Source organism: Malaya genurostris, chromosome 3 (genome assembly GCF_030247185.1).
Source record: "Malaya genurostris strain Urasoe2022 chromosome 3, Malgen_1.1, whole genome shotgun sequence".
Lineage (NCBI taxonomy): Eukaryota > Metazoa > Arthropoda > Insecta > Diptera > Culicidae > Malaya > Malaya genurostris.
The window spans coordinates 77,625,378-77,769,556 of NC_080572.1; the positions used below are offsets into that span (position 1 = coordinate 77,625,378).

Sequence of the window (144,179 nt, forward strand, 5' to 3'; positions counted from 1 at the left end):
GGAAAGAATCCTTACAACTCCCAGGATAAAATCAAACACCGTGGTATATGCTGACTGGGATTCGGCTCGAATGAATAATTATAATCACACCTCAAAAATCGTCGTCAAGTTACCACATTGGTCATTGAATTTTCAAGGAGTTCCTTACATCAATCCGGAGTTCCACAGGGAAGCCATAAATGACCTTTAATGTTTCTACTGTATTTCAATGACTTTTTTTGAAGGACCCTTAACGATCGTTTTTATTTCACGAAGCAGAGAAAAAGCAACAACTAATATTTGAACCACATTGTGTCTGTTGACTGTAAGTAAATAGTATCTATCCAAGAGTGTTATCAGACCAGCAGTTACATGTGATTTTGATGTTCTTTCGGTTTATTTAATAAACAAATATAATTAAATTCTGTCGTATTCTTAAATTTAATTCAATGTGTAATCCAGCTTTGGAAGCTTATACGATACTCAGTATCGAATGGTCGGTGCGTGTACAAAAACAACCATTAAAACAATAAACGAAAAACTTGTCTTAGTCATCCCTCATAAAATAATCGTCTTCAATTGGATCGAATCGGTCGAACTGGTCACCAAAGTCCGGTTCGTCACTTGAACTGCCCGATATGTCATTCAAATTGGGCACGGTTGGGAATGTCCGCTGCATGCTATCCGTAGCGTCAGTTTCATCCGAGTTGGATACCTCGATGCATTGCTGTAGCCACGGAACTTTGTCGCCATGTCGCATTACAGACGGCCACTGCAGGGTTGGAACCAGCTTCACTACTCGTACCACAATCGATAATCCCCGTACTTCGTGGATGGTAAGCTCAGGTATCACAGCACCGAAAAACACAATCGAAAGAAGGAATTTTTCGTCTTCGTGCACATAACACACTTCCAGAGAATCCGAGTCAACGGCTAGGTCGTACACGACATTTTCCGGAGCGGCTATTCGAATAACAACAAGATAGTCATCTTGTCGCCAAATGGTTTTGGGACTTCGATAATCACACTTCAGCCGAGGATATGTGGTTGGACTGTCCGGTTTCTTTTTCTGAAGGCGCTGTTTCAGCAAAGTCAGTTTGGTTGATGCCTTCTTAGGAGGTGTTTTGTTTTGACTTTGTGGCAACGTTTCAGTTGTTGCCTCGGTGACTTCCTCTATTCGAGCTTCAAAGTCATCGTCGGATTGTTTATTCGGAGCTTTATAATTCGGATCTAGGAATTGACGGAAATCGTCTTCACCAAAGTTGATGTCAATCGCATAAGGTCTTTCGTCTTCTATGTAGCGTGCCAGTTTTAGCTCGACAATTTCATCAAATATCCACGATTCAAGTTCGTGTTGCGGATCGAACAGCAGAATTCGATACAACTTACAGTTGACTAGCGGATCTACGTGGGGTTTTTCAATCTTTTGCAGCACTTTAGCATTGAATGACCGATAATTGGCTAATACTTGATCGTAGATTTTGTCACCTATTTCAGGACTCCACGTTTCCTCCTCCTCTCGCGGTTGTAGACAACCCATCGTCCCTTGAATGGCCTAGAAAATAAATCTGTTTTTTACACAACAAAGCACTACAACTGCGATAATAAAATACTTACACAAAATGATGACGCTTTGAGAATCTCATCGGGAAGCTCAAACAAATCTATTGCAGAGTATGTGTCATATCCACCTAAATCAAGGAAAAACACCCGAATGTCTCGAGATTCTATATGTGTCACCTTTGCACGTTGGTAGGCGTTGTCGTATAACACTAAACAGTAATCTCCGACTTGCGCCTGTTCAAGAGGAACTAAAGTTGTTTCAACTTCAGTAAAATTACCAACAAACGTCGAGATGAAAGAGAACCTGCGTGGATTAGAAGTATGATTAAAGACATGTAACACGTTCAACAATCAACTACTTACCTTTCCACTCTACAAACGTAGAAATCGTCCGGTGCATAATACTGCGAAATAAACACCTCGTGTGTCACATCTGGCTCGATTTCATCGTACACTTCATTGAACTTTCGATTCCGTTTCTCTGTATTGTGAGCTATCTGCAAATCAACCAACTGATTTTGCAGTTCATTCAATGTTACAGCTGCGTCATTATTTTGGTTTTCATTATTTTTTGTCTTTGCAACTTCCGATGTGCTATCATCGTCCGAATCAGTACCGCTGAACTCCATGGGCTTTAGTAGTATAGGTGATTGCGATGGTTTATCTATTTCCTCGAGTTTCATATCCTTGGGAAAAAACTGATTGGTATTCAAAGCTGCATCTGAATCACAATTGTCCGCTATCTCCTCCTCAACGGTTGGTTCTTCCATCACTACACTATTATTAGCCCTTTTCCTATACGCTTCACAATCCTTCACCATCTTAGTTAACAGCTCTAATGGTTCTTTATCTGTGACACCAAAATTTTTACCGACTATCTGCGATTTAACGTGAATCTCGTTGATGTCGGTATTTATGCCACTCAAATGCTCAACCAGTCTAATCGTATCCACCCAAATCGTGTCGCGTATTGCCAGTACTATCTTGCCTTCTACATGAAATTTGTCATTCGTGGTGTATTTATCAATCCACTCCCGGATAGTAACCGTGACTCTCTTATCCCATTCTGTTTCAAAATCATGCGGCACAACACCCACTATTCGGATGTCGATCGCTTGCTCCGGTAGGCGACAGAACTCTTTCGGTAGATGTAGCAACTCCGAGGATCTGCAATCAAGCGTTCGGCCTACATCCAGCAGTTTGACCTTAAGCTTTTGACTTGTAGCATTCTCCCTACAAAAGAAACAACAGTCAACTATTTGCAAAAAAATAAAAATCAAAATAATCAACTAACTTTTTAGGTTCAATGCTCATAATACGGCATCGCCAGTACCGGAATTCGTCATAAATTGCACACCAGTCGTTATAATGCACATCACCGTGGCTATAGTGCCGTTCTTCGTTTGCGTAGTGTTGCTGTATTTCGATGTCCAGAGCGAAAAACTCCTGGGCATCGTTCACAGTGGTCCAACCTTTTGCCCCATAGTCTCGATGTTCCAGCACTCGTGCCGTGTAGTGGGTCGGTGAAAACATATTGTAGATCTTCAGCTTTACGATTCCACTGGACGGCAGGATGCCCAACGACAGATCCCTGGTGGTAAATACGTGCCGCTTCATACATCCCGTGCTTCGACATTTACCGAAATCGAGCACCTGAGAGCAAAAGTCCACCGGATTGCCCAGTGAAAGTTTCTCTTCCTCCTGCTGAATGCGAATGTTCTGCAAAGAGACAATTTGATATGTTACTATATCCTATCCTTTTACAGACTCCGCAATACTTACGTTGGTTAGTTTCACAATCGGTTCCGCTACTTCTTGATTGTGTATACGCAGGAATTCCACCAGCTTCGGCAACTGATCGTTGTTGTTCTCGTCGAGCAACATCAACGAAGACGCTGGCTTATGTCGCATTGTTGTATCTTCCCGCAAAGGATCTTTATAGTAGCCAAACGAACAGGCGAAACGACGTGTGAACATTGTCCAGGATTTGGGCAACGAAAAATGGATAATATGTTGGGCTTTGCATATTTCCATGTCCGGTAAAACCGCATCGTAACAAACCAAAACATGCATTTCTCCAGGTAATTGATTGTCCCACTCTTTGAAACCGTCTGTCAGATAAAGAACACAATTAAGATAGAGGTTTGTTTCAGTAGAAGTGAAGTCCATTTACCCATTTTCGAAAGCACTGTCTGATCGTTACAGAACATATGCGTAATAGATTGTGTTTTCAGATGTTCGACTACTTCGTAAACTTCTGACGCCTGACTGCACACAATCAACGTCCGCTCAGTCCGGTAATTGTGTATATTCACAAAGTTGACGATTTCGGAAAGTTTCTTCTCGTGTGTCTGTAACTTCAGCACCAGTTCTGATTTCCCATAGATGGCAGCCTCCAAATACGCTCCAATGCAAATAATCATATTTTTGTACTTTTTCAAAAACCCAAAGAACAACGGATTCCAGTAGGTAGCAGTTACAACCATTTGAAGTTCAGATTTGTCACAATTTTTACACAGTAACTGAAGCTCGCTACCGAACCGTTCAATTATGCTATCGATGTTATCGATAACGACTGATTGGATTCGCTCCTTGACGAATGCGTTTGGCATGTTCTCAAACACACGCCGATATCCAGGTGCGGTCGCTACCAAAATTGCACAACCATTCAGTAAAAGATTCTAAACGAAACCAAATGTAACATAAATGATTTTTTAATATAAAATCCATCGATGTTCCAACTTACGCAAGCTTTCGTTATGTCCCTAGCTCCAGACGCTTCAACTACCGACATCGACTTATTCATTGAAAAGTTAACCATTTTCTTGCAATAGCTTGCCACTCGTTGAACTTCTCTGGACGACTTGCAGATGATTATAGCCATCGGTCCGGCTCCTTTGGGCACTAGTACTTCATCTTGCATTTTCTAGAATTAAAATGACATGAATTAACTGAGCACTAGTTCAAAAGAGATAGATCACCTTAACCGACGAACAAATGGCCGGAAGGAACGCAAACGTCTTCCCCGTCAAGGCTGCGTTCACACAGAAGAACGAATTGCCCCTCAGAATTTGTGGCCACGCGTAGGTTTGAATACGATGGATCGAGTTGAAGTTAAACATGTTGAGCTCACGGTGAACCTCCGGACAGAAGTTTGCATTTTCCAGTCGCTCAATTGGTTTCGGAACTCGTTTACCGTGAACCAGCAAACGCTGATGGCACAATCTCGAACGGATACTGCAATGAAAAGAACAGATAAAGCATTGGTTGCAGTGGGGATACAACTCAAATGAGACTAACTTGCAACGCGGAGTAGCCGCCAGATTACTCACTCGCCCCAGTGGTCGAGTACTTCCCAGAAATGGTGAGGAACCATTTCGCATTGCGGGTGTGATTGTTATTCCAATCTGCTTCGGAATTTAGGATTTTGTTCTAGATTTTTTCTGGTGGTCTGGATTTTTTGGGATACTGTTCCGAAACTAAAACCCGTGTTTTTGGTTTATGAATTTTATTCAATTACTTGTAGGTTACTTATCACAAATCGATTCAGCACTGTTGTGCTTTGCTTCATAAATGTTTCACATATTTATGGAAATAGATTTTTTCAATACTAAAATATTTACTGTTTGGAATCGATTCAATACCAGTAAAACAAAACCTACATAAATTTCTACTATTGCGACTTAGTACACATTTTATTCTCATAAATAAAAGTTTAACTACTCAACCGAAAGGTAAAAATGCGATGATATTAGCACTGCTCTGTTAATGTACGATGTTTGAGAGACGAAACATTGATAAATTCGGTTGTTTTTAATTCAATTAATTGATTAGTAGCAATCTTGTGCGGATTCTTGTCGAAATAAGTAATTATTACGAACACAAAATCAACACAATAATAAGTTCGGGAGTGTCATAGTTATAACGAGCTATTTAAGGATTCAAAGTTCCGAGGATACGCGTCTTACCGAATGTACCAGTTATGACTTTATGAGTAACTTTAAATTTTGAAACTTGGTATTGAAAAATTGTAACTTGGTAGCTAATAAATTTTCAAAATTTTTTTACCTTCTGGAACTTCCAAAAGCATGATAATATGATACTTTCAATCGATGATAATATCGCTCTCTAAAACATGTGATCTCATTGGTCATGAGGACGTCATTTTAGAGTTCGCGTGGTTACTTTCATAGTTGTTTCATCATATCTAGAGTAGTTTAATTGGTAGAACGATTCTCCAAGTTTGAAAACAAATTCAATAATGTTTGTCGTTTTTTTTTTTATTAAAAATTAATTTTTCTTTCAAAGTATACTTCTCCAGAACAATTGATAGATATCAGCTCGAAAGAAAACTTCACCTTTCGACGACATCCATTCGTCGAGCCATTTTTAAAGATGCTCGAGGGATTGGAAGTGTTGTTACTTAACCAATCAGTATGCCATCGATGGAAAAAGGGATAATCAGAAGGAACCAGATCTGGTGAGTATGACGGGTGTAGTAGGAGTTCCTAACCAAGCGTAGAAATTGTTTCTTTGACCAAAATTAACACGCTTATGTTTAAGAAGTTCGACTAGATCTTGCACTCGATGTCAATCGTTATCCTGGCGTTAGCCATGTTATTTTTTGCGGTTTGGATTCTCAAAATAAATCCATTTTTCTTCGTCGAAAAACTATTTACAAAAGTGAGCCAATGGAAGTAGGATCCACTCAGAACCGTCTAACATTGAGTGAAAATAACCTTAACATTCAAGAAATTAATGCAAGTAGTGAAGTGGATGGTGAAACTGAAGAAATCGATCCAAATTTTTGCATAATGGACGATACAGATTCTGAAACATGAACTAGAAAAACTTAGAAATAATCGATGTTTCGGTTCATGAATTTCATTTTACGAAAATTATGCAAATTTTTACAGGACAATCAGTTTTCGAAACGGATGTTTTCATTACCAAATTCTGTAAATAATATTGCAATTCATACACCAAATCAGAACAGTCACCGAGTACGGTAAAAATCATACTATCTGTTTAGTAAAATTGTCTTCCAATCATCGAACTTCTGTTAGTACTTAGTGTCGTGAAAACTAGTTGTCAAACAGTTCAAAATTTTCAGTTATTTTTATGACCCAACCGAAAAAAAAATTTGAGGGCTTCATCGAATGGTTTGAGGTACCGGCGTACATATTTTTAAAACATTAGAAACACTCAAAGCTATTTTTTTACTTATAGGCAGAAAGTAACTTCATATCATTATGTCCTCTTGCTGCCATCACATATTGTTTGAGGGTAGCTTCTGCTGAGTGGTGGACTCGACGGATTGTACGGTATTCTGAAAGGCACTCATAATTCCGGTCAACCGTGTAATATGGTTCGGGTGCGTTTGAAACTGGTCAATTTTTCCCTCTACCATTGTGTGATGTATCTCCCTCCGGACCGATGCCGCGATCTACCGCTAATTGATGCACACATACAGTCGTTGCAAGAAATTTCTTCCACTCATGTACTACCCGTAGATGAAGTCTTGGTTGTGGGAGACATCAACTTTTCCAGCATAAAATGGCAGACAAGTTCCGGTGGCTTCTTCTTTCCTGATCCGGCGCTCTCCACTTTCCACATTGGCATTACAACCATGCTCGACGGCTACAACCTCAACCTTCTTCGACAGTCGAATCCTGTCGTTAATGAAAATAACCGGATGTTGGAACTTTTCCTTTCAAGTAGAGAAGATGTTGCACCAAAGATTAGTGCTTCACCGTTCCCTCTGGTGAATTCTGTTCGTCATCATCCTCCATTACATATCGTGCTCGATTCGAATCGCTTACAGAACGCCTGCATTCCAACGGACATCATTTGCTATAATTTTAGTAGAACCGACTACACCAATATGACCGACTTCTTGACACAAATCGACTGGGATGAAGTTCTCGACAACGATGATGTCAATGCTGCTGTGCAGACGTTCTCTAATTTTATGAGCTACGCAATCGACTACTATTTACCGAAACGATCGAGACGGCAGACCCGGCATCCACCATGGCTGACTGCGGAAGTGAGACATTTGAAAACGACCTAAAGAGCCGCTCTAAAGCGGTACTCTAAACATGGAGGATTTTCCCTGCGTAATCACTACGTGCGGATAAATCAGTTGTACAAGAAAACCGTTAAGCGCTGCCATGCCAACTACTTAAACAACGTACAACGAAAACTGAAATCAAATCCAAAGTATTTCTGAAAACATGTGAATGAGCAGAGGAAAGAATTCGGGTTACTCTCGTCAATGAGCTTTGGAGATCGTACTGGTTCTTGCACACAGGAAGTCTGCCAGATGTTTGCGGAAAAGTTTTCTAGGGTTTTTTCAAATGAAAACTTGACTCAGCAGTAAATTGCTGTAATGTAATGTTTCCCTGTCTAATAACTCATTGAACTGCATCAATATTGACGAAGACTCAACACGGACGGCAATTGTAGGAAAGGAAGCCTCAAATTCTCTAGGCCCTGACGGAATACCGGCAGTTATTCTTAAAAAGTGCTCGCGTGGAGTAATCGCTCCCCTCTGCAAATTATTTCGAATGTCTCTCGCTACAGAAGTTTTCCCCAATTTATGGAATTTATGGAAAGACTGTTCCCAGTCCACAAGAAAGGCGATAAAAAGGATATAAACAACTACCGCGGTATCACTTCCCTCAGCGCTATACCAAAGCTGTTCGAAAAGGTTATACTGACACCAATTTTCAATCACTGCAAGCAATATATCGTCGATATTCAACACGGTTTCATGACTAACCGCTCAACAACCACAAACTTACTATCGATTTTGTCTTATGTGATTGATGCAATGTCTAACGGTTTACAAACGGACGTTATCTATACAGATCTTTCCTCCGCTTGGATTGGACAGACCTGGATTCAGTTCGAACATTCTTCGTTGGTTGCAGTCGTATCTTAGGAATCGTCGTTTAGCAGTTAAAATTGACGATCATACTTCCGGAGAGTTCCTCGCATCATCCGGAATACCACAGGGAAGTCATCTAGGATCGTTAATATTTTTACTGTACTTCAATGATGTCAATTTTGCCTTGGAAGGTCCTCGCTTATCGTTTGCTGATGTCAAGATCTATCACATCATCCGCAACTTAGAAGACGCAACATTTCTCCAGCGGCAATTGTTAATCTTCGCAGATTGGTGTAAAGTTACTCGTATGATTGTAAATCCAGACAAGTGCTCGGTCATTACGTTCACGAGGAGAAAAATGGCATTGCATGTCGAATACTTTCTGGATGGATCCTTGATTGAAAGATCGACTAGAGTTAAGGATCTTGGCGTCCATCTGGATGAACAACTTACATTCAAGCATCACATCAGTTACATTGTAGCTAAAGCTTCTCGTAGCTTAGGATTCTTAATGAGAATGGCTAAGCACGTTACAGACATACACTGTCTAAAATCGCTTTACTGCACGCTTGTTCGTTCAACTCTCGAATATTGCTCGGCAGTTTGGAACCCATGCTACCTGAACGGTGCTCATAGAATTGAGGGAATACAGCGTAGATTTGTTCGCTTCGGTCTTTGCCGATTGCCGTGGACCGATCCTCATCAACTGCCTAGTTATGAAAGTCGCGGGTTATTAATCGGTCTCGACACATTACAAGTGCAACGAGAATTATCACGCGCTTTGATAATAGCAGATATATTCCACGGTAGGATCGACTGTCCCGTTTTGCTCAACGAAGTTAATATTAATGTGCGACCCAGAGCTCTCCGCAACAGTGCTTTTCTTCGACTTCCTATACTACGCACCAACTATGGCGCAAACGGTTCTATTATTGGTTTACAGAGCTTTAATGATTTTAATGTGTCACGAAGCAGAATACGTACAAATTTTCTGAATATTATTAGGCAATTATCATTAGGACCAAATTGTGTCTGTTGATTGTAAATAAATAAATAAATAATTAGATATCCCATGAGAACCAAATTAATTATCCATACTAAGTACAGACCAACTCTAAATAGATGCACTTATCATGATCGAACCAAGTAAACGATCGCTGCGTTTTGCCGACGCTGCACATGGCTGGCAAGCAAAACGAGCCACAAGAGTGCATTAAAGTCACAACAATAAACAAAACCGTAAAAACACATTAAAGATAATAGCGGAGATGAAGCAGCAGAAATTCAATTTCTGGACGCAAGTGCAATAGTGACGTTGTAAAAAATATGAACAATAGAAGCGGTAACGAAGATAGCAAATGTGAAGTACAAGGATCTGGTCAATTGGAGACAGCGATTATTACCGCATGGAAGACCCGGAAGATTGGTGTTAACAACGAGCAAAAAGACAAAAGATTGGAGGTAAACTACTTTGTTATTTCTATTAAGGGAGCTGCGAATTGATGAACAGCATTGCGTTGAGTTTTATGGTTTATATAACTGTGAATTTTAGCAACTAGATGCTTAAGAAATAACTGTAAATTCCATTTTTTTAATGCACAATTATTATATAGCATGCGCACTATACGAGAAACAGAGGCTTATATAATACTTGAAACACAAAATATACAAAAAAGCAAAAACAGGCCTTACAAGGCGTTTTAGAGAAAAAGGAATCATTGAACAAAGCTATTCAATTCATAAAATCTATTTTACAAAAAAAAACATTATAAATACGCATTAGTTTACGAGATTGGGCTAAAGAAGTAGAAAATTATGAAGCTCTACAAGTTAGAATCAAACTTGCACTGAAAATTTTAGACGAAACAGAATTGTTAGCTGAGAAAAAAATGAGCAAACCCAACATGGTGTCGGTGTAGGAAATCATCAAAACCGCCTCACCGTTAATTCCGGATTACGATGGAAGTGACGATAAATTAGAAACAACGATAGCAACTATTAAAGCCCTTACGCCATTAATAAGTTATGACAATCGCAACGCAGCGATTAATGTTATCATTCCAAAATTATCAAGCAAGGCACGAGTAGCTGTCGGTGAGAATCCCGAATGTCTAGAAATAATAATACAAAGATTAAACGAAAAATGTAAAAATCAGCAACAGCCAGAAGTTATTCAAGCAAAATTAAATGCTGTAAAACAAACTGGTGATGTTCAAATTTTTATCGACAAGGTGGAGAAATTAACTCTCGACCATCAAAAATGTTATTTAGCAGAAAACATCCCAGTAGATGCCGCTGTTAAATTAGCTGCCAAAGCTGGAATTAAGGCCTTGCTCAACGGAGTTTGTGATTTTGAAACGAGACTCTTGTTAAAGGCAGGGCAATTTGAAAATTTAACCACAGCCATTGGAAAAATACACGAAAATCAGCACGAGACTGGAGCTAGTGTAATGTATTTTTCAAATAAAAACAATAGCCAAAGACACAATAGAGCCAGACATAATTTCCAAGGCACATCATTAGGAGGAAAACAATATAACTTTACGAGAGGTCAACACAATAGTTATAGGGGACAATATCGCCACTCCTTCAATCATAACTATGAACAATGGTTCAGGGGACACCAAGGAAACCGAGAAATAAATAACTGACTAGGTAGAAACATCCGTAATTACAATCGAATTTATTACAATAAATCGGAAAACTGGCAGGACCCTCAACAGCAACAACAGAGCCAGAATCAACATGCTCAGCATGTTGGGAGTGCAGCCAACCACCAACATCCCACACAACAACAGCAACAAGAAATACATTTAACACAAGCAAGGAATTACTGAAAAGATACATTTTCAATTTTCAAACAAAACTTACAAATTTTATCAATTTAAAAATAAAAATGCCCGTATATACTTGCTCATTCTTAATAGATACGGGAGCAGAAATATCTATCTTGAAACCAAAAAAATTAAATCAAAATCAATTAATCACAATAACCGACAAATGCGTGACCTCAGGCATCAACAATATTACAACAGAAACTAAAGGTTCTTGACTACAGAGCTGTTAATTGATAATGATATATCTTCAATACACACGTTCCAAACAGTAAATGAGAAATTTCCTATTCCAACAGACGATATTTTAGGTAGAGATTTTTTCACCAAATACCATTGTAATATTGACTACGATACTTGGACTTTAACATGTGCTACAAAACATGGATCATTTGGAATTACAATTGAAGATAATTCTGAAAATACGTTATTTTAACCGCCACGTTGCGAAGTATACAGGCAAATATACAGCAATATTAAAGATATAAGATTCAAGATTGTGCAAGTGATCATTTTTTAGAAGAACTAACCGGTCACGCTAAGCAACGGTTGATTATCTACAAAAGCAGCGACACCGATTAGGACACAACTGTAAAAAGATCCACCACGGAAACACGACCTACTCATTACCACGGATGCTAACACCAGTTTTCATATTGTAAGTACTTTATATATATTTTATAGCATTCACAGTTTAAAATGGTAGAAACTCGGCAAACAACAGAGTTAGAGCAGCTCCGCCAACAAGTGGCCGAGCTTACAAAATTGGTGACCAATAGCACTAGTGTATACCACGTGCCGGATCCCAAAGTTGATCAAATTTATGAAACATTCGCGATCAAAGGCAGAAATGGTAGCCCAGACACCATGAATGCATATTATATTCAAGCAATTAAAAACAAAGTTAAAGGGTGAAGCTCGAATCACCCTTAGCACCAACGGAAATCCAAATACGTTTCCAGAAATAAAAAAAGTGTTGATGGAGCACTATGGCGACAAGCGCGATATCGCCACGAATTTAAATCACCACGGCAAAGAAGGGGGTGAGCGGTCCCATCAAAAATTCTCCAATGATATTAAAGAACTAGAGTCGAGAATAAAATCAAATTTATTACTTATTCCTATTTCCACCACAGAGCATCTCGAAAAGATTATCGTGACTAAGTATGTAGATAATATCCAAGAACCGCTGGCAAGCATAATCCGAAGTTCTAACCTCAAAAGTATAGAAGACGTGTATCAGCCCGTTCTATTAAATCAAAACGCTGAAACTATCTGGTCGAAACGGGAGTCAACAAATCATACATTAATCCCGAACACGTGGATAAAGCGAAAAAAACACCAACCCTGCAATAGTAACTAATAAGAACGGTAGATTCGTGCTAGACAGCGTAGTAAGTATAAATCTTTTTCACGATTCATTTGAAGAGAAATTGCCGTACCACGTATTTCAGCTCCACAAATTTTTTGACGGTCTCTTAGATTACGAAAACCTAGCAAAAATGAAGGCAGTTATAGAGACATCCAATCACTTTGTACAAATTGGCCATAAGAAATACCATTTCTCTAAATATTACCCATCCAATTTCAATTTTCACGAATGTAAAGAAAATTTTTTTTTAGATCTCAACCACATCGAACGGTTCATTTTTGATCGAGCAGAAGGTTAATCTTAGCTATCAGGTTACTATAAACCCCGGCTTATATGAAGCCCGCGACAATAAAGCGACGATTTTTCTGTCTAGGAAACCCGCTGATAGATATCCGATCCCGGAGATCAGCAAGATTTTAGATCGGCTTGGAAAAGCACAATATTTCACAGTGCTAGACCTTGCCAGTGGCTTCCACCAGATTGAGATGGAACCAGACGATATCCCTAAGACCGCTTTCAACGTGGACAACGGGAAATATGAATTAATTCGTATGCCGTTTGGGCTGAAAAATGCGCCCGCAACTTTTCAAAGGTTAATGGACTCTGTACTGAGAAAACATCTCGGTATAAGATGCTTTGTTTATATGGATGATATAATCATCTTCTCATCTTCATTAGAACAGCAACTACAAGACATTTCAAAAGTTCTACAAACCCTTCAAGACGCGAACTTAAAAATCCAATGCGACTAGTCCGAATTTTTAAGAAAAGAGGTGGAATTCCTCGGTCACGTTGTAACAACCGAAGAAGTTAAACCCAATCCACGAAAACTAGAGGCTGTGAAGAATTGACCTCTTCCCAAAAACCCAAAAGAACTAAAATCATTCTTAGGTACTATAAGCTACTATAGACGATTTATACCACGGTTTGCCCATGTAGCCAAACCTCTCACTTCAAAATTAAGAGGAAATCCAAAATCATTCGGGATAACGCCCGACTTCGAAGAGGCATTTGAAAAATTGAAAGAGATCATGTCTTCCGATCTCCTTCTAGCATACCCTGATTTCGACTTACCATTTATTTTAACGACCGATGCCTCAAATGTGGCAGCCGGTGCCGTTCTAGCCCAAGCTGTCGATGGAAAAGAAAGGCCAATCGCCTTTCTCTCCCGCACATTATCAAAAGCCGAGGAAAAATATTCAGCTACCTCTTACGAAGGAGTTGAAATTGACCGACTCCACAGGAAGAGTTACCAGACAGAGACTCTACTGGGAACAATTTGATTTCAAAATAATTTATTAGAAAGGGAAACAAAACGTCGTTGCCGACGGTCTTTCTAGAATTCCTTCATCAGAATTGAACTTAAACGAGGAATTGTGTAACGAATTGTTCGAAAATGAGCCTGTGTATCATTCAGAAATTATTAACAAGTATCCAGTTCAAATCATTATACGCAAATCTCATAGCCCTTCTAAAAGTCCGTACTTAAATTGTATGATATTTCCCAATCACTTTAGACATATATTTCACAGACATGACTACACGAAAGACGACCTGACAGACCTACTTAAAAAATGTCTCGACCCAACAAAATCTAATGGAATCTTCGCCGAACCTGGAATTGCAAACATGTGTGAAGACATAATTCGATCTCATTTTAAAAGAATAAAAATACAATTCTCAAATATTAAACTACCGGATCTTGTTTCATTTCAGGACCAACAGGACTTCATCAAGAGATGCCATAACTTCAACCATCGAAATAACAAGCTAACCTACGAGGAAACTCGCTAATTAGTATACTTTCCTGGAATGCTTGGAAAAATTTAATCCTTCATAAAAAACTGTGAAGATTGTAAATTTTCCAAGTATGAAAGAAAACCATTCAAAATTCCGATCACTCGAAGAGTTTACGAGAAACCTTTCGAGAATGTATTCATAGACGTTTAAGGAGTGTATCGAAAATAAGCTATCCACATACATTTGTGTTGTACGCATGTATTTGTGATGGTTTATTATGCTCAGATCACAGCATGCTGTGCGTTTGGCTGTCAGCTTTCGTTTGTTTACTTGTTTGTGCGGTAGAAATTCTGCGTTTTGGAAATGTCGCGTATTGAAAATGAAGTGAAAATAAGGTTCTGGACACATGGCTAAGTGAAAAGGGTATTACTATGCGAAAATTGGCGAAGCGGTTTGGAATTCATCATGCCAGTGTTAAAACCATCATTAATAAGTTTGGGGAACACTATTCTATGGATGAGCTACCAGGAAGAGGCAGAAAACCCGGTTCTTCCAAAACGAAACTGGACCAGAAAGTGGTATGTCTAATCATGAAGAACAAATCAATGTCAATACGTGATTTGGCCAAAAAAGCAGGAACGAGTGTCGGAATGATCCAGCGTATCAAGAGGCGAAATCACCTGAAGACCTACAAGAAGCATAAAATCTCGCAACAAAGTGTAGAACAGAAGAAGCGAGCAGCAACAAGAGCCCGGAAATTGTATTTGCGTCTTTTGCAGTGTCAGGATGCATGCGTTTTGATAGACGATGAGCTTTATGTAAAGGAGGACTCAAAAACCCTTCCAGGTCCAACAATACTTTACTGTCATCGTTGGGGAGGATGTAAGCGATGGGGACAGGTCAATTCAAGTGGAGAAATTTGGTCGAAAGATACTAGTATGGCAAGCAATATGTTCCTGTGGTTTGAAGTCAACCACACTACCGGAACTATAAATGCAGAAATCTATCGATCTGAGTGTCTCCAGAAGAAATTGCTGCCTTTATATTAGAAGCATAGTACAACTCCACTGTTTTGGTCGGATTTCGCGTCGACTCACTATGCCAAAACCACTCTCAATTGGCTTACGGAAAAGGGTATAACATTCGTTGAGAAAAATATCAATCCACCAAATTACCCTCATTTTCGACCCATCGAACGTTACTGGGCAGTTGTGAAGAGGGTCTTCAAGAAGACTGGTAAGGTAGCTGGGAACATGCAGGAGTTCAAAAAAAATTGGACGTCAAAAAAATGCATACAACACTTGTCCGGAACTTTATGAAAAGCGTTCGATCAATGGTTCGAAAAATCGTGAAGGAATAACTTAAATTTCTTCCGGTTTTCATTATGCTCAAGTTTAACCTCATACAATAAAGGATTAATTTTTAGTTTCAATAAAATATCGTTTTTTATCATAATTTGAAAGAAAAATTTGTGGATAGCTTTTTTTCGATACACTCCTTACGTCAAAGAAACTGAAAAATTCCTTACTCTCATGGATTCTTTTTTAAAATTCGCCCATATACCGCGCCGAGTGTTCGTAATAGTTAGTTAATATCCGTTACTCCGGATTCGTTAATAAAGTGTTTTATTCCCACTCCGTACTTTTACTGACATGTTATTTCGTTTCCTTAAAAGTAAAAGTTAGTTGTATGCAGTGGTGTTTTTGTTCTTACCAATACTCCATTTGGTGTCTTAGATAGTGTTTGGGTTTAATTTTCTAATTAAATTCCATCATACTTTCGTATTTTATTTGCTAGTATTGTAATTCTTGTTCCTCGTTGTTTGTAATACTTTTTGTACATTGTTCATCTTTTTGCCTCGCTCGTATAGAAAGGTTATGCAATCACTGTGAAAACCGACTCAGTTCGTCGAGTACGCAAAATGTCTGTGTGTGTGTGTGTGTGTGTGTGTGTGTGTGTGTGCGTATGTGTGTATGTAACGTTTTATTGCACTAACTTTTCTCGGAGATGGCTGAACCGATTTTCACAAACTTAGATTCAAATGAAAGGACTTGAGGTCCCATAAAAAATTCCTGATTATTATTTGGATCCGATGTCCGGTTCGGGAGTTATAAGGTAAAATGTTCAAAAAATAAAAAAGAAAATATGTGTTCTAACTTTTCTCATAGATGGCGCGACCGATTTTCACAAACTTAGGTTAAAATGAAAGGTCCTGTGGTCCCATACGTAATTCCTGAATTTCATGCGGATCCGACTTCCGGATCCGGAAATATAGGGTAAAGTGGGTTAAAAATTGTATACCATCACGGAAAATGGGGAAAAAAAACCTTAAAAAATTTTCTAAATCGACCTCAAATCTTTTCCAATTGATAGTTTTTATCAGTAGACGGTCAAACAAACCGATTTCGGTTATTCTTTTAAGAATCGAAGAAAATTATTTTGAAGAATACCACAGTATTATATATGATAGTATAATTGATATGAGCAAGGCATCATCACACCACTATGTGGATTAAAACAGTTTTTTTATTTAAAGATGACTGCCGGTATGCCGTCAAAACCAGAAGAGGTTCAAACCTTCATTCCAGCAATCGCCGTCCGTTCGAACCCACGACAATTTGAGTGATATTTATTGAATTATGAGATTCAGGAACCTTGAGCTCAACGAGTGTTATTTGTTACGAGAACAAGGTTTCGTTTGAAGGAACACGAGAAGAACAAGTGCCAGATTTAAACCGTACGCGAATCAGTACGCTCTTCAAATTTCTTTTAAGAATTATTACTGAGACTTTTTCCTCTGTATGGCTTTTGTTCACATGTTTCTAGAACGACTTAGGATTAAATCTTCAATTTTCGTTGTACTTTTTTTTAAATAGTAAACATGGCAACGCTTGTCGGTTTTCCAGTAAAACTGATTAATCTGCACGTAGTGATTCAGTATAGAATCCATAGGATGTTCTTTGCCATTTTATAACGGGACTTTTTTAATGTCCTACAACCAAAATTTCTCCATGTGTTCATCGATGAAGGCAAGATCGCGACATTGGTCAAGTAGAAGATATACACTACGCAAAGGCAAAGTAAGAACTCGGCAAGCTGGATTCCTATTGACAACTATTCGATGCAACTCCCAGGCTTTTTTGGCTCAATAGTTTGGTAGTGATTGTCACTAATGAGCAATCAGAAGAATTTGACTTACAATTACACTTTATAGTTACGGTTTATTTCTACTACGTCACTGTCATGTCATCACACTTTCACTAAGTATGACATACGGTACAATACAGATGCGTTTCTCGACATATATTTAGTCGTTCTCAGTGCAAAAATTTTATTTTATTTAATAAAGCACACTGCCTAGGAGTTATTAAGAAACCGAGGGCTAGTGCATCAGTTTTATAAGCATTTGGATAGAAAACTGCAATACCGTTTCTTTTCTACGAATGATTGTAGGTAGGTTAACGAATTTTTAGAATAACAAAACAAATGCGCTACTGTCGGATATAATCTAAACATTAGAAAGAAGGACTAACAAAATTAAACTTCAGTTTTGTTTTAGTTTAGTTGTCTTCTAGATTTCAACTCGTTCTACATTTTTGTTCATGATTACCATTCCAAAGCCCTAAAGTTTTTAGTATTCATACGGATAAAATAAAAAAAAATCAGGTAATATAAACAAAGTTCTCTTCAATATTAGCAGTGCGACAACGAAATCCAGGATTGATATTTAGTTCAAAATAGTCATGCCCTAGTTTGAACCAACCAAAGTTCCAGTTTGAAACAATATTATCCTGGTTAGATACAACCGATTTGTGGGGTTTTATAGACAACCAATCATTATGTAGTTTTAAGCTTGAAATAAATTCGATCGGTTGAATTCGTATCAAATCGGTTGGTAGAACACACGCAGAAAAAAAGGATCGGTTGAGCATAAGCAAACGACGCTTTGAGTTCAAGCGTTCTTCCGTTGTGTGACAAAAAACATTCTTGTTGGTTCGATAGTTAAGGCCCGTGTTTTCTGCGTGTTAAACCAACTGTAGACGGTGAGTACAGCAGATATTATATACCAACAATTCGTCAAGTTGTTTCGTTTCGTTTATCTTCAAGCTGCTTCCGAAAAGTAACTTTTAAAACAAGCTTTACAATACTGGTGGTTCACCAGTAAGAAACTCAGGAATAGTGTTGATTCGTGCGTAGCAAATTTAAAAAAATCAAACAATTAAATCTTGGCCAGAGCAGTGCTCGTCTCATGATCGCACCGAAATAGTCGCTTACCATGATTCCTCCTCGATCAGCTGATCGAAGCGGCTCGTATTTTTCGTCACGTACACCCGACCATTTTCGACACCGGAATCGTGCCCGTTGCTGTACTTTTCCCCGTTGAGACCAGCTTTCGAGTGGCTCTGCTCATCCGACGACGAATGGCGACTTCGGTTGTTCGGCTGCAGATTGGTATGTCTCGGTTTGAAGCGGAGCGACGTGTGTTTGGATTTGCGTTCGGAAGAATCGGATGAATCGCCTGCCACCACTCTTCCGCTGTCGAATCCAATGTTGGCCATACTGAATCCGGCTGGGATGATATTGAAGTTAGTATATCTACTGGAGGATGGCGGTGGTGACGTTTTCTTTGCTGGTTCCTCTTCGACAATAGCTTTCTGTGCCGCCCGTTGCTTCTTGCGCATCTCCAGCTTGGCTAAGAACGAAACCGTTGACTTTGGTTTTTCTGAAATATCGTCCGCATCCGCTCGATCGTACGAACGTCTATCAAGAGAATTGCTGGACGATGAACTTTTTGCTTTGCCATTATCGGTGGTTTGATTGATTTTAAGATTCGCAATCGTGATAGGATTAAAGGGTCGAACTACTTGCTGTAAAAGTTTCTTCTCGTGTTTTATGTTCAGCGCATTTTTTACGTATGGCGACGAATTTGGATACAACTCATCCTCGGAATGCGAGATCTCAGGAATTGCCTCCACGGACGGTAGCGTTCGCATACTTTCTCGCATATGGTTTGGTCTTATCATGCTAGCGCTTTCGTCAAAATCTTCTTCGTCCACACCATTTAACTCTAGTTCGCGCGAATGATGACCATCATCGCCTGTCCCATTTGAAATCCGGTGGAACCCGTTGACTTCGTGTCGAGGCTTCATTGGGCTAGCGCTGTGCACTTTTCCGTGGCTATTTTTCTGTTCAATTCCACCATTTGTACGACTACGGCTTACACTCATTGTTTGGATTTCGGAAAGTCCTAAATTAAAAACAAAACCGTTACTAAAAATATTCCGACATTCCTCCAACCAACCACACTTACTGGTAATAAAATCTCTAGGTTCCACTTCGGTAGCCTGACGAATTTCCTTGAGCACTTGGCCGGCGTTAAAAATATTGTCTTTGCGTGTAACAATTTCCAGATCCCCAAAGTTAACCATAACATTGTGAACCTGGTGTTTTGTTACGTTCCGAAAATATATAGTACTACTATTCGACAGTATGGATTGAAGTACACCGGAGGCATTGTTGTCCCAACGAGGAGTTATCTTGGAGATCAGTTTGTCCGAACGGCTGTCATAGATCTAAATTGCACAGATTGTTAGTTCAATGTTTAATTATTCGTCCAAATTTGCATACTCACACATTCCGATGGTAAAACATTTTTAATCGCTCCCCGTTTAACTTTACTAGACATATCGGAAGAAAACTTTTGTGGCAACAAATTGACAAAACGGGATGAAGATTGAATCGGTACTCCGTCGTCAATTGCCCATAAATTGTACTGTTTTTCGCCGTCTTTACCTTCGAAGACTTCATCTACAACGCATCGGCACCATTTGTTACGGTCGAAGTCCAAAACAGCAACCGTCTAAAATGCAAAGAATGAAAACTAAGATTTTGGAATATCGCGATGTTAATGTCATGAACTTCTTGTGTGTACGATTTTTGTTACTGTATGGGTAGCTCGGGAAAGCTTAAATTGCGCAAAATACTCACCTCGCCATGAAATGCATCATAGTCCCGGTCGGCGCTTGCTTGCCGGAAGTTTTCCTCGCAGTACTCATCTATTGCTAGCTGGAATCGTTTCTCCTCCAGATTGTGCACGTAAGCCGACACCGGTTTGTACCAAAACATGTGCGGATTTATATAATGTGTAATCCGGATGGTGGCATCCTCCATTGTTATGGGTAAAATGAGATGACCTTGCAAAATAATGAACAACCCATTACAAAGCGTTGATGAAAATTTAACCCAATTTAATACAGCTCACATACCTGTTCTGGTTCTAAAACTGATTATTAATATGTCACCAACTTTCGTAATATTATCAACAAAACACCGCTATGTTTGGTCCAAAGCTTGAGTTGGTGTGTGCAAAACGTGATCGCGGTTTTTGCACTTGCTTTTGTCTCCAAGTTTCAAGCACCATACCAAGATAAATAGAAAAATGATGGGAAATTGCGAGTATGATGACGAGGGGCTCGAATACAAGCAGGAACCATGCTACTATCACCAGAGATGCCAGGTAAAAACTTCAAATATATGCAGACAGGGTCTGTAAATCTGAAAAAAAAATCTGCTGTCAGCAAGTATACTTTATAGAGAACAAGACGCTGGCAGCTATTTCTCTATAAAGTATGACACGCAAAACTGACTTGACGAGCAAAAAAAAAGGTCGCGGAAATTTCTAACGTCTGTAAATATAGACGAAAGTCTGCGAGAATTTCAAAAGTCTACAAAAGTCTGCACAACAAAAAATGTCTGCAGCACTATACCCCAAATCTGCAGATTTATAGACAAATCTGCAGACCTGACATCTCTGACTATCACTAATAGCAGACCCTGTCAGCTTGGAGCGAAATCAATCTTCAGTTCGGCAACGTCATCGCACGGTGTCACATTCAACATATTGTCGCTGCAGCACTAATCTGCAATTCGCTGGACAGTCCAGCGCAGCGACGTTGCCGAGCGACGTCAGTTGAACTGCCATTTCCTATACATCAACTGATAGAATCATGTTACTTTATACATATTTTGTTGTCTTGTTTATGAACCACGTGCTTCAACTTAAATGAATACATTGTCTTGCCTCCACTATCGAAGCACATAACGATGGAATATTACTTTCTGTATGCGCTTAAAGTTGATAATGTATGTTTGGGAATCAATGGGTTTGACACTGAACGTTACAAGGGAGTGAATTTTCGTACAATTATGAATGATTAATATATCGCATGGCGGTCTACATACCATTGGGGCACAGTGAACTTCGCTGGAGAAACATAATCAGGCGAGAGAGACGTCGCTTCCGATTTTTATCTGCATGCACAATATCATGTCAATTGTATGGGTGCGCACTGCTGCTATTTTGGCGCGCACGAATTTGACATTTCTCTCCCCTACTTCTGTGTACGAGATTCGATGCGGACTCGCTTGAGGGCGCCTGCTCGCAAAAAATGTTGTTGCCAATGATTTGTTCGGGAAATGTGAGAGCTGGATATCTTGTTAATATGATGTCTTTACTAATAGCACAGACTAACAGACATGACAGTATGAGTAAATTCTTATAAAAATAATTTTTCGTGATGCACTAGTTCCACCTATATTGTACTGCGCGAACTATTTACTATCTGTGCACCCCTTGTGTTATGTAAAAGTTTTTTTACTAGTTGGTTTCCCCTCGTTTGTCAACACCGATCAGCTGCTTGCAGGGATGCCTGATTTCATCAAAATATTTGAAAATGAATCGTCACAATAAATTATTGGATTACGTTGATAATATATTTAACTTTTTCGCGATGTTAAAAGGCAACCATTTATTTGACTCAACGTTTTTCATCTAGACTATTTTTTATTGTGTTGGTAGTTTTCACCCGAAATTAAGTGGCGGCAGACCAGAAGCAAGTAAATATTGTAACAAAACGGGTTCGATTTTGTATTGCGTTGGAGGATAAGAAGTAGGCACAATTATGTATATAGTTTTGGCAATATGTATTAAATCTGTATCCTGCATGAAATTCGCATGGACGTATACGAATCAATACATTACAGGTAATTCTGTATGAATGGCAACTCTAGTGGTAAATGAAAAAAATAAACACAGTCTAGATGACAGACGGGATGTTTTTGATAGGGTAACGTGGCGCCATCATGACACATGTGAGTACTGTCCCAAATAAAGGAATATTCGAAATGACCGTTAAAATGATTGAAGAATCTTTTTTGAGTGTCCTGTCTGTTAGTCTGTGTTTATACTGTCTCTCAAAGCGGCGAAGCAGATAACATGAAAAAATTATAAACTGTGCTCCAAACTATTCCAATTGGTTGTCATTGTTAGTGGATGGAGAAACAAACTGATTTCAACTGTTCTGGTTCCCAATTTCCAATTCCAAAAGCACCGGAAATAGTGTGCATGTACTTCGAAATAGAACTCACTCACTTTTCTCATAAATGGTTTGACCGATTTAGGTTTAAATATAAGATCTTATGATCTTATATTCCATACCAATTCCGACGTCTAGTTTTGGAATTAACAAAGTGTTAAAAAATTGTATGTCTTCACTTTAAGCGGCGAAAAATAAGAGGGAAAATTCTTATTAATTAGACTAAAAGCTGTTCTAATTTGTAGGCCATATTTATTACTGGTTATACGAACAAACAACGGCAATACCATTCCTCGGAATTCGGTTTCGAAAATCTCGGAAACTGTGGTCAAAGCTGCAAAGAGGGTCATACACACTTTTCTCCAAGATGACTAAATCCATTTTCACAAACTTGGATTTAAATGTCTTCCGGCTTACGATTTCATACGAAATTCCTGATTTTAACACGGATCCGACTTCCGATTTCGGAACCACAGGGTGTTTTGATTTGTAAGTTTATCTAGTTTACGTACGAGTTAACTTTACTATTTCTATTCAATGAACTGTTACTTCCTTGTATTAACAATATGAGAAAAAATCATTGCACTCCTAGAAAGACCAAAACAAAGTTTTCTTTTGACAAGTACTCGTGCTGTCAGGCGGAATCGTGGGAACTATCAAGAAAAATTTTTACACTATAATCATTTATATGAGAAAAAAGTGTAAGTATTTTTTTGTTTTTATCGAATGTAGAAAAATTAAGAAAATATAGTACATCGACTTTGAAAAACACATTTTTCTATGCACAGTTTGTTTAAAAATAGTGAATAGAAACAAAAGAATTAATTATCAGGTTAATTATTTTCATTATCTCAATTATTTTTTTAAATTTTCCCTATGAAAATTGATAGTGTTAGTTCAATAATAACTAACAAAAGTACACAAATTAATCACCAATCGGCTTCACCACCCCTTGCAAAGAGATTCAACGGTGTTAGTGGTAGAACCGACAATACCCAAATTTTTATTCACCTTATATTTTTGGAGAATGAAGAAACCGATTTCCTTAATCTTAGGCCCATCTGTAAGCTACTATTGAACAAATTGCATATACTTCTTGGATCCGCACTCACAATCGCAGAAAGTGGCCAATGATTAAGTTAAAATGTTTAATTGCTAATACTTTTGGTTTCAAGAATGTTGTGGGATATGTGACGTAAACGTTGGAATGCGCTTTTAGGAATCAATCCGAATGAAGCTATCTTAGTGAATACCAAAAAAAGCATTATCACACCATTAGATGGATTAGGAAGGGCTTTTTCTTGATTCATAATACTTATCAGTCGTTTCTGTGAATCGACGAATTGAAGCAAAGCAAGCAATTCTTTGACCGGAAAACATGTATTATTCAGACATAAACCATTTTTTGAATGTGTTTAGAATTTTATCATCATGGCGTCAGGATTTATGCATGTAAACATCGTAGCAAAACATAGCTCTGAATTCCTTTGCTGAGCTACTATGTGATGTTTTCGGGTATGTTGGTGTAATTTACAAGTTATCAAATATTTCCGTCTAGAAAATTTCGAAAAAAAACTTGTGCTCGATGATTACCACCGGGTCTGATTGAACGGATGATCCTACAAAGACCGATGTTTACACTTTTCTTCATCACACACCCATCTGACACCGGTATGTGAGCACCAGCCATTTGAAAGTATACCGATTACGTTGAGCCCCTCGCGTTTCGAGCCCCAAACACTGCGATGTTTTGATACTCATCGCGACTCTCGAATTGTGAAAATTATCTCCACTTGATGTCCCAAAACACTGTCTGCTGTATTTTAGGTAAACCGACAAGTTATTGTGAGAGAGTCGACCAAAAATTCACTAATTTTCGTGCACTAAACAAGGTAAACGCGTAAAACAAATGTATTACTGTTTGTTCGTTTACGTTGCAATCAGCTGATTTTGAAGTTCCGATATTGATCACATCAAGATGGCGTCGTGACAGAGGGCCGTCATCACATCTACCTTATTTTTACAAGTGAAAATAACAACCGTAACCACACAGAACAATCTCGCCACCAATCCATTTACCATCATGAGTTGATCTACCCTCGTTCACTTCTATATCAACCTTGCTAAGTAAAGTATCGATTTTGACGTTTTAGGTGACTTCGTGCGTTTTTACCTTCCGTATAGAAATTTTCTCGCGTTCTTTCGTGGTGGTGGAAAGCTAAACTTATAACATTTCATCAACCAAATTCTTCAACAGTTCATTTAATTACTAGCGTTATTGCTTCTAAGCTACACTCAAGCATTCTGTGATATAATTTCGTTGCAATGCCCAGAGGTAAGATCCGTTTTTGTGCAAGCCTTCTGAAGGTATTTTTTCTTCGTGACGTAGATCTTTGTTGAGGACATGTTATTTTCTTATTCCTGTAGGAAAGTACGTAAATCACAAAGGACGCAATCGTCACTTTACCAGTCCTGAAGAGTTGGAAGCTGAACGTAAAAATGAGGAGCTGAAAAAAAAGTAACAGCATGATGAGTTTTTATAGTACAGGACGATAGTAAAACGTGATTGTTTTTATTTTTCAGGTGGAGAGAAACTCACCAAGAATCGTCCGAAGAAGAAGCAGGAAGTGAGAAGGAAAGCAACGATTCCGAAGAGGAATCTGAGGAGGAAGACAATAAAGGAGCCAGTTCGTTGATTGAAATCCAGAATCCCAACCGTGTGCAGAAGAAAGCCTTCGTGAAAGCTGCAGATGTGGATGAAGATGATAAACCCCAACTGACTCGCCGTGAGCGTGAGCAGATAGACAAACAGAAGGCGCACGCAGCGTATATGAAGCGACATGCTGAAGGAAAAACGTCACAAGCTAAAGCAGATCTTGCACGACTGGCTATCATAAAACAGCACCGAGCAGAAGCGGCCGCTCGTCGTGATGCGGAAAAGAAAGGCACGTTTCGAACGAGTGCACCATAATTATCCATGTTGATTTTTGTTCTATTTTATTTCTAGCTAAAGATGCAAAGGGCGGTTCGTAGGGTTCTCAAGTGGTCCAGATTAGATGCCGAAGCGTTTGTTTTGGTGATACGATATATATCTTCTTTATGCACGTCATTTCGACAAGTTTTATATAACATTATATAAGGTATCGTCTATACAAACGTTTAGTCTTCCATAAACGTCATGGTATCCGGGTAAGAATTTTGGATTTTTTCCAGGCTACATTTTCAAAAGAAACATTTGTGTAAGTTCACTCGAAAGAATTCAACGAATCTTGACGGATCGATGTGACGTTGGCGAAGACAAGCGTACCGTGTAAACGGTACTTTATTTAGAAAGATTATGCCAATTTTGTAAGCAAGAGAGATGCATGTTTCCCGCGATATACTGAATTTAATCGCGGTAATCTGCCAGATTGACGTTCGAATTTCCTACGCAATTTGTTAGGTACAATATTAAGTCGCATATGATTGATCACAGAATTGGTAGTAGAGAATAATAAAAATTAGAAATATTACAACCCAAAAACTGATTTATGAATCCAATAATTGAAATCGGTTCGCGACGAATGCGTCACTGATATATTTAATAAATATCGTTAACAGAATATTTTTGCGTTCGTTTCTGTAATTTATTGCTACTCTTCAATGGTGAAGTTGAATCTGAAGGAATTTGCAGTAGACCCAACTATGCACGGTTTACACACACTGACTTCCGATTGCGTATTTACTTCTGCTTTTGTTTCTACTATGTCATCCGTTATTTGAATATTGGAAAAATTGAAACGAAAATCATTACTGCCATTAAGAATAGCAGCCTTTTTCACAAAATGATATTTCGCTTTCTTTTTCGGTGCATCAAATCCCACACTTTCTGGATTAAGAGCCAGTGTTTTCTCCTCCTCTGCCATTTTTGTTCGATAGTCCCCAAGATTGGTCCGCATAATCTGTCGCTTTTTGATTAATGGTTGGCTAGGGGACTTGAGTATATTTATTAGTTTCGTGATATCTTCCACTAAAAAAAATAAATGTATAGAATATATTTGACTAAGTGTGTTTTAAACTTACATTTTTTGTTATTCTCACGGATGTGAGGTGTATTAAGAGAATTTTCCAATTGCTGAATGCACCAGTATAGCTCCAACTCAAATTGTCGGTCTGGTTCTGTTGGACCTGCTTGTGGCATATGATTGGTAGTGATTTCCGAGACTTGAGTTCCTGACGTTGACCGATTAGGAGGTAATTTAGGTATAGATTTTTGTTTCCCAGTATTCTTGTGCAGTTTTACTTTTGGTGGAGGCATTGTTTTGATGCTGCGATATTTTTTAAACGATTATTAGTTAAAATCAGCAATGCGATACTACAAATCAGCACAAAATAGTAGAAGTAAAAGCAAAATACCAACCAGGTGCGTTGCTAAAATATGCAATCGAAATTGCACGAAAAAAATCTTGAAATGAAATTCAATTCACACGCTTAGAAAAAGTTACTCAGAGTTTGAGTACTTGTTACTCATTTTCAAATGATACATGGAAACGTCAAAAATTGAGTAGTTATCATCAATGATATTGAGTAACTCCTACTCTAAATTTGAGTTTAATGCAAGAACTCGTTTTTTGTTACTATTCGCAAGATCAGTCTAAAAGTTGTAATAACCATTTGTAGCAACAGGTTGTAGTTTTTGTTAGTGAGATCGCGTATTTCGAGGGTGAATCGCTCAACACAAACGGTGTTGTGTCTGCAAAAACCGGAATGATAAACTCCGTGTTGTGCTTTAGAATGGAAACGAATATGCTCAAATGTCATTTATGAGGAATAAGTGTATGATTGGTGCCTGAGCATAACTGACATGTATGTTAATTTGCGATTGACACATTACTCCAAGCGACCACCACTTGATATAGTATTGAGTTCAATTACTTAATATTTTAATACAATATACTCAGAAAAGGAGCAATATTTTTGCAAATTCGGTGAATATATATGAAATAAAATTTCACTCAAAATTTGAGTGGTATTTACTCTATTTTTGGTACATGTACAAATTAAGTATTACTCAATAAATGAGTAGATTTTACCCAAATATCGTTTCCAGTGGAAGAACTCAAATTTGAGTAACTTCGGAGTTACTCTAAATTAGAGTTGCTCCACTTTTTCTGTAGAAGAGTGAGATCTTACTCATTTTTGAGTAACTATTTTTAAGCGTGAATTCTGTGAGGAAAAACGTCAAACACCCGCTTGTAAGGTATTCTGGCAGACGGCTGAAGCCTGGATACATTCCGGCTGCCGTCAAAATTGCCCAGGCGAAATTGTGTCATTCTCCTTTCGGACATGTCTTGCTTATTTGCTCTTCCTTCGTCTTTTGATCGTCTTCATTTCATATTGGTTAATCCTGCATGTACATTTAAGGTTCTACTTACAATATCAGGAAAATCTCAGGAAATTGTTAAACAACGCTAAAGCTCCGCTACTGCCTGATGAATCTTCAAGAAAAAAGACATCAGTTTGTTTAAAAAAAGTTTTAAACATACTGATATTTTTTATTTAAATTTCCGTTCAACAACTGCGAAATAAACTGATATGCAACAATGCCAATTTTCTAAGATTGTAAAATCCCCTTAAAAACAGAAACGTTTCTTGAGACGAGGTAAATGATATTGAAATATGGATATTTTGAGAGATTGTCATGTTTGATATTGAGAAACCAATGTTATTGCCTTCATACATACTTATTATTAAAAATAAAATAAAATCAAAGACACTAACATGTAGAATCGATTCAAATCGCTTCTGTTACCCACATTATCGAAATTACTGAATGAGCAATGAATTCTTAATCGACTGCTCGTTTCTGGGTGCTCGATTAACCCGTTTGACAGTGACATTATAAATGTCATTGAATTTTCGCTCATTTTATGAATGTGTTAGTGTGAAAGATGAACGACTTACGCCAATTCTTTTCACTCCAGCTAGAGGAATGGATGATGCAGACTTAGGTAGTCCTTGTTGTTAATTTCCAGAGATTTTCAACAGTTTATGTGTGGATTCTAAGAAGAACTGTTTATTTACTAGTTCTTCATATCCGAAAAACTTGAAGATTTAAATTTATATAATTAGTTATATACATTTTTTTTATTGAGAAGTAAACTGAAAATCAGCACGAAAACGTGCAAAATCGGGAAATAATAGAAAGAAAACGAATCGACAATTAAATCTGCATCTTCTCACTAAATTCCGAGATTAACGAACCAACCGGTTGAAGGCGAAATTCATTCGGAATCGGTTGTTGCACTGGAAGTGGAATTTATTCGGAATTCCACATGATTTTTACACGAAATTCCGAATGAAAATTTCTCGCCGATTCGGAATTCATTCGGATCTGATAATGCGGGAGAAAAAACTAGGGTACTATCAACCATATTGAAGGTTAATTCAATCGTATTCTTACATTGAAAGTTGCGAAACATGTTTTTGATTTACTTTGACTGACTATGAACTTCGAAATAAACTGAAATACCAGGTTGTTTTTAGCTCTGATTTTAAGGTATTTCCAACGAATATTCGTTTGGAACAACTATAACCATGGTTGTTTCAGTTTGACAGCTGAAAACTCTTATTTAAATTCAACCATACCACAGACTAACAGACAGGACACTCAAATTAGATTCTTCAATCATTTTAACCGTCATTTCGAATATTCCTTTAGTTGGGACAGTACACGCATATGTCATGATGTCACCACTTTACCCTATCAAAAACATCTTGTCTGTCATCTAGACTGTGTTTATTTTTGCCTTTCTCATATAGAAAGGTTATGCAATCACTGTGAAAACCGACTTTTGAACCGAAGTGTCATATACCATTCGACTCAGTTCGTCGAGTACGCAAAATGTCTGTGTGTGTATGTGTGTGTGTGTATGTGTGTGTTTATGTGCGTATGTGTGTATGTAACGTTTTTTTGCACTAACTTTTTTCGGAGATGGCTGAACCGATTTGCACAAGCTTAGATTCAGATGAAAGGTCTTGTGGTCCCATACAAAATTCCTGAATATTATTTGGATCCGACTTCCGGTTCGAGAGTTATGGGGTAAAATGTGCAAAAAAAAGAAAATATGTGTTTTAACTTTTCTCATAGATGGCGCGACCGATTTTCACAAACTTAGGTTCAAATGAAAGGTCCTGTGGTCCCATGCGTTATTCCTGAATTTCATGCGGATCCGACTTCCGGATCCGGAAATATAGGGTAAAGTGTGTTAAAAATTGTACACCATCACTGAAAATGCGGAAAAACCTTAAAAAAAATTCTAAATCGACCTCAAATCTTTTCCAATTTGATGGTTTTTATCAGTAGACGGTCAAACAAACCGATTTTGGTTATTCTTTTAAGAATCGAAGAAAATTTTTTTTTGCCTTTCTCATATAGAAAGGTTATGCAATCACTGTGAAAACCGACGTTTGAACCGAGGCCCGGAGGGCCGAGTGTCACATACAATTCGACTCAGTTCGTCGAGTACGCAAAATGTCTGTGTGTGTGTGTGTTTGTGTGTGTGTATGTGCGTATGTGTGCATGTAACGTTTTTTGCACTAACTTTATGAGGGTAAAATGTGCAAAAATAAGAAAATATGTGTTATAACTTTTCTCATAGATGGCGCGACCGATTTTCACAAACTTAGGTTCAAATGAAAGGTCCTGTGATCCCATACGTAATTCCTGAATTTCATCCGGATCCGACTTCCGGATCCGGAAATATAGGGTAAAGTGGGTTAAAAATATTATACCATCACAGAAAAGAGCGAAAAACCGTAAAAAGTTTTCTAAATCGACCTCAAATCTTTTCCAATTGATAGTTTTTATCAGTAGACGGTCAAACAAATCTATTTCGATTATTCTTTTAAGAATCGAAAAAAAAAAATTTTGAAGAATACCACAGTATTATATATGATAGTTTGATTGATATGCGAAAGGCATCATTACACCACTAGGTGGATTAAAACAGGTTTTTTCATTTACCAACAGAGTTACCATTTATACAGAACTACCTGTCATGTATTGATTCGTATACGTCCATGCGAATTTCATGCAGGATACAGATTTAATACATATTGCCAAAACTATATACATAATTGTGCTACTTCTCATCCTCCAACGCAATACAAAATCGAACCCATTTTGTTACAATATTTACTTGCTTCTGGTCTACCGCCACTTAATTTCGGATGAAAATTACCAACACAATAAAAAATAATCTAGATGAGCAACGTTGAGAAAAATAAATGGTTACCTTCCAACATCGCTAAAAAAGTTAAATATATTATATCCAATAATTTATTGTGATGATTCATTTTCAAATATTATGATGAAATCAGGTATCCCTGCATGGAGCTGATCGGTGTTGACAAACGAGGGGAAACCAACTAATAAAAAAACTTTCACATAACACAAGGGGTGTACCGACAGAAAATAGTTCGCGCAGTACAATGTAGGTGGAACTAGAGCATCACGAAAGTTATTTTTATAAGAATTTACTCATACTGTCATGTCTGTTAGTCTGTGACCATACTTTACAACTTATTTCAAACAAAGTTTGTATTACACATACTGTGATTTTTTTTCTAAAATGAACAAAATAGTGAGTGCAATCATCACTTCTTGTTGATTCAAAGAAAAAAATTGTTCGAACGAAATGAGAAGTTTTGAGGTAGAACCAGAGATGGCAGGTAAAAATTGCAAGTATGTCTGGTAGCAATTTCTCTATAAAGTATGATACGCTAAACTCTGACTTGGCGAGTAAAAAAAAATCGCGACAATTTTTTCAAAAGTCGGTAAATTTTGACGTAAGTCTGCGAAAAACTCGATTTTCAAAAGTCTGCACAATAAAATATGTCTGCAGCACTATGTACGAAATTTTCAGATCTGACATCTCTGGGAACGCTATATTTTTGGTCAAGGGAAATGAAATGAATTTTATTCTAACGTTTATGAATATTTTCCACATAAATACATTGCTTCAAGTTTTGTAACTACATAGTCGTAAATCAGTGGTCCCTTCTTAATTATGTAGCTATAACATTGCTATTATCCCACTTGTACGCGGCAGACAGATTCCCCCTCAGACGGCTGGCTATGTCCGCCAGCCATTTTTGCCGGAGTTCTGCCAGAATTCCGGCAAAAGTCTGGCAACAATGCAACAACCGTTTCCGGCAGAGAATTTCGCCTAGCGGTTATTAACGGTTCTTTTCTGTCGGATTCTTGCCATACAAGATTGGAAGAACCGTTTTGAATCGGTTCTACATTTTAAGCGTCCTCGTTTTATTTTTTCAATAAAAGATACATATGAAAGGCAATAAGTTATTGCCCTTCATATATACTAATCATGGAAAATGTTATTGTCAATAACTTTGCTTTCTCACTATCAAACATGCCCATATTTCAATCTCATTTACGTCGTCTCAAGGTTCGTTTTTTGTACGTACATGCGGGATTGACGAATATCAAATGAAGTCGAATAAAAAAAAAAGGAAAAAAGAAAGAGGAGGGAAATAAACAAGACACGTACGGCGAGATAATGACGCAATTTCGCCTGGACAATTTTGACAGCAGCCGGCATGCAGCCAGACTTCTGACGGTTGCCAGAATTCCTCACAAGCGGGTATTGTATTCCTGTTACTTACTACTACTGGTCTAGCTGTAACCCGCTTGTGGGGAATTCTGGCAACCGTCAGAAAGCTGGCTGCATTCCGATTGCTGTCAAAATTGTCCGGGCGAAATTGCGTCATTAACTCGCCGCACGTGTCTTGTTTATTTCCCTCTACCTTTGTTTTTCTTTTTTTGTACATACAAAAAACGAATTTTGAGACGAGGTAAATAAGATTGAAATATGGGTATGTTTGGTAGTGAGAAAGCAATGTTATTGACAATAACATTTTCCATATATATGAAGGGCAATAACTAATTGTCTTTCATAAGTAATTTTTATTGAAAAAATAAAACCTAGACACTAAGGGCATATTCAGGAGTGTTCTAGTTCTAGATGCATAATTTATGTCAGTTTTAAAATTTAAATCTAGAAATTATACCAAAATAAACTGGCAGTTCCAAGAGCGTTTTATCTGTGTTTCAAATATAGAAAAAATAGAACGGCAATGTATACCAGTTTTAAATTTGACAGTAGAACTGGTCGAATAAATAAAGCTAAAACGGATTGCTGGGGATACGTTTGTTCCAGTTTCATTTACATTATAGACCACTGATATGAATCTTGCAGTTGCTGAATTTGCTCTAAAAATGTAGAACTGATTCAAAACGGTTCTGCCAATCTTGTATGGCAAGAACCCGGCAGAAAGAGATCCGTATTAACCGCTAGGCGAAATTCACTGCCGGAAACGGTTGTTGCCAGACTTTTGCCGGGATTCTGGCAGAATTCCGGCAAAAATGGCTGGCAGACATAGCCAGCCGTCTGGAGGGAAATCTGTCCGCCGCGTACAAGTGGGAATGCTTATTTCATACGATTGCAAGTGTTCGTTCAATTTGTTTATTTTATATTTCTCGCAGAGCAGCAGAAGCGCATTATCGTTATTGAAAATTATTTCCGTTATTTCGAAAATATCAATCAATGTATCACTGCATATTGTACGACCCTCTTTTATAAAGGGTGATTTTTTAAGAGCTTGAGAACTTTTTTAAACAATAAAACGCATAAAATTTGCAAAATCTCATCGGTTCTTTATTTTAAACGTTAGATTGGTACATGACATTTACTTTTTGAAGATAATTTCATTTAAATGTTGACCGCGGCTGCGTCTTAGGTGGTCCATTCGGAAAGTCCAATTTTGGGCAACTTTTTCGAGCATTTCGGCCGGAATAGCCCGAATTTCTTCGGAAATGTTGTCTTCCAAAGCTGGAATAGTTACTGGCTTATTTCTGTAGACTTTAGACTTGACGTAGCCCCACAAAAAATAGTCTAAAGGCGTCAAATCGCATGATCTTGGTGGCCAACTTACCGGTCCATTTCTTGAGATGAATTGTTCTCCGAAGTTTTCCCTCAAAATGGCCATAGAATCGCGAGCTGTGTGGCATGTAGCGCCATCTTGTTGAAACCACATGTCAACCAAGTTCAGTTCTTCCATTTTTGGCAACAAAAAGTTTGTTAGCATCGAACGATAGCGATCGCCATTCACTGTAACGTTGCGTCCAACAGCATCTTTGAAAAAATACGGTCCAATGATTCCACCAGCGTACAAACCACACCAAACAGTGCATTTTTCGGGATGCATGGGCAGTTCTTGAACGGCTTCTGGTTGCTCTTCACTCCAAATGCGGCAATTTTGCTTATTTACGTAGCCATTCAACCAGAAATGAGCCTCATCGCTGAACAAAATTTGTCGATAAAAAAGCGGATTTTCCGAATGGACCACCTAAGACGCAGCCGCGGTCAACATTTAAATGAAATTATCTTCAAAAAGTAAATGTCATGTACCAATCTAACGTTTAAAATAAAGAACCGATGAGATTTTGCAAATTTTATGCGTTTTATTGTTTAAAAAAGTTCTCAAGCTCTTAAAAAATCACCCTTTATGTATAGTATTCTACATTTATAAAATTTAATCAAAAACTACAATGATCAGCCCCATGGGGTTGTTCGAGCCATTGATGTGGAACAAGGCAACCAAAATTTCTAATGATCGACATTTTCAATTAATCGTCACACTTTTGAATCCGCAAATGCACGAGAGTCTGCTTTGTCTTTATTAACACCGAACACGCGAACCCAAAATATAGACTATATTTGTCATGATTTGTATTTGTTTTAGCCGACGAAATTACATCAATAGCCCAAATTATGCAATTATATGTTTGTACATGCTTTTGATACAGATATCGATATTTAAGCTTCTTTTCGCCAAGCTTGTGTTCAAGTTTTGTATGCCAGTAGTTATTTTTATAGCGTTTCTCTACCATCCATTACTACCATTCTGCGATTTCGGTTGAAGCGATAAACTTTTTCTAATTATCAATCGAGTTCATCTTATATAAATAAGAAATTAATCTTTAAGTAAGCGATTTGTAGCTGCGGATAGAAAACTCACGTTTTAGCTACAAATGATAATTTCATTTTCTGCCGAACCGATTTTCGCAACTCACTGTAATGAGCACAAGTAGGCTTGAATGTCAAAGTGTTCTGAGAACGCATACCATTTAAAACATTTAACTATGCAATGCTGATGACAGATTGAACGTATCGAAATAAATAGTGTTGCAATATTTCGAAACTAATCGAGCAACTTTCGTATGATGAGTACATCCGTTGAAAGGAAATTTCTATAAACATGCCCATAAGAGTTACACGCTACTAAAACAAAATAAATGTTTGATCGAGAACTCGATTGGAATATATCAATGGTTTAATGAAGGCAAGTAAAATTTAAATCCAGGTTTACTTAACTTTACTTTCGAAAAAGAATGTAAATATTGCGCATATTTATCTTTGTTCATATTTTGCTAGAGTTTTTTCATGTCATTTGTACTTCCAAATATATATCTATATTTTGTGAAAATATATTATCAACTAGTATTGTAGTTGATAATATATTTTCACAAAATCAATATTTTTTAAAGGTTTGCACTGATTAACAGACAACATTTTTCCAGTGACAGATTTCAACTGCTAAAAATATCAAAATCGAAAGCACCTCAGTGATCCCACATTATCAGATCCGAATGGATTCCGAATCAATTCCGAATCGGCGAGAAATTTTCATTCGGAATTTCATGTGGAAATCATAATGGATTCCGAATCAATTCCAACTCCAGTGCAACAACCGATTCCGAATGAACCGGTTCGCCTACAACCGGTTGATTCGGAAATCATTCGGAATTGAGTGAGAAGATGCGGACTGAATTTTCAATTCGTTTTCTTCTTCTTCTTTCCTGATTTTGCACGTTTTCGTGCTGATTTTCAGTTTATTTTTAAACGAAAACATTATATAACTGAATATACAAATTTAAATCTTCATGTTTTTCGGATATACAGAACTAGTAAATAACCAGTTCTTCTTAGAATCCCAACATAAACTATTGAAATTCGCTGGAAATTAACAAAACGGCTTACCTTAGTCAGCATCATCCATTCCTCTAGCTGGAGTGTAGTGAAATGGCTTTAGTCGCTTAAATTTCACACTAACACATTCATAAAATGAGCGAATATTCAATGACATTTATAATGTCACTGTCAATCAGGTTGATCGAGCAGCCAACTCAGGCGAAAATTCTAGCACTGAACCGATCGAGCACTAAAAAATCATGCAGTCGAGTAAGAATTCATTGCTCATTCCGTCATTTCGATAATGTGGGATCTTTCATCGCAACATCGCCACAGGGAATGAAGTTTTAAGCTAGATTCCACGTTTTGGGTGCTGTGCTTCAATGGCAGTACTCAATACAGGCGTCATTAAAAATGCTACCGCGTGTGTTCGGACGAACAAACGATTTCATTGGGTTCAGTGGCATTGACATGCTTATCATTTACAGTGTAAAATAAGTGCGTTGTAAGTAGCAACGACTTTACGTCTGCTTAGCGGATTATGTTGATCCGCGAGGCGGCATTAGTAGATCAACATAATCTGCTAATGCACTGATGAGCTGAATGCGAAACGTAAATAATTCAATTTAGTCATGTGCACTTTAGCACAAACTGAAACCCAAGAGGTTCCAAACTCCCAAATGGGTGTTTCTTTCTCTCAAATTTCCATATTTTTGCTGTGTGAGCTAAAAAACTAAATATTTCTCGTTGGCAGTAGAAGAAAGTGAAAAACTTTATAATCCACAAGAAACGAGACGTGAGTATCTCGAAGGTAATATTAGTAATTATTCAATCATTATTAATATGGCAAACAATTTCCAACAGAATCAATTACTAAATAGTTTAGTCACAACTACCATTCAGAATGGCCAAACGCTTCCGAGATGAAAGATGAAGCTTCTTTGCACTTATTAAGTGATTGGAACTTGTTAAAACTGACATGTTTCACAAGTGCTATGTGATTCCACGTGTTTTTGTTACAAATGTGAAAATCATTCATATTACTGCTTGTGAAACCAACTCAGAAACCTGAAAGGATTATGTTTAATTTACTTACTGTACAATATTTTCATTTAAACAGTTTCATTTCCAGTTTTCTCACAACAAATATTACTGCTGTGAAACATGTCAAACAAGAAACTTGTTGCACATCAAACAAGCAAAGTGCGCTTTTCCAATCACACAATCGTTGCGGGAAGAGTTAAGAAATCCAAAACAAGAACAATGTTTGCTAAGGAGTGTATCGAAAATAAGCTATCCACATACATTTGTGTTGTACGCATGTATTTGTGATGCTTTTTTAAGATCAGATCACAGCATGCTGTGCGTGTGGCTGTCAGATTTCGTTTGTTTACTTGTTTGTGCGGTTGAAATTTAATTAATTTTATCAAAATTTACCCTGGGGTAGTTGTCAATTCCTCAGGCGAAACGACATAACATGGGATTTCATCCAATCTTGCATGACACAAGATCAGGGCATAGCAATTAAAGCTTCAAATCGTTTTATGGCACTTTTTGTCTTGCTGTCTAGCAACAATCTACCTCTAGCAAGCTACGTGTAGGACTGAAACGTTAGCTATAATTTTGCTTATATTTATAGCTTTGTGTGCTTCCAACAGCTTCGCTTTTGCATCGATGAACCAATCAGAGCGCTGCTTTCCCTTTGATATATCGCTTACTTCTTCAAAACCGTCGACTATGGCAGGGAAATCCGGTATACCGGAGATTTTTTGCATGCAAAATAGGATACTGCTAGCTATTAATCAACCTTTTAATGATATACTATTAAAAATACATGGCTATGAACATTCAAATCAATACGTAGAAATATTTCCAATCAAATGGTGACATGATATTAATAAATGATACAAAATTGACTGAGCTGTAATTGTTCAAAATGACCACATTTATACATGAATTTTTCTTGAGTTTCTAGTTTGCACCCCTATATAGAAAACAAAAATGTGTTCCACATTAAAAAAGTACGGGTGTGTAATGCCAAATACATAACTGGATGTCGTGAATACGAATATAACTGGAACGCTTTCTTCTTAATTTCGAATATCAATTAGTTGATCACTTGTATTAATTGTGTCAGCTTTCCCCTTCTTCACTACTAGAATTTGAAACGATGCACCTAAACTGAGTCGGTAGGTGTGTAGTTTAGCAGAAAGTTCCTACAACTACGAACACTAATTGGTTGAAAAAAGGACTTATATAGTACAGTAAAGTAAAATTTCGTATTGTTTTTTGGGAATATGTTAATGGTTCTAAAAAGAACCGCTTCGAAGAATACAGGAGTTAGGGATTGGACCTGAGTTTAAGAACTAAATTCAGGCTCAGTTCCAACATGCAAAATTCTCGTCCCGACGATCGAAGTCCAAGTGAAAGCACGACTTGAGTGTTTCACGCTTTATACTTGGTTTGTTCTTGCTAATGTTGTTGGGAGAACCACACCTCGACTTCCAGTTCCGTTTGAAGCACTAGAAGAAATGAACGATTTTCAATCAAAGTTTACCTTTCATACTCATCTAGTAAATAATCGGAAGTGATATGTGCATGATTACCTCAAAACCAAACTCATTGTTTCCAAAAGTTGTAGAAAATTTTGTTTTTCAGTTATTTATGGTTATCTCACGTTGTTGAAAATTTAATCACTAATTCCTGATCATATTTCCGATAGCTTGTAGAAAACATTTTGTTGTTGGTACTGAAAAGACGCGGGTTATTAATCGGTCTCGACACATTACAAGTGTGACGAGATTTATCACGAATCAATTCCGAATCGGAGAGGTATTTTCATTCCGAATTTCATGTGAAATAATGAATTCTGAATAAATTCCCCCTCCAGTGCAACAACCGATTTCGAATGAATTTCGCCCACAACAACGAAATATTCATTCAACGTATTAGACCAATGATTCAACGTATTGGACCAATGATTCAACGTATTGGACCAACGAAGGACCACCGTTGAACGTTTTTTCTAAGAGGGATTTCATTGTCAATCAGGTCCCTCTCAACCCCGCTTGTAAGGAATTCTGGCAACCGTCAGAAGGCTGACAGCTGTCAAAATTGTCCAAACGAAATTGCGTCATTATCTCGCCGTACGTGTCTTGTTTATTTCCCTCCTCTTTCTTTTTTCTTTTTTTTTTTTTATTCGACTTCATTTGATATTCGTCAATCCCGCCTTATTGCCTTTCATATGTATCTTTTATTGAAAGAATGAAACTAAGACGCTTAAAATGTAGAACCGATTCAAAACGGTTCTGCCAATCTTGTATGGCAAGAATCCGACAGAAAAGAACCGTTAATAACCGCTAGGCGAAATTCTCTGCCGGAAACGGTTGTTGCATTGTTGAAAGACTTTTGCCGGAACTCTGGCAGAATTCCGGCAAAAATGGCTGGCAGACATAGCCAGCCATCTGGGGGGAAATCTGCCCGCCGCGTACAAGTGGGTCACTCGACTACATGATTTTTCAGTGCTAGACATAGTTAGGGTAACAGAGGTATTTTTGCCCACTTTAGGATTGATTTTATTTTGGCCCACTTAGTAAAAATATCCATCAAATGTTGTAATATCTTCGAAAACTCCTTCCGCAATGTTATTGATACGTTCAACGGTGGTCATTTGTTGGTCCAATACGTTGGATCATTGGTCCAATGGAAGTCCAATCATTCGTTAAACTGGAGGCCAACACGCGACCTTCGTTTGCCGATATTGAAACAGACCGTTGTGTTCTGTGACACAGAATCTGTGTGGAAAAATAGAACCAAAATCTGTGGTTTTACAGAAAAATCTGTGAATATGGTAACTATGTCTAGCACTGAAAAATCATGTAGTCGAGTAACCCACTTGTACGCGGCGGACAGATTTCCCCCAGACGGCTGGCTATGTCTGTCAGACATTTTTGCCGGAATACTGCCAGAATCACGGAAAAAGTCTGGCAACAATGCAACAACCGTTTCCGGCAGAGAATTTCGCCTAGCGGTTAATACGGGTCTCTTTCTGTCGGATGCAGAATCGTTTTAAATCGGTTCTATATTTTTAGCGTCTAGGTTTTATTTTTTCGATAAAAATTACATATGAAAGGCAATTATTTATTGCCCTTCATATATACTAATTATGGAAAATGTTATTGTCAATAACATTGCTTTCTCACTACCAAACATACCCATATTTCAATCTTATTTACCTCGTCTCAAGATTCGTTTTTTGTATGTACATCTGAAACAAACATGAGTTTAGAGTCAACAGATGTGATAATAAATAAATGTTCATGACTAAAAAATTCCGAAATAATTTTAATACTTCAAAAGGAGCATTGCTCATATAAAATTCGATTTTATATTTCCAAAGTATCACATTTTCCAAAAGGTATCATACCGTGCAGTAAAAAACAAACATTTAGCTATTTAAACTTCCCATCTTTTCAACGGCATCACACGCTGCAGTTGCCATTTCGTATTCCGGAGATCCAGCTGGTTCGAATGAAAGTATCATAGCACTTTCCTTTAACAGTTTCAGAGCTTCGTTCAGTTTTCTCTTCAACTGGTTGTTATTGATCTGATGCGTTTCGAATTGATATTTTGCTAGTATCATTATTGGCACATGAAGCTCGTACATGATCACTCCCCTCAAACGACTAAGTCCTGGTTCATACAAGTCGACAACGGAAAGCAGATCACGGCAGAGTATTTCCTTGTGTTTAATTTGTTGCAAACTCATATCAGGTATGAGGTATCCAGATATCTTACCGTACAGTTGGCACAATGAGTGCTTGGCCGAAAGGAACAAATAGTGATTAAAATGGAGAGTTGATTTATATGAATCGATGAATTTCTCGTACAACTCAATGCTGTTTCCGTCGATGGCATCGACTTCTTTGAATAGTCGGTCTAGAAGGCGAGTTACAATTTCTGCTGAAATAATATGCTCACAGGACTTACATTTCCAATCTGATTCTTGATCAAGTGGATTGGTTGACAATACGAGCCCATTGGAGCATTTAGTACATATCAAAGTACTGCAGTTTGACCCAAATTCGGTCGGATCCGAGCATCGCTGGCATCTGCACCAGAAAAATTTGCTATCGAACAAGTGTTGCCTGCGTTTCAGAGTTCCTTGAAGAGTGTATGAGTAGGATAAAGTGATGGGATCACCTGTTTTGAGATCTTTGGTTAGTCGTATGGATAGCAAATTGGTTTCCGGATCGTCAGTATGTGTAGTATTGGGAGTGCAATCGTGCATAATATAAAATGCTTCCGGATACAAAGCTCTGGCATGAACATCATTTTGACCAATCTGGAATGAATTTACTTCAATTATACCGCAGATTGTGTGAATCTCGCTTTCGGAAAACTCTTCGAATTTCCAGTCGTTGCGGATTCGTTCGACGATGGCTTCCTGGTTGCGTTTCCAAAGAATGCAGTTCTGTTGCCGCAGTTCGTTTAAAGATTCCATTTCTAGCAGCTGGGAGTATTTTTCTGGGTCAGTCTTTTTCAACAGCAAGCAACGAAGTGTGAATATCGCTTCGTACATTAATTTAATTTGATGAACAGAGCTACTACTAAATAGCTTGATTACATTGTGTTCTTTGAGTGGAATGCACTCTAGACTTTTGTGAGCATTATTGGCTTCTAAGCCGCTGCAATTCGGTGAACATATCTGCCATCCGCAACCTGTACATCTGAAATGATATAAAATTTTACAATTTAATTGCATAAACTTTCTATACGAGATTTACGAGTGATTGCATAAATTTTCTATATGAGAAAGGTAATAAGTGTACTTTGATAGGAAAGCCTCGTTATCATGACCAAGTAGGTACAAATTGAATAAAAGATTTACAAATTTACATTTTTGCATTTGAAAAATATAGATTTATATGTGACAACCATGCACGTTATAGAAAAATTTAACAAAGTACACTGCGAACGGAGCAAGGCCACACGTGCCGACGCGTACCAGTTTTACATAGTCACTTTTAATGACGATTTAAATGTTTTAATACTCATCGCCCTCATAATCTCGGAACCGGAAGTCAGATCTGAATAAAATTGCATAGTATGTTTAAAAACAATGAGAGCTGCAATTTGAACCATGATTTGCGAAAATCGGTTTAACCGTTGCTGAGAAATCGAAGTGAGTTTCGTTTTTGGAGCCTTTCTTCACTATTATCGGTGCTTTTGGAAGCGGAAACCGGGAACTAGTAGTCCCAAAGTAGATTTATATATTCACTAACTAACAAGATCTGCCAACTAGATGAATTTAGCAGCAAGTTTTAAAAAAATGTGCACCTCGTTTCGCCATCAAAAATACTCATTAAAATGAAAATTTTCACTAATCGCCTGTAATGCCGGAGCCGGAAGTCGGATCTGAATAAACTTTTCGAGGACTTTTTAAAGAATTTCAAGACCTTTAATTTGCTTCTTAGTTTGTGAAAATCGTATTTTTTCATAAATTTGCGCATATATTCTTGTAATTCCGGAATAAAATTCAAGAAAATTGTGAAGGACCAAAAGACGTTTCATTTGAATCTGAGTTTATGAAAATCGGTTCAATCGGTAAAATGGTTCGATTCTGAAAAAATTCGCTTAAGAAGCAATCAATCCAAAACACCTTTTGCACAAAACTTGTAAATATATTTGTTTCCTTTCAGTATTAGGTTTTGCACGATGACGACATGAATGAACTGCCGATGAATCAAGTTCATCTTTTGACAGTTATCTGTGGTTTGGTTACATATCTATGAACACGTATTCAGATTAGAATGAACATATAAACATACCACTAATAGCTGTCAAAATTAGTTCATTTGGTTCATTTTTGTAAGGTTATGCCATGTTCGGGCAAAACAAATAAGTTGGCCTAGCCCATCCCTTAGTTTCGAACAGACAGGAAAAAAAAACTTATTATTAGAATACTTCTACTTTATGTAGAATAACAACAAATTTTCTTTCTATATGAAGAGAACACCAAATTTCAACACCATTTTTGTAGGAGTAAGAACAACAACAAACCGTTCCTGCAAACAGAACGATTATTTCGACGAACGCTCAACGACCAACAAAATATAATCGCTTGCTTAGGCTGTGAACCATTTCGTGGATGATGTCAAAATAACCCTGCTCGAAAGCATGGTTATTTTTGACAGATCGATGGTTGTTTTCCGACACTGAAAAAAATCTTGCAAAGAAAATTCTAATATCAATTCTCTAGTCCAAATTATTTCCAGTGCAAAATAAACCCAAATAACTTTCCATCCGTCAAACGAAATGGTTCACAGCCTTAATGGGTATGAACAAGATATACCGCTCTCACATTTCACGAGCTTTAAATTAACTGCATATTTACTTTTTTCACAAAAACGTGAATGTAAAAACGAAAATAATTGTCTACAAAATATATATGCATTTTTAAAGTGATCTGTTTCTTAGATCTACGGCTCACGATTTCTAAACAAGCATTTTTGATCATTTGTATGAGACTTTGTAATCTTGATTTTTTTATTGCTATAATGCTGTGATTTAAAATTTCGATAATTGTTTTTGCCTTTCTCATATAAAAAGACTATGCAATCACTGTGAAAACCGACTTTTGAACGGAGGCCCGGAGGGCCGAGTGTCATGCATCATTCAACTCAGTTCGTCGAGATCAGAAAATGTCTGTGTGTGTATATATGTATGTGTATATGTGACAAATCATGTCACTCGTCTTTCTTAGAGATGGCTGAACTGATTTTCACAAACTTAAATTTTTAACGAAAGTTCTTATGGTCTCATAGCTTGCTGTTCAATTTAATCTTTTTCCGGCTTCCTGTTCCGGAATTACAAGGTAATATTTGAGAAAATGCGTACTCAATTCATCCAGATACGAGTTCCGGTTCCGAAATTAGAGACGACTTTTAAACTGTCATACAAAATGATGCAAAACCGGTACGCATCTGTACGTGCTGGTACGGAAGAAGACAACACCTCCACCTAGCACACAGCGTGCTTTGTTCAATTTTGTATAGCGTGCAGGGTTAAATCATTATTAACTATATTTTTATTAACTAAATGTTTACAAATTGTACAGGTTATGACAGTTTATACCTAAAGAAAGTTTTCGATTTTATACACGTTTAAAACAAATATTTTTGACAGAATCTTCTAGTGATGTTTTTGAAAATATAAGTAATATGAGAAAGGTATCATTACATCATTAGCTGGATTAAAATAAAGTTTTATTGGGAATTACATTCCTTTTGTGGAATTTGGCCTTTCTGTTTCAACAGACTTCGCAGCTGATTCTTAGTGTACAGAATCACTGCATGGCTAGCACTATGGATCCTACTGACACTAAGAATCCTTCCAGGTCGGGGCTCGAACATACGACAACTGGCTTGTAAGATCAGCGTCCTATGCATTGAACCGCCAATCCGGGACAAGGTTAACTTTGTCTAAATATAAAATTTGACAGATGTAAAGAAATTTGTATTCATTTTACACTTAAAATAAAATAATAAGCTGTATAATAATAGCATTACAGCGAACAAAAGGAGAACTTACTTCAATAGACAATACCCTAGAACGATCGTGAATTTTCTTGAGGTTTTTTTGTTGAAAGATAGTGTTTAAACAAATTACACAGAAATAACTTTTATAAAATATTAGAAACTTGCAATTTTCGCAAGATTTTTTCAGTGTCCTGAAATAACTATCGAACTGTCAAAAACAACTACTCGACTGTCAGAAATTAACCAAAAGCTAAAGTTAAAAAATATTTCACGGCCTTCTTCTCTCCGACTTTGCATGTTTTAGGATCTTTATTACTACTTTATTTGGATCTTTATTACCTTTTTATTACCATAATTACGCAGAAGTGACTGACAGGGGATCATCGGTCACGTTAAGCTAATGTAAATGAAACTAAATTTTCACAAATAATTGAGTAAATATTGTTGAATATTTTCTTACCTAACCGTGCTGCAGCCCTTTAGAAATGGCCTGTGGCACCCGAGGCAAACTGGGTCACTTTCAGCCCACGGACCGATCGCCAATGGTTCTACTTCAATAATTTTTTCTCCGGCTTTTAAATCACGCGAGGCAACCAAGTAGCTGGAATGAAAAATTCACTAGGTCAAGCTGTGATAGTTTTTCAATAATGCTATCAGTACCGGCCGCAAACATCGGAGTACTTTACAATGTAAGGTTTATTGTTGTTCTCTTCGGTGACCGATTCGGTCAAAGCAGATTTGGTGTCGGCCTCTTCTTCCTTATATGTTTCTTTATCAATTGATTGATGGTGATGATTTTTGTTCTTGCGGGGGTGTTTCTGAAAAAAAAAAATTTAATGTTATCCGTTTCGTTTTGATAAATATTTCGATGGTTCTAGTATGATATCCAGCTCAGTCACGTATCCAGAGGGGGGTTGGGGGCCGAGGGGCCCTGGCCCCTCCCGAAATTAAAAACAGATATATAATTATTTAGAAGGTCTCAGACATGTGTTACAGACCGTTGAAAAGAATGCCATTTTTTTCGTTCAACAAACCCGGCAGACAGAGGTCCATTGTTGAACCATTTTTAATATGAGGAGTTGGAGCCCCGTTGGACTAGTTTTACTGGACAATTTCCGAAGTTTTTTCCACCTATTTTTTTAAACTAACTATATGACTATATGAATGTAACACCTAATTTTCACACTATGTTTCCAAGAGAAAAAATAAACAACAACAAACCGTTCCAGCAAACTGAACGAATATATCGTTCAACAAGCGCTCAACGACCAACAAAATTAAAACCGCCTGCTGAGAGGGGTGCTACGAAACGTTACAAACTCTAATGTTTTGAAAGTTATAAGCGTTACGGGGCGTTATTAAGCGTTACTTTTTTGTAAGCTAACGGCGTTACGAAGTGTTACATGCGTTATATTTTAGTAAGTTTTAGTTTAGCATTACATGTATTACTTTTTTATAAGTTACAGGCGTTACAAATCGTAACATGCGTAACTTTTTTGTTACTTTTTGTAAGTTATAGATGTTAAAAAGCTTTAAAAGAGTTTCGGAATCCCAAATTTAACATATTGAAAAGTCACTTATTTGCAAGTGTCGGTTCAAAACGCCGGTAAAAGGTATACCGAGAATTAAGTACATAAGTAATCTTCAGTAACATTATTTTTTTATCCGAGGGCCCCTACAGAAACGAAATCCTGGGTACGGGCCTGAAAGAAGGTTGCTTTGTGCTTCCGGAGGATATTTGTCTTTTCATGAAATTTGACGAAGCTTTTCGCTACATGACGTTTTGTGTTGCGGTAAATCGAGATTCGATGCGTTGAAGGCTTAAAAATTTGTAATAATTTTTTGATGTGAGAAATACAGTATATTTCAATGGGAAAATACAGTGCATCATTGTAAAAGAAGAAACAACAGTACACATGTTTATGCCGAAAATACATTACAATACTGTCAAATACAGTACGGATACGAGTGTTAACGACGGACAATCATGTAGAGTGCTTCAAATCTAATTCACTTACTTCTATCATCGGGCGAACAGGATCAAAAAGAAAAGAAAATCGAAACGTGAATAATTCAAGTAGAGAATCGGATGAATCGTGCATACTAGAAACAACGGGATTAGATTTGCAGCATTCTTGAAAATAAAAAGAATTCGGGATGGAACCTTTCATGATATTGATAGATATGGAGACTTCATCGTTTTTTATTCTCAGCATAAATTTAGGCAGTCTGCTGATGAACCATAAAAGCTTTCGGTTTGCCATCAGCTCTGGAAAATGATCAAACTGAAATAGATTCGATTTGGGTTTCATTGATTATTTTTCAGTCACGAGGCTTATCAAGTTTGTAATTGCAAGATTTGTCCTATGTACTGGTAAACAAATTGAGCAGTCGTATCGCTGCTGACGAAGGTTAACTCGATTTAATATTTGTAAAATATTTGCAAATCGAGGAACATGGAATCATTCTTAATCATTCAGTTAAACAAAATAATAATAACGTCATTCCTTTTTCGAATGGCAACAAATTTATGAAGTATTTCTTGTAAATAATAATTAATATGTGGTTAGGGTTAACACTTCGGAACTAGCACGGCAGCAATTCTATTTAAGGAAAAAAGATGCTACAGTTAAGAGGAACTTCTCCTGTAAACGGGTTTTTTCGTTCCTTCCTTTCGAGTGTCGATTAAGGGGGGAGTAGGATCTAACGGATAAAAACAAAAACCCGTTTTTTGCGATTTTTTCAGAGCTATCGTTTAAAAACCATCGAATAAAGTAGTAATCGATTGTTTCAGAGCTATCTTTAAAAAAACCATTGATTTTTTTTGCAAAATACAAAGCATCGTTCGAACAATATTTTGAAGATGTTTTCGTGGAAAAATATTGAGAAATAAATCGGTGAAGAAGTATATAGCTGTAGTAGATGTTTTTTGTAGACCCGTACGTTTTTTGTTTGTTTTGCCTTTCTCATATAGAAAGGTTATGCAATCACTTGAAAAAACATTGTACACCGTCACTTAAACCGGAAAACAAAACACTTAAAAAGGCGGGTGGGTAATGTCAGAGACATAACTGGATGTCGTGAATACGAAAACAACTGACATGTTCCTTAACACCTCCGAATATCAATTAGTTGATCAATTGTATGAATTATGCAAGCATTCCCCTTTTTCACATTTTTAGCAAAAACAAAGTAAGCTTCACTTGATCTCGATTACTGTGAATTTCAAACAGCGAAAAGTGCACAAATCTAACCAAACTGTTTTAGATTTGCACTAAACTGAGGATATTTACCTTAGACTTGAGAAAAACAATTCCTAATAGTTCTTTAGAAAACTTTTAGAGCCATTAGAACGGCTGATTTTGTGTGATGCTCTCCACCGTTGATTTTTCACCAATGAAAATAACTGGCAGCTGTGACGTAATCGCTCTTGTCGATAGCGAAACTAGCTTTGCAAACGACACAAAACACATCTGCTCGCAGTGGTGATAGAATCCAAACTGATTCAATTTTTGCTAGGAGACTTCTTTTTATGTGATTTCGTTTGTAGCTTTTTCACTAATGGGCGGTCCTAACAGCTATAAAAATAGCCGCATACAGAATTTTAATGTTGATTATTTCATTTCGGATTTGCAGAATTTATTGAAAGAAACTATCAATATGCTGTAGGGATTCGTTTCTTGCATTCAGAAGGACCAAATTGAGGAACTCACTGCGATATTCACCACTTTTCGGAACATTTTTTTTCGAACGATTTGTTGTACAGCAGCAGATATTTTGTTCTCTTCCTTAGAACGCGTTCTGATTGGCTGGTGTTGACATGGGTCAAATGAGACAAGTTTTTCAATAGTGTACTATTGAAATACTTCAATGCTTTTGCTATACACGTTTAAGTTGAAAAATTTTGATTCTATTGGTAGTTAGATTATAGAAATCCCTTCACAGATCACTGAGCTATGAGCTTTAAAAATACGAGAAAGGCAAACGCGCCTTATGAATTATCCTCTTTGATACTCGTTTATACCAAACATTTCAGAAAAGTTTAATTTTGAATTATTTGAGATTATGTCACACAACTGAAAATTTTATCATAAAACTGTGATTATATTCCCGATAGCATGTAGCAAAAATTATCTTGATTCGTTAGATACAACAAGAGATATTCACGATCAAAAACTTATCACTCTCTCAGAGGGTAAATTTTGAAAAGGCACCCCATAGTAAAGTAAGTCCATAGTATTCACGACAAAAAATTTCTGAACTGGTCTTAAAACTACACAAATCGATAGTCATTATGAGAAGGCAACTAAACAAAAAGGTTCTTGCTATTCTGGTTCCCGGTATTCGGTACTGGAAGCACCGGAAATAGTGGACATATATACCAAAATGGATCACAAAGATTTTTCTCAGCGATGGTTTGGCCGATTTCCACAAACTTAGATTCAAATGAAAGATCTCATGGTCCCATACGGAATTCCTGAATTTCATTTTGAAAGATTTCAGGTCCTACTACTGCATATTTTCAGATACAACAAACATTTAAATCGTCATTTAGAGTGCGATGGTAACATTGTATAAAATCTTCAAAATTTGAATAAAAACTAGTAGAGTTAGTACGGCATGTTAGTTGGTGGCCGTATGAACCGACTTCGATTATACCGGTTCTCGGGTTCCGGTGCCGGAAGTACATATAATAGAGAACCCACTTCGTTTTCTTAAGGATGATCTACGCGAGCAAAGTACTGCTTCATTATGTATGTTATACTAGTTAATGCACACGCAATCCCTTTGTTTTTTTTTCCAAAAATCGAAGAGAAAAACTTTGGATAGAATACCACAATATTATACGTGAGAAAGGCATCATTACACCACTAGGTGGAATAAAACAGGTTAGTTTCATAATTTTTAGTGGTTGTTTAAAGTCAAAACTGCGATTACACACAGAAATAAGTCCGCCTTTTTGTAGCTTTAAAACCTCTAAAAAACGAAATTGTTGAGGTTGGATATTGCATAAGTAGAAAGTGTGTGTAAAATTTGAAAATAATTAGTGAAGGAGTTTTTAAACGACGATGGACACGGACTTTGCAAATGTGGTTTCGGTAAAACGCGTTTAAAGTTTAGGGCGTGGAAGGGTCTAACACATATTGTTTCTTTGTATTTTGTTATAACAAAAAAGTTTTCAAACATTTCAAATTACAAGAAAATTTATGAGAAGAAATGAATATTTTGCAGTAGGTTTCGTAAAAATCATTTAAAAACAACAAGAACGGCGTTCCAAGAACTCAAAAACAAATAAAAGAACATACATTTTTTTGTATTTAATAATATAATTTTCAAGCCACGGCAGGCTTGAGATATAAGCTGCCACGGGCATTTTCTAATTTTAATTGACGACTAACTTAAAACTCTGGCAGATCCATAGTTGACGATCTGCTGTGGCCGGTGGGTTGAATATAACATGAGAGTGATGTTGGTACGTGTCTATCTTAAACATATAATATTGTTTGTTCCAGAATTGACCCCGGAGGTTCTACTTTCGGGTGCAAGCACAAAAAATGTGGTATTAATTTTGGAAAAATGCTGAGATAGAATTGCATTGCATGAAGGACACTACGGCCCTCTGTGTTAAAAATAAACACACCATTCTACGTTACCGACCGCGAGTAATCGAGACCATAATCTTATGTAACAGACTGTATCTGTTCCCAAGAATCAAAAGATTTCTTTACATTGCGAAATTGAAAACAAATAAAAAAAAGGCGGGTGGGTAATGTCAGAGACATAACTGGATGTTGTGAATACGAAAAAACTGGCACGCTCCCATAACTTCTCCGAATATCAGTTAGTTGATTGATTGTATGAATTGTGCAAGCTTTCCCCTTTTTCACTAATAGAGTTTGAAGCGATGCACCTACATTAAAGTACAGATTAGTTACATTAAACAGCTACTATTCTACAACTATATATTCCAAACTTGAAACAATTCCATTTTAATCTGCAAATATAGGAGGCTAGGTACGACAAATTTGTAGTTTATTTTTAATGAAGCTATGCAGTTCGAAGATATCTGATTCTTCTCGAAATTTCAGTACGAGACAATTGCAATGGCCTGGTCTGAACTGTGTCGACGATCTTCGGTATGCAAGAGTCATTTTAATAATAATAATAATAATAATAATAATAATAATAATAATAATAATAATAATAATAATAATAATAATAATAATAATAATAATAATAATAATAATAATAATAATAATAATAATAATAATAATAATAATAATAATAATAATAATAATAATAATAATAATAATAATAATAATAATAATAATAATAATAATAATGATAATAATAATAATAATAATAATAATAATAATAATAATACAGATTAACCTGTATATATGGCAACCCTGTTTCGCATGGCATATTTTCAGACGACCCCATACTAGTATAAAGATGTGTTCAACATCATCACTCTCGCTTTCGCATTGCCGTTCGTAATTGAATGTGTTAGTGACGATACAAATTATTTTAATTTCCATCTAGATGAAAATCTGCCTTTCTACCGGTTTTCGGTGCCATCGTGCTGACGGTGTCTCGTACGTTCAGAGTAGCTGCTTTAACTTAAATGACGCTATTTCTCACATCACATTTCATTTTATACCTGCTACTGGCAGCGGTGTACGGACAGGCCCTTTGTTAAAATACCTTTCCTGTTCGTAGAACGGGAAACAGTGAGACGATATAAAAGAGAGAGTTAGTAGAGCGGCAGCCAGTAATACTGAATTGGCTGTCTAGCTGTTAACAACATCTCGTGGAATTTTTACGCAGAAACACGCACACAGGAGGAACAGTTAAGGGCAAGGAAAAGTCCCGCTCGAACCGTGCTGGTCTGCAGTTCCCAGTTGGCAGAATCCATCCGGAAGGGAAACTACGGCGAGCGTGTCGGTGCCAGTGCACCGATCTATCTGGCGGCAGTGATGGAGTACTTGGCTGCCAAAGTGTTGGAATTGGCCGGTAACACTGCCCGTGACAACAAGAAAACGAAAATCATCTCTCGCCATCTGCAGCCGTAACGACGAGGAGTTGAACAAAACCCCGTTCTTTTCAGGACGACCACACTGTGATAAAGAAATATTTAAGATTGCTTTAAGTTCAGCCAGTTCTGATACGCCTGGAAAGTAGAATGTGTAAATCAAGTGGAAGCCTTTGTTCTAACAATTTGTTCATTTTTGTTTTCGGCCGCATACTAAAGTATTCACGACAAAAATACGTTTTGATCTGTATACGTGGCAACTCTGTTTCGCACGGCATATTTATATACTAGTACAAAGATGTGTTCAACATCATCACTTCCACTTTCGCATTGCCGTTCGTAATTGAATGTGTTAGTGACGGTGCAAATTATTTTAACTTCTCGTGTGTTGGCGAAACAAGAGCAACAGTTGCCCAGAAAATGGTATGAAAGCGACAAAATTCAACTAGTTCTTTATGATAATCTTTAGCACTCAAAAGTGCTTTGAATTGTCTGAAAAGCACTCTGAAAAGTGCTTTGAATGGGCCTTGCTGGACTTTTTGGCTGCCTTTCTACCGGTTTTCGGTGTCATCGTGCTGACGGTGTCTCGTACGTTCAGAGTAGCTGCTTTAACTTAAATGACGTTATTTCTCACATGTTCTATCTGCTACTGGCAGCGGTGTACGGACAGCCCCTTTGTTAAAATTTCTTTCCTGTTCGCAGAACGGGAAACAGTGAGACGACAGGTCCTCGATGTTGCTCTCGTGTGTCTTGTTTCGGGAACAGTTGCTCAGAAAATTGTAGAAAAAATGAACCACTCAACTTTTATATGGATGCTCTTGTACAGAAGTAGACATCTCGCGTTCTGATTAGCTGGTGCTGTCATACGTCAAATCAAACAGGTTTTTCAATAGTGTACTATTGAAAATCTTAAGTGTTGTTGCAATACACGTTCAAGCTGAAAATTTTCGATTCTATTGGTAGTTAGATTATATAAATCCTTCCACAGATCACTGAGTTATGAGCTTTCAAAATTCGAGAAAGGCAAACGCGCCTTATGAATTATCCTCTTTAATACCCGTTTATACCAAACATTTCAGAAAAGTTTAATTTTGAACTATTTGAGATTATGTCAACAACTGAAAATTTTATCATAAAATTGTGATCATATTTCCGATGGCATGTAGCAAAAATTATGTTGATTCATTAGATACAACAGGAGATATTCACGATCAAAAACTTATCACTCTTTCAGAGGGTAAATTTTGACAAGGCGCCCCATAGTAAAGTAAGTCTTATTCACGACAAAAACATTCCGGTGAAGTAATCTTTTAACCCACCTAGTAAAAACTACTCTCGTAAAATTAAAAAGCGTTACTGTCTAATAAGATTACTAGGAAAAGTATATACAATAAACAAAGAATCTTTCAAAATTTAGAATAACAAAACCAATTTAGACTTGGTCATCATGGTACGGCGTCCAATATCTTACCTTCTTTTTGAAGTTGGGTGGCATTTCGGAATCGCATCGGATTTAACTCAGCTGAAGTTATCAGTTCACACCTATTCGTTTGTATATCTACCAGAGAGGATAACACGATTAGACATCAATAATAATATAAGTAATAATAATAATAACGCAGGAAGTATTTTCTCAGGATCTGCACGTGATAGTTGTTATAGATAGTCGTTAATGTTTTTTTTTCTCCAAACGCTCTACCACAGCCAAATGTTATAATTACAGCTGTAAACAATTTCACACCAGTTTCTGTTTACACATCTCACGTATGAATTGACATCCGTGACTTCGCATCGGGCAGTTGATTTATGTATGGAGACGCGTGGTGTTTTTTTTTGTTGTTTGTTTTCACTCATCCATCCAGCAATCCGATGAAGCTGGGTGTACCAGCAGCACCCGGTAACCAGGCAGTGGGTGGTGTGCGCTCTCTGTTTTGTTCGTTCGAACGCTCGGCTGACCCAAAAGGTGTTTATAATTGAAAACGACTCAACCGATTTTCGCTAGAAACCTGTTGCTTTGAGATGGCGATCCCGTGCCGCGTGTTCAGTTTGTGGCAACACGACAGCAGGACGCCACGTTCGCGCGATTGAAGTTGCCACCAGTTGGCTTGAGTTGCGCTCGTTCGCCTTTGAAATTGGATGTGAAGCGTACTTCACGAGGGCAATTAAGAATCTGTTCCACCGGACGCAGTGTCATGTGCTATTCCTGAACTTTCAGAAGTATACTCTATTGAGATATGTTTTCCGCATGTGTGACAACGAAACTTTGTCCAGAAATAATTTTTCATGCACACGATTCGCGTGATGGTGTGCAGATGATTGAATTAACACAGGCTATTGCTAGAGAAAACTACTTATTTGTTGCAGTATTGGGGATACACGATGGCGCCAGCTGTAGATTTATTATTTACTTTTTTATTTATTTATCCATTAGTTTATTTATTTATTTATTCACTTATTTATTCAGGAGCATGAGAAAAGCACGCTGGAATTAAGATTTTTTGTTTCTCTTCTCCAACAGGCATAAAACCTACTCATCTTTTGTATCAGCAGATTACATTTGCCCAAATGATACATAACCAAATCTTTTAATTACCCTTATTTAAGTTACGAAGCTATCTAGCTTCATATACTCATATCGAATAATTACCCTAACCGAACTAGCGGGAAAAAATTTGGAGAAGACGGTGTTTAGTAGTATTACGAGATAAATTGAAATCAAATTCATTAGAGCAATCATTCGATACGTGACACATACTGGAAAACTGTTCATTAAATTCAGGTATAAAGCGAGAAGACTAGTGTTTGATGGACAGAGAAGATGTTTGGATATAAGGTATCGGTCGGGTGACGGCCAGGATGTAGACCATGTTCGATGTACGCGCTATTGTGTCTGACTGGCGTTTTAGAGTGACTAAAATAAGATTCAGAGTGGCGAAACGGTAGCGCGTATGCACGGAATGCATAAGAACGCAGGTTCGAGTCCTGTCTCTGAGCGTATCTTTTTCCAAAAATTCATCTTTTCTGTTAGTTTTTCATTCATTTGGCTTCTCCAATATATGTTTCCGCTCAGTCATTGCAAAAACTGAACTTAGTTATGGCGACTTTACGTCAAACAACTTAAATTAATAAATCGTTAATTTTTAAATCCAATAACACTCCTAGATCCTTGATTGATGTCTCCCGTTTTAGTACCGTTTGCGAAATAGTGTATTCAAACGTTATCGTGGTTCGTTTACGAGAGAAGGAGATAACGAAACATTTTTGGGGATTCCGTGCTATTCTGTTAACGTTGCACCAGCTAGAAAATACATTCAACTGTGAGTGCAAGAAATCTAAGTCATTCAGATCTTTGATGAGATGGAACAGTTTAAAATCATCGACAAATGATAGCTTCATACATTGCAATGAGAAATTTAGATCATTTAAAAACAGAAGAAAGATGAACGGTCCTAGATGGTTTCCCTGAAGAGCACCGGAGCTCACGATTACGAGCAATCACATCAGATCTTTGGAGTCAAGTGGAACGCTCAACGACAACTGAATAAAACATTGCTTTATTATTTTTGTCCATTTCAATTTGCATTTGATGTTTTTTCAAACGAAACGGTATTTTCGGCTACAATTTAAAAAGTTTTTTAAACTCACGAATAAATGTAACGCACGACTGATTCTTCAAAAACGAGTAATAAATAAAAACGCTGTGAGCGAGACTACAGTGCTCCATGATAGAAAACTACTAGATGATAATAAACCTTCATTCTTCTAATTTCCGATGCTGTGTTCGGTTTCTCTCTCCCTTGTTTGGTTCCAGTGACACCGGAGAACAAAATTTGTGAGATACAATGCAGTGATCGGGAATACACTGGAGCCTTAATTTAGGCACAAAGTCGAAGGTGATTAAAATAAATTTCGCGTTTATTAAATTAAACATCGCGTTATATAAAATTTCGCGATAAAAGGTTTTTTACCTTTTTAATATATAAAAGAAATGGGTATAGAATTCGTTCAAACTTTAGAAAATTCTTCCGAGGCCCGGAGGGCCGAGTGTCATATACCGATTGATTCAGCTCGACGAGCTGAACAAATGTCCATATGTGTATTGTCAATAAAGAGGTCGAGATCTCGGAGATGACTGGACCGATTTTGATCAGTCGCAAATAAAAGGTCTTCCCGTCACCCTGAACGATATTAAATGGTTTTGAGATCGAATGTTTACTTTTTGAGTTATACGAAGTTTTACGTCAAAATTATCAGTTTTTTGACAATATCTGTCACAATAGAGCTTGAAAACAGAATATGTTTTTAGACTTAGATTCCACACGGTAATAGCTATCCACCAAGCCATGGATTGTTAAAAGCCGTCCATTTTTAACGGAGATATCGATATATTTCTGTAAGTGTCTTTTCCCCGTATTCCAGTAGTAGGAGTTTTATGCGCTTGATGATAAAGCGATATTTCGGAGCAAAGTGAAATATGATTTTCAATACTGTTTTATGCAATTGTTTCTTAGCAAGAAAGCACCCTTTTTCGTGACGTTTCGATTTTAGCACGGTTCGTTTTTGGCAACATAATCGTTCGAACATGACATATGTATTAGAAAGATGGCAATATTTTCAAATTCAAAACAATATTCAATATTTATATTGATTTATACTGCTCGCAACAATAATTGCTGGAAAACCACAACTTTTGACACCCTTATACCATTCGAAGAAGTTCGTCGAGAGAAGCAAATTGTTGTGTGAAAAATAATTCAATAATTTATCTCCGAGGCTTAACTGATTTCTACAAACCTAGACTCATATGAACAGTTCTATGCTCCTATATAAGGTTTCTGAATTTCATTTGGATTCAACTTCTGATACCGGAACTACAGGATGATATATAAAATAAAATTAAAACAATGTCACTTTGCTAGTATATGGCTGAACCGATTTCGTCCATCTAACATTAAAATAAAAGATCTTGAGGACCCATAAACACTGCTTGTTTTTTAATCAGATTTGACTTCCGGTTCAGGAGATACAGGGTGATTAATGTAAAAATTTCACATAAATTTATCGGGTTTATCGGGTTCATAGATTTTGAGAGTCAATGACCAAACAAACTTATTTCAATTTTAACGGTGTTCAGCTTTCGATCCCGGAAGGTACCAACAAATTTATGTGGAACCAGAGATGTCATTTATACAGATTTATCTGTATTATACAGATTTTGACATGCACATACAGATTTAATAAAGACAACAGATTTTCTACACATAAAGATTCTACAATAAGCAAGAAAGAAAATATTGAACTTTTCCATCTGAGCTATCTATTAGTATCTGATGGCAGTAACGAGATCAATCAACGGACAAGTAACAAATCAAAATGGAAATCTTTTCTACAGATTGTTGATGATAAACACTGATATAATTTATATCATAACTTGAAACCAATTTGAACTGATACACAAGGAAGTAGTGCCATCACAAAACTTTATTGTTAGACTAAGAGTTGTTTGACCTGACTTGACGTTACAATTTACAATTACAATTTAATTGTTGTTGATGGAAGAAAATAACAAATCTCGTCATTGAATATTCTTGTGAACACGGCAATGACTTACGAAGATATAAAGAATGAATGCTCATTGAATTTATTATTAGAATAGCATTAGAATAACATATTTTTATTGTATTTCATTTTTTAAGTGAATACAGATTGATATAGATTTTTTATGCAAAATATTACATACCATACCGTCGAGCAGCTCCGAACCGATCAGCTCACTAAAGTGAATCGATTCAATGCATCAGCTCATCAGCTCATCAGCTCATTTAGATTGAACTGAAGGTTAGATTTGAGTGCCGTTTTTCTTGCGCCGTTTCTCTTACTCCGTTTTTCTTTCATATGCATGATCGAAATTATGAAAGCACAGAGAACAATGCTATGTGAACTAATTTGTGTGCGAATCATTATTATGTCACATTTGTTGGCATCCCTGAATGTACCTTAAAGACTGTCCCAGAAAGTATGGACGCAACCAAAAACCGCTGCCATTTCGCAATGGTTCAGAATCTGTCAATTTTTATAGCTTCCTGTTGTTTACACTATTCTCTAACCACCTGTGCAGTTGTTTATTTGTTTTCATTTGTTTCGAAATGCGCAGAACAACATCGAAAAATTGTGTACAAATGGTGCACAGAACGCGGACTGTCACTGAGAATGATAGCAAAAAGTGGAAGGAGTAAGTGAAAAAGCCGTGCGAAATGCAATCAGGAAGTTCGGTGAGGATAACAACTTTGAGGATAAACCGAAAACGGGTCGAAAAAAAGGTCCTGCTAACCCTCAGTTTGATAAACGTATACTGAAGGCGTTCGAGCAAAAGAAGGAGGTTTCAATTCGGGATGTGGCAGAAAAAAGTGGGCACTCCGAAATCAAATGTTCGACTATAAGAAGCAGAAACAACCAAAACGTAGTCCGAAACAAGAAGCATCTATCAGGCCGAGGATTCGAAAGCTGTACAATACGATTCTCGCTGTAAATTTGAACTGCATAATCATGGACGACGAAACCTACGTGAAACTCGATTACAAATCCTTGCCGGGACCACAATATTATACGATACGAGAAGGGCAAGTGTTAAACCAGTCCAAGACATCGATTTTAGTCGAAAAATTTGGTAAGAAAGCTATGGTCTGGCAAGCAATTTGTAGCTGCGGTAAAATTTCGAAACCCTTCCACCACTGCTTCAATGAACAGCGAAATATACATCAAGGAATGTTTACAAAAACGACTTCTAGCCACAAGGATCCTGTTGCCTTCTGGCCAGATCTTGCTCCTTGTCACTACTCGAAATCAACGGTAGAATGGTATACTACCAAAAATGTCACTTTCGTCCCAAAAGACATGAATCCACCAAATTACCCACAACTTCGACCAATTGAGGAATTTTGGGCATTAACGAAGGCACATCTTAAAAAACATGTCTCGGCAGCCGAAACCATTCAACAGTTCGAAAAAGATTGGAAAAAAGTGTCAAAACTTGTCGCCAAGAAGTCTGTACGGAATTTAATAAGGAACGTTCGCAACAGTGCGCCAGCTAGTCTACAATGGTTAAGTAGCAAATGTTGACAATAATATTCTGTTGTTGTCTAATATTATCTAATATTATCAGTATATCGAATAAAATTTGAATATCTAACACTTGTGAATTATTTACAGCGAAATCAAAGTGCGTACATACTTTCTGGTACAGTCTTTAGCCTACTGAGTGAGAGGTAAGATTTCTTATTGACAATGGCTCATTCAATTTGTTAGAGAAGGATAGATGCACATTTGGTAGAACGAATGAAAGCACACATTTCTTCTTATTTAGAACTCGCTCTTCAGATCCGTTCAGCTCGTAGCTTGTTTCCACCTTAACAGTGCGGTGAACTGGTGAGCTGCGGTTCTTTTAAAAAGAGTTGTGAGCTATCAGCTCACTTTAAAGATTCGATTCACTGGAACAGCTCAGGAGCGAATTGCCCATCTCTAGTGCGATGCGGTGTCCTGGTGCTGCTAGCAAAAAAGTATAATTTCAATGTGTTGTTTGATACGTATAGTTAAAAATTTGATTGAAATAGTTATTTTGAGTGATAGTGTTTGTGTGGCAAGTGTGTGTTTAGTAGTGAGAGTGCTATTTATTGAATAGTATTGATCTGCGAAACTAAAGATGCTCAAGCGGCGGAAACTGAGAATTTGCCGCCCCAAAATTCAACGATGTTAACCTGTTAACCGATCGAAGCGCCATCTGTATGCCATTGTCGGTGTTATCGGATTTCTACGGAATGTGTGAAAGTATACAAGTCGATCGTGTCATTCAGACTGAAGGTCTAGGGTTGGTCTGCGGCGGACTCATTTGCGAGTGTTTTTGTTTTATTGTTTCAGTGGTCGTGTTTTATCACGCGTTGCTGACAAAGAGGGATACTGGTGAGATCGTTCCTTGGAGATATTTTATATTTTTCTTACTTATTATATTACTCCTGAGTATCGAAAATCAGGTTTTGTTGAGATCATATTGTTTACCAAAACATATCCGAATCTTTTTCCCTCCCTACTAACAAATCTCCTATCCCGTTATGCTCGTGGAGATACAGTGGTACCCGCGGTCTTTACGAGTCGAACATTCCTTCCTTTCCCTCAGTAGCACAGCCTTTGGTCGTAGCCGACGTCGTTATTGATCATTTAATAAAAAGTTAGGAGTGAGTGGGTATGTACAGTGAAAATGATTTGCTTCTCCCAAGCTTCATTTTCTTGGTTCATTGTACATTTCCACTCATTCGGTCAATCGCGAAGTGCAACTACGGGCGATCTACTTCAGCTCAGCTTACAGGGTTAAGAGTTTTTAAAATTCGAACCGTCATAGAAGATTACGATACTAAAAAATCTTCAAAGTTGGGCTCAAAACTATTTCAATTTATTCGTCATACTAATTCATGGACACACGAACTATTTTTGATTATGCTGGTCTTTGAATACCGTTTTTGGAAGTACCATAAATAACGACAAAAACTTTAAAGAGGAACCCACTTTTACAACTCATGGAATACTTAATCGATTGTCACACGTTTAAATTTAAAGGAATAATTTTAAGGTTCATACAATTTCTATCTTCGATTCGTGTTACAGTTCCAAAGTTTTGATTAAATTTTTGAATTCATTAAAATGAACACAACGAAGAATATTCACGAGAAAAACACATGCTGATTGATAAAAAAAGGTATCATCTCACTGCTACGTAGAATAAGTACGTTTTTCAATTCCATTCGATTTTAGTATATATAAAATAAATAATCTAACTACGTCCATACACAAAAGCACCTAGGACCATCTGAGTATATTCTGAGACTACGGGAATTCGTAAAAGATGTTCCAAGATCCAAAAACTACATGGACTATTGTCCTTAGGGACCAAACTGCGCCACAGCGCCTATTTTTTGTTCGCTGTTTATAGTTTTAGAGCTACACTTTGTTTACTGGGCAATTTATAGCAATTAAAAGGATGTTCCCAACCGTCCAATAACTTCAGTGAAAACAGATCTTACGATTTGCACGAGCAATCCACATCATATGTACAATTTTTCAATACTGCTTATAGTCATGGAGCTACATATTGGTTTCTTGTCTATTCTGATCTGTTTCAGGAATATCTTCAGTCATACAAGAACTTCAGTGAATCACGTGAATGGAGCGTGAAGATTAAGCTCGTTAATGTACCTTTTTATTCTTGTAGATCTTAAGGCCTGACCTTCAGGTAGCTTTTAGGTAGTCTAGATCTTTCACAATAAGTCAATGATTTGCATGTGGTATCGCGAGAATGGACCGTGTACAAGGATCTTGTTAGTTCACTTTATTACGCTGGTTGGCCTATAATCCAGCGAGTTTTTGGAAGAACAAGCACTTCCTCATAATTCATCATAATGAAGTGTGGACCACAAGAATAAATACTACTTAATGTCATCGGTTACGTTGGTAGGTCTATTTTTCAAGAAGATTTTCGATGGACAAGAACTTCCACAGACATTATCACTGTATGTCAATTTGCGGAATATAGTACTACGAGTACAAACCATACTCAAAAGTCATGCAAAAGTCACCAGTCACGCGTTTATATAATAATTTCATTTTTTCTAGAAAACTTTTGGATACCCAGGATTGGATGGATACTAGATTCAATGAAACCAAACAATTCCGTAATATACATTTCATCATATTCAATTCACCGGAGCATGTTAGATTGTTTTGTATACGTAAAAATAAAAATTTCCTTCATTATGCAGAAACCTTCTTACGCGATTATCGGGTGAATCAAATCGAAAATTGCGTTACTTCAAATTAAACGCGTGAAAAGTAACGTAAATTAAATTCGCGCCAATTAAGTATGCGTAATTTGAGGTTTTTGTGTAAGGAAACGAAAAGTAGTTCAATAATGCTCATATTTGACGACCGAGTAAGGGGCTACTGTTCGATAATGCCATAATGTCTAGTGATTCGCAACTAAACTTTCGCTAGACTGAGACTAGACCAAATAACAAAACCCGAATGAAAATGTATAAGAAAATAGCTAAAAACGAAGATAAAAATATTTTGGTGGATGGTTGAGGGTTATTACGTGCTAGAAGAAATACACTCTGCAGCTATTGTGAACCACTCATATAAATAAATTTAGATTATATTTGCATTTTACGTATCATGAACTACAAATTTCTTTTCGGTATGACAAAATATAATCCTAGTGGAACCCTAGCGGAACAGTCAACGCATCCCAACAGATGTTACAAATTTTCACAAATTTACCGTGAAGCTGACACCCGTAGAACAAACAATGGGTAATCCGCTTTCTGCGGTGATCTGTTCAACAGTCAATTAACTTTTCCGTTTGCATCCGCCGTGGCTAATTTTAATTCAAACTCTCTCATAAAAACGAAATCCGAGTCACGGCCTTGAAATGACATCTGAGTGACGAATTTTCGCTACTTTTTGACCTATTGATGGGTGTCAGTCTCCGGTTGAAACGTAGCCATCTTATTTTTCACTATCTCCGTGCAGATCAGCTGAGAACTAGGAACCATTAACCGAACCACTCAAGTAACGGATCACGCGTTTTTCCAACCTGTCGAATATGGATTTTCTATCCACGCGCGAGTTAATTTTTCGATCGCGGAAACGAAAACGTGACACCACCCGTCGGGTGTGATGCTGAGAGTCCAACTGAAGAACACTGACTTGTACCTCTGTGCCGACTGTTGCGAGTGTGAGCAAAACAAATGTCTAAAATCTATCATGTCGCCATTCTGTTCATTGCGCCATGTGTTTGCGAGCGTTTTTCTTACCAGAAGAACCGCAAATCTATTCGCCAACCCAACCGATGAATAAATATTAGGCCGGGTGAATTCGAACTAATCCCGGACAAGATATGGTAGTAAAATACACTTAAATGGAGCGATCTCGCCACAATTTGATCAGTATTAAACGAGTAAAACAGATTGGAAAAATGACATACGAATGCTACAACAGTGTAATGAGAATCTCGAAAATGTTATTGCAGAGACGAGACTCGAATCCGTTACTAGCTTCTAACCGGGGACATTGTTTTGCTAGTTAAACTACCCTACATATGAAAACACATGAAGAGACAGCCTCATTGGCTAGAAGAACCAAGTATGCTTCGCTTTACTTAGCCGCCACAGCATTCAATTATAGTCCTATCTCTATGGAAACCCATCCCACAGGAAACAACACACACAATGCTTCGCAGGTAAGAAGCAAAGTGTTGGCATTACATTCCTTTTGTGGAATTTGGCCTTTCTGTTTCAACAGACTTCGCAGCCGATTCTTAGCGTACAGAATCATTGCATGGCTAGTACTACGATCCTACTGACACTAAGAATCCTTCCAGGTCGGGGCTCGAACATACGACAACTGGCTTGCGAGACCAGCGTCCTATGTTTCGCAGGTATGTCTTCCTTATCTAGCACAATATATTGAAGGACAAATCGAAACCTTCGGTTGATTTTTAATCATTATTTTTTTCTTAGTCTTGTTAAGACGTAGAGCCGTTTTGAGCTAGTTTTAAATCAGCTCTCAAATCAGCGTCTGACGGCAGAGCCCATTACTACTGCTATTCGATGAGGCATATTGTCAATGAAATTCTCAATCTTTTTCCTTATATCTTCGTTTCATTGTGTGCCCGAATCAGATCCTGCTTGGTTGTAGAAGCATTCTTGGAAACTTCACATTTCATAAAGGCTCAAATATTTTCTATAGGATTCATGATTGTGTCAAAATTTCGAATCAATTGAATGATTCAGTGTAAGTTACCAAGCATATTTTTTGCTCACTTTTCGACTTTAAGTAAATTTAAGAACATTTTTGATTTCAGAAAATTCTACGCCGAGTTATCGTGTTCACCGCGCAATGTGATTCCCAAAAGAGGGTTTTGGGAATGCTCTGTTATCGCCTTATTTTTCAAATATTGATATACGTAAATTTAACTAAATATCCTTTAAATGATGCTTATAATATAAATAAAAGTTTGAAAAAATAATATATATATATATATATATATATATATATATATATATATATATATATATATATATATATATATATATATATATATATATATATATATATATATATATATATATTTATATTTATATTTATAAGACATGGATCAACATTTTTTTTTGCTAAATTTTTTTTTATTCATCAACATAATCACCTTTTAGGGTGATACAATGGTTCCAACGTTTTTCCAATTTTTCAATACCATGTTTATAAAAAAAATATCTTTCGCTTCAAAATAAGCTTTAGTTTCAGCGATGACCTCCTCATTTGAGCCAAATCTTTTTCCCTGGAGCATTTTTTTAAGATCAGCAAAGAGCCAGTAGTCACTGGGGGTTAAAACTGGCGAGTATGGGGGGTGGGGAAGCTTCACTTTACGATCTTTCATTATAACTTTTGTCACTTCACTCACATTTTCCGGTGTGACGGCTTCCACAGGTCTACCCGAGCGTTCCGCGTCATTTGTGTCGGTACGACCACGTTTAAACTCGGCGAACCACCGACAAATCGTTGCTTTTGATGGACAAGAGTCCGGATAACATTTTTCAATCCATTGTTTCGCTTGCACGGTGTTTTTACTCATTAAAAACAATGTTTTATCAAAACACGAAGCTCGGTTTTTTCCATTTTTAAAATAACTACAGAACGACTTTACTCCAACCTCGATAACTCAGCTGTTTCTGGTCGGATCGACTTAAAATTTTGACCCGTTTCAAGCAAAGGTTAGTACTCTAGAAAGGCGTGGTTACTGGTTTACTACGAGCGCCATCTCTGCTTTAGTCTCGGGACTTATTGATCCATGTGTTATATATATATATATCTATAAATTTCTCAGCGTAAGTATAATTATAATTACTTATTTCACAGTTTCATTCATTTGAGCCTAAATATGTGCTGAAATTTATACAGATAATTTTTAACGCAGATAATGAAATTCTTTAAACTACCGCGGTTAAATGAACAAATATAAAAAAAAACGAAACGATTAATGATTTGCAATTTTTTCGATTAATTTCCTGATTTTCCATGAACTTTTCAAATGGCCGTATAAAAAAACGACAGTTTCTCTTCGTTCGCTTTCTCTTTCGATTATGGAGAAAAGATTCTAAAAATTTTTCAATTTGTTTTCCATTTCTGATTGGAATATATTTGATATATCAGTTGAAATATAGTCTCAAAAATGCGCACCAAGTTTTAACCGCTTGAGTTGAACGAACCATCGCACAAAGCATAATAGGCAAAACCGACACATAGAAACCAGGAATATTTTCAGTTAATGAGCGCAGTGGGCTTGCCACACGTTTTGGTGGCAAAAAATGACTGTACAGGGTCCGGCACTCGAAGTGTAACCAATTAAAAAGGCCATAAATTCAGTTTGGAAAATTACTTTTACTTAATTCAAAGTACAAAATGTGTAAAAATAATACAAAATTCAGAATCAATTCACTTTTGCTCGATATGACCACCTTTTGCCTTGACTTGATGACTTGAGAGAGCGAAGGAGTTGCTTCGTTTTGCCGAAAGCGGTCAATTTCCGAACATTGAATTTTCTGACGAGAAAATTTTTCCAATTGAGCAATTCGTAAACTCTCAAAACGATAGGGTTTACTTGATCGACCGTTCATACGAGAATTTGAGTCATCGATTGGCCACCAGGAGGCAGCACCCGCAACAGATAATGGTTTGGGCCGCTGTAACCGCAGATGGGCGCTCTCCAATCGTTTTCATCGAGCCTGGCGTCAAGGTAAATGCGACATATTATCGGGAAAGTATTCTGGAGGTTGCTTTGAAGCCGTGGGTAGACAAACATTTCGGTGGCAGGCCATGGACGTTTCAGCAGGACTCGGCACCGTCTCACAAAGCTCAAGTGAACCAAGAATGGCTGAAAACAACGTTCCGAACTTCATCACGTCCACACAATGGCTCTCGAATTCACCAGATGCGAATCCAATGGATTATTCTCTTTGGGCCATTTTGGAGAGCAAAGTGCGAACTAAAAGATACGAGCAAAAGTGAATTGATTCTGAATTTTGTATTATTTTTACACATTTTGTACTTTGAATTATGTAAAAGTAATTTTCCAAACTAAATTTATGGCCTTTTTAATTGGTTACACTTCGAGTGCCGGACCCTGTAATTAATTATGGATTTGTGAATATTTCACAATTTAGATGTATCCCAATTCGATTTATTGTTTATTATATTGTTATTGATTACTATTCACTAGAACTATGAAACATTGATTCGTAATTCATTCAAGTATTTTCGGTATCATTGCCAGTACCAAACAGTAATCTTATCCTTATCGCAGTATCCTTATCGCATTTAAAACTGTTTAAATAAGAAATTACTGGATATTCACTAGATACCGTAAATGTTATAAATGGATACATTTTCTAACAACGTATATATTTTTGTCTTTCTCATATAGAATAGCTATGCAATCGGTGTGGAAATCAACTTTACAACCGAGGCCCATAGGGCCGAGGGTCATATACCATTCGACTCGATTCGTCGAGTCACACACGTTTCTCAGAGATGGCTGAACCGATTTTCACAAACTTGTATTCAAATGAAAGGTCTTATGGCCTCACACAATTTTCCTGAGTTTCTTTTGGACCCGACGTTCGGTTTCGGAATTACAAGAAATATGTGCAAATTTATGAAAAAATGCGCACTCAATTTTCTCGGAAATTTTTGAATCGATTTTTAATAAACCAAGGAGCCGGAGTAAAATAAATGCTATAAAAAAACAAGCCGAGGAGAAAATTCTTTTAAAAGTCTCTGAAAACTGATCCAGATCCGACTTCCGGTTCCGGTATTACAGTGCGATTAGTGAAAATTTTAAATTTAATGAGTATGTTTTCACAAGCGTTCGCCATCGCTGATGCACATTTTTATAAAACTTACTGCTAAATTCACCTAGTTGACAGATCTTGTTAGTTAATGAATATATAAAACTACTGTGGGACTACTAGCTCCCGGTTTCCGCTTCCGAAAGCACCGATAATAGTAAAGAAAGCTTCAAACACGATTTCACGATTCATTTCGATTTCTCAGCAACGGTTAAGCCGATTTCCACGAATCATGATTCAAATTGAAGCTCTCATTGTCTTAAAAGATATTGTGCAATTTTATCCAGATCCGACTTCCGGTTCCGTCATGATAGGGCGATGAGTGTCAAACTTAAAATGACGATGCAAAACTGGTACGCATCGGTACGTGCGGCTTTGCTCCTTTCGCAACATGCTTTGTTCAATTTCGTATAGCGTGCAGGGTTGCCACATTTAAATCTATATTTTTCAGGTGAAAAATATGTAAATTTGTAAATCTTTTGTTCCATTTGTACCTACCTCACAAAATCATGATAACGATGTTTTTCTATGAAAGTACACCTTTTGCCTTTCTCATATAAAAAGTTTATGCAATAACTTGAAAAATTTACTAGTGAAAATTGGTCCGGAAGACTAAGTGTGTATGTATGTGTGTGAGTATGTGTCAAATAATCTCACTCATAAATAGAAAAACTCATAGTCCCATAGGTTACTATTAAATTCATCATGCTTTCATAGGGTAAAATGTGCTTAAAATTGCAAACCGTCATTTAGAGAGACAATGCAAAATATGGTAATTTTTTTCTCATTTAATTGATTTAATTTGTAGGCTATATTAGTTACTTCGGCTATGCTGGTTCCATGTTCCCGGTTCCAGAAGTACCGGAAATGGTAGTCTAAAACTCTAAAACGAGACTCACTCAATTTTCTCAGAGATGATTTGATCGATTTCCACAAATTTAGCCTCAAATAAAAATTGCTATAGTCTCATTGCTAAGTTGCTGTTTAATTTCATCCGGGTCTGACTTCCGGTTCCAGATCTGTAGGGTAAAGTGTGTTTAATCATTCAGTGCGACGATGTATATTAACGAAAAAATCCTTACTAACTTAACATAACTGTTTACAAAATGGAAAGGTTATGTTAGTTCATTCCCAAAGAATGTTTATTTTATTCAAAATTGAAAAAAAATTTTTTTGACGGAATCTTCTAGTGATATTTTTGAAAATATAAGTAATATAAGAAAGGCATCATTACACTACTAGGTGGATGAAAAAAGCTTTTTAATTATGTTTCTGGTACAATGTTCAAAATGAACGATAATACTTGGTTTGTATTCATTTCAGCTGTCTAGGTTGAATTTTTAGCTTTGCTACAATCTGGAGTAATATCATATACACTGAAGTCTTTTTTTATGCGAGTTTACGTACCGCATAAAAAACCGCATAACTCTGAAAATTCGCAAAAAAAACCGCATAACTCTGAAACTTCGCATAAAAACAACCGCATAACTCTGAAATTTCGCATATAAAAACCGCAGAAGGGAAATCGCATAGCTCTGAAAATTCGCATAAAAAAGTCGCATAAAAAACCGCATAAAAAGACCGCATAAAAAAAGACCTCAGTGTAATATATAACCACAGAAAACAGATGTACAGTCATATATGAACTGTGAACTACAGATATATGAACTGTGTGTAAAATTGGCTCAATCTGCATGGCGAACACTTGCAGGTGCAACATTCACTTTAGGCTAGATTTTTGTTTTGCTGTAGGTGGCAGTAGTTTTTCCAACGTATAGCAAATTTGAGTAGGTGGCAGTAGTGTTTCCAAAGCAAAGCCTTGGTACTACATTCCCGTAGTGGAATTTGACCTTCTGTTTCAACAGACTTCGCAGCCGATTCAGTGTGTACAGAACCATTGCATGGCTGGTGCTACGATTCTACTGACACTCGGGGCTCCGGGGCTCGAACATACGACAACTGGTTTGTAAGACCAGTGCCCTATGCATTGAACCGCCAACCCGGGACAGTGTTTCCAACGTATAGCAAATTTGAAATTTACATAGGATTTTGAAAAACTTAGTTCCATTCTGTATATTAGTTATCTGTGATATAAAAAGCAACATCAATTTATGGAGCTAAACAAAATCGGACACTACTAGCCTTATAAACAAAGCCTTAGCAAATAAACGATTTCTTATAACATCTATATTATTGTTTTCAACTCGTTGTTATTTCAACACAAAACCCAATGCATAATTTCGTGTCATTTTTATTTGTTATTTTTGCTCAAGATTTAACTCCACCGAGCTCACTGTGCATTTCTCGCAGCGAGACTGTCGCGCGCAAGCAATGAAGAAAATGATGAAAGGTTTATGAAATTCACTCGAAACTTCATCAAATTTCGGTATTTTGGCAAATATTTTATAATTTTGATTTGCATTTTCAGATTCTTTGTAAAATTTTGCTTCATACACTATTTTTCAGTTCGAAAATCATCCCCGTAGAACAGAACAGTAGTCGTTTATACATTTTAAAAACCAATTACGACTCGTCATAGTAAAATTTCTAAATTCTAAGAATACTGAGTTGCGAAAACTTAATGGTTTTTTGGTTTTTAGAAATTCCTTTTAGTTTTCAATAACGCGACGCGTGTACTCCTACATTTCCGTTTAATAGAAGAGAAAGTAAACAAAGAAAAACTATCAATAGTTTATATGGCATTTCGAAAAATTCATCGAGAATTGTGGACAAAGCATTCAACTTATTTTCGGTGTATAGATTTTTGGAGTACCTTATCGTTTTTTTACATCTTTATCTTGGACACAATTTTTGTTCAATTAACAGTTTTCGAGTTACAACGACTCAAAGAAGTGCATGCAAAGATATTTCCACATTTTTCCAAATTTAGGCATCAACCGATATAGTCTGCTTGTTAGTGCAAAATAAATGGTTTGCCATACTATAGACGTGCGCAAGTGTCATCCATATCGCAGTATAAGAATATTGGTGATATGAAAAAGAAAAGCCACATTGGATTGATTATGAAAACAACATGATTGCCGTTCCGATTCGCTTCCCCTAAGTGACCATACATACGAGCCGATGTTTTCTTGGCGTGCGAGTATCAGCGATCGTTTTTCTCGGTGGTTTTCCTTTTGGTGTTTGATTCTTTACTTAGATTTTTGGGACGGAATGTGGGTTGATTGGTGATGCAAAATGAAAAACTAGATACGGTAGAAATGCCATCAGAGTACACACTGCGGTTGCCTCGGTTCTTACAGTGTTGGGGGGAAAACCGTCTGAATGAAACTCACCAATTATAAAAGTGATGAATGATGTGCCAGCTATTCCTTCTGTGCCGCGGTCGGCTAAAAAAAACAGATCCAACAGTTGTATTAATTTTTATGGAGAGGTTCTCGAAAGACGATCTTGCTTATTTGTTTATTTTTGTGAGAGTACTGTGCTCTATTCTTGTGAGAACTTTCAACAAATTTCCTATATGAAACAAGGAATGAACAAATTATACAAAATGATAATCGGAAATCAAGTCTCAGTTTTTTTTTCATTTTGCTATGACCTTTCATTTTTAGATTTCTAATTGTCTAGGTTGCCTGTCGCGCTGCAACAATATCAAACTTATTTTCAGAGCAACAAATTACATAATTCTTCGTAGACCTTCATCTACTCCCATTGTTCCCCATGACTTATTCTCGGAATGTATTACTAATGTTATGAGAGTATGTGAACAGAAGAAATATAAACGGCTTGAAAGTAAACACAGAGCAGGTGTCCATATTCGACTGACGCCGTGTGTTTTCAATTCACATACAGGAATATAATATTTATATTTTAGATTCATATTTTCTGGTTTATGTTCTTTCAAACATTCCAAAAACTCTACTGCTCTCTTCGCGAAACTTGCTGTTTCTTTTAGTCGTGCGCCCGTTTTTCCTCCTAGAGTTAATTGAACCTGACTTGAACACGTTAAATGAACGCAAAAAAGCCGTGTTAGAATCTCTCACACGACAGTTGCTTAGCCATATAATCCTCGGTCATGCTGAAATGCTGTCACTGTTGCTGGCTGTGATGCTATTAATGCCGCGTCTAAACCGATCGACCGGTTCGAAGTAATTAGTCAGACATGATTGCAACTTTCTCCGAACGCACTTAAGTCAATTTGGCGTTTCTGTCTGTACTTTTAAGTAGTTTGACAAACCCGCAAGACTGTGATGGAAATGATTAACGACTTTTCGTGTTTGATCCCCCAGTCGACGCCTGGTCTGAGACGATGTTGCTCTCGGCCACATGCTCGCAGAATGCCAGTGTCGAATCGAATTAGAGATTCCAATCATTACATTATTGGTAATGAAGCACAATTAATTTTACATTGAAAATAAATCCAAATTGCTTATTTGGTTGTATACTAGGCAATCATATAAAGAAAATATAAGAACACAATGAGACATTTGATAGGATTACAAGTGCGGTCATATTTTTCTAAAAATACTACAACAAAATATCTAAGATTATCAGAAAACCTAGAAAATAAAAAGAACGATTTGTTAATTTTAGTTGGTTTGACGTAAAGCCGCCATAACTAATTTCAGTTTTTGCGCGTATGTACGGAATGCATAAGAACGCAGGATCAAGTCCTGTCTGTGAGTTTTCCAATAAATCATCTTTTGATGTGGAACACATCTTTATTTTCTATATAGGGGTGCAATTGAGAAAATCAAGGAAAAATACACATAGAAATGTGGTCAGGTTTTACACACTTACAGCTCAGTCTATTTTGTATCAATTATTAATATTATTTCATAATTTGATTGGAAATGTTTCTAAGTTTCGATTTGAATGTATCAAGCCACGTATTTTCAATTATATATGATTGAAATTTTGATTAGTAGCGAACAGTGTCCAATTTTGTCTGCTAAAAATCTCAGGCATACCGGATTTACCTGCAATAGACAACGGTTTTTAAGGAGTAAGCGATATATCAAAGGGAAAGCATCGCTCTGGTTGGTCAATCGATGCAAAAGCGAAGCTGTTGGAAGCACTTGAATCTATAAATAGAAACGAGATTATAGCTCACGTTTCATATTCGTCATCTAACACTCGATGTGGATAGACGAATAACCTGCTACGACTAATTTAGATTTTGTTTTATCTTTTATTCGCAGTTGCCTACCTACTTGCGCTATGGGTAAAACACGCTATAGAAGGATCCAAAGGTTGCTAAGCGCCTGAAGCCAAGTGAGGTACATGTAAACGACCGTTTGCTGAATAACAACCAATACGCTGATCTGCCAGTTGATCTCGAAGAGGAACTGCAGAAGAAGGAAAAAATTGCCGCCTGTCTACCTGAAGGGCTTCCCACCGACTCTAACAGATCGGCTGAAAAGTTCGTATCGTTTCTATGAGGGGGCGCCACTAGAATTAAATCCATACCATTTTCAGTTAGTACCAACCTTAAAAAAATACGTGTATAAATTTGACAGCTGTCTGATTATTAGTTTGTGAGATATTGCATTTTGAGTGGAACTACTTTTGTTATTGTGAAAAATAAGGAAAAAAAGGAATTTCGTGTGTTGATGAAACATTACTTTTTGATGAAAAAAAGTGCCGCCGATACCAAAAAATGGCTTGATGAGTGTTATCCAGACTCTGCACCGGGCGAAGCAACAATTCGTAAGTGGTTTGCAAAATTTCGTACTGGTCATATGAGCACCGAAGACGATGAACGCAATGGACGTCCAAAAGAGGCTGTTACCGATGAAAACGTGAAAAAAATCCACAAAATGATTTTCAATGACCGTAAAGTGAAGTTGATCGAGATAGCTGACACCCTAAAGATATCAAAGAAACGTGTTGGACATATTATTCACGAATATTTGGATATGAGAAAGCTTTGTGCAAAATGGGTGCCGCGTGAGCTCACAATCGATCAAAAACAACAACGAATTGATGATTATGAGCAGTGTTTGGAGCTGTTATATCGAAATAAAACCGATTTTTTTCGTCGATATATAACAATGGACGAAACATGGCTCCATCACTTCACTCCGGAGTCCAATCGACAGTCAGCTGAGTGGACTGCACGCGATGAACCGAACCCAAAGCGTGGAAAGACTCAACAATCGGCCGGTAAGGTTATGGCGTCTGTATTTTGGGATTCGCATGGTATAATTTTCATCGACTACCTTGAAAAGGGAAAAACCATCAACAGTGACTATTATATAGCGTTATTAGAGCGTTTGAAGGACGAAATTTCAAAAAAACGGCCTCATTTGAAGAAGAAAAAAGTATTGTTTCATCAAGACAATGCACCGTGTCACAAGTCGATGAAAACCATGCTGAAATTGAACGAATTGGGCTTCGAATTGCTCCCTCATCCACCGTATTCTCCAGATTTGGCCCCCAGTGACTTTTTCCTGTTCTCAGACCTCAAGAGAATGCTCGCTGGTAAAAAAATTAGAAGCAATGAAGAGTTAATCGCTGAAACTGAGGCCTATTTTGAGGCAAAGGACAAATCGTACTACAAAAATGGTATCGAAAAGTTGGAAGATCGCTATAATCGCTGTATCGCCTCTAATGGCAATTATGTTGAATAATAAAAAGAATTTTGGCAAAAAATGTGTGTTTCTATTAAACGATACGAACTTTTCAGCCGAACTGTTACGTTCGGATTTCAACACGCTGATCAGCAAAGGACTACAGGCAACAATCCGTTGTACTTCGAGGACTACTCGACATGATGGAAGCCGAACTAAAGCAGGTACTGTCGGAGGCTGGACTAAAGCTTGTGACGGTGTTTAAAATGAAACGACACAATACGGACAATCGAACGTATCGAGATCAACTGTACTTGATTCATCTGGAGAAAGGCTCCATCGCCATGAGTCAACTAAAAACGGTAAAATCGTTATTTCATATAATCATCGAATGGCAAAAGTAAGAACCGGTACATCGGGATGTCACACAGTGCCCGAACTGTTTAAACTACGGCCATGGAGCGAGGAATTGCCCTCATGAAAAGTCTGGGCGGGAAATGTACCGAATCACAGAATACCAACGATTGCCTACTAGATGACATCACTGTAAAATGTGTGAACTGTGATGGTGACCATCCATCTACTAGCAAATCGTGTCCCAAACGTGCTGAGTTCCCGTAAACAATTAACGCGCAAGAATGTTCCACAGAAGGATGAAATTAATTTCCCACGGCTCCCACCGAAGAGGGATATTCCAAATTTGCCGCCACTTCCTCACAGCAATCCAAAAAATTAGCCGCTGGATCACAAAAAGATTCTTCCTCCAAAATCTCTCCTGGGTGGGGCAATAATCAACCACAAGCAAAGGATGACTCTGGTGACTTATTCTCTGCTGAACAACTGATCGTCATTTTTGAAACAATGACAACAAAACTACGAAACTGCAAAACGCGGTTAGATCAAATCAACGCCTTAGGCAAATTCATCATCGAATATGCAATATAATGAGTTGGTTGTAGTAAATTGGAATGCTTGCTCACTCAGGAGCAAAACAGCGTAATTATCCGACTTTCTTCTAGAGAAGAATGCCGATATTGCTATTTTAACTGAAACTCATCCTAAACCTGGAATTTCTATTTTTATTTCCAATTACAGGATTCACAGGCTCGACAGGACAACTACAAGAGGAGGAGGATTTGCCATTGCCATTAAACGATCCATTCAGCACAGGCTTCGGATTGTCTTTAAATGGCAACTTATAGAAGCCATCGGAATTGAGATTATAACGACGATGGGACCCATCATCATCATTCAGCGTACTGCCCCAAACAAACCAATCTTCGAGATGGTACGTGTGCATCATTGAAGCGAGATCTAGCTATGCTCATTCGACGACAGAACAAGTTTGTCATTGCTGGGGACCTGAACGCACGGCATGAGCTGTGGGGAAACAAAAGACAGAATCGAAACGGATTCGTACTTGTCGAAGATTACGAAGCTGGACAGTGCCACATTCTCGCTCCAGATCAACCAACGCGACTTTCCAGATCGGGAGTTCATTCCATTTTGGATATATTCATCAGCAACATCGCCATAGACAGCTCTCCGGTTGTCTTCAACGAGCCATCTTCCGACCACTTTCCAGTAGTATTGACGTTGGGATCTTCACCAGAAACAGTTCCTATTCGAAGGAACTGTTATCGCACCGACTGGGTCCAATTTCAACAAATCGCCGACCTAGTAGCAACATAAACCGCTAAGCATATGAGAAGTTTGGATCAGAGTCATTTTGCCGAAAGCCATTTCGCCGAAAGGGTCATTTCACCGAATCCTGAAATCGTCTTAAAATCGTAATTATAATTGATTTAAAATAAAGACAAATGAAAGATGATAGCCTTAACGCCCGTTTTTTTACCTACAATTGTACTTCTTGAATAAAGATTGATTCATGAACCTCAGAACGGAGTTCCCAAGAAAATTTGTTGACTATTAGCTACTAAGCATCAAAGTAATTGCATAGGTGTATCTACCAGGCAAATGTATGTGGTATTTTCCGTTTATTAAGTGAAAATGAAAAAATATCTATTGCTGCTACGCCACACCGTTTTGGTTCATGTGCTGTCCGACATTGCTACCGCTCGTTCGGACCTAACTAAAGCAAAGAAACCTAGTTTTGAGTAGACCGGGCTAACGAGGCGGTTATAGGTTTGTATGCTAGAGGCCGCCGCTTCCGACGGCGGGTCGGCGGCCGACTCAGCTAGCATCGGCTCGGCGGCTTTGTGCTAAGTGGCTGCGCCACATCAGTTATACAGGAGATAAAACATACAGGAGACATGACCCTTTCGGCGAAATGACCCCTTCGACAATATGACCCTTTCGGCGAAATAACTCTTTCAGTGAAATGACCCTTTCGGTGAAATGACCCGCTCCCGAAAAGTTTCTACTATTTATAGAACACTTGCTGCTTTAAACCGAAGTGCAATGTTCGAATGCAAAGACTCCTGAATCTGAATCCTGAAAGCCTGAATCGGCCAGTGTATGTCGAAAAAATGTGCACTGATGAGTCAAAGACGAAATGTAATGTAAATTATTCAATCGGTTATGTGCTTTAGCCCATAAATAGGCTAACTCCCGAGTGATCAAATGCTGATTTTAATATCAGGCTCAGAATAAAAAAAATGAAGATAGAATTTTTTATTTATCAATTTCGGTTAACTTTATAATTCTTGAAAAATCATTTAACCTTTTTTCAGTGTTTCAGAGCTTTCAGAGTGTCCACTTGATTTCGTTTAACTTTTTCTTAACACTATATTGATTTTTAGTTTTTTAGTAACAATGATTTAAACAAGATAGATAGAGTAAAATTAGTCTCTTCACACGCGCAAAAAAAATCTTTGATATATTGAAAACATATGCAAGGTTTCATCCAATTCGGAGTATGTACAATTAAATGACTTTCTATTCATTTTTGGAATTGTTCATTACCCATACGCCTTTTTTCAATATTGTAGTTATAACACATTTAGTTAAACAGTGCAAAAGATATATTCAAAGCAAAAAACCATTGAGAAACTATGTATTCACAGGTGAATTGATTATTCGGAAAGGTATCTGCCGTTGTGGTGATTTGGTAAAATTTTTAATCTGTGGGGCAGGGGTTCCCAAACTATTTTGGGTCATGGACCCCTTCACTAAAATTAACTTAGGCCTCTATCAACAAATTTCTTTGAAAATTCAATTTCCTGCTTTTTTAATGTTGATGCAAAATACTTAAGAATTTCTGCGGATGGTCAAATAAACACAACTTATATCAAATAATAGGGGGTCGATTTCTAGACCTCGTCGACCCCCATAGTCAGTTTTCGTTTACGTCGACCCCCGCAAAACGGATATCGACCCCAAGGGGTCTATATCGACCACTTTGGGAGCCCTTGCTCTAGGGCAGCTATGAATTGGCTTCAGAAGAGATTTTTGTCGCCATTCCATTTGATTGCGAAAGATTGCATTAATTTTTCAAGAAGTATGGAACCTGTTCAAATCAGCTGTAAGTTTGAACTTCGATCTAGAAGGATTCATTACATCTGTGTCATTCAGCCATACAATCGATCTATACGACTATGAAGTATATTGAAGAAAATTGATTTGATTTGAGTTTTTCGTAATACTTCACTGATGCCCAAAAAAGACCGAATAATTAAATTGATTCGGTGTTTAATAATTTCAGAGGCATTTTCCTCGGATGCGAATTAGCAGAGTATCCGAGATAAAAATAATTTCCTAGCCATATTGAATCTTCGCCTATAGTGTTAATAGGTTCCATATAAATTCTAGTTGCTCGAATAAGCTCTGTTTAAACAGTAACATCATTATACATCGCCATCAATAAGAACGGAGCAATCAAGATTTAAAATATAATAAACCCAAACGAACCGTTTCTTGTTCTAGGTATCGGCTTTTTTTTTTAAGAAAATGTCGTCCCAAATAGGACCGATTGTTAAACTTCTTCAAATCTCAACAGTATTAAAGTCTATTTGCACGATCCGGAACGTTTTTTCCTCATCGGCAATGACTAGAAAAGAAGCTAAGAGCCACTTTTCAGTCGTTTACCCTTCAACTTTTCTATTGTAACACGCATAATTATGCAGCACTGCTAATTTATTATCTTCAAAAGCTGTCAAGTTTATGGAGCAGCCCTGGTCTTTTATTTAAAAATCACCAATGATGAACCAGTTTAACCATTTCCGCAATTTCGGTTTACCAATATATTGTATTGTATTTGTGGTCGTATTAAAGAATAGAGGTAGTGCTTCTAGTGAATTAAGCTTTTTATCAACTTTTCAGGATCAAAATTCAACATAATTTATACTTTCAATGTAATACTGGATATCTGGCATTCCTGGTAGCCAGAGATGGCATTTCACCAGAGTGATACCCGCTAGAGTCAGATTTTTGCCACACCGAGGATGAAAAAAACGAAGCACCGCACAAAGAGGAAAGCGCACTTCTTCTCAGAGTCGAATAGACAGCATTTGAGTGTGTGCTTGTGGTTAAAGCAGCTGGCGCGAGTGAAACACATTCTCTTCGCATGAATCGCTCACACGCGCTCTCGTCTAAATACACCCAAGTGACCACTGGCGCGTGATGGTGAGCGAACACTTCTGTGAACTTCAATTAATAGAGAGTAGATCTGGCCTTGCTATGAAAAATTTGCAAGGAAAACCGAAAATTTTACGATAAATTGTTTTATTTTGCTGATTTTGCGTGTCCACGCTTCATCTACGAATACCAGAGTGCTCACCGGCGTGTACACCTCTGTGAAAGTGTCTGCATCCACCTCGGAGAATTTATTAGGTAATGCTCTAGCACTTTGGTGCGATTCAGTGGAAGAGGTAAAAGGAAATAAACAAACGCACTCATGATGTGTGCACACTCTATACAACAGTGGTGTATAAATGTGAAAGAGAAGAGCTCTCGTTGAAGTTGTCAGTGCTAGGGGAGAAATTTTGCTTGCTCTTCGTCACACAGAGGAGATAGACATCTCTGCTGGTAGCGCCATCTTTAGCCAAATGCTTATGAGTTCATTCTAAATCCATAAAACAACAATAAATTATACATACAGTTAAGTGGAAACGGATACAACCGAAGGCCCTGCGCAGACACAATAATACACAGATTTCAACGTTTGGAACGAAACTAAGCAAATCGAATACAAAATGTACAGCACGCTCTTATTTTACAAAATAAATTCTCGAACATTTTAACAAATAATTGGCGTTTTCGTCCACCAGCATGCACCGCTTTAGAAACCAAACATTACTAACTATTAAAATGTCAGACGAAATACACATTATTTTTATGACAGCAAACATTCACCAAGCGCAGCGAATCCACTCAGTTCACCAATAAATGAAAATTGTTCAAATTTTACCCGGCTTGGTGGAACGTAACAAACGCTAGATATTATCCCGTTTAATGAAGCAGACCTTTGGTGTCATGCATAAATTATGTAACGGTGGGAATTTGCAGCATCGGCACAAATGGTGACTAGATGTGGAGAGGAAATTTGGCAAATAGTTTTGAAAGATAGGTTTTAATTTGACTGAACATCTATTTTGTTTCAAGTGTTTCGATTTCTATGCAGCGATCCTCTATACATGTATGTATGTGTATGTGTGTGTGAAGCCACCATCAGTTCAAGGCATTACCAATGTATGCGGGTAGACTTACAGTAGATCCGAATTTGATTATCAGATAGCTTTCAAATAACTGCTGTTAAGGAGGTCAAAATGGGTTTTGAGGACACGGCACCTTCCAGCAAGAACATTCGGCCATATAATAAAGAATTTCGCTATACCAGCTTAAATCCGCCTGATGGCTTGTTTGTTAGAAGGGTGCGTCTTACTCATTTCAGACCTTCAGGGAGAAACACAAAGCTTCCCCCACGTGACTCAGGTTGGCAATCCACTCTATCATCCAGTCATTCACTTGTAAGATAGCCTGATGTACTCCCTGCCTCTCCCGTTGTCGATATAATTGAGCCTAATACAATATAATATAAGGAGTGTATCGATAAGTAGTTAGCAACATTCAAACAGTTATTACTATGAAATGGCTTAATTTTTTGCAGCATGTTTTGCGGTGACATGTTTGTTTACATGTCAATAACAGCTGTGCAATCGATAGGTTTCGGTACGGTTTATCGTTTCAATGATGAGTCGAATTGAACCGGAAACACGAAAGAAAAGTTTGGGCAGAAGGTGTTGGTCTGGCAAGCAATTTGTACCTGTGGTTTGCGGTCGTCGATTTTCTTCACGAAGGGCACAATTAACAACAAGGTGTACGAGGAAGAATGTTTGAAGAAGAAAATTCTGCCACTGTACAGAAAGCATAAGCCCACTACGCCAAATCCGTTCTACAGTGGTTGTCAAAAAATAATGTACAATTCGTGGAAACATCAACCCACCGAACTGCCCGAATCTTCGGCCAATTGAAAGGTATTGGGCAATTGTCAAGCGGCACTTTCGGAAGGAAGGTACAGTGTCCCAAAACATGCAGGAGTTAAAAAAAACTGAACAGCTGCCACCAGGAAAGTCACAAAAGTAACTGAGCAGAATTTCATGAAAAATGTCAAGTCCAAACTGTGAACGTTTCACAGAAACTAGGATTTTCTTCAATATAATCAGTGAAATGCATAAAAATGTAATTTTTCTACAATATATCGAAAACTGATGTCTAAATATGTTTTTTTTCGCTTTTTTATTCAATAATCAACGTTACTAACTACATTTCGATACACTCCTTAATGTAATATAATATAATATAATATAATATAATATAATATAATATAATATAATACAATACAATATAATATAATATAATATAATATAATATAATATAATATTATATAATATAATATAATATAATATAATATAATATAATATAATATAATATAATATATTATGATACACTGTAACACAATAAAACATAATAAAATATGATATAATGCAATGCAATATAATATTATACAATACAATATAAAATAACATAAAATAATATAAGACGATAATACGTGAAATAATATTCTTTGACACAATATAACAGTTAATGTCGCAGTGTAAGTTATGCTCTTCTTTCGTCGCAATACTGCAGGAAATACCATATTTCTCTTTTGATAATAATAATTACTATTCATAATAATAATAATAATAATAATAATAATAATAATAATAATAATAATAATAATAATAATAATAATAATAATAATAATAATAATAATAATAATAATAATAATAATAATAATAATAATAATAATAACAATAATAATAATAATAATAATAATATTAATAATAATAATAACAATGATTATAATTATATATAATATAATGTAACATAATTCGATTCACTCCCGTTCTGGTACTAACGCAGAAGGCGATAGCGCCCAGTCGACGCCGTTCCATTGAGCAAATGTCATCATAGATACACGGGGAGGCATGAAATAGAAACTTGTGAGGACTTAGTTATCTCACCATTTGACGACCCTATGCAGCGTTCGTTCGGAAACAGCAAGAACAATGTTCAAAGATTTCATTTATAATTTGATTAATTAAAACTTTTAGTCCCTCATCATATTATTCCTATATTCCTTTCGTTCTTGTTTTTGTGTATAATTTTCATTCCTCATTGGCAACAAATCAAAATTTTATTCAAACGTCAATAATTTCATAACGGGTTTAACATATTTGGAAAATATGTTTTAGAGAATCAAAGTTCATATTGAAATGTGTGGAATACAATAGTCCGATAGAATTACCAATTGAATGATCCACTATTAAATGAGGATTGGCACTTGTAATTCTTGGATTGCGGTAAATAGAAAAACTACTGCTTCATTCTGACCCAACTTTCAAATCGGGCCCGGATACGGATAAAGGAGTTCCATATTCCATTTGGATCGGTTTATCAAGATCGGAAAGTGTGTTTCCGCTTGCTTATGTGTGCAAGTATGCTTAACTACTTAGAAAAACTTTACTTAAAATTAGGTTAATGAACGGAGCCTCAAAGTTAGATGGGAAATACTCAAAATTAAGTAGTTTTGCGGTTTCGTGTAGGTTTTGGTTTCCCATATGACCGTACTGTGGTTGCCAAAAGAATCAGAAGTGGATCTTACATCGGTTTCCTATAGATATCGAATAAGCTACTAATGAATTTTATTGAGATTCAACACCCGTTTCCGGAATTGTAGAATATCCAAGTAGCAATCCGCAACCAGTTCAGATACGACTAAGCCCAAACTATGTAGCAAAACGTTTTTTATGTTCCAATTTTAACCAGTTGTAACATAAAAAAAACCCTTCTTAATCCACCTAGTGGTGTGATAATGCCTTTCTGTTCTATCATAACTGTCTCATGAAAATATATTTCATACTTTTATTAAATAATTTCGGATACTAGTTTTAACACCAATTGATTCAGATTGATTCAGGTAGTTCACAAAAGTATCCTTTGATTTTGATGTCAAAAGGCTTAGAATTGCATGAAACGTTGGGATTTAGTGTCATCTCGAAAAAAAATTTTTTTGAAAAAATCGACTTTCAAAATTTTTCTAAGCCCCAGAAAGTTGATTTTTTCAAAAAAAATTTTTTTTGAGTTGACACTAAATTTCGATGTTTCATGCAGTTCTAAGAGTTTCGGCATCGAAAGAAATTAAGCGGTAAAAATCAACGTGTATTGTCGGTTACGTCACATATACCATCATATATCTGGAACCAAAAGTCACAGCCATTTGGTCTTCGAACTTGAGCAATAGCCCGACAGTAGCTTTCAAACGAGCCCAAGTTTGTTAAAATCGGTTCAGCCATCTCTGAGAAAATTGAGCGCGAAAAAATACAACGCTTTTGGTCGGTTACGTCACTTATACAATCATATCTCCGGAATCAAAAGTCCCAGCGATTTGATCTCCAAACTTGATCAATGGCCCGACAGTAGCTTTCAAACGAGCCCGACTTTGTTAAAATCGGTTCAGCCATCTCTGAGAAAATTGAGCGCGTTCAAATATCTTCGAAAAGTGCACACACATACACACACATACATACACACACACAGAGACATTTTCCGATCTCGTCGAACTGAGTCGAATGGTATATAACACTATGGGTCTCCGAGGCTCCGTTCGAAAGTCGGTTTTTCCAGCAATTCTAATACCTTTCTATAGAGAAAGGCAAAATACATCTTTTTATCATATCCAAATTTTAAGTTTATTTGACGTTGTGGAAACATTATGGGTACGTAAGCGTATGTGCAAATTGTTACTGTGAAGTTACATACAATTTCTGCGTTGATTAACATAACTGTCCATTGGTTTTCGCATTTGGTTGACAACTTTTTGTTGGCTTGAAAATTGTAAACATATTATGGAGTCGCAACAAGTATATGAAACATAAATAAAATAAGAATATTACATTTTTAGAAACTGCTTTTTGATAAGGTGGCTGAATAGACATTTTTTCTCTTTGTACTACCATAAGCACGAAGGAAACAAAATATGGAATGAACATCGATCACAACAGTACAACAACATTCTGGATCTAATGTTTACAATGTCTATGTTTTAATTAGTTCACTTGAAAACAAGTTATTTTCATGTGCTGAAAAGACAATTTATTTCAGTATGATACTGCAGCGTAACGACAAATTGTTTTCAACTGATGCCCAACATGGCGCTAGTCACTAGCAGTGCGGTAAAATTTCATTTTCAATCGAATAATATAAGATGAAAATGAAATTTATGGCCGCCGACAGTCAGCATTATAGCATTTATAGCATAGTCTGCCATTTTCAAGTGAAGCTCCCAGAATTCATCGTCAGTTGAATAATCGTACCTGTCATTTGAAGTTTTGCTTGCTCAGTTGAGTAAAGTATTAAAAATGAAAACTGAAGGAGGAAACAATTAATTCATGTGTATTCTGTGATTGATATTTGAGCTATCTGGTTTGTCTTTCATCTATTATCTTGAACCAATTCGAATGTTTACATGAACCTCATTTGAAGGCCGCTCTCACACTATTGAAAGAGATATTTTGTTACTTGAAGAGATCAACTGACGGTGATTAAACTGAGCCTCGATTGAAGAGAAACGAGTGAACTGAATGCTGCTCGTTCGGGCCGTCAGCAAACATTGTGTGTGTCAGAGAGTGAAGTTTACTGCAGTGGAGAGATCGTCAATATGTTCCACATTCAGTTTCAATTGAATTGAATTAAGTTTTACTGCACTGGTCACTAGTCAAAACTGCACTTTTTGAGTAACGCAAGTGGTTAGATGATGGTAACAATCACTGATTTTTTTTTTGCAAACTGTTCACAAATAAGCCAACGTAATAAAAATTGTTACTTGGGGTGTGATCGATTAGAAAATAATCATTCAAGACGTTCGGAGAATATTTGCAGTTCTCCAGCATTCACAAGATTGTTACAAAATTTGTGGCTGATTGTGGAGAGATTCAATGTTTCGAGTTTCAGCGGGACATAATTTGTGCACGATACCTTGCTTGCTACGCACGAACAACGAATTTTCATCATCTACAGACATCTGCAATGGTCCGCAAGATGTGCGGAGGTGCGATGAAGTATTCGCGAAACAAACCGTGGAATTCCGCATGATTCGCCGTAAAAATTAATGGTATTCACCCGGCATATGAAAAAAATATATATATTAACCCAGGTGTTTGGGTGCCATTGCAGCGGTCCACAGGTGTATAGAACACGGACGCTCAGACAGTGTGTTGTCTACACGAGACAGCATTTTTGAAGCACGTTGTGGTAGGCACTTTTGCATACAGCCAATTATATCCCTCCCCATACCGAACGGAATCCGAGTGCTGGGGGGAGAATTGACGCGTAGAACTGAATAAAATACATTGTGGTAATATTTCTATGAAGCAATGTGCAAAATAGTTATATTTGTAGGTTATATTTATGTGAACAAACACATTCCCTCATTAATTTGTGCAATTGGGAATTTGCCATAACCACAGCAGTGCAGTAATCTGGTTTTGGCGCGTTCAAGTTAATTTTTGAATGACCAAGTCGTTTGACAAATTCGCATTACGCGATCCGGGATAAAAATATTGTAGTCTAAAATACGGATAGAAATAAGTTCGCGATTGTATTAATCCTTCATCGATGCTGTTTCTTTCCTACCCGAATGCAAAAGAGAGCAAATGCTTTTTAGGAAAATTACGATACGCAATTATTGAGAATCTGTCAATTTTATCTCACCACCAGTGTAGCTGTTTACTTGTTTTCATCAGTTTGTTTGAAATACGTAGACTTTCAGTAGAATAATGTCAAAATATTATGCAGTAATGATAAGCTCCTGCTGATTGCTGGATAACCGATAATCGGTATGCTGAAGGCGTTCGAGCAGAAGTAGAAGAAGGTGTCAGTGCTGGATCAGTACGAATACGACGGTTACTGGGAATTAGAATTTTGTATAATCATGGATGAAACAAAATCCATAAAATTCGACTGCAAATTCTTGCCGGGGTTACAATATGATGCGGCAAATATTGAATCAGTGAGAGACATCGATTCAAGTTGAAAAATTTGATAAAAGAGCCAAGGTTTGGCAAGCTATTTAAGTCTGCGGTAAGAATAACTGCTTCGATGAACAGCAAAATGTACATCAAGGAATGCTTGCAAAAACAACTTATACCCACGATTTGAAGCCAAAATGATCCCACTGCCTTCTGGCCAGATCTTGCGTTATGACATTACGTGAAATCAACGGTTGAATAATATACAACCAAAAATGTTACTAGCGCTCCAAAATATCAGATTGCTCGCAAATTCGATCGATTGAAGAATTTCGGGCATTCACGAGGGCACATCTTAGGAAACATGTCTCGGTAGCTGAAAACTTCAACAGTTCAGAACTTGTCACCATGAAGGCTGTGCTGGATCTAATAGAGAACGCTCGCAATAAGATGCAGCAGCTCGCTTACAATCGCTAGGGAGTAAAAGTTTAGAATACTAATTCGCTGTGCTAGTCTAATATAAACACAGATCCGTACATAGGTCTTCTTAACATGCTCCGTCTTTTTAACATGCTCCAACACTGTTTCATTTTCAATGTCTAGTTAGTTGATTGTCGTACAAACTCTATTTGGCTTTACCGATTTCTGTAGCATTGGTTAAAAACTTCCATACAGAACAAGTATTGATTTCTCAGAGATGACTAGGTCGATTTTTACAAAAGATAAAATGGATTCCAATGAAAGAATTCACTGAATGCTATTTAGTTTCATCCGAATCCGGCTTCTGGTTACAGAAATATAAGATTATAAGTGATTTTACTTAGGTTTTCCTTTTGTAGTGCACAAAATTCCACAAGACTTGTGATGATGCGATATGTTTTAAATCATTTGCTTACAGTACTTCAAATGAAGAGAATTCACTGAATAGATCATCCACGAACAGTATAAACAGCAAGTGGCTATCTTATTTCGATTCGTGAAAAACGGAGGAAAATTTTTTCTCGATGTGTCTTCAAACTATTCCAATTTGTAGGTCGTGTTAGTAGATGGTCACACAAATTTCCTTTGGCTCTATCGGTTCTCCACGGAACGACCGAAATCAGCATTTTCGCGAAAAATTTAGTTGATTTGCTGATTTTAGTTAGTTATTTTTTGAGACAACTAAAAAAATCTAACTTTTGCTGATTTAGATTTTTTATTCTCATTCCCTTAATAATAATAAAATATTTGTTGAAATGACTATTTTTTTAGTTGAATTCACAAATTAAACGTGCTGTCATTTCTTAGCTAAGGCACATTTCATTTCCATTCAACTAATTTTTTAGTTGAATTAAAGAAATATAATGTTGTTTTCAACCAATATGAATAGTTGAATTGGCTTCTGCAATCTGCAGCTATATGGCGCCTTGTCACCGAAACGGTAACACCGTAATGACTACTAGCCACTAGATGGCACACTACTGCCGAAAAAATTTTAGACGCGGTTGTCTTTTCTATATTGGCAGGTATAAATACGATGTTGTGTTGGAGAAAAAGACATAAACGAAACATAACATCTTTTTGTATTTTTTTTCTTCTAAATCGCTGTTTTCTTCATTCTCACTGAAAACTTTGAGCACTCGGAAAACAAAAACCGAATACAAATAGTACACCGGACGGCGCAGCTCGGAAGGTTTGAAGATACAAAAACACTTCATCACAATTAGAGTGAAACATTCGAAATTCACTTCACTGTTCCGCGTAAAAACATTATTACGCACAATCGCTTCAAGTACGCACAAATTCTGAATAATTACGATTTCCACTAACAGTTTACGACATTTTTACATATCGGTTTAGAAATTTAAATAAAGATATATCGAACACATGCGAAAAACATCAAAACAATTTTCAAGCAGTTTCAATAAGACTGTCCTTTTTAGCTGTTTAATGGATTGTTTTGCTTTGACACTTCTCATGAGTTTTTGGCTAATAAACTTGTTAATAATACCCATTTCAGTTTTGGTTTCTTTGTGCTGTCCTTCAGTAATGATGGTGATAGATAAATATAGAAACAAATTTTCTGATTTCAATAACAAAATTAGTTGTCAATGAGAATTTCGTGTTGGATTGAAATATTGCTGGTTTGTGTCCAGGATATTCACCAACTAAACACATTCTCTAAAAATAAGAGTTTTTTCAGCAAAGTAAATTCTCAATTTTAACTAATTTTATAGTTATTTTGGAAATTTTGTTGTTAAAATCAACTAATTCAAAAACAGTAATACGAATTAGGCACAGAGCTAATTTCGGTCGTTCCGTGTCTGTTTCAGAATCCAGCAATAGCTATTGAAGGCGTCAAAAAGAAACTCCCATCGATTTTCCAGGGGTGGCTTGAGGTTTGGGAATAGAAAATATTTCGAGGAAGCCAAATCGGGCAAATGATGATTGAGATTGGGAAGCAATTGGAACTCTAAATCATTGATTCCAGCCAAAGTAATGGTTCGGATTTCAAGTTCAGAAATGAATTCTGTTTTAGATTTAAATTCGAAACCTAAATTCTATAAAGCTCCAGAATTTTAGAACTAAATTTATGAACTAAAATCTCGATCTGGGCCTGAATTTTGCAACTGAATTCGGAACCAGTCCCTGGTTCCGAATGTATTTATTTCAGTTCTTATTGTTCAGATTTTGGTGTAGATAAATAAATTGTGTCAAAAAGTACTCAACAGTTGTAATCATCGGAAAAATTTCACAAATCGATTTTTTTTTGGAACTTTTGAAATACTCCTAAAGAAATATGCGAAATTTTTCTCCACTGAGTATGGAAATCTTCTAAAATACAACTATATCATTGTTTGTTGCATTATTTTACTCTCATTTTTCAGCATTATTCGTGTTGTAAAGAATATTTGTCGTCAATAAATCACACTTCAGTATAGATGAATCGTTATACTTCTGGAAGCAAAGTTGTAAGAGCAAATTCAGCAGCTGCAGGATTCATATTGGTGGTCTATAAGGCGCGTTTGCTTTTCTCGTATTTTTAAAGCTCATAGCTCAGTGAACTGTGAAAGGATTTATATAATCTAACTACCAATGGAATCAAAATTTTTCAACTTAAACGTGTATAGCAAAAGAATTGAAGTATTTCAATAGTACACTGTTGAAAAACCTGTCTCATTTGACCCATGTCAAAACCAGCCAATCAGAACGCGTTCTGAGGAAGAGAACAAAATATCTGTTGCTGTACAACAAATCGTTCGAGAAAATGTCCCAAACAGTGTTTAATATCGTAGTGAGTTCCACAATTTGGTCCTTCTGAAAGGCAGGAATGAATCCCGTACAGCATCCGGATAGTTTATTTCAATGAGATGTAAATCCGAAATAAAATAATCGAAATTTATTTTATTTCGGATTTACATCATTTACATTTCTTCTTCGCAAATCGAAGGTAAATTTCCTCAGTTTAGTGCAAATCTAGAACTGTTTGATTAGATTTGTGCACTTTTCGCTGTGTGAAATTCATAGTAATCGAGATGAAGTGAAGCCTTTGTTTTTACGAAAAATATGAAAAAGGGGAATGCTTGCATAATTCATACAATTGATCACCTAATTGATATTCGGAAGTGTTAAGGAACATGTCAGTTGTTTCGTATTCACGACATCCAGTTATGTCTCTGACATTACCCATCCGCATTTTTTATATTTCAAACACAGATAATACGCTGCTGGGGCTGGCAGTTTATTTTGTTAGAAATTCTAGATTTAAATTCAAAACTGACATAAATTATGCATCAAGAACTAGAACACTCCTGAACATGCCCTAAAAGTCGCAAAATTCACACTACTAACTATTACGAACGATTGTTAAAAATTGAAAGTGTGAAAGAATCACGTCTGTTTTATTTGTATTCGCATCCTCCAGTTATGTCTCTGATAGCGCCCATCCGTTTTTTTTCTTCAAAAATAATGTGAAAATTGAAAGTTTTCTCCATAGAAGATGAAGATGTGTTGTGAAAATTAAATGAAAAAAGTTTAAGTGTGAAGATAGTGATTCTCTAGTAAAACTCGTCCAACAGGACAAACGAAAGTCCCGAATCGGTTTTTTGTTGAGCGATTTGTTCACTAAAAATTTACCTGACCAACGAAGGACTTCCGTTGGACCCTTTTTCTTGCCGTGTTTGGTTCGATTTTGCATTGTAAAATAACTTTGTACATATATAAAAACCTGTTTCAATCCACCTAGTGGTGTAATGATGCCTTTCTCATGTACATATAATATTGTGGTATTCTATTCAAAAATTTTCTCTTCGTTTTTTAAAGAAACCAAGTGATTGTTTATGCATAACATACAGAATAAAACAGTCCTTTGATTGCGTAAGCCATCCTTAAGAGAACGACATTTCCGGCACCGGAACCCGAGAACCGGTATAATCGAATTCGGTTCGTACGGCCACCAACTAACATGACACACAAACTCTTCTAGTACGCACCCTATAACTCAGGATTCGGAAGTCGGATCCGGACGAAATTCAGGAATTTCGTATAGGATCGGAAGACCTTTCATTTGAATCTAAGTTTGTGGAAATCGGTCAAAACAATCGCTGAGAAAAGTGAGTGAGATCCATTTTGGTATATATGACCACTATTTCCGGTACTTCCGGAACCGGATACCGGGAACCAGGATAGCCGGAATCGGTTTGTTTAGTTGCCTACTGATAATGACTATCGATTTGTGTAGTTTTGAGACCAGTTTAGAAAAATTTTTACGTTTTTTGTTTCGCCGGTTTAAGTGACGGTGTACAATATTGAACACACTTTACCCTATAATTCCGGAACCGGAAGTCGGATCCGGATGAAATTCAGGAATTCCGTATGGGACCACGAGACCTTCAATTTGACCTAGTTTGTCAAAATCGGTTCAGCCATCTCCGAGAAAACCTAGTGAGATTATTTGACACATACACACACACACACACACACACACACACACACACACACACACACACACACACACACACACACACGCACACACAGACATTGCTCAGCTCGATGAACTGAGTCGAATGGTATATGACACTTTCACATTTTCACTGGTCGGTTTTTCAAGTGATTGCATAACCTTTCTATATGAGAAAGGCAAAAACACGTGTCGATTGGTGCAAAGAAATGATGAAAAAATTCAATCGTGGTGCTTGATATTTGGCGTATAACATCGAAACATGAATTTACTCATATGAGCCCGAAACTAAACAGCAGAACCAAATCCAACAAAAGTTAATGGCTTGTTTTTCCGATATATCGATATATATATATATATATATATATATATATATATATATATATATATATATATATATATATATATATATATATATATATATATATATATATATATTTATATATATATATATATATATATATATATATATATATATATATATATATATATATATATATATATATATATATATATATATATATATATCGAATCGTGAGACTGTTAATTATGATTGGTATTGCCAGAAGGCTTTAGTGAAATAAGGAAAACAAACGCAAAACGCAAAATCATTCTTCATCACGATAATGCAGGCTTTCACATATCGGCTCAAACAACCGAATATTTGAACACCCAAAATGTCGAATAGATATGCCACCCGCCGTATAGTTCTGACTTGGCACCTAACGACTGCTATTTGTACCCTTCCGTGGAGAATAAGCGTGGAGAGCGATTTAATACTACTAGTTACGCGGTTTTTTTGCAAGCGGATTTCCGAAGTTACGCGGTTTTTTACGCTAATTTCCAAAGTTGCGCGGTTTTTTTTCGGCATTTAAAAATTTTTTCGATTTTGGAAGTCTCAAAATTTTTCTATGTCCCAAAGTCGATTTTCACAAAAAAAAATTTTTTGAGATTGCACTTGATCTGGACGTTTCATACATTTTTAAAATATTAGACATCGAAACATTTTTTTCTTTGGTTTGGTGGTTTTTTCTGCGCGGATTTCCGAAGTTACGCAGTTTTTTTTTCACGCTGATTTCCGAAGTTACGCGGTTTTTTTACGCGAATTTCCGAAGTTACGCGTTTTTTCACGCGGATTTCCGAAGTTACGCGGTTTTTTACGCGAATTTCCGAAGTTACGCGGTGCGTATCCCCGCGGTTTTTTACGCGAATTTCCGAAGTTAGGCGGTGTGTATACTAAAAAGAGACCTCAGTGTAAACCCTCGCGGATGGGTTTGCTGTAGGCCAATTTTAGATCTTCAGTTCGAATCACACGATTGACTTGTAAATTTTCACACATTACATATAAATCTAATAACATAAATCTTATTACACCGACAATGATATGCATATGGCACTTCGATCGGTTGATGTCATTTAATTTTTGGTGGCGAATTCGTTGACGTCGTTTAATTTTGAGCGGTAAATTCACACTTTCCGTCGCTGGAATATTTTTAATTTTCGCGAACCAGCAATGTTCAATAAAACCATTTTTCACTAAACAACACACACTTGCCACAGCTGCATTATCACTCAAGAAAACTTACTTTACTATAAGTAGTCTGATACACATTGAAATTTGAGTTTTTTTTTTAAGAATAACACCCAGGCACCACATCGCAATCCCAGTGATGCCAACTTTCACTCCTGTAGAAGCTGTTGAAGTGTTCAAAAACCATGTTTTGGGCAGTTGCCATTTTAAAATCTGTATTTTAATTTGAAAAAACTGTGTACCATCTGTGTTGCATATTTTCGATCATAATCTGTGGAAATCTGTGAAAAACATTTTGAAAATTTGCCATTTTTATGATTTTGATAAAATCTGTGTTCTGTGACACAGAATCTGTGTGGCAAAATAGGCAAAAAATCTGTGGTTTTACAGAAAAATCTGTGAATATGGTAACTCCGTTTTGTTGGGCTACCTCAAGAAGAATGAAAAATGTTATGGAAGTTGGTTGAAGCGTATGCAAATGTGTATTGATCATCTAGGCGAATATTTGGGAAAACAATAAAACCATTTACGATTAAATATAATACTGGTTTTTCATTTTTAGACTGAATACACGTCAAACGTCAAACACGATATGTAAAAATGGTAGTAATGCCATAGATGTCTTAAAAATATTGTTGATCCCCAATCCGTAACATTATTTTATAATAAAACCGACCAAAGTTTGAAATGATAAATAAAATCGTTTACATTTTGCATATGTTCATTAGAGGAATGTTATACTTTAATCGGAATATTACTGCGCTACGCAAATAATTATCATAATCGAATGAAATACGCCTTTTGCTATGCTTCAAAGCATAGTATGTCGCTGTTTAAACTTTGTTTAAATGCTTTTTACCGAAAGCTTTTTAAAGCAAGTTCTATATTCATCTGCATGCTACGAGGGATGCTCAAACTGGGTCGAAAATGTAGAGAAAATTAATCATGAAGGGCCAATAGTGTACTCTCAAAGTTCTTTCTAACTAGCACTTTCACCAGCTGCTAGATGAGCACATAAATTTACAATGAGTAAAAGTTTCAACATCATGAACTGCGCTCAAAATCAATCCTGAGAACTAACAGCTGTTTCCTTGACGCAGCACGAGCTGTGGATATAACTATTTGTTGAAGAAAAGTTAAATTTCAACCTTCCCCTTCCCATTGCACTCCGGTTGGGGTTTCCAGCGTACTCAGATAGCGGATCTAATCGACTGCTACTGGATTACGGCAGGGAAGGAAGTTTTTCATCCGATTTATGATTTAGTACTACCATTTCCTTTCAATCGGTGACCAACATTTTTAATAGAGTAACTACTGATAAATGAGACTGAATTCGAACGAAGAAGAAAGTTTTTTTTGCTTTCGTTCAGGAAAACGTTCATATCAGTACGTTAGATTTATGATTGGTTTGGCGTTCAGTTTACTGAATTCAAAGTCGGATCACGCCGATAGGGTAACCGTGTCCGTATTCGTCTTAGTTTATCGGATCATCTTGTCTATCAAAACAAGTTTTTAGTCGTCTGAAATCGTTTAGATGTATCAGTAAAAGTCATATTTATATTTATTGGGTTTGTCACATAAATCGTAAGCATCGTATAATTCATAGAAGTCATGTGGAAACTATAAATCTTTATCGAAAATGTACATGAAGTGTTAATTAATGTAATCAAACCGAAATTGATAAGAATATTATATACAATTTATAGGAAAAAGGAACTGTTCTTAAAAACTAAACGCAGTTCCATAAATTTTGAAATGACATAAGCATTTTGAAGTTGATAGGAATGTCATATACAAGTTAGACTAAAAGTCGATGAAACTTATTCCAATCTAATTTTAATACTCATTAGATTTGTCATTAGTTATTGGTGTACATAAAATCCTAATCACGGAAAAGAAAGAGATGCTATTTTTTTTTGCTGAGGAAATTAGCAAATTTTATTAGGAAGAAATTAACTTAGATACATTATGTGGTTAGTTTTTACAGAAGAATGGCTACGAATCGTACTGCTTGTGTGTCCTCGATATTCATCAGCTGCTCCAGGCAGTTTCCGCATAATAGAGCTATTAAAAATCGCTGTCACGTCAGCTCATTCAACTCCCAGCAAGGATTTGTCTTTACGGATCATAAAATAGTACTAAGATATGTTTCATTTTTTTAGTTACTATCAGACAAGTTAGATAATTTGAATTTTTGTTTTGTAGTTTCGAGGTTAGACTACTCCACCGCAAATATCAGGAGGTGCTTCACGCTAATGCATTTGATTAATATTGGAAATTTCATTCGCTTTAATTTAAGTAGAGTTTTATGTTTCATATATGTATACAATGATCATTTATTGGACATGATATGGAATACATTATGTAGCTATCATGGGAAGTACCAATAGTGCCCAATCGGAATATTATATAATGTGAATGAAAATTTTGCTCAGTGATGTAGAACAAATATTCCACACGGAAAAGCGCGCGATCGCAAAATGACTAAAATATTTGTTGTTTTTCTGAATTTGATCGGTAAAAATTTGGAACAACTAATTGATCGTTGTCTTTTTCCTAAATTGTCATTTTTGATGTATCATGCTGGTAGTTTTGCAATAACATCCACACTAATGATCCAACAATGGCACACAACACAAACGGATAATGAAGTGTTACAGTTGAGTAATGACCTACACCTCAAACGGAAAATGAAACGATTCATTGAGATTACAACTGAGCAATGAAATACACAGTTCGAAAATATCTTGTGATATTACACATTATGAGATACACACATCGCGACTCAAGTCGAGAGACATTAGATCATGAAACACGTCAGATAATCGACTGAGAAACAGAAGCACATATCTGCTCGATAAATAATTGATACATATAAATCCATACAGCTGCACTTGGTTACCGAGTTCAAATTACACTCTGAGTCTGTAAAATGCTGTACGAATGGAATATTGCAGTATTTGATAAGTTAAGTTGATATGAATTGTAACGTTTGTAAAGTTATGTCACCTGTAAAATGCATAATTTTTTTCAATGTACTCTCAGTTTTTGAACTGAAATACCTATTTGAATAATTTGTTTTACTGTAAGTCTCTTCGAAATATGAGGCAATGTAATGTAATTGAATGTAATTTTCATTTGAAAGACAAGAGTTTTTTTTACGTTTAAATAAATCAAGACTATTTTCGCTTTAAAATGGTAGTGAAATGCACCGTTATAATTCCCGAGAGAGATTTAATCAGTAGAATGACTTGCTGGAAGAGCATATATAGTTCCATTTTCTAGTACATTATTAATGAACCAAATGCTAGAGATGTACTTTCAAAAATACAATAAATGTCATTTCACTGAAGAAGAAGCTTGAACTTTTTTAATTACGTATAGACGAACTGTCCCAAAATACACCATATGCAGATAGTTAAATCAATTATATTGCTGAAATATCTTTTCATCACAATGAAAACTTGTTTTGAAAATAATTGTTAGAATTTACTTTCACATTGCCATTTGAAAATTTTATGATTCAATCGTTTCTGGTGAAATGAAGAGGGTTTTTCTTTTGTGTTTTGCTAGTGTGACTATAACCGGAGTGGCGACGACTGTTCGTTTGGAATGACAGCTTTGTTCTAAACGAGAAAACGATCAGTCAAATACAATGTTCACGAAACTGCCATTATTTAGGATTCAAAGTTTTGAGTTGTTACCAACATTACGGATGAGATGTCGTCATTCTGGTTATAGCCACTCTATGTTTTGCTTTCTTCGTTCTAAGCTAACTGACATCATTCTAAAACAGTAATTTTGTTTATCATTTCTGTTGAACAATGATTACAATATTGAAAATTTATGATCTGGTGTACTTTACACAAATTTTTCACAGTTATTTTTACAGGTTATTATTTCCAAAAGTCAGATCGAGGATATTGTCATAAGTTACAGAGTAATTTCTTGACTGTAAGCTTCCACTAATAGGGTTTCTATAGATTTGATAACACCAGTATGTTTTAATCAGTCATGGAACCGGTACAGTTGAAGTCAGTTCGTTTGACGTTGGAGTAGTTTTGAGGCTAATTTTGACGATGGTTTTTTAGGATCCTCGGATTTTACGATGGTTAGAAATTTTAAATACTCCTCATCCGGTAATTACGAGACCGGAAAATTCAGGAATTTGTCACGTGATAACTAGAACTTTCATTTGAATCTAAGGTTGTGACCAGTGGTGGTAAAGTATCGTTTCCGAACCAGAAAACGCGAGTATGAATTTGCCAGTACCATCGTTCGAGCAAACATGACCGAATCAAGAACCAATGCTTCAGTTTGTGATCCCATCGTTACTAGTACGTTCATGAACAATGAATCGAAGGAATGATAATCAATGTAACTCCAGAACCGGAGGTCGGATTCAGATGAAATTGAAAAAAAAACCTGTTTCGACACACCTACTGATGTAATGATGCCTTTCTTAAATTATTCTTTCAATACTATATGTTACTGGATTCATAAAAATATTAGAGAAGAGTTATGAAGATTTCTTTTGAAGAATACTACTGAATTTGAATTTATGTTGGTGAAAATCGATTCTACCATTAATGAGAAAATGAAGTGAGTTCCATTTTAACCACTATTTCTGGTCAGAGCTTAAAATTGTCACGCATTCTCAATGAAAGAATCCTATCCAACAACCTCATTTTTAATATTTTACTGTCTCATTCGTAAATGACCGACACCAGAACAAACGAAGAGAGATGAAGTATTTTCGTTTCTCATTGAAAAAATGAGAGAAAATAATTGCCAACGTCACTCTTTCCTCTATAACAAGACGAAACCAAACTAACGTCTTCAGGGAGCATCAGCAGAATTTCAATGCTCATTCTTTCATCGATGTATTGAACATCTGTGACGCTTGGCTATAAATAGTGACTAAAATATGACAAATCGAAGTAATTACATCTCAGAACCTCTTTAGAAACCAAAACTACTACAAATTCGAACACCAACAGGTAAAATTTATTGTGAAACCTTTTTCTGTCATTTTCGATGCTCACAGCTTCGGTTGAATATCGACACTGCATACTATGGGATTTTCACTGGGAAAATGAAAGAAAAAACACAATTTTGAAACTACTCTCCCGATTATGTCATTGACTGGACATGGACTTCGTTCTCATAGTTTGCAAGCGAAGCTGAGAGTGACAGTAATTTTTCGTCATTTTCGTCTATTTTGAGCAGGGTTTGGATGAATGAAGCAGTGAAGATGAGTATACATGCTTCACGGCGTATGATATTCATGAATATACCTGCTTTATGAACCATGTCGCTTTTGAAGAAACGTGAACCTTGTTGCTGTATAGGAATGGCTGTCCATGCACGAGAATGGAAGAGAGCAAACAATATTCACCCCTACTACTGTTTCTCCTTCTCACGGTTTCTCAATATTTACGGGGCTAGAAAGTGACGAAGATTATACATTCAGTTTTCGCTAACAGACTGATGACTGGCTCTTAACTGTCGAATCGCTATTCAGCAGAAACTTGATTTACAGAAGTAACAAAAGTGCAGTAGCTAGCTTCTCTATAACACCCAGCAAACGAAGCGTTTGTTTGTTTTCAGTATTTGCTGAGATCACCAGATCGCCATTGCAAATTGTTGCACTCCTGCTACGTCTATTTATAATATTCAAGTATAACTAAGAATTCTTATTCTCTATTAACTTGACACGAATTGAATAAGTGATATGCAACAGTTTTCGTGGCATAAAGTCATCAATAACATCCGTTCGCGCTCGGAGAGCCAGTCATCAGTCTGTTAGCGAAAACTGAATATATTTAGCTTCATCACTTCCCAGCCCCGTGAAGATTGTTAGCTTGCAGTTAAATATTTTGTGAGAAGAACGACGCTCTGACCAACGAGAGAGAAAATTATATTCACGGCTTCTGAGCTTCATGAAGACTCTAACACCAGCACACTGCACCATTTGTGTATATATGGAATATATTTGCTTCCACTAGCGTTTTGTTTGTGTGGTTCTTTTTGACTGGAAAGGCGTCCTCTTTGTGAGCGGTGGAATTAGGTTTTGCACGAACATAACATAACCTCACAAAAATGAACAAAATGAACCCATTTTGATAGCTAACAGTGGTTTGTTTATGTGTTCATTGCGTTCATTCTAATTTGAATACGTGTTAATAGATATGTAAACAAACCACTGATAGTTGTCAAAAGGTCATCGGCAGCTCATTGGTTGTTCATTCGAGTGGTCATCGTGCAAAACCTAATTGTTCGTTCACAATGCAATGGAAACTAAATATTCATTCACCGGTGAATGAATATTCCAAACCCTGATTTTGAGTCCATCAAAATGACTTTTATTAGTTCTGTTTCTGAAACCGAAAACTAGATATCGGTATACTGAAATTCGGTTCATTCAACCACCAACTACTATGACCTATAAATTGGAACAGTTTCGAGTTCTTAGAAGGTTTTTTTTTACGATTTTCTATGATTGGTTGGAATTTAAAAAACTTATTCCCTTGTAATTTTTGAGCTGGAAGTTGGACTTTGATAAAACCAGAGGTCCTCTATTTGAATTTGATATTATGAAAATCTGTTATGAGTTGATTTGATCATAGACTATCATGATCGGCAAACTATAGAAATCTATTTGTTAAGGCCAGGGTCCTCCAAAAACCGTGTTTCTTCAAAAATAAAAAATCCAGTTATTGTTTAAACAATATTTCAAATTTATACTTGTTATAGATGAAGTAACATATATTATGCTTCATATCAAAAATTTTTCCTTATCATTTTTTCTATATGGTGGCTCTGAAAACAGTTGCGACAACTCGTTCGATTTTTTGGTGGGTGTCATTATATCTTGGAAACCAATAGTCGGAAAACAGAAAGCAAAACAGTTTCATATTGTGCATCGATTTGGCTATGGTCGGAACTTGAATTTCGAGAAAAAACCGATCAAAGTTTTTATTCGTGACTAATCGCAACCCCTTTTTTTCTACCAACTTCCCGGTCGCGTGTACCCTCGGGACTAATTCTATATCATTTCTAATCAATATTTTCTAGCAATTCAAGGAATTGTTTTTTTAAATCTGAGATGGTGTGAATCGGTAGAGATATCTTCGAGAAAAGTGAGTCACATTGTTTTCATTTTTTATCCCACATGACTTTGTAATTCCTGAACTGGAAATCAGACCCGGATGAAATTCAAGAACCTTTTATGGGTAGTCGCTTCCATATGAAATAAGGCTTGATAAAATCGATTCTATATCCTCTGAGAAAAGCTTGTCCCATCACGTTTATATTTTTGGTGCATACAACGGAAAATCAATAGGGCTATCCATTTGATCCTAAGTTTATGAAAATCGGTTCAGCCATTTCTGAGAAAAGTGTACATTTTCACAACATACACACACATGAATGTTGCGATTTCGACGAGCTGTTTCGATATGTGTATGACACTCGGCCCCTTGAGCTTTTGTTTGAAGGTTTCAACTGTGATTGCACCTTCATGAGAAAGGCTGTACTTGGAGATGGTTGGGCTCGTTAAAAATTATTAAAACTCTTATTGAAAGTATATATAATCTTAGATTTAATATATCTCACTTTTAACACTATTATGAGGTTGCAACCATTTACATGAATTATTACACATCGTTACTCTGGCATTATTCAGCTTGCAGTTGTTGGTTCTTGAAGGAAGACTCTTATCAGTAATCAAAATTTTGCTTAGGGAATTCCTGTTTGCTTAAGATTCTGAATTAAAACGTATACTTGAAACCAATCTTGAGAAAAACGGTCCTTTCTTAAAACCAATGATTTCGATTCACTCGTTGTCTCTATAAAATATAGTTTCAGTTGCTTCATTGTTGCATGGCCAAAGAATGGGATAGAATGAGAACGAATCTACTCATTCGTTTACTACCCAAATATCGGAAGTGCAATCACCACCCGGATATCTAGAAGAAAGTTAGAAGGAAAGGTTTAATTTCAGTTCTAATGTAGCAATCAATCTGATTAATTACTTAAAATTCTTTGCTTCCCAGCAAGCACTACTTACCTCATTTCATGCGGAAGCGATGGACCGTAAGGTTCATCGGCGAAATCGACCAAAAAGTTTTTATTGATCTTCATGCCTCCTTGGTCCGTGTCGATGTCAAGCTGCACGATTGTTCCACCGGCTTTCACCATCTCCGGGTAAAATTGCTTGTCCCAGGGGGAGAATAAACTAGACGACACGTAGAGGCGTTTCCCGTCCAACGAAAGTTGTAACATTTGCGGACCTCCCAGCAGTCGCCGATTTTTAATGAAAACTGGATCCGGTTGATAGGTTAGTTCTTTGTCCTCGACAACTTTCACTTTTGAATCGCTAAGAATGGCACCGCCCAGCCAAACTTGACCGGTTAGTTTAGGATTTGCACGATCGGTTATATCATACTGACGAACATCTCCATGAAGCCAATTGCTGAAGTAAAGGAACCTATCGTCAAGAGAGATTAAAATATCTGTCATCATTCCATTGATGTATGGAGAGGGCCTTCCATCGACTTTTTTGGCTGGTACATCGATAACTTTGTGTGCAATGTACTGATCGGTAGTTTCATCCCGATAGAATCGGAATACTTTGGCCTTCAGTGCACAGCCTACATATCCTTGATTTTCTTTGGGATTGTGCAGAAATCTAATTTCCAGGGGACAGATTCCTTCTTCCCCTAGATCTATGGTTTGGAACAATTCACGTTCGTTCCATTTATAAAAGTTGAGCCGCCGACCGTACTGTGCCGGATCTTCAATATCCGAGTCTTGATAACCACGTCTGAACAACTTGGGAGCACCCCATTCGGACGATACCATCACATTGAAATATGGCTGGTACCAGTAATCGTACCCACACAGCGCCGTCTTATCTCCTCTGGTCCAGACTCCCACGAACTCGAAATTCTTATCAAACTCAACAAACTCTCCTTTTGCATTACCTTCTGCGTCACCCATGACCGATATCATTATATTTCCATTTGGCAGACAGTGAGTCGTGTGAGGTGCAGTGGCGTTTGCCTCTTTCAATACTGTTCCTTCGATAGTTTTGAACAAAGTCGGTGCTTTAGGATCAGTTCCAACATCGACAATGAAAATGCGGTCTGAATTCAAACAAGGCAAAACCATTCGGTCTCTCTTTGGAGCTTTCGTTTTATTGTCCACGAAGTGACAACTGGAACAGGTATTCCATCCGCTGTGGTGTAACTCATTGCCCGTACTGTTGGTGAACGTTCGATGAATTATCTGAAATGCAAAAGACGGCATGTTTGCCAACTCAAACAACATTGAACGAAAATTAACACAAACTTGACAGAAAGTCGGGCTATCGGGATCCACATCGACAGTAGAAAGATAATCACCGTGCGACTCGTTCAGATTTGGCTGTACTGTCACTACATACAGAAGCTTCTCCCGAGGACCGTCACGAACAGCATCCAACGGAGTTGCATAACCCGGTCCACAATAACATTCTTGAAAAAGGAATAAAAAAAATTGCATGGATACAGAATCAAAAATTTATGAGAAACATGATCTTACTTGATTGGCTCATTTTACTGTTGATCGCCAGAAATTATAATCAACTGATTTGGGCAGAGTGCGCAGTTTGACTGAACGAATCTGTTCAAAGCGAAATCTGTTGTTGTTTTGCTTGTGAAGCCGGTTTTATTGAAGATAAGTAATGATTCAGTGGATGTGCTCGAGTGATTGGTTTAGTGTTTGTGAACAAAAGTTGCTACTAACACAATATATATTTCGTGACGCACAACTTAAAGCTTTGTATCGCTTGATGGTTATGAATTTGATCGATTTGCCGCGTGGAACAAGTTTTTTTTTCATGTTAATTGTTGTTCTCAATCAAAATTTTTGAAATGGCGACTGAAATTTCTCACAAGTGATTCAAACAAAATATCATCAATCAGAAAACTCACTGAAGAAAAGTTCAGCACCGAACGTTTGCAAACTGATTTCACATGGCAAAAAATCAGTTGTGGAAAGTTTACTAGCGAACCTTCTTCTCGAAGATATTTAAGAAAATGAAAAGTTCGTACATGGAATATATCTGATATGATTCTCGAGCAGAAGATTTTTGGGAATTAAATTTTCTTAGCCGTTATATCCCAACCCTTTGCAGAATACACGATGAATAAATTCGCCGATGAACAAAAACTGAATGGGACCATAAGACCTTTAATTTGAATCAAAGTTTGTGAAAATCGGCCATTCTGAGGTATGTGAGTAAGTAATCAGAGACTAAAACTTTTAAACTGTAATTCCGTAACCAAAAGTCGGATAAATTTTAAATTTTGAAAGACATCTTAAGGACTGAGGCCAGTTTGTTTTAGGGCGTTTTAGAGGGCTATTTTCACGCTTTAAATCTGGTTTTCTCAGAAACGGTGACAAATATAAAAAAATCCAACTGACAATCTTTTAGAAAATTAGTTTAGATTATTCTATAAAAATCTCAGAATGATTGTTTGACGTTAGCGGTGGAGAAAGTCTTTTTTCTGAAGGAAGAATAGCATAACTGAGAACGGCAACTTTCAACTTGTTCATTGAATATCTTGCCTTCAAAAGCATGGATCAAAAATCTATCCTGAAAATGTTCAGATAATTTAATTTAGATGCGATTAGTGCATAAAAACATAATTTAATTTAGATGCGATTAGTGTCGCGATGAAAATTAAGTTAAAGTTATTTTTATGGAGGTAAGTCGATTTCTATGTCGGCGCCATTTTTGTTCCCTGGTAACGTAACGAAACACGAGAGAGAAATAAAATCGGTTCAAAAATTCTTGGATTTTATGTGGTGTAGTCAAACACCGAAAATATCAAAACTTTCTTGGCCACCCGGCCACATCGAGAGTCATTTTGCACATTTGCGAGAGAGCATCGAGAGAAATGTAATACGCACAGCGAGCCACGTGGTTTTACGCGACCTACTGGCCTCAGCCCTTAAGCCCTTTTATTTGAATCTAAGTTTGTGAAAGCCGGTTTAGGTATTTCCGAGAAAAGTGAGTGCACAAAAGTGCTACATACACAGACCTTTTGCGTACTCTATGAACTGAATCTAATGGTGTATGAAGCTCGGGCCTCCGAGCTTCGGTGCAAAGATCGGGTTTCGCAGTGATTGTATAACCTTTTCATATGAAAAGAACAAAAATCCCGTGAAATATTATTGCATTCTGAATGTTGATTATAGAGACAAACATTTTGCTGAAATTCCAATTGATTGACTTACTATCACATTTTTTATTTCGATTAAACCAATTAAACGAAACCTAACAAACGATGCACCGTGTTTTAATCCCGCACCAGTAGCAGACATTCGTAGCTGTTTCGTTTTCATTATAGCGTGTACGAAATAAAACAAAGCACGCGTCGTTCGTTTTTTCATAAAGTATTTTTTTTATACGGGTTTTTGCACTTAAGTTTAACGCGGCCGTTTTACAATAAAAAAGTATTTTTTTGCTGGATTTTGTTGTATTTTTTTTCCTTAAAGGAGGCGCTTTCGCTGTTATCTAGCGAATGAAGAGGAAGCAGTGGTTCGCTATTCACGCCCCCGTCCATTGGCTTGACATCACTGTAATTGGCGGGACAATCGTTACTTATTTCACAGGCGTTGGATAAGTTGTTAACTGCAGCTGGTGTACTTTGTTCTTTGGGGATACTGGTGGTTTCGTTGAGGGGGATGCTTCATTGTTGTTGGTGGCTGTCACAGGTGTACTGGGATTGCTTGGGGTTGGTTGGAAGAAAGCACCGTTGTCCTTTGGTGTAGTTGTCTAGTTTATCCCATGGTTTACCGTAATGAACAGCCTTTTGGCAATATTGACATGTGACCATCTGACTGTCATAGGTAACAATTTGCACGGGATTCTTGTATCCTGACCGGAAGTCACATAAGAAGGTATAGTCCTCTTCAAGCGCATGCGTAGCAAACGTACGCCATTTAGAATACCGGGGAAAAAGTTTTTCCACTTTTCTTTCTCGATAGAGAGCATCTCTTCGTATTGGGACATAGTTTTGCGAATATAAGGATCGATGACGCTTGAGGGAAGGTCATGCACACGCACTTCTATAGCACTATCTTTCTTATATACTGGAATGTTGTACTTAATGTTTTCGTGCTCCACATAGTGCACATTGTTATTGTCTTTTGAGAATTGAATTGCATCCAACTCTTTACAAAACTGGATGTAAACAAAATTATTTGTCTTATTGCATTGAAGTAAATGCACACGTTTAATGTCAAGATGCATTCGCTCCTTATGCAAACTTTCAAGTTCTCGTATCGAAGGGCGAATTTGGCACTGCCTGAAGTCAACAATAATTGTATTCTTTCGTGTGGGCGGTAGCTTTTGTTCGTTTGGTTCACTCATTTCAAGGTCGTTCTATTGTTCACTACACAATACTGTACTTGGTTTCTTCCATCCCGAACGTAAGCGGTTTTGTTATATCGACTTGTGTTTTTTCTTCCATGTTGCACATACCGGTATTGTATTGTCATTTCATATGACGGTTTAAAAACTTTGACACTCATCGCCCTGTAACTGCGGAACCGAAAGTCGAATCCGTATGAAATTTCACAGTAGCTTTTGAGATAATATGAGCTTCAATTTAAACTAAGATTTGTGAATATCGGTTCAAGCATTACTGAGAAATCGAAGTGAGTTCTGTTTTTGGAATTTTTCTCCACTACTTTCGGTGCTTCCGGAACATAATAAGGGGAGACCAGTAGTGTCGAATTAAGTTTACATGCCCACAAACTAACAAGTTCTGCAAAGGGAAAAGGGTGTATTTTCATGCTATGATTATAACACAGAAAACAGATATACAGGCTCACATATGAACTGTGTGTAAAATTTGCTCAATCTGCATGGCGACCACTTGCAGATGTCACTACGATCGACACGAGGTGCCACCACGATTTGGCTTCCGCTTTCACACGAGACACAATTTTGGGTGCAACATTCACGCCACGCTAGATTATTGTTCGATCCTGTATATCTGTTATCTGTGATTATACTACCTTGTTCAAAAAGTTTCCGGAATCACTACCGTGTGGCGCTTTCAGTCACCCGATGACATATATATTTTTTTAGGTTGCCACATCTGTCATTGATATTCTAAAAAATTTCTAGCTTGATACCAGGAGTTTTGTAAAAGTTAAGCTGTATTGAATACATCGGCGAGAGTGAGTGTCCTCAATTTTGCACAATTTTCAAAATGAAATTGAATTTGCCATAACGAGTTTGTAAATGTTAGAAGAGTGTTACGGTAATTATACTCTGAAGAAAACAATTGTTTTTTTTTTTTCATAAATACGTTTATTTCTTAAGGCAGTTTACATAAGTTTTTCTTCGCCGTAGCATCACTTTTACATAATATTCTTATCCTAATTTAATTCTAACATAGTCACAACGTTTTGCATTTATTAAAACATATTCTCTTATTACTTAAATATCATCTTAGGTAACTCGTCATTAATTATGAAATCTACTCGGAAATATTATTTGAACCAAACGATTAACTTCTATAAATTATAAAATAAGCTGTTATTTTCAGACATTTTGTTAATAATTTCATAAACTGTTTCGAGTTTGTTTGTATCATTACATTATTTTTATTCTAATTTAGCTATTGGTTGAACTCATGGACGCAGCTGGGATCAGAACTAAGTCTTGAAAGGGGCCTTTATTAAATTGAAACTCCAGTTTTCTTTATGAAATGATAAATAAGTTTCATGTATGAAAGGTCACGACAAGCAAGAATGTCTCGAACTGGGACATTGGATAGTCTACCTTGGGTACGCAAAGAATTTATTAGTTGAGATCTGACATCACGATACTCCACGCATGTCCAAACGACATGATCAATATCCCGATAACCTTCTCCGCAAGCACAATGATTAGTCTCGGAGAGCCCAATTCGAAGGAGATGTGCATCTAACGTGTAGTGATTGGACATGAGTCTGGACATCACACGAATGAAATCTCTACTCACATCCAGTCCCCTGAACCATGCCTTTGTCGATATTTTCGGAATAATTGAGTGCATCCACCGACCCAGATCATCTTTATCCCAAGAAGCTTGCCAGCTGGCAAGTGTTCTTTGGCGAGACGAGCTATAGAATTCGTTGAAAGCAATTGGTCTCTCATAAATTTCACCCTCAATAGCACCACGTTTGGCTAAAATATCGGCTCTTTCATTGCCAGGAATGGAGCAATGAGCCGGGACCCAGACTATAGTGATTAGATAATTATTGTTCAATATGTCGTTCAGGCACTGTTTTATTTTGCCCAGGAAAAACGGTTCAGTCTTGCCAGTCATGTTTGAGCGAATGGCTTCAATTGCACTCAGACTATCTGTGAAGAGGAAATAATGGTTTGGAATTAATGTGACGATTACACTCAAACTATAATGAACTGCTGCTAGCTCTGCTATATAAACAGATGCAGGTTCTTGAAGCCTAAATGAGGCCGATACATTATTGTTGAACATACCAAACCCTGTCGCTTCTTCAATTCGCGATCCGTCCGTGTAAAACATTTTCTCAGAGTCAATATGCCTGAACTTACTTGAAAATATTTTTGGGATTTCCGTCGAACGTAGATGATCCGGGATTCCACGCACTTCGCGCTGCATGGATGTATCGAAAAATAAAGTTGAGTCAGGGACATTTAGGAGGCTGACACGGATAGGAATATATCTTGAAGGGTTGATTTCCTGTGACATATGGTTAAAATATACTGTCATGAATTTTGTTTGAGATCGAAGCTCGACTAGTCGTTCGAAATTATTAATTACCATGGGATTCAGCACCTCACATCTTATTAGCAGGCGTGATGAAAGCTCCCAAAATCGATCTTTTAATGGAAGAACTCCCGCCAGAACTTCAAGACTCATTGTATGTGTCGAATGCATGCACCCTAAAGCAATTCGCAAACAACGATACTGAATTCGCTCCAGTTTGATAATATGAGAGTTTGCAGCGGAACGAAAGCAAACGCATCCATATTCCATCACTGAAAGTATCGTTGTCTGATACAATTTTATTGGATCTTCCGGATGAACACCCCACCAAGATCCTGTTATTGTTCGAAGAAAATTTACTCTTTGTTGGCATTTTGTTATCAGAAACCTAATGTGTCCTCCCCACGTGCATTTGGAATCGAACCACACCCCGAGGTATTTAAAAGTTAAAACCTGTTGGATCATTCTTCCCATCATATGGAGCTGAAGCTGCGCGGGATCATGCTTTCTTGAAAAGACGACTAACTCTGTTTTCTCCGCAGAGAATTCGATACCAAGATGAACAGCCCAATCGGACAAGTTATCTAAGGTATCTTGCAATGGTTTATGCAGATCAATAGCTTTGGGTCCAGTAACTGAAACCACGCCATCATCTGCCAATTGTCTTAGTGTACATGGGGTTACTAGACAGCTGTCAATGTCATTTACGTAAAAATTATAGAGGAGCGGACTGAGGCATGAGCCTTGCGGGAGACCCATGTAACTATTTCTGAGTGTTGCCAAATCGCCATGTGAAAAATGCATGTGTTTCTCTGACAAAAGGTTGTGCAAATAATTATTTATAACCGCTGGGAGTCCATTTTGGTGAAGCTTGTCTGAAAGAACATCAATGGAAACTGAATCAAATGCTCCTTTAATGTCTAAAAATACAGATGCCATTTGTTGCTTTTGAGCGAAGGCAATTTGGATGTCAGACGAAAGTAATGCAAGGCAATCATTCGTCCCTTTATTTCTACGGAAGCCAAACTGAGTATCTGACAACAAACCGTTCGTCTCGACCCAAGTGTCGAGACGTCGTAGAATAATTTTTTCGAACAATTTTCTGATGCAGGACAACATCGCAATGGGTCTATATGAGTTGTGATTGGAAGCTGGTTTCCCCGGTTTTTGAATGGCGATAACTTTCACTTGTCTCCAGTCAGGTGGAACAATATTTTGCTCAAGAAACTTGTTGAACAATTCCAACAAACGTCTTTTTGCGAGGTTGGGCAGATTCTTCACCAAGTTGAATTTAATTCTGTCCAACCCTGGAGCGTTATTGTTACAAGACAAGAGTGCTATAGAAAATTCCATCATTGAAAATGGGTTATTAATAAAACCATTATTTGGAGGAGATTCCCGTATAATGCTCTGCGTAGGAACAGAATCTGGGCAAACTTTCCTAGCAAAGTCAAATATCCATCGGTTCGAGTATTCATCACTCTCATTGCCCACGTTACGATTCCTCATTCGTCTGGCCGTGTTCCAAAGAGTGCTCATTGAGGTATCTCTTGACAAACCTTCGACAAAATGTCTCCAATAGCTACATTTTTTGGCTCGAAGTATGCTCTTGTACTTGGTTTCTAAAACCATAAGTTTTTCAAAATTCTGAGGAGTTCCTCCTCCCCGTTTTAGAAACGTCTTGCAAGCATTTTGTTTTGCGAGTTTAGCCTCTGAGCACTCTTTGTCCCACCAGGGGTTGGGAGGCCTTCTGTTAGTCGTTGGCCCAGGAAAGCGTTTAGTTTGGGATTGTTCTGCTGCCTCCAGAATCGAACAAATGAGGAAGTCATATTCTTCAAGTGGAGGGAGCTCTTCCATTGAATTCAAAATACTAGAGATACTACTTTGGTATTTAATCCAGTCGATATTTTTTGTCAAATCATATGGAATACTAGCGGAAGTAGCAATGCAATTGCTACTGCTAATTGAGATGATGATTGGTAAATGATCGCTACCGTGTAAATCAGGCAGTATTTTCCAGGTGCAATCTAGTCGAATTGATGTTGAGCAAAGAGATAGATCTAATGCACTTGGGCGTGCCGGAGGTCTTGGGATCCGTGTCATGCTACCCATATTTAATACCGTCATGCTAAAATTGTCACAAATGTTTTGTATTAAAGATGATCTGCTATCATTGTAAACGGAACCCCACAGAATACCGTGCGAATTTAAATCCCCCAGAATCAATCGTGGTGCAGGAAGGGCTTCAACCATTTCATTAAGCTGTTGCTGTCCAACTTGTGCTTTTGGAGGAATATAAACCGAAGCTATGCAAATATCTTTGCCTTTAATGTTTATTTGGCAAGCAACAACTTCTATACTAGAAGTTGAAGGGATGTTTAATCTATAAAAGGAATAGTATTTCTTAATTCCCAAAAGCACTCCACCATACGGAGAGTGTCTATCGAGACGTATAATGTTAAAATCATTAAAATTTAAAGCTATGTTTGAAGTAAGCCATGTTTCGCATAAAGCAAATACATCACATTTTTGACTATGCAATAATATTTTAAATGAATCAAGTTTTGGCATGATGCTTCGACAATTCCACTGCAGGACAGTGATTGTATCATTTGCGACGGGTGATAAATTATCCATCAAAAGATACAAAACCTGAGACAATTGGCCATTGAGCTGATAACTGCTTCAAAAAGGTTCTAGCTATTGGAAGGAATGCCATTATGAGGGTCTTTAAGGGTTCAGATATATTGAATGCTGAGAAAATCCATTCAACAATTTCCGAAAACTTCAGTAATCCTGTTGGTGGCTGTGAAATGGAGCCCACTGGATTATTATCTTTTTCTGTACTAGATCCTGGATTGGTTTGTGAATTTGACAAACCAGGAGGCACAGTCTTTGGTTTTGACTTTTTTTGTTTAACACGGGGATCTTTTTTTGAAGATGAAATTTTAGGTGTCTTTTTTGGTAATTTGGAGGAAGACTTCTTTCTCTTAACTGACCCTTGGGTAGTGATAAACGAATTACCTTCACTATTTTCGTCAGAGTCAGAGTCCTCTGGTTCCTCTAGATTTGAAAACCCGTTTTCGGTTTCCAAAGGGGGGACATCAATGACCGTTTTAAGCATTTCTGCATATGTGCGCTTAGACCGTGCTTTTAAAGAAAGCTTAATTTTGTCTTTGTGCACTTTAAATGCAGTGCATACTGAAATATCATCATGAGGACTATTCCCACAATAAATACATTTTTCAATTTCCTTGTTGCAATCATTATCTTTATGAGGCCCTTCACACTTAATACATTTTGGTTTATTACTACAGTAAGTAGCTGTGTGGCCGAATTTTTTGCAGTTCGTACAATTCATTACATTTGGAACAAAAAGCCGAACAGGGAGGCGAATTTTATCGACATAGACATGGGACGGCAACGCAGACCCGACAAATGTCACTCGAAACGAGTCTGATGGGCGATAAACTTTTTTTTCCTCTTCATGAACTACTGAGTACAGTTGTTTGCACTCCAGTATTTTCACACCCTCAAGCATAGAGTTCTTGAAACGACCAACACCATGCTTGAGTAAATCATCTACCGAAAGACTCGCTTCGGTAACAACACCGTCAATTTCGACATCTTTGGAGGGTATGTAAACTTTATACTCTTTATTGAAATGTTCCGAAGAGACAATATCATTCGCGTGTTTCAAATTATTTACCACAACACGAATTTTATCGTTATTTACTTTTATGATCTCTTTGATTGAAGAGTATCGTGATGTCAAACCTTTATTAATTTGAAAAATGTTTAATGGCTTTGATATACGTCTAAAAAAGACTATCCAAGGCCCAGAAGAGCTCTCCTGATATTTTTTCGTTCGTGGGGGTATCGGATTCATGCTAGGATTTACGTCCATGGATTCATCCATTACATTAAAATTTTTAACTAAACTTTAAAATAAAATTTGAAACCAACACTACACAGTACTCAATCAAAAGAAAAAGAAAAAACTTCTACCTTGAAATTGTTGTCTATCTCCGTTGCACTGCCGTGTAGATCCTCGTTGCTCTAGATGTTCTTGTTGGATGTATCTGGACGTTGATACAATGCTGAAGCTCACTGTAGCGATAGAATATGATGTGATGCTACTGCTACCTGACATCCAGCACCACTCGAATTCCGATTTGCTTTCGTCTTCGCCAGCTGTAACCAGCGCAGGTCACCGGTGTATACCTGCGTGTTGTATGGCAGTGGAAAGACCGAGTTGTCTTGTCTCCTTCTTCCTAGTGCTCCGCACCGATATGCTTCTGCACCGAAGTGCCTTCGCACCGGTGTGCCTTTGCACTCTCCTGCTTCTATGTGCCTTTGCACTCTTCCTCTTCGATGTGCCTTTGCACTCTCCTGCTCAGCACTTGTGGCCGCAATCCTGGGTAGAGTTTGGGAAACGCCCTTTGTTGTTTCCTTCACCAGCTTGGCCCAGCACTAGGGCTCTCTTATGCAGCACGACTATACGTTTTAACGGCTGCTGCCAACAGGTCTCTACCTGTAGTTCAACCGTTGTCGTATTTAACGCGTGTAAACCAACCAGCGTTATTAAACTGTACGCTTCTATACACAACCTTCTCGGTTGAACGGCTATTACTGAATGAAAAACAATTGTTTCTCAGTGGCACGAACGATTCAGAAGTGGCCAAAGCTTTTATGGTATTATTCTGAACTGGTGTCTGTGAATGATGATGAGAGAAGCGGTAGGCCATCGACTTCGAAAACCGACCATAGACTCCAAATTGACTATTAGAGAGATGATAGAGGAGTTGGACATTACTTTTGGATCCATTCATAATTTTCACGGTATTCTCGACAAATCGGGTCAGTTTTATGTTTGAACCTTTGTGTTAGCAACATTTAAAACACCTTTTTCTCTATAAATACCTTCTTATACCGTTTTCGTTTATTGATCAGAGCAGCCCGAAAGCTGACCCAGAGTCGCCCAAACAACGTTTGATATGTTTGTTTTAGCAACCTGCGGTCGCTCTAGATCGGACTCCAATCGCGAAGTTTCGCTTTGAAATTTTTCTCGGGTCGCACCACGCATCCATGCAAGTTTGTTTATTTTATTTTTTCATGAGTTGTTGTTTAGGGCGCGTACCACGTGTTCGTTTTAGTTGAAGTCAGAGTCGCCCGCGTCTAGGTTCAAAAACGAAAACGGTATTAGTAACCTCTGAGTTCCATATGTATATGTGTGTGCAACGTACTTGTATTAACCCAAGTTGCAAATGTAACTTATTGAAATTTGAAGAGGTTCTACAATTGTTTTAGAATTATTTTTTATGTTAGATAAGTTCAGGGAGATTTTTAAATATATTGAAATCGGTTGTGCAATTTATCACTGTTAAGTTTTACAATACTACCGAATAAATCACTACAGAACAATTTAAGGTACATCTAAACAATTGTGCAGCAAATCACCAACTTGCCCACGTTGCACTAGCAGTTATAGAAGCTCTGCAAAAATTTTCACATCGTCATGTAAAAACGAATTAACTAAAATAATTGTTCAACCTATCAACAATTTTCCAAATGGCTGTCATAATTGGCATTGGGTACAATATGTGCCGAAATGGCTCTATATTTCGAGTGAAGAAAAAAATTAGTGAATTTATGCTCTCCGCAAGACAAAAAATGATAAGCCGAATTGAAAACCTCACACTGAAAACTATTTTGCTGCCGAGTTCGCATAGTCTCGGCTGCCTCATGAAATTTTAGGTAAGTGTGTGCAGTTTTCTTCATTTTAGGAAAAACAATTTGAAACTTGCAAATAAGTTGTACCAGATCTATCTGCTTGAAATGAACTCGAAACTTGCCGACATGAGAATATTATCATTAAAGTTTCAGAAATACAGCATTACGTACGCAATGGAAACTAAAATCAAATCAGATAATTTGTATTCGGTTTTCATTTCGCGAAAAAATGAACAGTCCTGACATCACTTTTCAAAGATTTTGAACGAAAAGTTAAGTTCATCATAGTTACTCTCATAGTTATATATTACCGCTTGAGCAACTTGTTTTTGCAACTAAAGCACATGGGCTCACCAAAATAATACTTACAGTGCGTATCACAAATGTCGGGTTACTAAGATGAATGACTAAACTGTATTGTTGTTTAAGTCAACTAGTTTCATAAAAATAAAAACAACTATTTTGATAAAAATAAAAACAAAAATTTCTCTTTTCAATATTTACATGTTTATATTCCCATTTATTTAGGTAAAATAAATCATTACATTGGGTGAAGCATTTTCTTTTCAACACACTGTTACTCTCGATGGAATAGTGGAAAATATTGAAGAAGAATTCATTTCAAGATTTTTCATATTAATTGAATCATCAATATGATTAAAATCGTTTGAAAAGGTGTATGAATGTTTGATAGCTTTCTTATACATATTTCAAACACTATCTCGATCATATTCATCAAAACACGTACATTCAAAGGCGCTTGAAAATTTCAGGCGTACGAAGATGTTTCACCATAAAAATGCAGTTCGTTGTTGATTTTCTATTTACTAAAACATAAAAGATCAATTCTACAGTATGTAGTATTACCATTTATTTATGTGGGGAATATTTTTGAATTTCCATGTTTGTGTTACGAGCAGTTGTATAGATGTGAAACTTATTCATTAGAAATTGTGTTTGCTATGTTTTTGTAAACATCAATTCAATTTTTGTTTACATTACGAAGTAGTTTCCATGAGTTTCACAATTGTTATGCAATCACTATGAAAACCGACTTTTGAACCGAGGCCCGGAGGGCGAAGTGTCATATACCATTCGACTCAGTTCGTCGAGTACGCAAAATGTCTGTGTGTGTATGTGCGTATGTGTGTATGTAACGTTTTTTTGCACTAACTTTTCTCAGAGATGGCTGAACCGATTTTTACAAACTTCGATTCAAATGAAAGGTCTTGAGGTCTCATAAAGAATTCCTGAATATTATTTGGATCCGACTTCCGGTTCGGGAGTTATGGGGTAAAATATGCAAAAAAAAAGAAAATATGTGTTCTAACTTTTCTCATAGCTGGTGCGACCGATTTTCACAAACTTAGGTTGAAATGAAAGGTCCTGTGGTCCCATACGTAATTCCTGAATTTCATGCGGATCCGACTTCCGGATCCGAAAATATAGGGTAAATTAGGTTAAAAATTGTATACCATCACCGAAAATGGGGAAAAACCTTAAAAATTTTTTTAAATCGACCTAAAATGTTTTCCAATTGATAGTTTTTATCAGTAAACGGTCAAACAAACCGATTTCTATTATTCTTTTAGAAATCGAAGAAAATGATTTTGAAGAATACCACAGTATTATATATGATAGTATGAAAGGCATCATTGCTGCATTTGTAATGGGATCGATGCATGAATTTTTATATTAGTTGCACAATAATTGTGAATAAATGTTCGTAACAACGGAAGAACTTAAAGATATGTTGCAGAACGAAGAAAAATAGAGCTTTTTCTATAACACAACAGTCGTACTATAAACTAAATTGAATATAAAATAGTACTATAAACTAAATTGATAAATTGCACAATCAGTAGAAAAATACAGGACAGCAACTTAACGTGCTACTTGGGAACGTTCCTCGTCACATTCGATCTTCAATACCTTAGGCTTCCATGACTATAAAGCAAATCCCTCCTCGTTATAATAATTCTTGACATCATTATTTACTTGTAATCTCTCAAGATTGTGATAATGATTATTTTATAACGAGAGGCTCTTTGTCATCAAAACTTCAGTCATACTATAGAAAAACGATTCAGTTAATACAAATGCTGTCGTAAACTTATTTCCATCACCTTGGGTCGACAGTTGCACATTGATTGTATGATTTATTCGTCGATTCAGATCAATGTTGAGAACACTTATTCCCCTTTCCTCTTGTGAACATTTTTGTGACTTTCACTTAGTTGCTAGAAATATGCTGTACTCGTAAAGTACCAATTTTTCGTAAAACCCTATCAATTTTACCTCACACTTGACATTTATGGGGGACTTGCTACTCTCTTTCTCTTTCTCTCTCTCTCTCTCTCTCTCTCTCTCTCTTAAAATAACCTTATTTTGATGTAAAGGAAGTATCTGTATTAGTCAATAAGTATCGTTTCTCATCGAATTAATTTAACATTGAACTATCCTTTTTTAGTGAACTTACTACAGATCTCCTCTATGATTACCCTCAAGTATCTGTGCTCTTCGAACAATTTAGATTTCCACCTTGAATGCATGTGTGAAACTTGGTGGCAATTCGTTTAATTGTTTTGTAGTTATGCTGAGACTTACACATACTCGCGTTCATAGGCAGATAGAGCTTGAGCGACCACCCCTGGTTGCTACTCCGTTACTGATCGGGATTAGCTGAAATTGTACAGGGAGTTTCTAGATAATCCATCCTGGGACTGGTAAATCATCCTTCAATTCATTGATCAGTACCGGTGCCGGCCAGGCCAGAACGTAGATCGTCTAAGGAATGGGAAGGGATGTTAGTCCAACACTTGTTGTTACTAGAGGCCGTATATACTACTGCGCACTCCACAAGTGTCACGGGAGAAGGATATTTGTTAGTAAAAATTTCAGTATTGGTATTATTCGCGGGTGACTTAGTATGTTCCGGTTTCAAGATGCTCGGATGTAACACTAAACTCATTGACTTCCCGAGTGAACGTTCCAACAATATCCTATATTGAAGTCCCGGCATGTCTTGATTCACAGCTCTTATTCGAGAAAACTGAAGAAAAATTTGCAATACTATCGCGTAAAGAATGAAAACTTCCCTATTTTTATATAAGAAATTACGCGACAAAATAGTTGATTCATTGCATTGACATATTATAAACAGTTGTTATAAAATCATTTTAAATCACCAAATAAAGGTCAACAGATTTCACGCGCGTCTTTATTTATTATTTATTATTCTTTATTATTTCCGCTTTCTTATTTTAATTACTTATTAAAACTATTAATTCGTTATATTGGTTGATCTGGGCAGCCGGCTACCAAGAAAAATATTAATTTATTTTTTGAAATATTAATATCAAGTGTTTTTTACTACGTGTTCAATATTATCTCTGTTATTAACTTTGTAATATCAACGGATTTGAGCAATAGTTATAGATTATTTATTTATTTATCATTCAATTTATAATCCTGACAGACAATCAATAACATGGAAGAAGAAAACATTCCAAATTCCAAACTTTTTTTCGAAGTTAGACGGAAATTGATAGGTTGAATGAAGAGATAATTTAGTAAAATAGAGTAATCAGAAGTAAAACATTGAAAATATCTGATAACTCACGGAGAACCCTTTGATCATAAAATTGCGATATCGCAGTTTTTGATTTTTGTGATAATTGATTTAACTAATTTATTTTTGATTCAACCAATATGGTTTTTGATTTGCATATATTCAAGTAGTTGAAAAATATGTTGTTTTGAATGCTGTCAAATGCCGGAGACAGTTGAAAGCAAAACAATAATTGCAATGCAAAATCAACAACTTTTTTAGTTGAAATCTGTTCGCGTCGCTTCAAAATGTCAATGAAAACAACATCGATGGTGACAAATTAGAAAATGTTAATGAATGATCATCTCGTAATCTTTCAGGTATGCGCAAAAATTTTATTCTTCAAATTCGATCATTGATTTACTTCCAGCAGACTGTTTTACTTCCAGCTGTTTGATACCGATGATGATGTTCATGCATTAGCAATAAAACGCTTTTTGACATGAATTTAATTTATAAAAGTAACAGGAGCGAAGGGTTTCAAACACACAGAACGCGCTGCGATTGAATGGCGCGTTTGAATTGCCGTCGCAAAATTCCAATTCCCAGCGGTTGATGCATCCAAGCTCATATAAATTGACTAAAATTTTCGCAAATCAATAACATTGTTCGAATTGATTCAACTATTTGCAATGTCTAAAACAAATAAAACCGATTTATTTTTCAACTAACAGAATTTTCTTTCAATAACAACACCAGTTATTTCAACTAAAATATTTGTTGAAATTGAAAGGTATGTGTCCTCACTAATTGACAGCATTTTTTTCAAACAGTTAAATTAGTTGTTTCAACCATCGTTTCTGCTAATCGAAAAACAAAAATGACAGTTTAGTTAAAACAACAATCGATTAGTTGTACCAAATTTTAACCAATCGAATTCAGAAAATCAACTAATTTTCTGGTTGAAATGGGATCGCGGGTGGTGCCGTGCTGAAAGGAAAAAGAAACTCCTGCAATTATCGCCTTTTACGACATGGAAGCAGGAACCCAGTGGATCTATTCTTGGTTCAGTTTTTTTCCGCCGAATTCCACACGGCATCTAGGCTGATACTGTCCGGAGAGAGCTAATAGGTACTATCAATCTCCTAGTGGACCCCAGCCCCTTCGCGTTCATAGGCAGATAGAGATTATTTTCCCTTAGTTCTTCAAATTCCCCGGCACAATGATACCAGATCTTTTGGAATTATTTAAAGAAAAATGGCGTTGCATTCAAATTGTCAACAGCAATACTATTTAGCACGATCTTGAAATTTTTGCAACTCTCATGTTTTACAAAATTGGAAATGATGAAAATTGATTTTCAAAAACCCCTCCCTCTAGTCTAAATTCCCCCCCCCCCCCCTCTTACTTGTCGATAAATAAGATGATGATATACACCACACCAATAAACATCCTTTGTGACCCCCTCTGAATTGCTATTGCTATCCTTTCACTCGTAGTTGTTGCTATAAATATCAGTACCTGTCGAGAAATGTCGTTTTTTGCAAAATTCTAAACATTTTGCTACAAATTTTCCCTGTTTGCGAACATTTACTACAACCATAGCCATAATTACTTGTGTCTAGTAAGATGTGGTAATCTATTGAGTTTTTTCGGAATTATGATCGATCATATCAACCATATTTGAGTATTTCAAAAAGTATGTATGGTCTTCAAAAAGTGTCGATACTCTTAAATTTAGATAAATTTCATCATTGACCCCCTCCCTCCCATTTCAAGGACACTTGCTACGCTCCCTCTCCCATAAAAATATCCTTATGACCATCTCTGAAGAGCAAGAAGTATCTGTGCCAAGTTTGGTGTTTCTTCAGTGTTTGCTAAATGAAAGATGTAACCCTAGATATTTGCTATTCTTTCTCGTTCAACCCAATTTGGTGTGATTTGTTCACAATGATGAAAAATGTGCATGTTGCTTAGGTTCCTCAAGTCTACATTTTTCTAAAATACAAATATATTACTATAATCAGAAAGTTTTTCGTTTCGTTGTTGTTTAGTACTATTGTATAATTGTATATATTGAAATTGCTTGCCTCTTTCAGTCGGTCTCCAAATACGGTTGAAGTTTGTTTTTTTTAAATAAATAATTTATTTTAATTTTCTAACTATCGTGTCGAACAATAATATGTCGTTTTGGCTTGAGAAAACTGAGCAAACCTATATAAAAACCAGGTTCGAAACTAACTCAGTTTTCAGTAGAGCACCGTTGAAACTAGGTTCGAAACCAGCTTCAAAGAAACGGTTTGACATCAGTTAAGGTGGAAACTGGGTTAGGTTTGGCATCAAGCGATAACGACATTAGTTTGCATAAGTGAATGCAATTTCCCCATCTGCGTGCGAAGGGAATAGTACACGGTTCCGCAATACTCCATCGTTTTTTACACGTCTAGTTTCGAGATTGATCGAATTTGAACAAAAATAAATTCAACAACATGACCATTCTAGAGCTACGCTTCTCTCGAGAGTGTTCTTCGAAAGAAACCAAAAGCTCGTTAGTGTTAGTGAAATTGCTGATATCGATCGTTACGTTAATGTGTTGGATCTGAAAAAAGTCTGGTCCAGAGATTACGTCGCGTTGTTGTTTTGTTGTCTTAGCATTCTCGCCAACTGGGTTATGGATGCAACGGAGATCACCCAAAATTATTCCGTGTCGAAGACGGTTACGTTCTCTTCGAATGTATACTTCCAAATGAAAACAGAATAGGAGACCATAAAAAACTTGCTTTCTCGAACGTAAATGTGTTTGTGATAGTGCAGTAAATTGCCACCGGCTTTTCCCTATTTCCACGAGTGAAATGAGCCCAGATCAGTTGGAGAGCTCATGCTGTGTGATCGTGTGGACAGTTTGGGGTTCAGTAGAGACACGTTGTGTGCGATCGGTCTTGAAAAATTGAAGTAGTCCAAAAATGGAATAGATTTACATTTTCTTCATCACATTGCACCGGAACGCTTGGGCCGTGATAGTGAGTTGCTGTGGAACGAAAACGCTTCAAATATTGATATTGGCATTGTGCTAAACTGTCGGGAAAGGAAGTGAAATATATATAATCACAGAAATTCCGTAGAATTTTAGTGCTCTGCATTGAAGGAAAATAATTTGTTTTCCTGCAACAGTGAGAATGGTGTCCGAAGTAGATGAAATTTCGACAGCTTCGTCAACAGCTAAGCCCGGTTCGACGAACGTGACGGAAACTCCTGGAGGGATATGCCCAGTCTGCAATCAGTCGGCGAAAAAACGGTGCTCCGGATGTAGTCTCGTGTACTACTGCAGCGTCGAACATCAAAAACAGGACTGGAAGAATCATAAACATGTTTGCCATCCGTTCAAGGTATGTTCTGCTGGCGCATGGAAAGATTATTATTTTCTACAAAAGAACGAAGAATGGATCCGTTACTTTTTATCGGTAAAACTTGCTTTAGCTTACTAGTAACAAAAAACAGTTTTGTTGTTTCTAACGACTAGATTTATTTGAAGTCATGTTCTACGGTCGATGAAGCTTTTCTGAAGATTTCATTAGATTTTCTGCTCTCGCACCCTCTATTTAGGTCGGTATCTAAAAACAGGCATCTATTAGTAAACATTAAGACCATCTTATGTAATTAGATTGTGCTGAAAAGATTTTAAACAACAACTATGTAATCTATTCTAAGTATCCCTGAATAACTCGTGAGGAAGCTTATTGAGTTTTATGTGGAACGGCAAATTTAGATGACGACGAAATAAAATATTTTTGTATTTTGGTATGTACGAATGGAGACGCATGGCACTTCATTTTAACAATGTTTAATAAACAAGCGTTCGAATTTATCGGTGATAGTTGTTCGGTTTAGAACAAAATCATCTTCAAGAGCTCCCTGTGATATGGATTTGGTTTTCCGCATATATATTTTTCATTCGCTCTCAATAACTTTATGGGAAAATGTTCACGGTGTTGCAGTATCTTTATGGCCGAAGGTAACAGATGACATTTTGATGCTACTCGTTGTGCCATTTTACGATGGGCCGCATTGTCTAAGCATAGAACTGGGCCCTGCATGGTTACAGTTGTTTATTTATTATTCATTTCACCGACAGATCAGCAGTGATGAACGTTTCGGACGGTACATGGAGGCCACGAAGGACATCAAAGCAGGTGCGATTGTGCTGAAGGAAGCTCCGTTGGTGTGCGGGCCATCCCAAATAACCGCTCCCGTCTGCGTAGGATGCCTTCAGGTGAGTAATCGTAGAGCAAAGGAAACCTTTTCGGTTTAGGACCGAATACATCGTAGAGTTTATGGTTTAATTTGCACGTGGGCCACTAATTTATGGTTTTGTGCAATGTTGTAGGAAATCAATTGGGCCGCCTTTCAAATATGCACTGAAAAAAAGTTGAATGCTTTTTCAAGAATTAGAAAATATACTGGCATAATAAGATAGAAAGGCAACGTATCTTGCAATATTTTTATTTTAAGTCTATTATCAAAATTCACAAATTTTGGTACAGAGTGCACTCTCGATTTCCTTCAACTTCTTCATGGATATCAGTTCCGTACAATTACAATTTTGTTCCCGAATTACAACGACTTGAAAAAGGTGCTTGAAAAAAAAAATCATTCAGCCGTTTCAAAGATTTGGATGAAGCAACAGAAAAGTTTTATTGTGAATTAGATTCGATTTTTCAACATTTCGTTCCTCGAAGAAGGCGCAAGCGAAATTTTAACAACAGACGACCTTGGTGGAATGAAGAACAGTGCAATCTGCGGAATAGCCTTAGGAATCCTCGCAAACGATTTTTCGGGCAAAAAATGCAGACGATAAATTACTCGTACGGAGTTTGGAACTACCCTCCCATTGGTTGGTGGGCTTGACGGTATTGGAAACATCACCACATACAATCAATTAGCGTTACAATTTGATAAAGATACGCGTTACAGCTTTTAGTTTCATGATTGAATTAAATGAATAAGATGTTGATTGCATTACGCTCCAACATCCGGGGTTGGAGAGGCCGGTAGGGCTTCACAGAGCTCTTTTTTATGTTTTATTTTCATACTACCGGCCCTTATTACCAGTGTGAAGTGGAAATTAAGTGGAGTGAACGTATCCCAATTGGGTTTCACACGATGACAACAAATGAACGGTAAATCGAGTCCATATTTGACGTTTATTGGTGGTTTGTGTACAATGGATTACTGTGGAATGAGGTAGAATATTGTAGAATAGAACGAAATAATAATGACCTAACCAATGAGCAAACCACTGCCAACTGTCAAACGATGTTCATCCAGTTTGTATTGTGAGGATGTATCGTTTGGGACCTGATGGGTGAGATGATGTGTGAGTGAAATGTAAGAGTAAGTGTATGCAAGAATGATAATAAAGGCTACCGTTTCAGCTCAGGACTAACGATCGATCATTAGAAGAGATAGAAATTGGGTAACGGTACCCCCATTCATCTCAAATCCATTAGTCATTTCATATACGAGAATCATTAGTTATAGTGAGATCTGTTATCTCTGTTTGATAGATTAATTTCAGAAGTAACATGAAATTTGGAGCATTTTGCTTCGCTAAAACAGTAGTATTGAACCACTTCCGAACTACTGCTATGCGTTATTGCTTCTTAGAGACGAGGCAAAGACTTTGTATTCGATGTTACCACAATTCATTTATTGAAAGTCGAGTTATTGCTAAAATAACATGGTGACTCTACTAATGAGATTACTATTGGCACACTAGGATCTATTAGAGTAGAAATAGTAACTCAATGTTGTAGGTATGTATGCATGTGTGTATGTGTGTGTGCCTGTGTGTGTGTGTGTATGTATGTATGTGTTTTTGTGTGTATGTACAATATACATTTTACCGTGCCTTTGGGTGCGTTGTATCAAATTGGTAGTGATGCATTTCGATTGTGAGTCAGTGTACACCAGATGCCCAAAAGTGCCTGATCAACCGAAGATAACGAAATGTGAACATGCAGTAGTAATATTTATGGGACCCAAGTGTCAATATAATTTAAATAAAAACGCATGTCCTCAGTTCTTTTACGTGAAACCATCATGACCGGCCTTACAAAGATGTTATTAAAAAAAAAATTAAAATTTTTTCGGAAATGGATGACTGAGAATCAATAAGAAAGCTGAAAAATTGGAAAATAATTTAATTAACACTCTTAGGAAATCTTAGATACAAAATGAAACATGGGTAAGAATAAAAACACATACAACTAACTTTTACATTTAAGGAAATAAAATAACATATCAGCAAAAGTACGGAATGAAAATAAAATAGAATGACAACAAAAGATTGCCCCGGGTTGGCGGTTCAATGCATAGGACTATTTATTGGAATATGAGTTAAAATTAAATTATTAAGATTTAAATTGGGTGTTCAGCCACAAGTGGTGACTTTTCAGCCCTATTATATATATAATATGGTTGTTACCATGAGGACATCATTTGCTTCCGCAATTCTGAGATTTTTGTGTAGTGAAAATTCTAAGCCTACTTGTATTGTGTAATGGGGAAAAGGAACTTATATACTGGCCCTTATTACCGTTCTCACTTTCACTTTCACATTTACTTCACTTACATGTCACTTCACTTGATTTTCCCTATTACCAGTATCACACATAGTGAAGTGATCGCTGTGGTGGAAAAAACTATTTTTTTTAACAAAATTTTGGTGGCGTGACATCAAGTTCATCCAAGTAATTACTTTGGTCTCTGAAGCGACTTTCCACCGTGAAGTAATACCCATAATAAAGGGTCACAATCATTTCACTTGGTTTTCACCGTGTAGTAATACCGGTAATAAGATTGTTGGGTTTTAATTCTTTTAACTGGATCAAGAATATATCAACAGCTACGCCAAAATTCCACCCGATTCCGCATCAGCATGGCCGAACACGCTATTGAAGGGCACTAGCGTTTGTACTTTCGGATCGGAATCAGTATTTTTTGGCGAATCTCGTCTAAAATAGTGTGTGTGCGAGCAATTATAATCATTGTGGCATCTAATAACTCACTCACCTTCTCTTTCCGATCGGTGAACATCATTTTAGGTATTTCCAACATTGTCTTATGTAACCGCATCCAACGCATCGAAGGTATTCAGCTTAAACTTCTTCAAGTCCTAGATAAAGTAGCGCTTATTAATCTTTTCTAGGTACTTCATTTTAAGTATTTTTTTTAGAAAAGTCGCACTAAATCGATTTCTTCAGGGAAGTTAAACAGTAAATAATAACCTTAAATTACAAAGTTTTATAACTCATGATTACAAGGTGAGATGAAAAAACTGCAACCAACTTCAGACTGCTGTCATTTCTAAACCGCTCGTCCCACAGCTGTCAGATTTATTCTAGTGACAGCTCATTATATTATTTACAAGCGCACAAAAGCATTTTGGTGGGAATTTTTCAGAAAAAAAGTTATTTGTGATGGAATTCAAGTGTGATAGTGTGATTGCTTTGCATTTGGCTGGAAAACCACAAGTGGCTATCGTTAGAGCCCTCCAGCATTTAAAAGTGAATAAATCTTTTGTGTCTCGTACCATCGCTCGTTACCGTGATACTGGTAGCGTAGCCCGACGTCAAGGAAGTGGACGAAAAAAAACAGCAACATCGGCAGAAATGGTTCGAAAAGTGAAGAAGCGAATTGAACGAAATCCGCGTCGCAGTGGCCGAAAAATGGCTCGTGAGCTGAACATATCGCAATATGCCATTCGGCAAATATTGAAAAATGAGCTTGGACTAAAGCCATTGAAGTTCCAAAAAGTGCAAGATCTTACTGATGCGCAAAAAAAAGTTAGACTCGAAAAAGCTAAAGAGTTGCTTCGCTTGGCCGAAAGTGGTGAACTGCCGAATTTGGTTTTCTCCGATGAGAAACCATTCGTTATCCAGCAGTTTGTAAACAAACAAAATGATCGTGTTTACTTGCCAGAGAGGTCAGCTGAAAATTTGCAACTTCGGTTGGCCACCAGAACTCAAAAGCCGGCCATGGTGATGGTGTGGGCCGCCATAACAGCCGATGGTCGCTCGCCGCTCGTATTCATCGACCGTGGGGTCAAAATAAATGCGCAAATCTATCGCGAAAATATTTTGGAGGGAGTTCTGAAGCCCTGGGCACGCAAACATTTCGGCCGCAGACCTTGGACATTCCAACAGGACTCAGCACCATCGCACTCAGCACGCGCCACCCAAGAATGGTTAAGAAATGAGGTTCCTCGCTTCATTTCCACCGCACAATGGCCACCAAAATCTCCGGATGCCAATCCGTTGGACTATTGTGCCTGGGGTATTTTGGAAAGCAAGGTTGGCACTAAAAAATACCAAAGTGTCGATCATCTCAAGCAAGCGCTTCGCCGAGAATGGGACAAAATACCGCAGAGCCACTTTCGGGCAGCGTGTGATGGTTTCATTGGCCGTTTGAAGGCCATAGTTCGTGCCAAAGGTGGCCAATTCGAACAAATCTAAACCGATTCTCAAATTTGATGTTATTTCCGACATTTTTTGCTTTCATTCAATAAAATTTAAAAAAAAAATGAAAAAATTATGGCGTTTTACTTTGTTGCAGTTTTTTCATCTCACCTTGTAGATTATATGGTTATCTATTACATTATAAAGCCCATAATAGTAAAAATGTCTTCATTTCCATATAATCTTATTGTCTTTCTAAATTAGAGTTCATTAGTGAAATGGCAGCTGAGAAACACGGTTTGATTGTTATCATCAAAAAGTAATATAAATAAAAATACTTTGTTCTTTTGGACTTTGCGAACCATTCAGATTGCAAAGCAGTAAATAATACCTTTTTGTTTGAGTAATAACGTGTTCTAAAGCGTCGTTTTAGCTCTTCCCACTGGTGTTATATGAGATTTAGGTCTGCACTTTGGCTAGGCTAGTTCAGGACTGTTTGTTTTTGTGACTTGAATTGTTTGAAAACATAGAACACACGATTGAGATATTCCTTGACCACCTTACCTTACCTAACAGATATAGGCCTGGGGTGTCCTTTGCTGTATCAAGAATACGTCTCCACATAACTCGGTCCATGACTGCTCTTCGCCAGCCACTCAAAGCACGGATGCTTCGGAGATCACCCTCCACTTGATCGATCCAACTTGCTTGCTGCGCTCCTCTTCTTCTTGTACCAGTCAGATTAGATTCAAGAACCATTTTCACTGGGCTGTCGTCCGACATCCTTATGACATGCCCAGCCCATCGTAGACGTCCGATTGTAGCTGTCCGTACGATAGGTGGTTATCCTAGCTGCTGTTGCAATTCGTGATTCATACGCTGCCTCCACGTTCCGTCTTCCATTTGCACTCCGCCATAGATGGTCCTCAGTACCTTTCTTTCGAAAACACTGAGGGCGCGTTGGTCCTCTGCCACCATAGTCCAGGTCTCGTGGCCATAGAGAACAACCGGTCTAATGAGCATCAATTTCTTGCGGTGGTGTACTTTTCTCGATCGAAAGATTTTTCTGAGTCCAAAGTACGCACAAGTGCCTCCCTAAAGAAATACGTCTCTGAATTTCTCTGCTGGTGTCATTATCGGCGGTCACCAGTGAGCCCAAATACAAGAACTCGTCAACCACCTCGATATCGTCACCGTCTATCAATATTCGTGGTGGAAGGCGCAGTGTTTCTTCTCTAGAGCCTCTTCCTCTCATGTATTTTGTTTTTGACGCATTTGTGGTCAGTCTGATACGCCTAGCTTCAGCTTTCAGTCCGATGTAGGTTTCCGTCATCTTCTCAAGGGAACGTGTCACAATATCAATATCGTCTGCGGAGCCAAAAATCTGTACGGACTTTCGGAAGATCGTACCACTCGTGTCGATCCTCGCTCTTCGAATCACACCTTCCAAGGCAATATTGAACAAGACAAAAGAGAGTCCATCACCTTGCCGTAGCCCTCTCCGAGATTCGAAAGGACTCGAGAGCGTTCCAGATACTCGGACGTAGCACATCACTCTATTCATCGTTGCTTTGACCAATCGCGTCAGTTTATCCGGGGAACCGTATTCGTGCATTATTTGCCATTGCTGTTCTCGATCGATTGTGTCGTATGCCGCTTTGAAGTCAATGAATAGGTGGGGGACGTTGTATTCACGACACTTCTGGAGTACTTGTCTTATCGCGAATATGTGATCCGTAGTGGCGCAGGCTCCAGTAAATCCCGCTTGGTATGGCCCTACGAATTCCTTAGCTATTGGTGATAGACGATGGCAAAGGATTTGGGAGACTACCTTATAGGCGGCGTTCAGCAATGTGATTGCGCGGTAATTGCAACAATCTAGATTATCGCCCTTTTTGTAAACGGAAAATACCACTCCATCCATCCATTCCTGCGGTAGAATCTCCTTCTCCCAAATCTTAGAAATCATCCAGTGCAGCGCTCTAGCCAGTGCCTCTCCTCCATGTTTGAGCAGCTCGCCTGATCATTGCCCGCGGTGCTGGGAATCTGTCGTCGGCTGAGCGTGCACCCAGATTGATTCCTGTGTCGTTCTCTGTATCTTGTACTTCACCATTCAGATGCTCGTCATAGTACTGCTTCCACCTGTTGATCACCTCACATTCGTTCGTGAAGAGGTTACCACTGGTAGCTCTGCACATTTCGGTCTGTGGCGTGTAGCCTCTACGTGAGCGGTTCACCTTCTCATAGAATTTCCGTGTGTCATTTGCGCGGTACAGCTGTTCCATCGCTTCGCGATCTTGGTCTTCCGTGTTCTGTCTGTTCCGCACCTGTCTGTAACGTTCCTCGTTCACTCTCGTGCGGTATTGGAGCCCTTGCTGCATTCTTCTCTTCGACCAACTGCTGACATTCGCCGTCGAACCAGTCATTTTCTCAATTCGATAACCTCATACCTAGTACGGTTGAAGCAGTGCTACTCACGGCGGACCTTATATTCCTCCAGCCGTCTTCAAGAGTCGCCGCGCCAAGCTGCTCTTCCGATGGTAGCACTACCTCCAGTTGTTGCGCGTATTCCTCTGCAGTACGAACGCTACGTAGCTGCTCGAGATTGAGTCCCGGCGTTCCCATGCTACGAGTGTTGGGCACCGTCGATGGTTTTGAGCGCATACAAACCGCGACAAGGTAGTGGTCAGAATCAATGTTGGCACTGCGGTAGGTGTGGACATCGATGACGTCGGAGAGAATCGCCCGTCGATGAGAACGTGGTCGATTAGATTTACCGTATGTTGATCAGGTGATTTCCAGGTGACTTTGTGGATATCCTTGCGGGGGAAGAAGGTGCTTCGAATTACCATTCCCCGGGAGGCTGCGAAGTTCACGCATCGTTGGCCGTTGTCGTTAGTTACCGCGTGCAGGCTCTCCAGCCCGATCACAGGCCTGTACATTGCCTCCCGGCCTAGCTGAGCATTCATGTCGCCGATGACGAGTTTTACATTCCGCCGTGGACAGCTGTCGTAGGTTCGTTCCAGCTGCGCGTAAAGTGCTTCCTTCTCGTCATCGGGTCTCGTCTCATGTGGACAGTGCACGTTGATGATGCTGTAACTGAAGAAACGGCCCTTGATCTTCAATACGCACATCCTATCACTGATTGGCTGCCACCCAATCACGCACTGACGCATCTTGCCCAACACTACAAATCCCGTTCCTAGAACGCTGGTTGTCCCACAGCTCTGGTAGTAGGTAGCCGCTCGATGTCCACTTTTCCACACCTTCTGTCCCGTCCAACAAAGTTCCTGCAGTGCTACTACATCGAAGCCGCGGATTTGAAGCTCATCATGCAGCATTCGATCGTATCCTAGGAAGCCAAGCTATTTGCAGTTCCATGTGCCAAACTTCCAATCGTAGTCCTTATTTCGTCGCGTAGGTCTTTGCCGATTATTCCGAGTCGTATTTCTTCCTCGGTTAAGGAGTGTATCGAAAAGTAGTTAGCAACATTGATTATTGAATAAAAAAGCGAAAGAAAACATATTTTGACATCAGTTTTCGATATATTGTAGAAAAGTTACATTTTTATGCATTTCACTGATTATATTGAAGAAAATCCTAGTTTCTGTGAAACGCTCGCACTTTGGACTTGACATTCTTCATTAAATTCTGCACAGTTATTTTTGTGACTTTCCTGGTGGCAGCAGTCCAGTTTTTTTTTTAACTCCTGCATGTTTTGGGACACTGTACCTTCCTTCCGAAAGTGCCGCTTGACAATTGCCCAATACCTTTCAATTGGCCGAAGATCCGGGCAGTTCGGTTGGTTGATGACCTTTTCTACGAATTGTACATTATTTTTTGACAACCACTGTAGAACGGAGTTGGCGTAGTGGGCTGAAGCCAAATCCGGCCAGAAGAGAGGAGGAGCCTTATGCTTTCTGTACAGTGGCAGCATTCTCTTCTTCAAACATTCTTCCTCGTACACGACCGCAAACCACAGGTACAAATTGCTTGCCACACTAACACCTTCTGCCCAAACTTTTCCATCGCCACCGTGGTGTCAGCGTCGTCCAGGTCCTAGTACACCGATTTCGTATAATATTGCGATCCGGGCAGCGCTCGAGAGTCTTCCTTGGCGTAGGTTTCGTCGTCGTTCAGGATGCATCCGTCTTTATTCTGTAGAATCCGGTTATACAGTTTTCGCGCTCTTGTTTTGGCCTGAACTTGCTGTACCAGGGACTTTTTCGGCACCTTTTTTTTCTTGTACGTTTTCAGGGAGTTCCGAACTTTGATCCGTTGAATCATTCCGATGCTGGTGTTGAACTGCTTGGCCAAATCCCGCGTCGACGCCGATGGCTCTTTCCTGATGTACTCAACCACTTTTAAGTCGGGCCTTCATGGAAAGGGTCTTACCGAACTTCTCGATATTATTTTTGACACTGGTGTGGTGCAGTTTCACCCGTTTTGCAATTTCGTTGTACGTGACACCACTTTCTGAGCACCAAGTGTGCAGAAATTTTTTTTTCCAGATTCCGGATCAATTCGACTTATCATTGAATCGATAAACCGTACCGAAACCAATCGATTGCGCAGCTGTTATTGACATGTAAACAAACATGTCACCGCAAAACACGCTGCAAAAAATTAAGCCATTTCAGAGTAATAACTGTTTGAATGTTGCTAACTACTTATTAGAGATGGTCGGGTATCGGGTATTTTACCCGAAACCCGACCCGTACCCGTACCCGACGGGTTTTTGGTCGGGTACGGGTAAAAATTTTTATTTTCAATCGGGTACGGGTCGGGTACGGGTAAAAAATTTTACTGCTCACTCGGGTACGGGTCGGGTAAATTGTTTTTTCGGATCGATTACCCGACCATTTGTACTTCACAGAAATATGTTTACACGTTGACGAGATTTTTTCATTGCAAAACAGTTCTTCCGAAAAATAATCAATTTGATTCAAGGGGTTTTGACATTCGCGCCTAGGACCAGACCTGTCAACTGGCATCTTTTTCATTTTTTTCTTCATTTAAAAAAGTATCAATCATAGTTACGTGAAAAGGTATGTGAATATTTCCCGCCCTACTTTGTTTATAACATATTTAATAAGACACACTGCCTTAGCTCTATGATGTTGCGGTCGGAATCTACTTTTCACGTAGGTTTTGATGGACTGCCATTTTAAAGCTGTTTAATGCACAATCCAGTAAAAATTATTTGATTCATATACTGCCCATACTCGCATATCAGTCTCATATCGATTTTCGCCAATTTTGAGTTAGCTTGAGGAATGGAGTCTTTCCTCAATATACTCTCAGAAATTGCAATTAAAGTTGAGGGTTTGTTCAGTAAAATATAAAAAAATATCAACTCATTTCTGTGTCCCATATGCTAAAGTACCCGCATATCAGTCCCATTCAGTGCAAAATTTCAATAATTTCATTTCTTGCAATATTGGAACAGCAAAGGTGTATTACCGATATTTCATGTAATAATACCAAGATTTAGCATTAGGGAGCAAAGCAAAGTCTTGGCATTACATTCCTTTCGTGGAATTTGGCCTTTCTGTTTCAACAGACTTCGCAGCCGATTCTTAGCGTACAGAATCATTGCATGGCTAGTACTATGGATCCTACTGACACTAAGAATCCTTCCAGGTCGGGACTCGAACATACGACAGCTGGCTTGTAAGACCAGCGTCCTATGCATTGAACCGCCAACCCGGGACCAGCATTAGGGAGCATAATAAATAAAAAAAATCGGAAATAAACTTTTGATCGTCTTTTTCTCAACATGCCGATTTTCCATATGGGACTGATATGCAAGGATGGGCAGTATATAAAATGTAGTGTAGTACTCATATCACATTCAGATACCAGAAAACTGTTATTTTAAATATTGGTTGGAGATTTTCAAAATTTTCATAAAAATCATTAGGATTCTTACCATAAAAACATGAACATTTAATTCAGAAAATCTGCATAGAAGTTCTTCTTATTCTGCACTTCTGGGTGGTGTCACCTCACTTGAAATGACACCGATTGATGGCACAGCAAGTTGGGCTATATTGCTAGTTAATTTTCGTTTCTTTTCACTGGACAACAAGTGAAAATCTCGATGCGTGACAACGTGGAGTCGCAAAAGTAAGGGTGAAAATCTTTTCTCGCGAAATACTCAAATTTTCACCGTGTTCACTCGTTGAGGGTTCCACCGGTTCAATGGCTGTAAAAACCACCAGCTACCGTTAACATCGTGGGTGTGGGTTTGTGAGGCTTACAAAACGGGCATAGTTGACAGATTAATTTAAATCAAAATCATAATTCATTTTGCTTTGTAGTAAAAAATTGTAACCAAAAAAATTTCCTACGAATGTTCAAACTACTTACACTTGAAGGACTCACTGTTCACCATGTTCAAAATTGAATTTTTCACACCGGGAATACACGTACATTGTTTGATTCTTTGGTCAATTCAAGTAAACGAACTGATAACAAACTATTCATTTTAGGGGATGTTCGCATAACATTCATTTTCGTCACGTGTAATATTCAATTTGACATTTGGAACTATTTTACGTGATTTTTCAAGTGATTCGAATGTAAATTTTTATTTGTGTGTCAAGATAATGAGCACGCTTACTTGTGGTTCTAAAGAATTGGATCAAAAGTCGCACTGTTTCGTAAAAACCATACCTACCCAAAATTGAATACAACGGGTATTACGACATTTTGGGTAAATATACTTTTCGAAAAATTTGAGTTGATATTACTCCCTTTTGTTCACATTTGTAAATTAGTATAAAGTACCAAAGACATTGAAAATCTACAGGGTCCGCCATCTAACATTTATTTTTGAACTAGCGGTTATTTCGACATTGGTAACCTCAATGTCACTTCTGATTTGACAGAAACTTAGTTGTATCCTTCCGCTGAACGAAAATGGTTTGCATGTTTAAAAAAAAGTTACATTACATTATTCATGCTTCACATTGTATTTATATGTTTAAAAGTAAACAAGCATTTTAATGTATTTTTCTTACCAACTAGAGCCTGATACGGCTCGATATCTAAAACACTTTATTTTTTCCATACTGAATTTTGGTAAAATTTTTACTACTCATTCGGGTCGGGTACGGGTACAGGTAATTTTTAATCGGGTACGGGTAAAATTTTTTATTTTTTTTCGGGTACGGGTCGGGTACGGGTAATTTTTTTGTATTATTGATCGGGTACGGGTCGGGTACGGGTAATTTTTTAAATTTTTAATCGGGTACGGGTCGGGTACGGGTAATTTTTTTTGCTGATCACTCGGGTACGGGTCGGGTTCGGGTATAAGAATTTCTATACCCGACCATCTCTATCGATACACTCCTTAGGTGTAACAAGTATTTTCCGGGCGGCTTGTAAGGCCTGCACCAACGTCCTGTCTCGCCGGAGGGCCATCGTGTCAGCACTGTTTAGAGTCCCCCTTTGCAACAAGGACGGTAATCAGCCGCTCCTAACATGGAGAACAGACGCTGTTTCGAGCCCCCCCAACATGGGGAACAGACGCTCGGGTAGGCTTGCTCTCTGTAAAGAGAAAGCAAGCTCCCCTTCCCTGTCAGCATACTACCAAGGTCCCACCGGGATTGGTTACCCGATCTTTCCTATGGTTACTCGTACCCCAGCCGGCACCGCGGGGAGGTAGGGATAGGAGTTACTGGACAAGACGCTATAAACCATACTGGGGCCTGAGTTGCGCATTGTCCAGTCGTTTCCTTGACCAAGTGCGTACAAAACGGCTGTATATAGTCATAAAATAACAAATATCAGCAAGGAAACATAATTTTGAGTGAAACGATTTTCGTATTTGTATATTGTGGTATTTTTATTTTTATTTTAGATTTTGTATATTGTGGTATTCTATTCAAAAAAATTCTCTTCGAGTTTTGAAAGAAACCAAGAGATTGTTTATGCATAACATACAGAATAAAAGAGTGCTTTGATTGCGTAAGCCATCCTTAAGAAAACGATATGGGATCACTATTATATGCACTTTCCGGAAATCAGGATAGCCGGATACCGGAAACCAGGATAGCCGGAAACAGTTTGTTTAGCTGCCTACTGATAATGACTATCGATTTGTGTAGTTTTGAGACCAGTTTAGAAATTTTTTTACGTTTTTTGTTTCGCCGGTTTAAGTGACGGTGTACAATATTGAACACACTTTACCCTATAATTCCGAAACCGGAAGTCGGATCCGGATGAAATTCAGGAATTCCGTATGGGACCACGAGACCTTTCATTTGAATCTAAGTTTGTGGAAATCGGTCAAACCATCGCTGAGAAAAGTGAGTGAGATCCATTTTTATATATATGACCACTATTTCCGGTACTTCCGGAACCGGATACCGGGAACCAGGATAGCCGGAATCGGTTTGTTTAGTTGCCTACTTATAATGACTATCGATTTGTGTAGTTTTGAGACCAGTTTAGAAATTTTTTTACGATTTTGTTTCGCCGGTTTAAGTGACACACACACACACACACACACACACACACAGACATTGCTCAGCTCGATGAACTGAGTCGAATGGTATATGACACTTGGCCCTCCGGGCCAATTTTTACTGGTCGGTTTTTCAAGTGATTGCATAACCTTTCTATATGAGAAAGGCAAAACATGCCCTGAATTTTAAACAACGCTGTTGCCGTTAAATAGGAACAAGTAACAACTTGAAAAAACTACAAAATATTTATGCTCCGCCGGTTTTGAAATGTTTAAATGTTTATCTTTTTCAAACCTTACCACTTGTTTGCACGACGTTTTTCGCTAAAATATGTTTATATTGGTTTGATCAAAGTCTAACGACATTAATAGAGTGCCTATAACCAGAGTGACGACAGCCGTTGGTTTGGAATGACAGCTTTGTTCCAAACGAGCAAACGACCTGTCAAATACAATGGAAATCTAACGAAACTGCCAATATTTCGGATAAAATGTTTTGTTTTGTTGCCAACATTACGGATGAGACGTCGTCACTCTGGTTATAGGAACTCTAGACATTAACATAATTTGTCGTTAGACTTGGATGCACTTCTTTGTCGATGTTTTAACATACTTGAGGTACACCTGTCTTCCTGTGAAAAGTTTGATACTGAAATGTTTTTTTTGTAGTTTTTAATTGCTAGGTGGGATTAGGTTTAATCATTCGTATGTAGCAGTTGATAAGTAAATGTTGGATTATTTTTATCGGTTGATATTAAATACGAGGAGGCTTCACGTCCGCGTGACTATGAGACTTCCGCTCCATCGTGCTTTTTATTGCTCCTAAATGAAAGAAAACATAAATAACCTCTTCATTACAACGCAAACAAGTCACGGCAACACAAAAATTGATTTTTTCTTTACCTACACTTTACACAACAGTAATCGACTTAGAATATTGAAGCAGACATCAACAAGAAACCATGTTCCTGTCGAACTAGAACTCATCTCCTCACTATCTCCTACAGGCACTCACCGAGAAACAGTTTCTCGAGTGCGAACGATGCGGCTGGCCAGTGTGCAAACGAAAATGTCAAGATCGGTCCAGTCATCAGGCGGAATGCAAATTCACCATGGCCCGGGGTAGCAAGGTAAGTGAGACGTTCAAGCTCCGAAGGAATGGATTCCAGAACTTCCTGCGCTGTCACTGTAGGCGATAGGCAGGACTGTTATTTCACCGGAAAGCACATTATTTACAGACCACCAGCCGTAATCCCTGCTATTTCATATGTTGGAATGCAAATCGGTGCCTGTGCAAACACTAAAACTGATTAAAATCGTGTACGCTCCCGGTCCGCACGCACCCATTTTGCATTGCCAGTAGTATGGATTTGTAATAACGTTACTTCCGCCTGAATCAACTTTCAGATGTCGCTGCAGCACTTCTACGTCCCGCATCCGGTTTATCAGTGTGTAACTCCTTTGCGTTGTCTGCTACTGGCTGAGACCAATCCGGCCAAATGGCAATCATTAATCAAATTAGAATCGCACGAGGATCAGCGCCGGGGATCGAAGCAATGGCGAGACGATCGGGAAGGAGTTGCCAAGCTGATTCCACGGTAGGTTCTATCCTTAAGGTTTTTTTTCTTCTCTACCATTTCATTAGGATGGTGGTGTAAATTTAAATGTGTCATGAAAATAGTAAAATAGAAATAAGTTTCCAATCGCATCGCAATCGCAATTTAATGTATTAAATTGCTTCTTCATTTTGAGCTCATTTATTTGAAAAGTCTGTATAAATATCTTGTCAAACTCGTCAGGAAAACCCTATCCTGCGATGTCACCGCTCCTATCATCAACAGATTGATAAAGCATTAAAGCGATTGCAAACCTATATTTTCATGCTATAATACCATACATTTATAATATAATGCTCTTGTATTTTGTCTCCCCATATGCTCCTTCCTATTATGCCATTTTCCGGGTATATTCGTCACTGCCACGTGTACCGAACGGATGGATATTTTGTGTGTGTATGTCTGCTGGGGGCTGCCGGGCGTTTACGACATAAATTATGCTGCGATATCGGATGTGTCCATGATGATGCCGCCGGCGATGGAATAGATTCTTCAAGTGTGAAAACAAATGGACTGAGGATGAAATATTGAGGGTGACCGGTATTTTGCAAGTCAATGGCCACGAGATACCGCTGACCGATCCACCGTCGGTGGCGGTCTACAGCAACGCCTCGATGGCTGAACACTCCTGCACTCCGAATCTGGCCAAGACGTTCACCACGAAGGGTGAAATCGTCCTGTGGGCTCCGAATCCGATCAAGAGTGGCGAACGGTTGAGTATCTCGTATTCGGATGTTTTGTGGAGCACGTGCAACCGGTTGGATCACCTGCAGCAAACCAAATTGTTCCGTTGTACATGTGCCAGATGCATTGATCCTACGGAATTCGGAACCTATTTCAGTGCCATGAAATGTTCTGGCTTCAAAAAAGATTCGAGCTGTACTGGGTTATTATTGCCAGAGAGCGGCAAGAACTGGCATAGCAATTGGACTTGCAACAAGTGTAAAGCAGCGGTCGAATTCAAGGAAATTTCGACTATTCTAGACAGAGTTAGAGTTGACCTGGACGCCATGGAAAAAACCAACGAAAAGCATTGCAACTTGTTCATATCTCATTATTCTCGCTGGCTGAGTCCAAATCATCACTATCTTGTGGATGTAAAAATTTTACTTTCGCAAGTAATCGGCGGCGGGAGTCCGGATGCTATCAAAGAGATATCAGATGAAGATTTAATGAGTAAAATGAAAATGTGTCAAGATTTGATTCGTTTGTTTGAGAAGATTTGTCCCGGTAAGTTCAGTTCCCATGAACATTCCGTTCGGTACGGTTCGGGTTTGAAATAATCCAGCTCTGTTTATTTTCTAGCTGAGGCTCGTGTTATCGGCACAACCCGGTTCGAGCTGCACGCTGCATTGGCAGAGTTTGCCCGCCGGGGAGTAGAATCCGGAGGGCCTGCAGTAAAAAGTGCTCTCGAGGACTCACTGTACAACGCAAATGAGTGCGTTCGGATGCTGTCAAATGAATGTGACGAGATGCCGGAGAGTCACATTTGCGAACAAGCGAGAATCAATGTTAAATCTTTGATGATGTTACTGGGATTGAGAATGGAATAACTTTTTACGAACGAAAAGACAGAAAGACGAGTTTCGTTGTTTGACCAGATTTTTTTTAGTGTGTTTGATATCTGGAATATGAGAAGAATATTCAAGCTTCGTCCGCATAATCAGTAGTTCTTGAACAATCCGAAGTGACACTTGGCGGCAGTTCAAGTTGAAATAAAGACTGTCCCAGAAAGTATGGACGCACTTTGATTTCGCTGTTAATAATTCACAAGTGTTAGATATTCAAATTGTATTCGATATACTGATAATATTAGACTACAACAACAGAATATTATTCTCAACATTTGCTACTTAGCCATTGTAGACTAGCTGGCGCACCTTCTTGCGAACGTTTTTCATGAAATTCCGTACAGACTTCTTGGCGACAAGTTTTGACACTTTTTTCCAATCTTTTTCGAAATGTTGAATGGTTTCGGCTGCCGAGACATGTTTCCTAAGATGTGCCTTCGTTAATGCCCAAACTTCCTCAATTGGTCGAAGTTGTGGGCAATTTGGTGGATTCATGTCTTTTGGGACGAAAGTGGCATTTTTGGTAGTATACCATTCTATCGTTGATTTCGAGTAGTGGCAAGAAGCAAGATTTGGCCAGACGACAACAGGATCCTTGTGGCTTCGAATCATGGGTAGAAGTCGTTTTTGTAAACATTCCTTGATGTATATTTCGCTGTTCATTGAAGCAGTGGTGATGAAGGGTTTCGAAATCTTAACGCAGCTACAAATTGCTTGCCAGACCATAGCTTTCCAAGCCTCCTTTTATGTAATAGAACACATTCTTACCTCTTTTAGATTGTAAAACAGACTATTTAAAATAACACTTTTGTTATTGTAGGTATCCAACATGTTTGAAAATACTTCTAAAATTACACAGAATGTTCTTCTTCCGAGAACGAGAATCATTTCAGAATGATATAATTTTCATTTTCTGGCTTAAAACTTTGGGTATTGATATGTTTGGGTTCCAGAAATTTGTTTCACTTATTTCTTCTTTCTATTTCTTTATAATCTAAGTCTGAGCATTATTCATAGTGCATTTTTGAATCAATCTTGGAAATTGCCCATGCGTATAAGCTATAAAGCATAAAGGTTAACAATCTAAAAGAGGTAAGAATGTGGGAATGTGTATAATCATCATAAATAAATGGAGGCGCATGAGATGTGATGTGATGTGAAGTGAAGCCACCATCAGTTCAAGGACTTGCCAGTGAATGCGGGTAGACTTACAGTAGTCCCGATATGACTCATCCATTCACCTTCTTACTATAGCTGTTACCGAAAAGCGAACAAAAAGGGTTGGGCGGATATGTAAGTAGAGTCACTCACTCGTATTCCGCGGTAATATAAGATGCTCTCCCAACCATACTATCCAGTGCATGGATGAAGCATATCGCTATACATGCTTGAACCAGCTTGATGGTTTGTTTGAAAAGGGCGCGTCAGACTCTTGTCAAACCTTCAGAGGAAACAAGTTTCCTTCAAGTGACTTGGGCTGGCTATCCACAATCCCTCGTCCAGTCATCAATTCGTCCGATGCCCTGATGCTCCCTCCCCTTTACATCCTCTTGATAAATGTTTTATATTGATTAATACAATAAAATATAGTGTAATGAAATTAATATAACATAAAATGATATAATATATTACAAAATAATATAATATAATCTATATATATATAAATGCAGAGATCATTCTTTGTAATCGCATCACGTAAGAACGGATGGACGGATTGAGATGCTTTTTTTTTGTTTGATCAGTTTTTACCCCCACCGGGTTCGTACATCAAAAAATTAGGAAAACTTACCGGAAAAGTGGGAAAAACCAATAAAGTTATTTTGTATGGACAATGGAATTTTCCACTTGCCAATGATTGCTAGATCATTGATAGGTGTTTGGCGCATAACGAGTTGCATGAGTGTTTGGCCGTCGAAGAAAGGAATACTAGATCGTTGAAAGAATCTGTTGGCGCGCAACGATTCATGATTCATATGGTTCTTCATTTCGAGCCACGTGCTTAATAGGGTATCGAGATTATTGCTTGCCAAATGACTCAATGACGGAATGCTCAGTCAGGAGAAAAAGTTCTGATATCATTTACCAGTTGATGAATTGTGTTCAATGGAGTTAGATGAATAGTATTGGTCATCGCGAGCGCGAGTTCAACTAATCAGAATATTTTTGAGTGAATCAATGAAGAGATTGTGCTGTAGAAGCGCTAAGGTCAAACTAAGAGATATTCACTGCATTTTGCTTTCTAATGATTTGGATTACACTAAGCGCACATAATAAGTTGCATTTTGATCAATGTGCATAATTGCATAATGGAACGAGACCGTCATTTTACATTTCATATTCTGTGAAGAATGTTCAAATTGGTAAGATGAATATCAAATTAAAATTTAAGCGTCGTTCCTCCAAACAACCAGAAGTTTCACAGTACCTGAAAAATATCCACTTTATTAGAGTTCTAAAGTACGCGTGGTACTTTTTGGCAACATGAACGTACAGAACAAGTTCTGAGAAAACTTTCTCACTACTTAAAAGCTGTAACAGCTTCAAAGTTTGTTCTGTTTCGTCGGGTGAACATTCAAGTATAAGTAATTCCATAAAAACGGATTGTTCAGAAATCTTTTTTTTACGAACTTTTAGTTACTTGGGCTACATACAAACTGTAAACATATCTCACTCTACCGAATGAACAACTCTAGAAGAGAAACTCTTCAGCATTTTGTTATATTTATGAATACAAAATTCTGGTTAGTAAGCTTCTTCATCGATTACCGAAAGCAAGAATCACATCTGGAAGAGAAAACGTGTCATTAGTGAGGGATCTCTGTTCAGTATTTTGATTCAAAGGATGAGATGATAATCTGTACACTTGCTCAATTTTTGCTTAACAGAAGTATTTCACATTTTCACATTAATTTTTGGTGATATTTCTTTTTCGGGCTAAAGCGAATGTGTGTGGAATTCCATTCATTGTAGGTTAATCAGAAAAATAACGGAGAGAAACGTTAACCATTTAGTCGTTTGGCAATTGTGATGTCCGAAAACATAAATTCGAACAAATAATTGTTGGGCGAAACGAAGTTCGACGGGTCAGCTAGTATATTATAAAACAATATACAAAATAATATATAACAGTTAATGTAGAGTGTTAGTTATCCTCTTCTAACAATCTTCGCAATATTGCAGGAAGTGAAGTATTTCTCTTCTAATAATAATAAAATCCACATCTATAAAAATGATATATAATATAATTAATGATAACAAAATGATAGTAAATAAATGTATAAGATTTCAAAGAAAAATATAAAATTACATAGTGCCCACTGGTCGCGAATCATGAAAGCCGTTGAAAAGTTATACAATTGACTTTTTCAAACACAAAACTTCAACTTAACAATATTTGCATATTTTTACTATAAATTATAGGCACTTATTGACAACATATCCATAAATTAGCGGTTCAAAAAATGTCTTGTTTGAAGAAAATCTCAAAAAATCGATCCACCCTAACTGAGAGATCGTATATCAGTTTCTCATGGAAAGGCAGAATTGAATTGAGTACAAAGTGCTCGGTAATCAAGCTTTCGTCGACCCGTCAAAAAATACCAAACAGTACTGTAAACTCTAACGGATGATTCGGTGGATTTATTGCTCATTCTGATTAGATCTGCTGCCTTACTTTTTCAACTTCGTTGCTGACATTTGCAAATATGTGTGATGCTGAAAATTGTCGATGTAATACATTAACATATACGAAATATGCTCCGACTATTCAAAACATGCCATGACGCAAAAAAATCCAAAAATTGTATTTTAAAATTTAATTGATAAATTTATAAAAATATTTAACACATAACATACTGGAATAAAAATCTCAATGAAATAGTTAATAAATACAGTCAAATCATCTGTTCTATTAAACAAATCTAAGAAAACTACAAGGATCAGCCCCATGGGGTTGTTCGAGCCATTGATGTGGAACGAGGCAACCAAAGTTTCTAATAATCTACAATCAAACAGTTCAATCAATCGTCACACTTTTGAATCCGCAATTGCGCGAGAGTCTGCCTAGATTAGGAACCAACACCGAACATTGTTTGTTTTATAGCCGACGAAATTACACCAATATCCCAAATGTATGCAATTATATCTTTGTACATACTTGTTATACTATTTTGATATCAAATCTTCTCTTCGCCAAGCTTGGGTTTGTATGCAAACAGTTATTTTTATAGTTTCTCTACCATTCTGCGATTTCGGTTGAAGCGATAAACTTTTTCTCATTATCAATCGAGTTCATCTTATATAAATTAGAAATTAATCTTAGGCACTCAAAATTTACCCTGGGGTAGTTGTCAATTTCTCAAGCGAAACGACATAACATGGAATTTCATCCGAGCTTGCATGACACAAGATCAGAGCATAAACCTACCTCTAGAATGCTACGCGTAGGACTGAAAAGTTAGCTTTAATTTTGCTTCTATTTATAGATTCGTGTGCTTCCAACAGCTTCGCTTTTGCTTCGATTGACCAATTCGAACGATGTTTTCCCTTTGATATATCGCTTACTCCTTCAAAACTGTCGTCTATGGCAGGGAAAGCCGGTATGCCGGAGATTTTTAGCAGACAAAATAGGACACTGCTCGCTACTAATCAAAATTTTAATCATTTATAATTGAAAATACGTGGTTTGATACATTCAAATCGAATCTTAGAAATATTTCCTATCGAATAATGAAATAATATTAATAATTGATACAATATATACTGAGCTGTAAGTGTTTAAAACCTGACCACATTTCTACGTGTCTTTTTCCTTGAGTTTCTAATTTGCACCCCTATATAGAAAATAAAGATGTGTTCCACATCAAAAGTCAAACTTTCTTTTCAATTTGAGAACCAACCCAAATTCCATGTGGTTCAAATTTACAAAGTAGTCGACGTTTGACAATATATTGTCATTGACTATCCAATTTACACAAGCTTGATAATTGTAAGTTGCTTTTCTTGCTACTTCGAACTTTATTTTTACAGTATTCAATGATTCGTATTCATCCAGATTTAAAATTCTTTAAAAATTATAATTGGCGAATAGCGTATATTTTTTGTAAAACAACATCATTTATTTCTAACGCTTAACGAAAGTTTTCATAAAACCTATCAGACGTACCAGACGAAATTTGATGACTCAATGAACTGTCGTTTTCGATTGAAGCACTGAAATTTTCCAGCTACAACGATTGGAACACTTCTCACAAGTGTAAAACGTATTAATTCATTTCTACGCAGTTTAAATCACATGTAAATTCAATCGGAATGAAACGAAATTTTAACCAAGTCCTAGAATTCTGGTCCAGAACCCAGACTTCCAATTCAGGTCCATAACTCAAGTCCAGAAATCAGATGCAGAATCCAGGTCCTGAATAAAAGCTCAGAACTAAGGTCCAGAATTCATTCCCAGAACCAGAATACAAATTTATTATTCAGATACATGATCAAATTCTATAATTCTAGTGCAGAATCTAAAATTCATTTCCAGAATCAAGATTCAGAATTTAGGTCCAGAATTCTGTTTCGAAGCTCAGTTTAGAATTCAGGTCCAGAATCCAAGTCCAGAATCCAGAAGTAAGTCGAGAGTTCAAAATTAGGGCTCAGGTTTATAATTCATTTCCAGAACTCCGCTTTCAAAGTTCAGACTGACAATTCAATCCCAGAATTCATTTCCAGGATCCTAAATTCAGATCTAGAATTAACTTTCCAGAATACAGGCCTTGAATCCAAATTCAGAATTCGTGTCCAAAATCCAATTCATGAATTCAGGTTCAGTCGTAAAAAATCTTATATATTATTACTATGGAATTTTAATCGTAAAACAGGTTTTGGAACTTTCTTGAATTTTGAACCATTTCGAAATATATTTTACGCAGGGGTATACTGGTTCTTCCTTTCGCTTTATATGGTAAACCTTATGAAGAACTTTCCAATTATTTTTTAACAGTATATTTTTATTGAAGCACACTGCCTCAGCTCTAAGATGCCGAGAGTATTTCTTAACTGTCGATGGTGACCGTATTCTTTTGTTCACGTGGGAACTGTCCGCTTGGCTGCAATATGATCATAAAATGGTTTCCAGAATGCTTTTGCGGCGTTTACAGTTTCAATGCAGGATTTATGATGTAACAATCAAAAGAGCTACAAGTATTTACTAAAATTTAAAATTTTACTCAAGATAACCTTACAGAAAAATGGAATAATGTGTTCGTCTTCATGGTGTTTGTTAATAAATTGGAGGGGGCGATTATTTTTGAGTTTGCCTCAGGCGTCAAAAATGTTCTCTACGGCTCTGGTTATAGCTTACGTGTATGCAAAGAAAACCTAAACATTGCACAGTAGAATCGGAAACCTTATTTGTGTGTAAACATTATCACGCATACGGTACATGTCGGGCTCAGAGGTGTTGAATCAATGAAATTATTCCACTATTCATAAAGGTACTTGCATTGTTACTCCCAATCATTTTAAATGATCCTTTGATATTGCGTGGTACACCTTTTATACGCTTCAAATAGCAACGCGCAGGCCATGATAAATAATCTACAAATAGTAAATCCAATCTCAAATTCTATTTAAACTTTATTCATCTTCTTCACTGTTATTGCAACATCACCGCAACCTAACAGTGGCTTATAAGTTGAATCGTTTCCGGAAATGAATTATAAGTTTGGATTATTAATTATCCGAGTAAGGCGTCGGTTTTCCAAGTACATTTAATCGAGCAGTGTTTGATAGCTTTGGCAGTATTTAATTATTTTCCTTATTTTGTTCTCATTTTGATTCGCTTCTAATGTTCGTTGAGCTTCAGGGGTGTACTCATTTAGGAAAATCATTGTTTTCTGAGTCAGATATTCACGAACGGGAAATTTGATTTATTTTCACAACTACTATACTACATTACGCAGATTCAAGCCATTTTAGTAAAACAAAGTCATTTGACGAGGGATCAAAAAAATAAAATAACCAAGAAATAAGTTATCAAGTTTGGCAAAAAAGTCTTAATAAAAGAAGTAGAGCACCAGAGAAGTTGTCTGGAAGCATCGTTTATCAAAATCATCATGTAAAAGAGAACGGTCTGACTGGGGTTGTTTTCTAACAAAAGAAACTACACGAACGCGTATCTCTATGCACGATAAGTGCATCCTTGATAATCGGACTAGAAGGGCAGCAATGCGCCTGCGAGTATTCCATTAGTTTTATCTATGTGATTTGCCATGATCTCTAACGAATGCATTAGGATGCCTATTTCTTAAAAAATTTGAAAGGAATACTATTAGAAAAAGGTGTTCTAATAAGTGTTTTTTATTGTGAGTACAAATTAGTTCGGTCCGTTTTCAAAAGATGGCTCTGGTTGTTTTGAATATTGAATAGTAACAACTGATGTCGAAAGTTTCAAGAGGCTGGCTTTTTACTGTGTTAATTATGAGCATTTTTGTGTTAACTAAGCAGTATTTGTGGGGAGTTTTAGTTTTCTGTTTTAATTGGAAGGAAAAAGAAGCAGAAACGTATCAAAGGCTTGTGGTGCTTTATGGTGACAATTCTCCAAATGATAAATCCTGTAGGGAATGGTTTCGATGTTTCGAGAATGGAGATTTCAGCGTTGAAGACAGGCCTCGCTCTGGATAACAAAAAAATCGAAGACAAACAGTTGAAGATCCGAGTCAAAAGCAAGAAGAGTTGGCAAAATCATTGGAAGTGACTCCAGAATCAGTTTCTGTACGATTAAAATCCATGGGAATGATTTAAAACCAAGGTAGTTGGGTGCCTTATGAACAGAAACTGAGATATATTGAAAGGTGATTTTTCACTTTTAAGCCACTGATCCAAAGGCAACAAAGAAAGGGTTTTTTTTACATCGGAATTTTAGTGGGAATGAACAATGAATATTCTATGAAAACCCTAGGAAAAGAAAGTACTACGCTATTGTTGCTTTTAAGCTCAACACCAAAGCCGAATATCGATGGGAGGTTTGAGACGTGCTTTACGAGAAGAACAACAACCGAAACACAAGCAAAGACATGATAAAGTTATTCACACTCGGCCTCCTAAAAATCGAACCGAATTATTTTGTACTCCCAATAAAGCCAACAAATGAATACTGATTACTAATACTAATCACTAGTACTGCAAATGGTACACATTTTTAAACTAGAAAGTAAGGAAAATACTAAACTGCAAACTGGTTGAATTATTGGGTCTATAAAAAAGATTCAAAATATTCAAACTAGATGGCGATATTAGTATATAAGGGTTCCGCATTTACCTTCAGACCTTTCATATTTATGCACGACCGCACATTGTAAGCGTTGTCTAAACTTACCTCTGAGAGCTGAAATGGGGAGGGCAACTCCACGCGCCATGCTGTCCAGATATAGCACCTTCTGATTTCTATCTGTTCCAACAGCGGACGCATGATCTTGCCGGACAACGGGCTTATTTTATATGAATTCACGGAATGACTGAAATTAGCTCTGCGCCTAATTCGTATTACTGTTTTTGAATTAGTTGATTTTAACAACAAAATTTCCAAAATAACTATGAAATTAGTTAAAATTGAGCATTTACTCTGCTGGAAAAAACTCTTATTTTTAGAGAATGTGTTTAGTTGGCGAACAAAAACCAGCAATATTTCAATCCAACACGAAATTCTCATTGATAACTAATTATGTTATTAAAATCAGCAAATTTGTTTTTATTTATCTATCACCATTATTACTGAAGGACAGCACAAAGAACACAAAAATGAAATTGGTTTTATTAACAAGTTTGTTTGCCAAAAACTCATGAGAAGTGTGAAAGAGTCTTGTTGAAACTGCTTGCAAATTGTTTTGATGTTTGTCGCATGTGTTACGATATATTCATATATAAGTTTCTAAACCGATATGTAAATTTGTGAATTTGTGCGCATTTGTGCGTAATAATGTTTTTACGCAGAACAGTGAAGTGAGTTTCGAATGTTGAAATCTCATTATACATGTCAAATGATGTTTTTTGTATATTCCAACCTTCCGGGCTACGCCGTCCGGTGTACTACTTGTATTCGGTTTTTGTTTTTCGAGTGCTCAATGTTTTCAGTGAGAGAGTCGATTTCACGAAGTCGAATGAAGAAAACAGCGTTTTAGAAGAAAATTTATTAAAAAGAAGTTT

The 144,179-nt window shown here is 37.3% G+C and overlaps 6 protein-coding genes across 9 annotated transcripts; 2 read left to right on the top strand and 4 right to left on the bottom strand.

The window, feature by feature from the left end:
* Positions 1-396: 396 nt before the first annotated feature.
* On the bottom strand, positions 397-20,782 carry LOC131434110 (uncharacterized). The gene is made up of 13 exons (XM_058600754.1): positions 20,647-20,782; positions 20,369-20,574; positions 20,013-20,240; positions 19,692-19,953; positions 18,656-19,628; positions 4,524-4,779; positions 4,289-4,468; positions 3,716-4,223; positions 3,325-3,653; positions 2,837-3,261; positions 1,906-2,775; positions 1,597-1,846; positions 397-1,534 (listed from the first exon to the last, which is right to left on the bottom strand). Exons 2-13 carry the CDS (start codon positions 20,549-20,551, stop codon positions 527-529), a joined length of 5,472 nt encoding a protein of 1,823 aa, XP_058456737.1. The 5' UTR covers positions 20,552-20,574; positions 20,647-20,782; the 3' UTR covers positions 397-526.
* A 4,100-nt stretch (positions 20,783-24,882) lies between these two features.
* LOC131437134 (28 kDa heat- and acid-stable phosphoprotein-like) lies at positions 24,883-26,278 on the top strand. The gene is made up of 4 exons (XM_058606301.1): positions 24,883-25,090; positions 25,183-25,273; positions 25,339-25,700; positions 25,763-26,278. The coding sequence occupies exons 1-4, from the start codon at positions 25,081-25,083 to the stop codon at positions 25,786-25,788; spliced, it is 489 nt and encodes a 162-aa protein (XP_058462284.1). The 5' UTR covers positions 24,883-25,080; the 3' UTR covers positions 25,789-26,278.
* A 20-nt stretch (positions 26,279-26,298) lies between these two features.
* On the bottom strand, positions 26,299-27,148 carry LOC131437133 (UPF0488 protein CG14286). Its single transcript, XM_058606300.1, has 2 exons — positions 26,818-27,148; positions 26,299-26,764 (listed from the first exon to the last, which is right to left on the bottom strand). Exons 1-2 carry the CDS (start codon positions 27,050-27,052, stop codon positions 26,388-26,390), a joined length of 612 nt encoding a protein of 203 aa, XP_058462283.1. The 5' UTR covers positions 27,053-27,148; the 3' UTR covers positions 26,299-26,387.
* Positions 27,149-40,113: 12,965 nt separating this feature from the next.
* LOC131436100 (SET domain-containing protein SmydA-8) lies at positions 40,114-62,155 on the bottom strand. Of its 4 annotated transcripts, none has more exons than XM_058604591.1 (5): positions 62,005-62,155; positions 52,837-52,923; positions 44,990-45,147; positions 44,790-44,930; positions 40,114-41,518 (listed from the first exon to the last, which is right to left on the bottom strand). In XM_058604591.1, exons 2-5 carry the CDS (start codon positions 52,858-52,860, stop codon positions 40,237-40,239), a joined length of 1,605 nt encoding a protein of 534 aa, XP_058460574.1. In that variant the 5' UTR covers positions 52,861-52,923; positions 62,005-62,155; the 3' UTR covers positions 40,114-40,236. The 4 variants fall into 4 exon arrangements, with proteins under 4 accessions (XP_058460574.1, XP_058460576.1, XP_058460575.1 ...); XM_058604593.1 differs by having other exon boundaries at positions 61,973-62,117; XM_058604592.1 differs by lacking the exon at positions 62,005-62,155 and adding an exon at positions 61,689-61,962.
* A 36,208-nt stretch (positions 62,156-98,363) lies between these two features.
* LOC131437685 (methanethiol oxidase) lies at positions 98,364-100,526 on the bottom strand. Its single transcript, XM_058607189.1, has 4 exons — positions 100,373-100,526; positions 100,142-100,305; positions 98,859-100,078; positions 98,364-98,757 (listed from the first exon to the last, which is right to left on the bottom strand). Exons 1-4 carry the CDS (start codon positions 100,383-100,385, stop codon positions 98,709-98,711), a joined length of 1,446 nt encoding a protein of 481 aa, XP_058463172.1. The 5' UTR covers positions 100,386-100,526; the 3' UTR covers positions 98,364-98,708.
* Positions 100,527-117,744: 17,218 nt separating this feature from the next.
* LOC131437077 (SET domain-containing protein SmydA-8) lies at positions 117,745-135,138 on the top strand. The gene is made up of 6 exons (XM_058606141.1): positions 117,745-118,254; positions 119,001-119,138; positions 132,805-132,927; positions 133,205-133,395; positions 133,901-134,643; positions 134,719-135,138. The coding sequence occupies exons 1-6, from the start codon at positions 118,045-118,047 to the stop codon at positions 134,964-134,966; spliced, it is 1,653 nt and encodes a 550-aa protein (XP_058462124.1). The 5' UTR covers positions 117,745-118,044; the 3' UTR covers positions 134,967-135,138.
* The last annotated feature ends 9,041 nt before the right edge of the window (positions 135,139-144,179 follow it).

What these genes read in the sequence shown, in the direction of transcription:
- LOC131434110 (XM_058600754.1), bottom strand. Translation starts at nt 20,551, where the DNA reads ATGGAGGATGCCACCATCCGGATTACACATTATATAAATCCGCACATG. An exon ending in ACCTAGAGATTTTATTACCA is followed by an intron (nt 19,629 to 19,691) that starts GTAAGTGTGGTT and finishes TTTTTAATTTAG; the next exon opens with GACTTTCCGAAATCCAAACA. An exon ending in TACGTTTGTAGAGTGGAAAG is followed by an intron (nt 1,847 to 1,905) that starts GTAAGTAGTTGA and finishes TAATCCACGCAG; the next exon opens with GTTCTCTTTCATCTCGACGT.
- LOC131437134 (XM_058606301.1), top strand. An exon ending in AATGAGGAGCTGAAAAAAAA is followed by an intron (nt 25,274 to 25,338) that starts GTAACAGCATGA and finishes TTTATTTTTCAG; the next exon opens with GTGGAGAGAAACTCACCAAG. An exon ending in TCGTGATGCGGAAAAGAAAG is followed by an intron (nt 25,701 to 25,762) that starts GCACGTTTCGAA and finishes TTTTATTTCTAG; the next exon opens with CTAAAGATGCAAAGGGCGGT.
- LOC131437133 (XM_058606300.1), bottom strand. Translation starts at nt 27,052, where the DNA reads ATGCCTCCACCAAAAGTAAAACTGCACAAGAATACTGGGAAACAAAAA. An exon ending in CCGTGAGAATAACAAAAAAT is followed by an intron (nt 26,765 to 26,817) that starts GTAAGTTTAAAA and finishes TATTTTTTTTAG; the next exon opens with TGGAAGATATCACGAAACTA.
- LOC131436100 (XM_058604591.1), bottom strand. Translation starts at nt 52,860, where the DNA reads ATGCCACCCAACTTCAAAAAGAAG. An exon ending in TACTCCGATGTTTGCGGCCG is followed by an intron (nt 44,931 to 44,989) that starts GTACTGATAGCA and finishes TTTTCATTCCAG; the next exon opens with CTACTTGGTTGCCTCGCGTG. An exon ending in AAGGGCTGCAGCACGGTTAG is followed by an intron (nt 41,519 to 44,789) that starts GTAAGAAAATAT and finishes ATATCATTTCAG; the next exon opens with ATGTACAGGTTGCGGATGGC.
- LOC131437685 (XM_058607189.1), bottom strand. An exon ending in ATAGCCCGACTTTCTGTCAA is followed by an intron (nt 100,079 to 100,141) that starts GTTTGTGTTAAT and finishes TTTGCATTTCAG; the next exon opens with ATAATTCATCGAACGTTCAC. An exon ending in TCGCTTCCGCATGAAATGAG is followed by an intron (nt 98,758 to 98,858) that starts GTAAGTAGTGCT and finishes ACTTTCTTCTAG; the next exon opens with ATATCCGGGTGGTGATTGCA.
- LOC131437077 (XM_058606141.1), top strand. Translation starts at nt 118,045, where the DNA reads ATGGTGTCCGAAGTAGATGAAATTTCGACAGCTTCGTCAACAGCTAAG. An exon ending in CCATGGCCCGGGGTAGCAAG is followed by an intron (nt 132,928 to 133,204) that starts GTAAGTGAGACG and finishes ATCAACTTTCAG; the next exon opens with ATGTCGCTGCAGCACTTCTA. An exon ending in GTTTGAGAAGATTTGTCCCG is followed by an intron (nt 134,644 to 134,718) that starts GTAAGTTCAGTT and finishes TTTATTTTCTAG; the next exon opens with CTGAGGCTCGTGTTATCGGC.